General features: G+C 36.3%; 2 protein-coding genes and 3 pseudogenes across 4 annotated transcripts; 4 read left to right on the top strand and 1 right to left on the bottom strand.

Moving 5' to 3' along the window:
* The first annotated feature begins 21,746 nt into the window (after nucleotides 1–21,746).
* On the top strand, nucleotides 21,747–75,856 carry LOC149171853 (putative alpha-glucosidase Os06g0675700; annotated as a pseudogene).
* A 14,446-nt stretch (nucleotides 75,857–90,302) lies between these two features.
* On the bottom strand, nucleotides 90,303–94,912 carry LOC149171854 (cysteine-rich receptor-like protein kinase 15). 2 transcript variants are annotated; one of them, XM_089424146.1, is made up of 6 exons: nucleotides 93,812–94,912; nucleotides 92,356–92,480; nucleotides 92,020–92,230; nucleotides 91,694–91,928; nucleotides 91,391–91,541; nucleotides 90,303–90,982 (listed from the first exon to the last, which is right to left on the bottom strand). In XM_089424146.1, exons 1-6 carry the CDS (start codon nucleotides 94,797–94,799, stop codon nucleotides 90,638–90,640), a joined length of 2,055 nt encoding a protein of 684 aa, XP_089280272.1. In that variant the 5' UTR covers nucleotides 94,800–94,912; the 3' UTR covers nucleotides 90,303–90,637. The 2 variants fall into 2 exon arrangements, with proteins under 2 accessions (XP_089280272.1, XP_089280271.1); XM_089424145.1 differs by having other exon boundaries at nucleotides 90,308–90,982; nucleotides 91,694–91,934; nucleotides 93,812–94,910.
* A 27,109-nt stretch (nucleotides 94,913–122,021) lies between these two features.
* On the top strand, nucleotides 122,022–123,558 carry LOC149171855 (F-box protein At5g51380-like; annotated as a pseudogene).
* Nucleotides 123,559–127,715: 4,157 nt separating this feature from the next.
* Nucleotides 127,716–129,252, top strand: LOC149171856 (F-box protein At5g51380-like; annotated as a pseudogene).
* Nucleotides 129,253–133,317: 4,065 nt separating this feature from the next.
* On the top strand, nucleotides 133,318–138,316 carry LOC149171857 (cysteine-rich receptor-like protein kinase 8). Of its 2 annotated transcripts, none has more exons than XM_089424150.1 (6): nucleotides 133,318–134,362; nucleotides 135,812–135,936; nucleotides 136,043–136,253; nucleotides 136,345–136,579; nucleotides 136,795–136,945; nucleotides 137,684–138,316. In XM_089424150.1, the coding sequence occupies exons 1-6, from the start codon at nucleotides 133,375–133,377 to the stop codon at nucleotides 137,996–137,998; spliced, it is 2,025 nt and encodes a 674-aa protein (XP_089280276.1). In that variant the 5' UTR covers nucleotides 133,318–133,374; the 3' UTR covers nucleotides 137,999–138,316. The 2 variants fall into 2 exon arrangements, with proteins under 2 accessions (XP_089280276.1, XP_089280275.1); XM_089424149.1 differs by having other exon boundaries at nucleotides 133,319–134,362; nucleotides 136,339–136,579.
* The last annotated feature ends 5,863 nt before the right edge of the window (nucleotides 138,317–144,179 follow it).

Raw genomic sequence — 144,179 nt, forward strand, 5'->3', positions numbered from 1 at the left:
TCTTAATAAGAAAATCCTTTTACAATATTTATGTACTGGTGCAGTCTTATACCAGTATGCAGGCTTCTACCTGCAGAGAGCTACAACTCTCTCTCGTTCTCTAGTCACTCCTGGAAGGGAGCTACAACCCCCATAGTTCTTGTACTAGCCGATCCATTTACTAGTACACAGGCTGCTATCTGCTACAATGCTCCAAAGTTTTCAACTGCTACTGGAAGGGAGCTACCACCCCCTTAGCTCTTGTACTAGCTAAGATACTAGTACGTAGGCGCCGGTCTACAATCTTCTCTCCTCCAGGTACCACGTTTCATGCATTTTCAGACTGGATACTCCTGAAGCACAACACATAATCTGAAAGGCCACGTTTCATCCAATTTTCATACTGGTCCCATTAATATCATTGAAGCACATAATCAATCAATCTTCTGAATCACCCAAACACCAGATCAATACATATACAAGGATAATATATGTGTTAGCACCCAGATCTAGTCCATGAGATCACATAAATATGAGTCATTATGATCCTGATCCAATATTAGTTCTCATCCATCAATACTGAAGCTAAACACAATCAACCAAACAGGATATGCAGAATACTGACACCTTTAAACTGTCATCAGAACCCATCAACAACCAGAACCACCTGTGACTTCAAATATCATAGCTCAAATTGTATACGCTACTACAGTGAACTAAACCTGCATATATACGCGCTTACACCAAAGCCAACCCAACGTACAGATCTATAAATATTCAAACATGACTTGCAGCGATTTCAAACTTAAGTTATACTCAGTTCAGATCATTCAATATACAGATCTATCATAAGCATAATCAAATATAGAGATAGTTCATTCCAAACCATTTGATCTCGATCTATCCTTAGATCTTGTTCTCCATCAACCGGTGAGATCCCTCTTTAGCTCAGATCCAGATCTGCACCATAACCCAATCACAGTATTCCAGATCTAGCACTTTATCAGATATTCAGATAATTCAGATGATACTTTGCCAAATGATCTCCTTCCTCTTTTATAGCCTTAGTCCTTTCTCAATACCACGGTCCAAAACCATAGGATCAAAAAACTGTTGGACTAATACCATGAACCAACCATGAAAGTGCGTGAGATCAACACTTTTGGATGCAATACCACGGGCCAAAACCATAGGATCAAAAAATGTCAGACTAATACCATGAACTAACCATGAAAGTGCGTGAGATCAACACTTCTGACGAGGTACCATGGTCCAAAACCATAGGTTCAAATACCAAGGACTAACTACCATGGACCAAAGGTAAGTTCTCCAACATATACGCGCTTTTCCTTGCATGAAAGTGCGTGAACTTTTTCTCTACATGCAATACCACGGACCAAAACCATAATAAACCAATACCACGAACCAAATACTTGGGATCAACACTTTTGACGAGGTACCATGGTCCAAAACCATAGGTTCAAATACCAAGGACTAACTACCATGGACCAAAGGTAAGTTCTCCAACATATACGCGCTTTTCCTTGCATGAAAGTGCGTGAACTTTTTCTCTACATGAAATAAACTTTTCTCTGCATAAAGTGCGTGAACTTTTCTCTTCATGAAATAAACTTTTCTCTGCATAAAAGTGCGTGAACGTTTCTCTACATGAAATAAACTTTTCTCTGCATAAAAGTGTGTGAACTTTTCTCTGCATATAAGTGCGTGAAATTTTCTCTACATTATAATTTATTATCTGAGATGAGTGGGTTGCCATCAAGTACAACATATGTATCATAATGCCAATAGTCTGGTCATCTTTCCTCTGTCAATTTGTGCCTCTGAAGGTCCACTAGTTAGGGTAGCAAATATCCCTGTATCTCTCTTTATTTCTCTCTTCTGCAAGCTTGGAAATCCCTCGGTGTCGGTTCAAACTATGTTAAAGAGGAAGAAACTGTAAAAAGGCAGGTTGGTTGAGGTTGCGAGTTCGTTGCTGGAGTCTTTGTGGTCGGGCGCCGGTCAAGAAACTGGAGCAGATCATTTTTTGCACGAGAGTGCGGTATGCAGCAAACTGTAGCAAAAATGGCGTTTTTTCGGTTTTATTTGACAAAACAAAGTTTTGCGGGATTTTTTTCATTGGGCGGATGATGTGAGAAGTACGGCAGATGATGTCAGCGGGGTGGAGTGACGTCAGCGGAATCATAGTGACATCAGCGGATGACGTGGCGGATGATGTCAGCAAAGGGTGGTAAGCGGTTTTGACCGCACTACTTTTGGGGCTGAGTGGTTTCGGACAGAGAGGGAGCGAGCACCCCAGATGGGCGACGCATGGCAGAGTACGGGCGCAAAACCGCCGGGCCCTCGGAGTTAACGCTCGGTCGCGAGGTGGGTTGTGATATGAATATAGGTCGTTGGATGATAACGGGTTGATCGAACAGTAGACAGGTAGGGGACATGGCGGGGAGTTATTCAGCAGGGCGGCGTGTTTATTATATGTTTTTAATAGTTTCGGGCGCATTTGATTGGTCGGGGGGGTGGTTTTTAATTAACCCAAGTGGTTAATCAAACCCATTATCGCGCGGTAAGATTTAACAAGTTTAAAATAAACCTATTAATCTTTGTTTATTTTATAATGGTTATATACCATCGGGGTGGGAAATTATACCAAATGTCGGGGTTTTACATAATTAAATAATACGGGGAATGGGTTAATGTTTTCGGGATTTATAAAATAATAGTTAGAAGTTAATATGAAATGAAATAATAAAGCGCTAAGTTAAAAACAATTTGACTTTTGTAGTTAAAATTATGCTCAGGATGAAAAAGGGTTATTATGAAGAATATTTGCCCTTTTCCTAAGTAAAATAGGGATTCACTTAAGCAAACTTTATGAAATGGAAGGAGTGGCTTTTTACTGATATTAAGAACAGATTCTTAATATTTTAGAAGGGGAATTAGTAAGTGATTAGGGAAAAGTATGAAGGGGAGTTAGTTATTTAATATTACCTCGCTTGAGCTGTATCAAGTATAATTTCTGCCTTGCACTTGTGATAGAGATAGAGTTTAATACATTTAGAGACATAATCTATCACCAGTATCATTCTGCAACACCATCTACCTACCCTGCCTACTTTGGCCTAGCATTTTTTCTTCTTTATTTGGGTGCACTTAGACTGGCAAACCCTTTATCAATCTTCTTTTTCTTTTCATAGCAAGCCTACCTAACTCTGCATTTATTACATCCAAGGGCTCAGATTAAACTGTTGAGCTCCTTTGCTTCTCTACTTATCTACTTATCTGCCACGATTAAACAGTTTGGTCAGATTTTATTCTCTATCTCTAAAACATGAAATTCAAACATGAACTAGCCAAGATTAAGTTGTTTGGCCATTCATCAATTATGGCATAAATTAACAAGCTGCACACAATGCTTATTACAGAAAATGAAAAAGTAAGGGCATTTTGGACTTGCACACTTTTTCTGGTCTATTTTTGTTTGGGGTTCATTTCTTTCACTTTTTTGACCATTTTATTCTTTTTACCCTTTGATTTTTATTTTAAAGTATACCCTCTTTACATTTTTTAAATTTTTTGAAAATTTTGATAATATGGAAACCTTCGCAACAAGGAAAGGGATGAACATATTACAAATCTCAACAAGTCAATCATGAAATATGACACCTATTGGTATAGGAGTATAACAGTGGCTCCACTTAGGGATGGCTTTCCCTGGTGGAAAGTCAAGAATAGCAAGTCAGATGGCCTTCTGAATAACTTTTATTGTGCTCTAAAACTTCCTTCAGCTGGTTGCTTTATTGTATGTATGACAGCACATTTGTGAAGCTTAGGGCCTTCTTTTCGGGCTTCAACTCTAGCAAGTTACTATCCAATCCAAACTGTGACATTATTAAGGATATAGTATGTACATGTTAGAGTTAGAATACATAAAAAACTCGATCAAAGTAATGTTTCAGCATTCAACCATTCATTGGTCATTCTTCTTTTTCTGTGCCATCCAGGCTCTTTAGAAAGTAAGTATTGTTCCCTTGCAATAACTAGATGATAAATGGCCCTTTCCGCAAGAAGTCAAACTTCCCATGTTTTCCTTTGTCTTCTCTCCTGGAATCCCATCTCAAAACTTTGTCTCCAAGGTAGAATTCTTCTGCTTTGGTCCTTTTATCAATATTTTCTTGAGTTTTTCTTGTAACACCTGGGATCTTTGGTGCACTTCCTCTTTGGTCTGCTGCAAATGGATGGTCTGATTTATTCTCCTTTGAATGTCATTGGGTTCCACCTGAGCTTCTTGCAGCAATTTCATTACATGAACTCCTAAAGATGAAGGAAATACAGCTTCCCTGCCATAAACTAACTCATAAGGGCTAGTTCCAATAGATCTCTTTGTAGTAAATCTGTCTGCCCATAGTGAATTTGTAAGTTTCTTGTGCTAGTTTTTCTTGTTCTCTTCCAACAATTTCTTAATAATATTAATCAGGCTTTTATTGGAAGATTCAGCTAGACCATTACCTTGAGGGTAATAGGCTGTGGAATGGCCTAAAGTGATATGGTATTTGTTACAGAAATTTATCATTTTCTTGGACTTGAAGGCGATAGCATTATAGGTTATGATCTTTTCAGCACAGCCAAATCTAGACAATATGTTGGTTTTTAAGAATCCTATAATCATTGTATCATTGGGTTGTCTAGAAGGAATGGCTTCTATCCATTTGGTGAAATAGTCTGTGGCAGTGAGGATCCATTTATGTTGGCCAGAAGAGGGAGGGTGTATTTCTCCAATGATGTCCAAACCCCATTGTTGAAAGGGATTTTTAGTGGTAATTGGTCTCAAGGGTAACGGTAACAGTTTCATTTTGCCTTCAAAAATTTGGCATTTGTGGCAAGCAGTGACAAACTTCTTTACATTAGCGAACAAGGTTGGCCAGTAAAATCCAGCCCTTAGGATTTTGTCTGCAGTTGATTTCCAGTAAAGGTGTCCACCGCAGTTCCCTGCATGAAATTCTTTGAGAACCTTGTCAGCTTCTTCTTTTATTAAACAATTCAATAGAAAACCTTCATGATTTTTCCAAAAGAGAGCATTATCTAAAACACAGAATTTTCAAGCTTTCATCTTTAAAAACCTTTTATTTTTTCTGGATAACCCTGGAGGAGCCTTCAGGTTTAATAATACATGAGTTATATTAGCATACCAAGGTGATTCTAAGAAGGCCTAGCTGATTTGTGGAGTCGCCATCTCCTGTTCATTATCCAGTTCATTAATATCCAGGGCTTGAAAGTTTGTTTCAGTCATGAGTTTAGCCAATCCCTGTCCTTTTATAAGCTTTGTAGGTTTTATTTCAATATCATACGCCAATATATTATCTATCCATTTACCTCATTTGCCTTCAATTCCATCCTGAGTCAGGATGTCTTTGACAACAACATTTGGTACATAAGCTATTACATGGGAGTACAATATATAGACTTTGAAGTCTTTAATAGCTTTCACAAGTGCAATAGCCTGTTTTTCCATGATTTTGTAATTTAGAGGTGCTTCTCTAAGTGCTTTACTAAAAAAGGCTATCGGTTTTTCACATCCTTGATCATATTTTTGCAGTAAAACAATTGCTATAGTGTGCTCTGATGCAAATGAGAAAATTATGAAGTCTCGATCGAACTTTGGACTTGTAAGGACTGGTGTTCTAGTCAAAGCCATTTTAATTTCTTCAAATGCTTGTTTGGCTTCTACTGTCCATTTGACCTTTGAATCCTTTTTTAACATATTATTAGCAATATAATTAATTCAGCCAAATTAGATATGAAACTTCTTAAAAAGTTAATCTTTCCTAGGAAAGCTTGAAGTTCTTTGACATTTCGGGGGTGGGGTATTTGCAGAATAGCTTCTATTCTAACAGGATCAATTCTGATGCCATCTTTGGAGATGATATGGCTTAACAGTTTGCCTTCTTCTAGACCAAACAAAGACTTTTTAGGATTTAATGAAATACCATACTTTCTGCATTTTAAAAACACTTGTCTCAGATGATCTAAATGTTGTTGATCTGATTTGGAAAATACAGTCAGGTCATCTAAATATATAATCAGAAAATCATGAATTTCTTTTGCAAAAGCTATGTCCATTGCTCGTTGAAAGGTTGCCCCTACATTCTTAACTCTGAATGGAATTTTAACATATTTGAATGTACCCCATGGTGTTGTAAATGTAGTCTTTTCTTGGTCATCAGGATGAACCAGAATCTGATTATAACTTGAAAACCCATCCAAAATTGAAATCCTAGAAGCACCTACTACCCTCTGTAAAATTTGATCCATCTTAGGTAAATGGTAATTGTCTTTCAAAGAAACCTTGTTTACATTTCTTAAGTCAACACATAATCTGATTTCTCTTGTTTTTTTCTGGTAGGCACTAAATTAGATACCCACTCTGAAAATCTGATTGGAGCAATTATACCTGCATCATGCATTCGTTTGATTTCTTTTTCAATTAAAGGAAGCAGTACATGGTTAATTCTTTTGAGCTTTGGTTTGAATGGTTTTTGATTTTCCTTGATGGGTATTGTATGTTGAATTACAGAGGTATCATAAGACTTCAGGTCTTCATAGCTCCGGGCAAAAACATCCTGGAATTCTTTGATTAGTTCAACATCTTAAGGTTTTGATCAGGGGGCGAGGATTTGGATAATTTTACCAATTTTGACTTTTCTTCAGTTCCTATGTTATAGTCTTCAATGTCTGCTTTTAGAGGTTCCATCTTCGGTTTCTTTGGAATATCGTTGAAATTAAAGAGATCTTCTAAAGGAGTTAATCCTTTGGACAAATGATTGTCTTTCAAATTGATAACTTCAAAGTCTGCTTCAATAATCTCATCAACAACTATTTGTTTAAGATCTTGTATTTTCTTTTTGGTAAATTTCAATGGATGAAGCATTTGAGTTGCATTTTCTGTTGAAATGTCTGTTTCTATTTGATTTGTTGGATCAAACTCACTAACTGTATCTACATCTATGTTAGTGCTAGAAAATTCTTCTTCTAGGGTTAAAAAATTGTTGATCTGATTATCACTGTCAAACACTTGCTAGTTCTTTGCATTATCAAGTATGGCTGGCCTGTGTCTAATTTCAAATATGAATTGATGATTTGGTTCAAATGGTAATTTACAAGTGTTGGCAAACATTGCCAGGCTATGAGCTTGGAAGTTATGTTTTCTCGGGATTTTGGCAAGCTGAGTTTCTAGAAATGTATTGAGGATCTCTATAGCTGTTCCTCTGTACTCTCTTAATCTAGGATCATTTGTTAAGAAATTCCCTTTTATCTGTTGAATGATTAAATCAGAATCTCATACGACTGATACTCTAGTTGCTCCCAATTTCTTGACCAGTTTAAGACCTAGCAATAGAGCTTCATATTCAGCCATATTATTAGTGCATCTAAAGTTTAATTTGTAGGCATGGCCTTCAACATGATTGTTTTCAAGATTGTGCACCCAGACTCCTGCTCTTGCTCCTAATTTGTTCACAGAACCATCAAATTCTAAGTACCAAAGGATTTCATGTTCATAATTAGTATCTGGAGTTTCATGGATCTATTTAATAGGGAGATTTGGTTGTTTTGTTTCTTCTGGTTTATCTGATTTTTCATGATTTTTAGAAATTTCTTGGATTCGGACACTAGACTTTTCATTTGTAATTTGCTCTGGTTCATCTGCTAAAACTTTTATTTCATGTGGGGTATCAATTTCAACATTGTAAAGGATAAAAGAATCCATATTTGAATGTACTGAGTAGATAGGGAAATTTTGAGGTTTCTCTTGATTACTTACTACATACTTTATTAAGGTTTCTCTGTATAGTTTCTTGGGTTGACCAAACATTGAAATAGTAGCGTAAGACATGTCTAACTGTAGAGATCCTTGAAGCTTTGCACCCCAAGATCTAGACAATAACATGCCATACTTTGGTGGAATATCAGCTACTACTATGTCCATTAAGATGGTTTTGGCAGGTTATTGGACTAGTGACACACATAAGTCTTTGATTAAACCTAAACATTTGACCTGACTTGAATCAAAAGAGAAAAGGTCTTATATGGCCTGGTGATGTCAAGGTCAAGTCTCTCCATTACAGATTTAGGCATTAAGTTATGAGAAGCACCAGAATCAAACATGGCATTATGAAGCATTTTATCATCTATGTTTAAACTTACATAGAAAAGAGGAACTTCTCCCTCTAATGTTTTTCCATTTACTCTAGGGCCAAAGATCAATTCAGGCTGGTCATCAACAACATTTACTGAATCTTCGTTCACAGAAATTTTGAGTGATCTGCTGATTTGACTTCTGTAGACATCATGTTTAGCTAATTTTGATAATGGAACAACTATCTTTAGTTTGCTTACTTTTGTCTCAAGATTAAAATGTTTTTCGGTCTGAGTTCTTGTATTTCAGACAACTGGATTTCTACGTTTCTCTCCTCTTCGAGAGTGGGATTATGAGCTGAATTTGTTTCAAAATCAAGTTCTAGAGACGCTTCTACGTTTCCTTTAGAAGGAATAGAAGTGGAAGGTTGTCTGTTAGGTGGTTGATTATCTGATACATCTTCAACAATTGGGTTATTAGGGTTAGGATCTGTTCTATAAAGAATATGTACAGGGGGGGCACTGAACTTACCTTTGTTAGGCTGCTTGGTACCTTTCTGTTTATTGGTTTCAGGGACATTTATTCTTCTGCTCCTTAGATTGTATTGTTTGTGGACTTCATAAATGGCTGTATCATATCCCTCCCTAAAGTCAAATATTTCACCTGACTGAGTTTGGAATTGTTTAAGAATTTGAGTTTCTTAATCCTCTTGGGTCAAGAAAACTTGTTGTTCATTGTTGAGTCCCATCAAATTAATTTGAGTGTCTTCTGTTGGTTCATCAGAAGTTGAGGCTTTAGCATAATTTTCTTGAAATGGGGGCCTAATATTTTGGTCAGGCCCTGTCTTTCCAGTGTTAGGATTTTGGTTCTTCCTGAAATTTGGATTTCTCCAAGTATTGCCTGGTTGACCATCCTAAGGAGATTTTTTCTCGATTGTTTCTACTCTATCTCCAAGTCTATCCATTCCTTTAATAATGGCATCTAATTTTTGTTCAAATGCAGAAGGTTCTTCTTTGAAAGGTGTCCTCCTTTCAGCTCTGGCTCTAGATCGTTTAGATATCAGGTTGGCCTCAACACTGATAACTATACTTTACATCTCTTCTAGGTTTCGAGGAGCTTTTTCCCTAAGCTGGTATGCCATATCAGAATCAAATGCATCAGGGAATTTGATCAAGGCCAAATCTGGAGGAGGTATAAGATTTTGAGGAATAGCATTGTAGACATTATTGAATCTGGTACAACAATCTTGGACAGTTTCTTGTCTGCCTCTTCTTAGGTTTTCATATTCTAATAAAATGTGGAGAGGATCTTTCTTCTTTTCCCATCTATTCAAGAAGGTCTGATAAAGAGCTTGTGGGTCATTGATATTGTTTGCAGGGAGGGCTCTAAACCATGTTCTAACATCTCCACTCAAACTTTGAACAAATACTTTCATTCTAACATCATCAGCATCAACCTCATATATTTCAAAATAGTCGGTCATTTTCTTGGTATGTTGTTGAGCTATGTAAGTGCCAGTACCTTCAACAGAAGCGATTTTACTTTGATAGTCTTGGGGCATAGCCGCTAGATTGGCAGGTAAGTGCAGGGGAGTATATCGGTTTGCCATGGTTGCAGAAATAGATGTGACAATCGGAAGAGTAGGATAACAATGAGAATGTGTGTTGTAGATGGAGGAGTGGAAGGGGTGGCTGATGGTGAACTTGGAGAAGCTGTAGTAATCACAGAAAGGTTTGGTGTTCTTTCATAGGTAAGCTTAGATTGAATGGAGTTCTGCAAATGTTTGTCAAGGTGTGAACTAGCAGAATTTTCTTGGCCCTCTTGTCTTCTAAGAATCCTAGGAATCAGATTAGATTTTTCAAACACAGGTGGTGGATGTGGACCAGGATTTGATCTGGTGTAATAAATCCTTTCTGAAGCCATGTTTCTAGGTGCATTTTTGGTTTTTTTTTTTTGAAATAGATTTGACAATACAACTTTAACAGTCTCTTCTAAGAAGTTTTAGATGTGGGAATTTTGAACTTGCTTAAAAACTTATTTGAAAAGAGGAACTGATCAAGTATTTGAAACCAACTATCCAATCTATAAGCTAGACCGCACATAGACTGAAGCAGCATTCATTTACTTCTGCAATTGCAAAGCAAAAGCATTTCAAAGGCTACCTTGCTAACTTCAGGCTCTGTCTGTAGCTTATACAGAAAACAGTAGTAACAAACAAATTATTCAGGTCCCCAGCGGAGTCGCCATTGATGTTATCACTCAGGTTTTTCCAAAAGTTGTAAGAAAGGGAAAGGAGGCCGAGGTAACCACTAACCAATATTTTAGATATAGAATCTAGCCAATCTGTATCCAGATAGGGCTCTCTCTTAATGATTTAGCTTTGTTTTTAAAAGTATTAGACTAGTTATGAAGTTCAAAAGTTTTGTTTGAGTTTGGGTGGTGAGATTCAATAGAACAGAGAGGTAAAACAGAGTAGTTTAGTCCATTGGGCTAATGGAGTCAAAGAAGATGGCTTTCTGGATTTGGTTTTTTAATAGAGGATAGTTTCACAGAGCAAGGTGGTCAAACAGGGAACAAATAAAGATTTGAGACAGATGGAATGGGCTCAAATTGGGTGAAGGGCAGTTAAGGATCCTTCAACCTATTTAAAGAGGGAAATTGGATGATTACTGATAAGGAGCAGTTAAGTATTCTTTAGCAAATAATCTACATGAAAGAATTAGGAAATATGAGCAATTAAGATTTCACTGTTTAACCTAATTTTGAAGAAAACACAGAGAACAATAATGACTGAAAACAGAGTGCACTTAAGCATATTCTGAAATTAAGTCTTTCTTTATCATTCAAATTGTGAAACACAGATGATATACTAAACTAGGAAAACTTTAAAACACAAGATATAGAGGACTTATTGATTCAGTGATTGATTCAAGAAGTCTGTGACAAGTCCTCTGCTTTAATTCCTCATCCAGCAAGCCATACAACAGTGGATTCCAACAGTTCTTTATTCCAAAAATTTAGTATTATAGCAAAGTCTAGGAATCCACACCTACAATACTCCATTTGAGGGGATATTTATGCAGAAAATTATACAACAAATATCTCATAACAGCTGTGAGATAATATCTAGGATAACTAAAAATAGTTTAACAAGAAAATAGAAACAGCTAGCCTTGAAAATAGGGAAAAGATAAATTGATGTTGTGCTGGACCTGTTTTTGTTGAATGTGTTGGAGGCAGGCTCTATAATTCGGCTGGCAGCTGTTTTCTTCAATAACTCTGCGCTGGTTGCCTGTCCTAACTAATACTCTTTGACTGTGATCTGATGCTCTTTGATCTGTTTTGCCCGCTGTTCATCATGCTCTGGTAAAAAGCTCTGTCTGATCATCTTTCCTATGTCAATTTGTGCCTCTAAAGGTCCACTAGTTAGAGTAGCAAATATCCTTGTATCTCTCTTTATTTCTCTCTTCAGCGAGCTTGGAAACCCCTCGGTGTCTGTTCAAACTATGTTAAAGAGGAAGAAAATGTAAAAAGGTAGGTTGGTTGAGGCTGTGAGTTCGTTGCTGGAGTCTTTGTGGTCGGTCGTCGATTGAGAAACTGGAGCAGATCATTTTTTGCACGAGAATGTGGTATGTAGCAAACTGTAGCAAAAATGGTGTTTTTTTGGTTTTATTTGACAAAACGAAGTTTGGCAGGATTTTTTCATAGGGCGGAAGATGTGAGCAGTACGGCAGATGATGTCAGCGAAGGACAGATGACGTCAGCGGGGTGGAGTGACGTCAGCGAATGATGTGGCAGATGACATCAGCAAAGGGTGGCAAGCGGTTTTGCTCGCACCACTTTTGGGGCTGAGTGGTTTCGAACGGAGAGGGAGCGAGCACCCCGGATGGGCGACGCGTGGCAGAGTACAGGCGCAAAACCGCTGGGCCCTTGCGAGTTAATGCTGGGTCGCGAGGTGGGTTTCGATATGAATATAGGACGTTGGATGATAACAGGTTGATCGAATGGTGGACGGGCAGGGGACATGGCGGGGAGTTATGCAGCGGGGCCGACGTGTTTATTAAATGTTTTTAATAGTTTCGGGCGCATTTGATTGGTCGGGGGGATGGTTTTTAATTAACCCAAGTGGTTAATCAAACCCATTATCGCGCGATAAGATTTAACAAATTTAAAATAAACTTATTAAACTTTGTTTATTATATAATGGTTATATACTATCGGGGCGGGAAATTATACCAAATGTCAGGGTTTTACATAATTAAATAATATGGGGAATGGGTTAATTTTTTCGGGATTTATATAATAATAGTTAGAAGTTAATATGAAATGAAATAATAAAGTGCTAAGTTAAAAACAATTTGACTTTTGTAGTTAAACTTAGGCTCAGGATGAAAAAGGGTTTTTATGAGGAATTTTTGCCCTTTTCCTAAGTAAAATAGAGATTCACTTAAGCAAACTTTATGAAATGGAAGGAGTGGCTTTTTAGTGATATTAAGAACAGATTCTTAATATTTTAGGGGGGAAATTAGTAAATGATTAGGGAAAAGTATGAAGGGGAGTTAGTTATTTAATGTTGCCTCGCTTGAGCTGTATCAAGTATAATGTCTGCCTTGCACTTGTGATAGAGATAGAGTTTAACACATTTAGAGACATAATCTATCACAAGTATCATTCTGCAATACCATCTACCTACCCTGCCTACTTTGGCCTAGCATTTTTTCTTCTTTATTTGGGTGCACTTACACTGGAAAACCCTTTATCAATCCTCTTTTTCTTTTCATAGCAAGCCTACCTAAGTCTGCATTTATTACATCCAAGGGCTTAGATTAAACTGTTGAGCTCATTTTCTTCTCTACCTATCTACTTATCTGCCAAGATTAAACAATTTGGTCAGATTTTATTCTCTATCTCTAAAACATGAAATTCAAACATGAACTGGCCAAGATTAAGCTGTTTGGCCATTCATCAATTGTGGCATAAATTGACAAGCTGCACACAATGCTTATTACAGAAAATGAAAAAGTAGTGGCATTTTGGACTTGCACACTTTCCTAGTCTATTTTTGTTGGGGGTTCATTTCTTTCACTTTTTTGACCATTTTATTCTTTTTACCCTTTGATTTTTCTTTTAGGGTATACCCTCTTTACATTTTCTAAATTTTTTGAAATTTTTGATAATATGGAAACCTTTTCAACAAGGAAAGGAATGAACATATTACAGAGCTCAACAAGTCAATCATGAAATATGACACCTATTGGTATAGGAGTATAATAGTGGCTCCACTTGGGGATGGTTTTCCCTGGTGGAAAGTCAAGAACAGCAGGTCAGATGGCCTTCTGAATAAATTTTACTGTGCTCTGAAACTTCCTTCAGCTGGTTGCTTTATTGTATGTATGACAGCACATTTGTGAAGCTTAGGGCCGTCTCTTCAGGCTTCAACTCCAGCAAGTTACTATCCAATCCAAATTGTGACATTATTAAGGATATAGTATGTACATGTTAGAGTCAGAATACATTAAAAAACTGGATCAAAGTAATGTTTCAGCATTCGACCATTCACTGGTCCTTCTTCTGTTCTGTGCCATCCAGGCTCTTCAGAAAGTAAGTATTGTTCCCTTGCAATGCCTGGATGATAAATGGCCCTTTCCACAAGAAGTCAAACTTCCCATGTTTTCCTTTGTCTTCTCTCCTGGAATCCCATCTCAGAACTCTGTCTCCAAGGTATAAGTCTTTTGCTTTGGTCCTTTTATCAAATATTTTCTTGAGTTTTTCTTGTAACACTTGGGATCTTTGGTGCACTTCCTCTCTGGTCTGCTGCAAATGGATGGTCTGATTTATTCTCTTTTGAATGTCATTGGTTCCACCTCAGCTTCTTGCAGCAATTTCATTACAGGAACTCCTAAAGATGAAGGAAATACAACCTCCATGCCATAATCTAACTCATAAGGGCTAGTTCCAATAGATCTCTTTGTAGTAAGTCTGTCTGGCCATAGTGCATTTGTAAGTTTCTTGTGCTAGTTTTTCTTGTTCTCTTCCAACAATTTCTTAATAATATTAATCAGGCTTTTATTGGAAGATTCAGCTAGACCATTACCTTGAGGGTAATAGGTTGTGGAATGGCCTAAAGTGATATGGTATTTGTTATAGAAATTTATCATTTTCTTGGACTTGAAGGCATCAGCATTATCGGTTATGATCTTTTCAGGACAGCCAAATCTAGACAATATGTTGGTTTCTAAGAATCCTATAATCACTGTATCATTGGCTTGTCTAGAAGGAATGGCTTCTATCCATTTGGTGAAATAGTCTGTGGCAGTGAGGATCCATTTATGTTGGCCAGAAGAGGGAGGGTGTATTTCTCCAATGAAGTCCAAACCCCATTGTTGAAAGGGCTTTTCAGTGGCAATTGGTCTCAAGGGTAAGGGTAACAGTTTCCTTTCGCCTTCAAAAATTTGGCATTTGTGGCAAGTAGTGATAAGCTTCTTTACATCAGTGAACAAGGTTGGCTAGTAAAATCCGGCCCTTAGGATTTTGTTCTGCGATTGATTTCTAGTAAAGGTGTCCACCGCAGTCCCCTGCATGAAATTCTTTGAGAACCTTGTTAGATTCTTCTTTTATTAAACAATTCAATAGAATACCTTCATGATTTTTCCAAAAGAGAGCATTATCTAAAACATAGAATTTTGAAGCTTTCATCTTTAAAAACCTTTTATTTGTTCTGGATAACCCTAGAGAAGCCTGCAGGTTTAATAATACATGAGTTATATCAGTATACCAAGGTGATTCTAAGAAGGCCTGGGTGATTTGTGGAGTCGCCATCTCCTGTTCATTATCCAGTTTATTAATATCCAAGGCTTGAAAGTTTGTTTCAGTCATGAGTTTAGCCAATCCCTGTCCTTTTATAAGCTTTGTAGGTTTTATTTCAATATCATACTCCAATATATCAGCTATCCATTTACCTCATTTGCCTTCAATTCCATCCTGAGTCAGGATGTCTTTGACAACAGCATTTGGTATATAAGCTATTACATGGGAGTACGATATATAGACTCTGAAGTCTTTAATAGCTTTCACAAGTGCAAAAGCATGTTTTTCCATGATTTTGTAATTTAGAGGTACATCTCTAAGTGCTTTACTAGAAAAGGCTATGGGTTTTTCACATCCTTGATCATCTTTTTGCAGGAAAACAGCTGCTATAGTGTGCTCTGATGCAAATGAGAAAATTATGAAGTTTCAATCGAAATTTTGGACTTGTAAGGACTGGTGTTCTAGTCAAAGCCATTTTAATTTCTTCAAATACTTGTTTGGCTTCTACTGTCCATTTAACCTTTGAATCCTTTTTTAACATATTGTTCAGAAATCTAATTAATTCAGCCAAATTAGATATGAATTTTCTTAAAAAGTTAATCTTTCCTAGGAAAGCTTGAAGTTCTTTGATATTTTTGGGGTGGGGTATTTGTAGAATAGCTTCTATTCTAGCAGGATCAATTCTGATGCCGTCTTTGGAGATGATATGGCCTAATAGTTTTCCTTCTTCTAGACCAAACAAAGACTTTTTAGGATTTAATGAAATACCATACTTTCTGCATTTAAAAAACAATTGTCTCAGATGATCAAAATGTCGCTGATCTGATTTGGAAAATATAGTCAGGTCATCTAGATATATAACCAGAAAATCATGAATTTCTTTTGCAAAAGCTATGTCCATTGCTCGTTGAAAGGTTGCCCCTGCATTCTTAAGTCTGAATGGCATTTTAACATATTTGAATGTACCCCATGGTGTTGTAAATGCAGTCTTTTCTTGGTCATCAGGATGAACCAGAATCTGATTATAACTTGAAGACCCATCCAAAAGTGAAATCCTAGAAGCACCTACTACCCTCTGTAAAATTTGATCCATCTTAGGTAAAGGGTAATTGTCTTTCAAAGAAACCTTGTTTACATTTCTTAAGTCAACACATAATCTGAATTCTCCTGTTTTCTTCCTGGTAGGCACTAAATTGGACACCCACTCTGAAAATCTGATTGGAACAATTATCCCTGCATCATGCATTCGTTTGATTTCTTTTTCAATTAAAGGAAGCAGTACAGGGTTAATTCTTCTGAGCTTTGGTTTGAATGGTTTTTTATTTTCCTTGAGGGGTATTGTTTGTTGAATTACAGAGGTGTCATAAGACTTCAGATCTTCATAGCTCCAAGCAAAAACATCCTGAAATTCTTTGATTAGTTCAACATACTTAAGTTTTTGATCAGGGGGCAAAGATTTGGATAATTTTACCATTTTTGGCTTTTCTTCAGTTCCTATGTTGTAGTCTTCAATGTCTGCTTTTAGAGGTTCCATCTTCGGTTTCTTTGGAATATCGTTGAAATTAAAGAGATCTTCCAAAGGAGTTAATCCTTTGGGCAAATGATTGTCTTTGAAATTGATAACTTCAGATTCTTCTTCAATAATCTCATCAACAACTATTTCTTTAAGATCCTATATTTTCTTTTTGGTAAATTTCGTTGGATGAAGCATTTGAGTTGCATTTTATGCTGAAATGTCTGTTTCTATCTGATTTGTTGGATCAAACTCACTAACTGTATCTACATCTATTGTTAGTGCTAGAAAATTCTTCTTCTAGGGTTAAAAAATTGTTGATCTGATTATCACTGTCAAACACATGCCAGTTCTTTACATTATCAGGTATGGTTGGCCTGTGTCTAATTTCAGCTGTGAATTGATGATTTGGTTCAAATGGTAATTTACAAGTGCTGGCAAACATTGCTAGGCTATGAGCTTGCAAGTTACGTTTTCTCGGGATTTTGGCAAGCTGAGTTTCTAGAAATGTATTGAGGATCTCTATAGCTGTTCCTTTGTACTCACTTAATCTAGGATCATTTGTTAAGAACTTTTCTTTTATCTGTTGAATGATTAAATCAGAATCTCCTAGGACTGATACTCTAGTTGCTCCCAATTTCTTGACTAGTTTAAGACCTAGCAATAGAGCTTCATATTCAGCCATATTATTAGTGCATCTAAAGTTTAATCTGTAGGCATGGCCTTCAGCATGATTTTTTTCAAGATTGTGCACCCAGACTCCTGCTCCTGCTCCTAATTTGTTCACAGAACCATCAAATTCTAAGTTCCAAAGGATTTCATGTTCATAATTAGTATCCGGAGTTTCAGAGATCTGTTTAATAGGGAGATCTGGTTGTTTAGTTTCTTCTGGTTTATCTGATTTTTCATGATTTTCAGAAATTTCTTGGATTCGGACACTAGACTTTTCATTTGTAATTTGCTCTGGTTCATCTGCTAAAACTTTTATTTCATGTGAGGGATCAATTTCAGCATTTTAAAGAATAAAAGAATCCATATCTGAATGTACTATGTAGATAAGGAAATTTTGAGGTTTCTCTTGACTACTTACTACATACTTCATTAAGGTTTCTCTGTATAGTTTCATGGGTTGACCAAACATTGAAATAGTAGTGTAAGACATGTATAACTGTAGAGATCCTTGAAGCTTTGCACCCCAAGATCTAGACAATAACATGCCATACTTTGGTGGAATATCAGCTACTACTATGTCCATTAAGATGGTTTTGGTAGGATATTGGATTAGTGACACACATAAGTCTTTGATTAAACCTAAACATTTGACCTGACTTGAATCAAAAAAGAAAAGGTCCTTATATGGCCTGGTGATGTCAAGGTCAAGTCTCTCCATTACAGATTTAGGCATTAAGTTATGAGAAGAACCAGAATCAAACATGGCATTATGAAGTATTTTATCATCTATGTTTAAACTGACATAGAAAGGAGGACCTTCTCCCTCTACTGTTTTTCCATTTACTCCAGGGCCAAATATTAATTCAAGCTAGTCATCAAAAACATTTACTGAATCTTCATTTACAGAAATTTTGAGTGATCTGCTGATTTGACTTCTGTAGACATCATGTTTAGCTAATTCTGATAATGGAACAACTATCTTTAGTTTGCCTACTTTTGTCTCAAGATTAAAAGGTTTTTCGGTCTAAGTTCTTGTATTTCGGACAGCTGGATTTTCTACATTTCTCTCCTCTTCGGGAGTGGGATTATGGGCTGAAGTTGTTTCCAAATCAAGTTCTAGAGGCTCTTCTATGTTTCCTTTAGAAGGAATAGAAGTGGAAGGTTTTCTGTTAGGTGGTTGATTATCTGATACATCTTCAACAAGTGGGTTATTAGGGTTAGGATCTGTTCTAGAAAGAATATGTACAGGGGGGGGCACTAAACTTACCTTTGTTAGACTGCTTGGTACCTTTCTGTTTATTGGTTTTAGGGACATCTATTCTTCTACTACTCAGATTGTATTGTTTGTGGACTTCATAAATGGCTGTATCATATCCCTCCCTAAAGTCAAATGCTTCACCTGACTGAGTTTGGAATTGTTTAAGAATTTGAGCTTCTTGATCCTCTTGGGTCAAGAAAACTTGTTGTTCATTATTGAGTCCCATCAAATTAATTTGAGTGTCTTCTGTTGGTTCATCAGAAGTTAAGGTTTTAGCATAATTTTCTTGAAATGGGGGTCTAATATTTTGGTCAAGACCTGTCTTTCCAGTGTTAGGATTTTGGTTCTACCTGAAATTTGGATGTCCCCCAGTATTGCCTGGTTGACCATCCCAAGGAGAATTTCTCTCGATTGTTTCTACTCTATCTCCAAGTCTATCCATTCCTTTAATAATGGCATCTAATTTCTGTTCAAAGGCAGAAGGTTCTTCTTTGAAAAGTGTCCTCCTTTCAGCTTCGGCTCTAGATCATTTAGATATCAGGTTGGCCTCAACACTGACAGCTATACTTTGCATCTCTTCTAGGTTTCTAGGAGCTCTTTCCCTAAGCTGGTATGCCATATCAGAATCAAATGCATCAAGGAATTTGATCAAGGCCAAATTTGGAGGAGGTATAAGATTTCGAGGAATAGCATTGTAGACATTATTGAATCTGGTACAGTAATCTTGGAAATTTTTTTGTGTGCCTCTTCTTAGGTTTTCATATTCTAATAAAATGTGGAGAGGATCTTTCTTCTTTTCCCACCTATTCAAGAAGGTCTGATAAAGAGCTTGTGGGTCATTGATATTGTTTGCAAGGAGGGCTCTAAACCATGTTTTAACATCTCCTGTCAAACTTTGAACAAATACTTTCATTCTAACATCATCAACATCAACCTCATATATTTCAAAAAGTTGGTCACTTTCTTGGTATGTTGTTGAGCTGTGTAAGTGCCAATACCTTCAAAAGAAGTAATTTTACTGTGATAGTCTTGGGGCATAGCCCCTGGATTGGCAGGTAAGTGCAAGGGAGTATATCGGTTTGCCACGGTTGCAGAAATAGATGTGACAACTGGAGGAGTAGGGATAACATTGGGAATGTGTGTTGTAGATGGAGGAGTGGAAGGGGTGGCTGATGGTGAACTTGGAGAAGCAGTAGTAATCACAAGAAGGTTTTTTGTTCTTTCAGAGGTAAGCTCAGATTGAATGGAGTTCTGCAAATGTCTGTCAAGGTGTGAACTAGCAGAATTTTCTTGGCCCTCTTGTCTTCTGAGAATCCTAGGAATCAGATTAGGATTTTCAAACACAAGTGGTGGATGTGGATCAGGATTCGATCTAGTGTAATGAATCCTTTCTGAAGCCAGGTTTCTAGGTGTGTTTTTGGTTTTTTTTTTTTTTGAAATAGATTTGACAATACAACTTTAACAGTCTTTTCTATGAAGTTTTAGATGTGGGAATTTTCAACTTTCTTAAAGACTTATTTGAAAAGAGGAACTGATCAAGTACTTGAAACCAACTGTCCAATCTATAAGCTAGACCGGAGATAGATTGAAGCAGCATTCATTTACTTCTGCAATTGCAAAGAAAAAGCATTTCAAAGGCTACCTGTCGAACTTCAGGCTCCGTCTGTAGCTTATACAAAAAACAGTTGTAACAAACAAATTATTCAGTTCTCCAGTGGAGTCACCATTGATGTTATCACTCAGGTTTTCCCAAAAGTTGTAAGAAATGGAAAGGAGTCCCAGGTAACCACTAACCAATCTTTTAGATACAGAATCTAGCCAATCTGTATCCAGAGAGGGCTCTCAATGATTTAGCGTTTTTTTAAAGGTATTAGGCTAGTTATGAAGTTCAATAGTTTTGTTTGAGTTTGGGTGGTGAGATTCAATAGAACGTAGAGGTAAGACAAAGTAGTTTAGTCCATTGGGCTAATGGAGTCAAAGAAGACGACTTTCTGGATTTGGTTTCTTAACAGAGGATGGTTTCATAGAGCAAGGTGGTCAAACAGGGAACAAATAAAGATTTGAAACAGGGAATGGCTCAAATTGGGTGAAGGGCAGTTAAGGATCCTTCAACCTATTCAAAGAGGGAAATTGGATGATTACTGATAAGGAGCAGTTAAGTATTCTGTAACAAATAATCAACATGAAAGAATTAGGAAACAGGAGCAATTAAGATTTCATTGTTTAACCTAATTCTGAAGAAAACACAAAGAACAATAATGACTGAAAATAGAGTGCACTCAAGCATATTCTGAAATTAAATATTTCTTTATCATTCAGATTGTGAAACACAGATGATATACTAAACTAAGAAAACTTTAAAACACAAGATATAGAAGACTTATTGATCTAGTGATTGATTCAAGAAGTCTGTGACAAGTCCTCTGCTTTAATTCCTCATCCAACGAGCCATACAACAGTTGATTCCAACAGCTCTTTATTCCAAAAATTCAGTATTACAACAAAGTCTAGGAATCCACACCTACAATACTCCATTTGAGGGGATATTTGTGCAGAAAATTATACAACAAATATCTCATAACAGTTGTGAGATAATATCTAGGATAACTAAAAATAGTTTAACAAGAAAATAGAAATAGCTAGCCTTGAAAATAGGGAAAAGATAAACTGATGTTGTGCTGGTCCTGTTTTTTTTTAATGTGCTGGAGGCAGGCTCTATAATTTGGCTGGCAACTATTTTCTTCAGTAACTCTGCAGAGGCTGCCTGTCTTAACTGATACTCTTTGACTGTGATCTGATGCTCTTTGACCTATTTTGCCCCATGTTCATCCTGCTCTAGTAAAAAGCACTGTCTGGTCATCTTTCCTCTCTCAATTTTTGCCTTTGAAGGTCCATTGGTTAGGGTAGAAAATATCCCTGTATCTCTCTTTATTTCTCTCTTCTGTGAGCTTGGAAATCCCTCGGTGTCGGTTCAAACTATGTTAAAGAGGAAGAAACTGTAAAAATGTAGGTTGGTTGAGGCTGTGAGTTCGTTGCTGGAGTCTTTGTGGTCGAGCGCCGGTCGAGAACTGGAGCAGATTGTTTTTTGCATGAGAGCGCGGTATGCAGCAAACTGTAGCAAAAATGGCCTTTTTTCGGTTTTATTTCACAAACGAAGTTTGGCGGGATTTTTGTCATTGGGCGGATGATGTGAGCAGTACGGTAGATGACGTCAGTGGAGGACAGATGATGTTAGCAGGGTGGAGTGATGTCAGCGGATGACGTGGCTGATGACATCAGCAAAGGGTGGTAAGCGGTTTCGCCCGCACCGCTTTTGGGGCTGAGTGGTTTCGGATGGAGAGGGACCGAGCACCTCGGATGGGCGACACATGGCAGTGTACGGGCGCAAAACCGCCGGGCCCCCGCGAGTTAACGCTCGGTCGCGAGGTGGGTTGCGATATGAATATAGGCTGTTGGATGATAACGGGTTGATCGAACGGTGGACGGGCAGGGGACATGGCGGGGAGTTATGCAGCGGGGCCAACGTGTTTATTAAATGTTTTTAGTAGTTTCGGGCATGTTTGATTGGTCGGGGGGATGGTTTTTAATTAACCCAAGTGGTTAATCAAACCCATTATCGCGCGGTAAGATTTAACAAGTTTAAAATAAACCTATTAATCTTTGTTTATTATATAATGGTTATATACCATCGGGGCAGGAAATTATATCAAATGTCGGGGTTTTGCAAAATTAAATAATACGGGGAATGGGTTAATGTTTTCGGGATTTATATAATAATAGTTAGAAGTTAATATGAAATGAAATAATAAAGCGTTAAGTTAAAAACAATTTGACTTTTGTAGTTAAACTTAGGCTGAGGATGAAAAAGGGTTTTTATGAGGAATTTTTGTTCTTTTCCTAAGTAAAATAGGGATTCACTTAAGCAAACTTTATGAAATGGAAGGAGTGGCTTTTTACTGATATTAAGAACATATTCTTAATATTTTAGGGGGGGAATTAGTAAATGATTAGGGAAAAGTATGAAGGGGAGTTAGTTATTTAATCTTGCCTCGCTTGAGCTGTATCAAGTATAATGTTTGTCTTACATTTGTGATAGAGATAGAGTTTAACACATTTAGAGACATAATCTTGAAATTTGGATTTCTCCCAGTATTCCCTGGTTGACCATCCCAAGGAGATTTTCTCTCGATTGTTTCTACTCTATCTCCAAGTCTATCCATTCCTTTAATAATGGCATCTATTTTTTGTTCGAAGGTAGAAGGTTCTTCTTTGAAAGGTGTCCTCCTTTCAGCTCTGGCTCTAGATCGTTTAGATATCAGGTTGGCCTCAACACTGACAGCTATACTTTGCATCTCTTCTAGGTTTCGAGGAGCTCTTTCCCTAAGCTGGTATGCCATATCAGAATCAAATGCATCAGGGAATTTGATCAAGGCCAAATCTGGAGGAGGTCTAAGATTTTGAGAAATAACATTATAGACATTATTGAATCTGGTACAATAATCTTGGATAGTTTGTTGTGTGCCTCTTCTTAGGTTTTCATATTCTGATAAAATGTGGAGAGGATCTTTCAAAAAAGTCATTAGTAAAATCGTGCACTCTTTAGGGTATAATTTGGTATCAAAGCTCTTGGATTAATTCATCCTAAAGTCTTGGATCCAGGAGTGATCGGGTTACAGTCTTTGATAGGATGATGTTCATCTGTAAGGGTAAGGTCAGACTATTGTAGGTGGCAACTGTAACCACGAGTAATCGGGTTACAGTCTTTGATAGGATGATGTTATCTGTAAGGAGAAGGTTAGACTATTGGAGGTGGCAACTGTATTACTTAGGTGTCAGAAGTCAAGGATGGAAGGTTTGAGGAGTCAGAAGTCAAGGATGGAAGGTTTGAGGAGTCAGGAATCAGTGTGTTAGTGTCAGGAATCAGTGTTAGTGTCAGGAATCAGCGTGTCAGTGTCAGGAATCAGTGTCAGTGTCAGGAATCAGTGTGTCAGTGTCAGGAATCAATTTTCTTGGTCAGGAGTTTTGCAAAATATTTCCGGTGTAAATGTGGGGTTGTTGGCGGGTAAAGGATTGGAGTTAAGTGCTAAAGTCTACATCTCTCATCTATAAAAGATAAGGTTCTTGGAGGGCTCTGAGGGATGTTTGGTTGGAAGGTAGGGTGATGGGGCACCATCAAGGCTGGCTGAAGGCTCAAGGCTCAAGGCTCAAGGCTGGCCGAAGGCTCAAGGCTGGCTGAAGGCTCATTTGAGCCTGCCTTGCTTTCAAATGAGATTTGGGTCATCCACAAATCTCCAGCCATACATCCCTCCTCAACACTCCCACGGCGACACGCAGGGACTTCATTAGCGCTCATGTTGGGAGGGCGGGGATAATTAACGGATTCCTTTCCAGAAATCCAGCTAACTCAACCTTCGAAGTGCCTTCAGACTTGAGAGCCTGAAGATCATCCCTTTGCCATACCTAAGATGGAACATCACAGGAGAGACAGCGCACTGCCAATCCTCACCTCCATCTGACCCCTCCAACAACATGCCACTTATGATGGGAGACTCATTGCTTCTCTTGAGAAGAGGGACCGACTTGTGGAAATTTCCAGGACTTAGTTGGTTAGAGGCTATCTTTTTTTCTTATACCTAAAGGGTGCACGATTCCAGAAAATGCAATGCCGGAATCGTGCACCCTTTAGGTATAAAAAAAAAAGATAGCCTGTAACCAACTGAGTCCTGGAAATTTCCACAAGCCGGTCCCTCTTCTCATGAGAAGTAATGAGTCTCCCATCACAAGTAGCATGTTGTTGGAGGGGTCAGATGGAGGTGAGGATTGGCAGTGCGCTGTCTCTCCTGTGATGTTCCATCTGAGGTATGGAAAAGGGATGATCTTCAGGCTGTCAAGTCTAAAGGCACTTTGAAGGTTGAGTTAGCTGGATTTCCAGAAAGGAATCCGTTAATTATCCCTGCCCTCCCAGCATGCTTTCAAATGAGATTTGGGTCATCCGCAAATCTCCATCACCCGGCAAGGCAAGCTCAAATGAGCCTTCAGCCAGCCTTGAGCCTTCGGCTAGCCTTGATGGTGCCCCATCACCCCACCTTCCAACCAAACATCCCTCAGAGCCCTCCAAGAACCTTATCTTTTATAGATGAGAGATGTAGACTTCAGCACTTAATTGATTAGATTAAGAAAGAGTGGGTAGGATGTATGTGTGTGTGAGTGAGTGTCAGAGAGAGAGAGAAAGAGATATTTATTGGCAACATAGTAGTTGCTTTGTATTTTTGTTTTTTTGATAAAAAAAGTGAGGCTGTGCTAGTTATGGTTTCTTCCTTAATTGCTCCAACTATATTCAAGCATCGTTCAGAGGAAAGGAATAAAGAGAGAAGACTATTGTTAGTTTGTTTCCCTATTGTATTCTCTGTTCTTTTTGTCTTCACAACATCTTGTGTAAACCATCTCTTGATGCCCCTCTTATCAAGTTGTGGTTGTATCTTCTTTACAAATCTTGAGATTCCTTCTTGGGTTGTTCTATTTACTTGGAAAACATAGCATGTTCCGCCTCTTAATTAGGTCCAAGTAACAACATTGGAATAGAATTGGGATGTCTACATCACTATGGGGGGACTACCTTTATTTCTATAATTAGATGGGCAACAGAGACAATGACCTCATGATTAGTATTTCATCTTTTGTTTGATTTAAGTAGTTGCATATTTACATTCCTGTTCAAGTACTGATTTTATCAATAACATGTTTTGAGATCTTTTGAAGTGCTAAGTTCTGGAAATTATCATAAGGGACATAAACCTTGTCTTAAATCTAAATCCATATTTTCCCTCTAAAAGTATTCTTAAAACCTAAGAATAGGATTTCCATTTGCATTAGACACCTTAGGAGACCAACAAGGACAAAACCCCAAAAACAAGATAAAATTGAAAACAATAAAAGTAAGAAAGAGGTTGTCTTGCACATACAGTGTGCCACACTTCATTAGTTTATGACTCCTGAATTGATAATTAATGTAGCAATTTAGGACATACTAAATTGACTAAACAAGTAGAAGCAATAGATAAAAGTAATCTAATAGAATCTACCTCGGCAACAGGAGAAAAAAATATCACCAAAATCAATTCCTAGCACCTCGTAATAACCTTTTGCTACCAACCGAGCTTTGTATTTCTCCACCTTTCCTTTTGCATTTGTCTTCTTCTTTAACACCCATTTGCTGCCAATGGGTTTCCTTCCAGCTGGCAACTCCACCAGATCCCAAGCCTCATTTTTGTGCAAATATTCCATTTCATTAACCATGGCCTCTTTCCAGAGTTTTCCATCCTCTGAATCTTCTTCTTCCTTCACAGTTATGGGATCATTTTCAGTAATAGATAAAGAAAAATTTGAACAGAAAGAAGATGGACTATACCTTTCTGGTTGTCTTCTTTCTCGAACTGATCTTCTCACAACCAAACTTTGTGGCTCTTCATCTTCTGATTCCTCTCTTGCTATAGAGTCTGATTCTTCATCCTTTAGCTCAAACTCTATCTTCTCAGGTTCCTTTGAAGGGACTTCATGTTTAATAACATATTTCACCTCTCTAAACACCACATGATGGCTGCACACAACCTTCCTTGTTACTGGGTTCCAAAGCTTATAGCCTTTTAAAACATCAAAAAATGCAATGCCGGAATCGTGCACCCTTTAGGTATAAGAAAAAAAGATAGCTTGTAACCAACAGAGTCCCGGAAATTTCCACAAGCCGGTCCCTCTTCTCATGAGAAGAAATGTTTTTGATCCATTTAATATATGATGCCAATCTTTAGGATGCACTGTCAGATGTGGAAGGTTGGAGGGCAGGCAGGCCGAAGGCTGAGGGATGTTTGGTTGGAAGGTGGGGTGATGGGACACCATCAAGTTGATGGGACACCAACAAGGTGGGGTGATGGCGCTACCTTGCCGGGTGATGGAAATTTGCAGATGACCCAAATCTCATTTGAAAGCAAGGCAGGCTCAAATGAGCCTTCAGCCAACCTTGAGCCTTCGGCCAACCTTTGGCCAACCTTGAGCCTTGAGCCTTGAGCCTTCGGCCAGCCTTGATGGTGCCCCATCACCCCACCTTCCAACCAAACATCCCTCAGAGCCCTCCAAGAACCTTATCTTTTATAGATGAGAGATGTAGACTTCAGCACTTAACTCCAATCCTTTACCCACCAACAGCGCCACATTTACACCGGCAATATTTTGCAAAACTCCTGACCAAGAAAATTGATTCCTGACACTGACACACTGATTCCTAACACTGACACTGATTCCTGACACTGACACACTAATTCCTGACACTGACACTGATTCCTGACACTGACACACTGATTCCTGACTCCTCAAACCTTCCATCCTTGACTTATGGCTCCTCAAACCTTCCATCCTTGACTTTTGACACCTATGTAATACAGTTGCCACCTCCAATAGTCTAACCTTCTCCTTATAGATAACATCATCCTATCAAAGACTGTAACCTGATTATTCCTGGTTACAGTTGCCACCTACAATAGTCTCACCTTACCCTTACAGATGAACATCATCCTATCAAAGACTGTAACCTAATCACTCCTGGATCCAAGACTTTAAGATGAATTGATCCAAGAACTTTGATACCAAATTATACCCTAAAGAGTGCACAATTTTACTAATGACTTTAAAAAAAAAAATGAAATGCCGGAATCGTGCACCCTTTAGGTATAAGAAAAAAAGATAGCTTGTAACCAATTGAGTCCTGGAAATTTCCACAAGCCGGTCCCTCTTCTCATGAGAAGCAATGAGTCTCCCATCACAAGTGGCATGTTGTTGGACATCCTATCAAAGACTGTAACCCGATCACTCCTGGATCCAAGACTTTAGGATGAATTGATCCAAGAGCTTTGATACCAAATTATACCCTAAAGAGTGCACGATTTTACTAATGACTTTGTCCCATCACCTTGATGGTGTCCCATCAAGGCTCAAGGCTGGCCGAAGGCTCAAGGCTCAAGGCTCAAGGCTGGCCGAAGGCTCATTTGAGCCTGCCTTGCTAGGTGATGGAGATTTGCAGATGACCCAAATCTCATTTGAAAGAAAAAAAATGCAATGCCAGAATCGTGCACCCTTTAGGTATAAGAAAGAAAGATAGCCTGTAACCAACTAAGTCCTGGAAAAAAATGCAATGCTGGAATCGTGCACCCTTTAGGTATAAGAAAAAAAGACAGCCTGTAACCAACTGAGTCCTGGAAATTTCCACAAGCCGGTCCCTCTTCTCATGAGAAGCAATGAGTCTCCCATCAGGACTCAGTTGGTTATAGGCTATCTTTTTTTCTTATACCTAAAGGGTGCACGATTCTGGCATTGCATTTTTTGCAGGGAGGGCTCTAAACCATGTTCTAACATCTCCAGTCAAACTTTGAACAAATACTTTCATTCTAACATCATCAGCATCAACCTCATATATTTCAAAATAGTGGGTCATTTTCTTGGTATGTTGTTGAGCTGTGTAAGTGTCAGTACCTTCAAAAGAAGTGATTTTACTTTGATAGTCTTGGGGCATAGCCCCTGGATTGGCAGGTAAGTCCAGGGGAGTATATCGGTTTGCCATGGTTGCAGAAATAGATGTGACAACTGGAGGAGTAGGGATAACAATGGGAATGTGTGTTGTAGATGGAGGAGTGGAAGGGGTGGCTAATGGTGAACTTGGAGAAGCTGTAGTAATCACAGAAAGGTTTGGTGTTCTTTCAGAGGTAAGCTCAGATTGAATGGAGTTCTGCAAATGTCTGTCAAGGTGTGAACTAGCAGAATTTTCTTGGCCCTCTTGTCTTCTGAGAATCCTAGGAATCAGATTAGGATTTTCAAACACAGGTGGTGGATGTGGATTAGGATTTGATCTGGTGTAATGAATCCTTCCTAAAGCCAGGTTTCTAGGTGTGTTTTTGGTTTTTTTTTTTTTTTGAAATAGATTTAACAATACAACTTTAATAGTCTCTTCTAAGAAGTTTTAGATGTGGGAATTTTCAACTTTCTTAAAGACTTATTTGAAAAGAGGAACTGATCAAGTATTTGAAACCAACTGTCTGATCTATAAGCTAGACCGGAGATAGACTGAAGCAACATTCATTTACTTCTGCAATTGCAAAGCAAAGGCATTTCAAAGGCTACCTGGCTAACTTCAGGATTCGTCTGTAGCTTATACAGAAAACAGATGTAACAAACAAATTATTTAGGTTCCCAGCGGAGTCGCCATTGATGTTATCACTCAGGTTTTCCCAAAAGTTGTAAGAAAGGGAAAGGAGGCTGAGGTAACCACTAATCAATTTTTTAGATACAGAATCTAGCCAATTTGTATCCAGAGAGGGCTCTCTCTTAATGATTAAGCTTTTTTTTTAAAGGTATTAGGCTAGTTATGAAGTTCAAGAGTTTTGTTTGAGTTTCGGTGGTGAGATTCAATAGAACAGAGAGGTAAGACAGAGTAGTTCAGTCCATTGGGCTAATGGAGTCAAAGAAGATGGCTTTCTGGATTTGGTTTCTTAACAGAGGATGGTTTCATAGAGCAAGGTGGTCAAACAGGGAACAAATAAAGATTTGAAACAGATGGAATGGGCTTAAATTGGGTGAAGGGCAGTTAAGGATCTTTCAACCTATTTAAAGAGGGAAATTGGATGATTACTGATAAGGAGCAGTTAAGTATTCTTTAACAAATAATCAACATAAAAGAATAAGGAAACAAGAGCAATTAAGATTTCGCTGTTGAACCTAATTCTGAAGACAAGTCCTCTGCTTTAATTCCTCATCCAGCAAGCCATACAACAGTTGATTCCAACAGCCCTTTATTCCAAAAATTCAGTATTACAGCAAAGTCTAGGAATCCACACCTACAATACTCCATTTGAGGTGATATTTATGCAGAAAATTATACAACAAATATCTCATAACAGCTGTGAGATAATATCTAGGATAACTAAAAATAGTTTAACAAGAAAATAGAAATAGCTAACCTTGAAAATAGGGAAAAGATAAACTGATGTTGTGCTGGTCCTGTTTTTGTTGAATGCGTTGGAGGCAGGCTCTATAATTCAGCTAGCAGCTATTTTCTTCAGTAACTCTGTGCTGGCTATCTGTCTTAACTGATAGTCTTTCACTGTGATCTGACGCTCTTTGACCTGTTTTTCCCCTTGTTCATCCTGCTCTGGTAAAAAGCTCTGTCTAGTCATCTTTCCTCTGTCAATTTGTGCCTCTGAAGGTCCACTGGTTAGGGTAGCAAATATCCCTGTATCTCTCTTTATTTCTCTCTTCTGCGAGCTTGGAAATCCCTCAATGTCGTTCAAACTGTGTTAAAGAGGAAGAAACTGTAAAAAGGCAGGTTGGTTGAGGCTGCGAGTTCGTTGGTGGAGTCTTTGTGGTTGGGCGCCGGTCGAGAAACTGGAGCAGATCGTTTTTTGCACGAGAGCGTGGTATGCAACAAACTATAGCAAAAATGGCGATTTTTTGGTTTTATTTGACAAAACGAAGTTTGGCGGGATTTTTTTCATTGGGTGGATGATGTGAGCAGTATGGCAGATGACATCAGCGAAGGACAAATGACGTCAGTGGGGTGGAGTGACATCAGTGGATGACATGGCAGATGATGTCAGCAAAGGGTAGTAAGTGGTTTTGCCTGCACTGCTTTTAGGGCTGAGTGGTTTCGAACGGAGAGGGAGCAAGCACCCCGAATGGGCGACGCGTGGCAGAGTATGGGCGCAAAACCGCCGAGCCCCCGCGAGTTAACGCTCGGTCGCGAGGTGGGTTGTGATATGAATATAGGCCATTGGATGATAATGGGTTGATCGAATGGTGGACAGGCAAGGGGCATGGCAGGGAGTTATGCAGCAGGGCCGACGTGTTTATTAAATGTTTTTAATAGTTTCGGGCGCGTTTGATTGGTCGAGGGGATGGTTTTTAATTAACCCAAGTGGTTAATCAAACCCCTTATTGCGCGGTAAGATTTAACAAGTTTAAAATAAACCTATTAATCTTTGTTTATTAAATAATGGTTATATACCATCGGGGCGGGAAATTATACCAAATGTCGAGGTTTTACATAATTAATTAATACGGGGAATGAATTAATGTTTTCGAGATTTATATAATAATAGTTAGAAGTTAATATGAAATGAAATAATAAAGCGCTAAGTTAAAAACAATTTGACTTTTGTAGTTAAACTTAGGCTCAGGATGAAAAAGGGTTTTTATGAAGAATTTTTGCCCTTTTCCTAAGTAAAATAGGGATTCACTTAAGCAAACTTTATGAAATGGAAGGAGTGGCTTTTTAGTGATATTAAGAACAGATTCTTAATATTTTGAGGGGGAAATTAGTAAATGATTAGGGAAAAGTATGAAGGGGAGTTAGTTATTTAATTTTGCCTCGCTTGAGCTATATCAAGTATAATGTCTGCCTTGCACTTGTGATAGAGATAGAGTTTAACACATTTAGAGACATAATCTATCACAAGTATCATTGTGCAACACCATCTACCTACCCTGTCTACTTTGGCCTAGCATTTTTTTCTTCTTTATTTGGGTGCACTTAGACTGGCAAACCCTTTATCAATCTTCTTTTTCTTTTCATAGCAAGCCTACCTAAGTCTGCACTTGTTACATCCAAGGGCTCAGATTAAACTGCTGAGCTCCTTTGCTTCTCTACCTATCTACTTATCTACCATGATTAAACAGTTTGGTCAGATTTTATTCTCTATCTCTAAAACATGAAATTCAAACATGAACTAGCCAAGATTAAGCTGTTTGGTCATTCATCAATTGTGGCATAAATTAACAAGCTGCACACAATGCTTATTACAGAAAATGAAAAAGTAGTTGCATTTTGGACTTGCACACTTTCCTGGTCTATTTTTGTTTGGGGTTTATTTCTTTCACTTTTTTGACCATTTTATTCTTTTTACCATTTGATTTTTCTTTTAGGGTATACACTCTTTACATTTTTAAAATTTTTTGAAATTTTTGATAATATGGAAACCTTTGCAACAAGGAAAGGAATGAACATATTACAGAGCTCAACAAGTCAATCATGAAATATGACACCTATTGGTATAGAAGTATAACAGGCGCCATGTTGGATCACGAGAGATGTGGTAGAGCCAAGTGGGTCACTCTTGGGTGCCACATGGGAGTTCCTTGTTGACATGGCAAGGTTTAATGGGTTAAACTTTAAAATGACATAAATTTCAATCCGAGAGTCAGATTGAGATAAAATTTATATTGTCAAAAATCTATTAACGAGTTGAACACAATGGCGGTATTTACTTTGGGTTTTTGACAACATTGGGAAAAGAGGATTTTAATAACCCCATCTTCACAATATACCTTGAGGGTCATGTTATTATAAAGTAACACCTTTTATAGCCCAAGGGAATACAAGGGGGTGGGATGGAGTGTTACAATAGATCTCATTGACAAGTCATAAGTGGATAGTGACAAATTATCATTAGTAGATAAGGATAAAAACTCATAATAATGTGATCTCAAACATTGTGGTTGTCAAGGGATTCATAGTGTAACATTTATCTCCTCAATCAATACTCTAAATAATTATACTAATAAGGCAACATGAACAACTACATAAGTTGGTATCATCTTCAAATTTCAATCTATTTTTTTTGAAATAATCTCATGTCTAAAAAACTACCAATATGGATGTTGAATGGTTCATTTGAAATGAATTTTGAAAGAGAGTAAAATTTTTTGAAGTGAATATTTTCCATTTGTGAATTTTCCCTTTGCAAATTTGTGAATAAAAAGGATCACCATTCTACAATTATTGAAAAAATAGAATCATTGAACAACTCTATAAATTTAGACACAATTACATGTTAGACAACATCCTAATGATCATTGAAGAGAAATGAAAGTATTCTATATTCCATGCCATATCTTCCCAAATAAGATAATTTGAGGATATTGATTGAAGTTTATCAAATTGCAAATATATTGTTGAGGAGACGAATTGTTGTGTTGTTAAATCATTCCCAAAAAATTGATTTAATTTTGTTTTCGTAGTATTTAAGAACTTGAAGTCAAACTATCATCATTGATATTCTTGCCTGTTAGGTTCAAAACGAGAATTATGTTGGAGGGATTCAATCTTAAACTTTACATTATTATTAAATATCTCTTTGATAAATGTATTTATTACTATATATTTGGTGGTTTTGGTTGACCAATAGTGATTCTCACAATCCCTACCATATATTGGGTAGGCCTAGTGGGTTCCACTATTGTGAGATGAGGTGGTAGGTGCCACGATGACTTGAGGTGGCCATGTGGGCGCCGTGTTGGACCACTAGAGATGTGGTAGAGCCAGGTGGGTCACATTTAGGTGCCACATGGGAGTACCTTGCTGACATGGCAAGTTTTAATGGGCTAAACTTTAAAATGGCATAAATTTTAATCTGGGAGTCAGATTGAGATAAAATTTAAATTGTTGAAAATCTATTAATGAGTTGAACACAATGGTGGTATTTACTTTGGATTTTTTATAACATTGGGAAAAGAGGATTCTAATAACCCCATATTCATAATAGACCTTGAGGGTCATGTTATTATAAAGTAACACCTTCTATAGCCTGAGGGAGTACAAGGGGGTGGCATGGAGTATTACAATAGATCTCATTGACAAGTCATAAGTGGATAGTGAAAAATAATCATTAGTAGATAAGGATAAAAACTCATAATAATGTGATCTTAGACATTGTGGTTGTCAAGGGACTCATAGTGTAACATTTATCTCCTCAATCACAACTCTAAATAATTATACTAATAAGGCAACATGAACAACTACATAAATTGGTATCATCTTCAAACTTCAATCTATTTTTTTTAAATAATATCGTGTCTAAAAAACTACCAATATGGATGTTGAATGGTTCATTTGAAATGAATTTTGAAATAGAGTATAATTTTTGGAAGTGAATATTTGCCAATTGTGAACTTCCCCTTTACTAATTTGTAAATAAATAGGATCACCATTCTATAATTATTGAAAAAATAGAATCATTGAACAACTCTATAAATTTAGACACAATTACGTGTTAGACAACATCCTAATGATCATTGAAGAGAAATGAAAGTATTCTAGATTCCATGCCAGATCTTCCCAAATAAGACAATTTGAGAATATTGGTTGAAGTTGATTAAATTGCGAATATCTTGTTGAGGAGATGAATTGTTGTGTTGTTCAATCATTCCCAAAAAATTGATTTAATTTTGATTCGTAGTATTTAAGAACTTGAAGTCAGACTATCATCATTGATATTCTTTCCTGTTAGGTTCAAAACGAGAATTATGTTGGAGGGATTCAATCTTAAAATTTACATTATTATTCAATATCTCTTTGATAAATGTATTTAATACCATATATTTGGTGGTTTTGGTTGACAAATAACTATTCTCACAACGTACCCTCCTCCTTGAAGGTGCTATATAGATCCATTTTTTTCTTTATCAATGTGTGCCAATGTATCTTTTTCATTTCATTTGTGTAATTCCATCTCTTAAGCTATAAAGGAATATCAATTGGAACCAATTTTTAAGTATAATCCATAACAATTAATTGAATTTAATCTACATTTGTAGCTTCTTTATAGAAATGCTTTTACCTATGTATAAAATAGATAGTAAGACTTATATAAAATTTTGACTTCTCAATTCCATTTCCAGGAACTTTTGTAAATATAATGAGTTATTTGTTTTTAATACTTCTTCTCCTTTTGAAATTTATCTCAATAAGGGTTTCTATTCACAAAATGAAGATATGCATGGATTTCAAAACACTAATTGTCAAAATAACCAACTTGATGACAATGTTGGCATATAGTAATTCATTGGGCGAAGTGGAATCCCCTTAAAGGAATATTACTCTCTAGAAGTGGATTGGTTTGGAATTAATATGCATTTATGAAGGGAATAAACAAAACACATATTTATAAACAAAGCACAAAGTTACAATGAAACTTGACTTCAATCAATAGATGAAAAATGTTGAAATTGTATACATGCATAATGAAATCAAACTAGCACGAACGATGGTAGCTTATTCATGAGAAAATATGTGATGGCTATGTACCTTCTTGAAATATGTTACAATGAGGCTCAAATGCCTTTTTATCATCAAGAAACAATGAGAAACCCTAAACAACCAAATACCTAAACCTAGGAGATGAAGCACCAAAGGCTTATGGGCCTCAATGGGGTAAGATGAAACATCAACTTCTTGGGGTTGTATCTTTGGCATGTGATATTTGTATGGTGTGCATTTTTTCTCATCATAAAGGTCCATTTTAGGAGCAAAATTTCTGATTATCACCATCTTGCTTCCCCAAAAAAAAAAAATGTTTGGGGCCTCAAAACCACTTAGGAAGTTTAGGAACTAAAAATTGATAAAATAGGAAATTGTGTTGTGAGCCAATGGAATAGGTGGGTGACCATCAATATCCACATCCATCAATCCTCCCCCTTAAGACCCAGTGGTCTCCATTTTGTTGATTTTCTCCATGATATGGGGAAACTTTAGCTAAACTTGGCCCCTAGTAAGCCACTTATCTTGGTGTAGGAGATGCCTTGCTTTGAGAACTTGATATAGCTAGACCCTTTATTGGTGAGTGCTATTAATTTCTGTGTCCATGTGCTACTTATTTTTGGCCTGTTCAATGCAATATGGATTGAAATTTATTGGTGCCAACTGCTTTACAATTTTTGATGTATCTAACAATGGTGGTAAGTATGGTCGAAGGTGATCCACATTGAACATTAGGTGTAGGCCAAGGAAGGGGGGCATACTTAACTCAAAAGTGTTGTCACTCATAGTCTTGGTGATGGTGTAAGTTCCATGGAAAAGAATTTGAAGCTTCCAATGAGCCCTTCTAAAGAATTCCTTCTGTAGATGCAACCTAGCCTTATCTCCCACTTGAAACTTGTGTGGCACCCAGTGTTGATCATGACATTGTTTACACTTAGTATTATAATTCTACAACATATCATGTACCTGCTGGAGGATGTGTTGAATTCATTCAATAAAATTGGTAAATTTTTCAGATTTAGATTGAACATTTGCATATTTTTCCTATGTAGTTGCAAGGGGCATTATGGAATTAATGGGACCTAATGGTTGAAATCCTAGGCCCAACTAAAATGGGATGTGGCCAATTGAGTTATCAAGAACTCTATTGTAGTTCTCCTTAACATGGGTGGGACTCTCATGCCATATGCGTGGATGCTTCGTGTACATGTGCAAAATCTGCATAATCATCTTGTTGATGACCTTTGTCTAGCCATTAGTATAGTGGTGGAAGTGTTGATTTAGTGAGCTTGGTGTCCAATAAGGACCATAGGCTTGACCGAAATGCTCTTAGGTAATTTTTATCCCTATATGTTATGATGGTCTATGGGATATCAAAATATACTGCACACTCCTTCAAATAAGAGTTTGGTAGTGGCTTTTTCTATGATACTCTTTTTGCAGGAAGTCAGGATGGCCATCTTAGAAAATATATCAACAACCATAAACACAGAGTCATTACCATGCTTATTAGAAGGAATGCTAAACACATAGTGCGTTGATATGGATTCCAAAGGTTGATTAGGAGTACAAAGATAGGTATGTAGGTCTTGCTTCTTAATGGTTGGTTTAGAGATGGTGTAGGCAGTGCAAGACCTGATATACTTACAAACGTCCTGTCGAAGTTTTGGCCAATAGAAAAACTTCAACAATACTTCCACTATCTTATCCACACCAAAGTTCCTTTCTACTCAAATATAATGTGCCTCCTAAATAAGCTTGGCATGCTCGCTTGAACGAACACAAAGGTGTCCTAGGTAGCACAACAATGCATGCTAAAGGTGGAAGCTTGGAACTTTCTTTCCTACCATCAAAATCTAGTATGTGGTAGCTAATTTTGAGTCATTGTTGTATAACTTTGGCCATACAAAGGTATCATTCCCACAAGATCCAAGAACGATGGCCAGTGCCACAACCGGGTGTTGACTAAGGTAAATTTTGACGTGATTGGTGCTAAACTTCTTGTATTTAATATTCAAATGGAATTATGTTAGATATGTGGGCCATTTCTAAAGGAGGTCATCCTATAACATCCCTTGTGTATGTATAAATTGAATATGCCTTTGATCCATGTGTATGATCGTATCCTCCTCTAAAATAAAATGTTTCCATTGCTAGTAGGTCTGCACGATGAAATACATGTCCTTATCATAGGTGGGGTATCTCTAGAAAATATTAGAGAGTATCTCACTGTGATAGGCCATTGGATGTCTTTACTAAATGAGGAATGCATCAATAGCATAGTCGGGGGCATTTGTCTCAATCTCAAATGGTTGCTATAGGTCTGGGAGGGTGAGGACTGGTGTAGAGCAAAGAAAGTGTCTCAATTCATCAAATGACTCCCATTGTGACCTAGACCCAAAAAAAATATTCTTTTACTCCACCCTTAGTAACTTAACTTACAGGCCAAGTGATATAAGAGAACCCCAACACAAATATTTCATATAAATTAGCAAGGCCTAATAAGTTGCAAAGATATGTTAGAGTCGTTGGGGCTAGCCAATCCCAAATGACTTGGATCTTGGTTGGATACACATGCACGTGGTGCTCATCAATAATGTAACCTATATATTGGACCTTGTCCATGTTGAAGGAGCATTTTTCCAAGTTAGCACATAGTTTGTGCTACTACAGAGTCCGAATGACCTATTGAATATGTTGTAAGTGCTTTGTCCAACTCTTGCTAAAGATGAGGATGTCATTTAGATATACACCCACAAAAGAGTTGGTGAAAGGCCACTAGATATCATCCATTAGCCTCATGAGAATTTCTTGGGCATTCGTCAAACCAAAAGGCATGACCAGCCATTCGAAAACACCCTCCTTGGACTTGAAAGTGATCTTCCACACATCAGTTGATTCTATTAGGACTTGGTGATAGGCAGACTTCAAATAAATCTTGTTGAAGTATTTGGACCCCTTGAGCTAGTCAAGAAGGTTGTCAATATGGGGAATCAAGTATTGATTTGTGACTATGATTTTGTTCAAAGCCCAATAATCAATGTAGATTCTTCAAGTTCCATCCTTCTTCTGCACAAGTACACTTGGGCTTCCATAGTGCGAGGAAATTTGTCGGATGTGCCTTTTTTGTAGTAGATCTTGGATTTTCGGTTTGATTTCCTCATTCTCAAAAAGGGAGAAAGGGTAGATCATTCCATTAGGTAGACGTGCATCAAGAGTCAGATTGATTGAATGCTTGACCCGACAGTGTAGAGGTACCCCTGTGGGTGAAGAAAAGATGTCTTTGTATTCTTCCATGAACTTATACACTTGCCTTTGTTGTGTGAATGAGCCTTATGTGGAGGCCAAAATATGTGGCCATAATATTCTTCTTACTCTGAGAGAAAATTATGAAGAAGAAAATTTTCCAAGTCTGGGAGATGACCTTACTGAATTGATTAGTAGATATCAAAGAAATGGTAGTAGGTGGCTTTACCTACGGTATCCGGTATAATTGTCTTCCCAAAGTAATAATGACACTACTGGATCTAGACTCATACATAGCATGTCACTTCCACAAGTATGGTTGGCCTAACAAAACATCACAAATATCAAGGGGACAAACATCACACAATACATCATCCTTGAAATTATTGATGCTATAGAACATGCAACATTGTTGACTAACACAAGGATATTTCCCTTGGTGGAGCCACCTGATGGTGTATGGATGCGGGTGTGGTGTTGTTGGAAAAACCAACCACTTAAATGTAGTGGTCTTTTTTGACTCCCACTATTAACAATTAAATGTAGTGGAGCACCCTTCACCCACATTTGTGAGTGAAACACTCACCTTCCTCTGTATCTTTAGACTCACTTTGTTGGACTCTGGTGGTGGAGACAATGGCACTAGGTTCCGCATCAATGATATGTATCCCCATGTCAAGGTCTAGTTCAAAGTTAGAACCTATATATGACTATGAATCTATTAGCTTGGACACCATCGTCTAATTTGCATGACATTCATTGGAGTTATGAGTGGGGTCTTGTGGAATTCACACAACTTTCTTGTGTCTCTCTTCGTCTTCCCATTACCATTATTTGTTTATGACCTTGATGGGTTTTCTTGGGGTGGTCCATCTTGGATTTGCATTTTTTTTATGGTTTTGGAATTCCCTTGCCCTGCCTCTACTATGAGGAATTAATCGATCCAAAGTATTGCTTCTTCTGTTTAATTTTTTTGTCAATTTTGACATCATATTGGTATGTTGTGCCAAACGAGGAGATGTCTAGGAACTGAATTTATGTCTATATGTACTTGTGTATAAAACCACGATACCTGAGAACTAGATGCCACTTAGAGTCCTTGATACCTATCTTGTTGAGCAAGGTACAAAATATATTTGTCAACTCTATTGTTACTTGGTCTCTTTCTTGCCATAGTGTGGTCCATCTCATGTACTGGTCCTCATAGCTTCCAATAGGGTAATATTGATCCTTAAAAGATTACCAAGTGAGTGTGACTGAAAATAGTGCAAATTCCTCCATGGAATCTTTATTCACAGTATGTTTCCCACCAATCCTTGACATGGGGGGTGAAATTAAGGAGTGCAAAGGTAATCATTTCTCCATCAGAAAATTTATGGACTAAAAAATATCCTTCTAATGGAATTAACCATTTGTTTAGAGCATTTGCATCTATCTAGCCTTTAAATATAGGAATATCAAAATTAACTTTTTCCTTAAAGGGGGTAGCACCTCCAAAGTGGCCACTTGATGAAGATGCATCACTTATTGGTATCTACTGAAGGATTTGGGAAAAAAATATCCATCATCTCATTCTTTTGTCATTCAAGGGCTTCTTCAAGCAACAATTTGATAGGACCCCCTACTCCCTCATCCTTCTTTTCTTCTTCCATGAGAGGCCATCGAGGTCGGCAAGGATAATCTTACAAGGGCTCAAGCAGTCCAAGTCCCAACTTCTTACACCATAGCCTCATTGGGGACATGTGAAAAAAAGTAGAGAAAGCATAGACTACGTTGATAGCACTGATTTTTATCTAGGATGGTCTTACAAAGGATCAATCAGTTCAAGTCCCAACTGCTTATACCATAGTCTCGTTGGGAGTATGTTAAAAAAAATAGAGAAAGAACATGCTACTCTGATACCACTAATTTGTATTTATGACAAGAACGAAATGAAACACATATTTATAACCAAAAGATAGAGGTATAATGAAACTTGACTTCAATTAATAAATGGAAAATGTTGAAAATGTATTCATGTAGAATGAAAGTAACTAGCTCAAATGATGGTAGCTTATCTCTAGAAGACATTTTAGTTATGTGCCTTCCTGAACTATGTTACAATGAGGTGTGAAGGCATTTTCATCAATAAGAGAAAAATGAGAAACCCTAAACATCCAAAAACATAACCCTAGGAGATGAAGTGCCAAAGGCTTTTGGGCCCCAATGGGGTGACTTAGAATGACAACTTCCCAGGCTCATAACTTCAACATATGGTCTTCGTTTGATGCGCATGATAACTTGTTAGAAAAGTCTATCTAAGAAGTACAATACCCAATTATCGATGACAGTCATAGTTTAGATTCAGATCATTCTCCCAAAACAACACTGTTTCGGGTCCCAAAATAGATCCGGAAGTTCAGGGCCTAAAAATTGTCAAATAATAGAAAAATGCCAAAATAGGAAAATTGTGTGGTGAGCTAGTGGAATAGGTAGGTGGCCACCAATATCCACTTGGATCAGGGATAATAGGAAATTTGAAATGTAATTTCCTTATTCCCAGTCATGTTCTATTCTTGTTTTTAAAGGTTTAATGATAAGTTGGAAATATCATACTTCATGTTCTTCCACGGATTTATGAAAAACATATTTTCCAGCTTTAAAAGAAAATTCAAGTTACATAATGAAAATTTTGAGCTTACAATCGGGAATCAAATATTTTGGCATATTCTTTTCGGTTACTCTATATCAATTGAGGGAGATTTCAATAATAAATTCTTTGCATCTTTAAATCAATGATTACATTGTCACATTTACTTAATCTCATTATCAATTTATTATAAGAATTATTGATAATCACGTGTTAAGTTACATGGAAGTAGAATGCTTAGCTATTCTCATAAATGTTCTTATCAAATATTTATTGTTTGTAATTCTTATGCCACTTAACATTCTAGTCCACTTAGTTGTTTCATTATATGTGATCCATTTTCTTTTCCGTATCCCTCTTTTGTTGTATCCCTTACATGTGGTTCATTCGGTTTATGATTGTATCAACCATTCATCTACAACAAAATGCCCATGCCAAAAAGTAGCATGAAAAACTAAATTTAAGTCATGTCATTCCTCCATCAAACTACCATGGATGCAATGGCTACACTTATTACTACAACAACAATAGCACCAAGTCTTGTTCCATTCTCTAAATTTCTCCATCTATATTTGAATCTTAGTTCAATAATTGTCTCTCTGAGTTAGTACTCATGTGAATTGCATGTTGACATCCTGTTGTGCATTTTTTTCTTAATAATATAATTTGTTGTGAATTTATTTACTAGAGAAGTTCACCCAAACTCAAGTTTTAAATCTAAATAAGGTTTATAGATTCTTTAACCAGATTTCGTTAAGCATTACTTAAATTAGTTTTCTTTCATTCCGATAAAGGCTTATCATTGAACTTATCATCATTTTTAATCATAACATTGCAAAGTTTTCAAAAATCTAATTAACTCTAATATATAATACTTATAACAGGAAATTCAGGGTTAATTTTATTTCTATCTAATCATTTCATTGTTGGACTAAATAAATCTAGATCTTTAAAGAAAAACAGTTTAGATTTATTCAGTTTCAGAGGTTCAAAATTGGTGGTTTATCATTCTATTTGTTGTTCACTTGTGGTATGATTCCCATGCCTACTTGTGGTTCAATTCCATAGATGTGTATTATTTGATGGATGAGCTTTAAATTGTAGTTGGATTTGGAAACAAATTCATTTTCTAGACTCAATTTTTGTATATTTTGACAGTCGGTGATGTTTTGTTATGGGAAACATCTTAAGAAACCATAGGATTCAGTTCTTCAACTGATTTAATGGTGGAATATAAGTTTGAACAAGTTGTTTTTGCACATGCATTGATGGTCTAACAATTATATTAAACAAAATATGTTCTTATTTTTAAATGTTGGTTATCTAACAATTTTTCAAGTAGTCGTCTTCTTTTTCTTCTTCTTTCCTGAGATGTTTGCTTTTTAAGTTTGTGTTTTTTTTGTTTTTTTTTTTCAATTTTTATTTTAATGAAATTTTCAATTTATTTGAAAAGTTAAAAAAAAATCAATATTTTGAAGTTAAGATTTTATATATATTTATATATTATTAATTAATATTTCAATATCTCCAAATAATTTGTTTCCTTGTTTATTTCAGCATTTAATATTTTTAGTAGTTTTTCAAGTTCTAAATTTCTGGAGCAGTTTTGAGCCCCTAAACGACATTTTTTTGAGGTTCGTTGTAGGACCACAACTATAGGCAAGGGCCTGCGGAAAAACCTGTAGTACTCAGAGAGACCTTTGCAACAGGGTATCATATGCACCCAAAAGGAGATAATATGACCAAGTTACGACCTTGGGAAGTTGGCTACCCGACTAACCCCAATGGGATCCATAAACTCTTAGCGTTTCATCTCCTAGGGTTAGGGTTTTGGTTGTTTAGAGTTTTCTCATGTTTTTCTGTTAGGTCCCTATACTACTAGTGTAACCCCTTATTGTTATTAGTACAACCCCCTTATTAGATTGTTGTGCCCATGTAGTCCCCATATTGTTATTATTGTGCCCCATAGAAGCCCACTATTGTTATTATTGTGCCCTTACATTATTATTGTTATGTTGGCTTTGATTATATTATGACCCCTTAGACTCCTATACATAGAAAGGAGGTCTTTTCATTTGTATAAGTGAAGAATTGTTCATTTGTGTAATTTAAAGGACGTTTCCCCCTTGAAGAGGCTTATTTCTAAGGCGTTGATCTATATTTTCTCTCTTTTTGTGAGTTGGTTTCATAACATTTGGTATCAGAGCTTTGGATTCTAGGGTTTTGCTGCTCCAAACACGTCATCATGGAATTTTCGCTATAATGTTTTTCTGTGACGTTTCAGAAGCTGAAAAAAACCCATTTGAGACGAAATCTTGCTAAACCTGGGGTTAAAATTTTAGATATTTTCTTGTTGTATTTTTAGATATATGATCTAAGGAAGTCAACATTTTTCCAAGCTCTAGAATTCGATTTCAAACAGGTCATCGTGGCATTTTCGCTATAATTTTTTTTATACAAAGTTTCAGACTCTAAAATTAAAACCCATTTGATCCGAAAACTTGGTGAAGCTTGGGTCTAAATTTCAGATCTTGTTTGGTTATATTTTCGGAGATAAAGTCCAAGCGATTTAAGGTTTATGCAGGCCCCCGAATTACATCCCAAAAAAGTGACATTGGGAAAATCATCATAACTCTCTCTTAGAGCATTTGATTCAAATTGAGTGAAAAGTGGCAGAAAGAAGACATAATTTAGTTTGTTGGGTATCAGTTTCAGAACCTAAGGTCAAAACAGTGACACGTGGTACATCGTACAAGTTCGCTCTATTGAACTAGTCTATAATTAGGTCATTGCGGGAGATTGGGCATAACCCTTATGTCGGGAATCCAATTGCGATTAGAATTGTGTGGTTAGAAATAGAACTCAGAGGGATATCATAGGCTAATATTTCAGAACTTAAATATCCAAAATTACAGAGTTACAGTCGTTTCAAGATCGAGCTCCTAAAATCAAGAAAATGCAATATGAGGAAGTTTGATGGCAATGATCCGTTAAATTGGATACTACAGATGGAACAATATTTTGATCTACATAAGGTGAAACTATTACAAAAGGTACATATTGCATCTTTATATTTAGAACCGAATCAATTTTTATGGTATGAAGGGCTTTGTTATCATAAACCACTTGTCACGTGGTCAATTTTCATGGAGGAAATGATAGCACATTATGAGGATACAAAGAGAAACACATTCTTTAGCCAATTGATAAATCTCAAACAAAAGGGTTCAATGGAAAAGAACATTGAGGACTTTCAAAAATTGAATATAAGGGTAAATGATATTCCAGAGAAGTAAAGGATTGATGTCTTCATAGGGACTTTAAAGGATAACATTCAACATGAGGTTTGTCTTTGGGAACCTGATTCATTGGAGAAGGCATTCAGGTTGGCAAGAAAAATTGAAAGCGAAATTATGGAAACAAGGAATCCCACCACTCACGACTATAATTATGGAAGTGTTTTTTCTCCTAGCCTTCCACAACCTACAAGGTTTGCACCACAAAATTTGGAAGGCAAAAAAGAAAAAGGGCTTTTTTACAATTGTGATAGAAAATACACTAAAGGTCATAAGTGTGCTGAGAAGAAATTATTTTACATAGATTATGTAGAGGAGGAAGAAAAGGATGAAGAAACATCAAAAGAAGAGGATATACACCAAGAACCAACCCTAGAGAAAGAAGAAATGAATCTAACCATATCTTGTAAAGCATTGGCAAGAATTACCACTCCTCAAACTCTCAAGATAGAAGGAAATATCAAGAAGAAAAAGGTTCAAGAAGTGAAAGATCACATCGAGAAAGAAGAAATGAATCCGACCATATAATGTAATGCATTGGCTGGAATTACTACTCCTCAAACTCTCAAGATAAAAGGACATATTAAGAAGAAAAATGTTGAAGAAGTGAAAGATCACATCGAGCATCAAGAATGAATCTGACCATATCTTGTAATGCATTGGAAGAAATTACCACTCCTCAAACTCTCAAGATAGAAGTACATATCAAGAAGAAAAAGATTCAAGCCGTGAAAGATCACATCGAGCATCAACAACGAGTTCTCCAACTTTTAAAGGATAACGCCACTTTGGTGCAGAATTGAATGAAACAATAGGCAGATCAACATCATAGTGAAAGAAGTTTTGATGTAGGCAATTGGGCATTTTTACGACAACATCTCAAGCAAGCTATTTATGAGAAGGAAATGTTGGAAATACTACATGCACTTAAGAAATGGCGACCTTACCTAATGGGAAGACACTTCAAGGTAAAAATAGATCATGATAGTCTTAAATACTTTTTAGAACAAAGATTATCTTTAGAAGAATAGAAAAAATGGGTCACAAATATGTTGGGTTATGAATTTGAAATCATCTACAAAAAAGGGAAGAAAAATGTTGTTGCAGATGCACACTCAAGAAAGGATGAGGATGTGGAAGAATTTTTTTGTGCTTATATTTCTATTATCCAACCAGATTGGATAAACGAAGCAAGGGATGAATGGAAGAAGGATGAAGAAGTGTGGCCACTCATTCAAAAGTTGCAGAAGATCCCAGTTCAAACAATATTGCCAGAACTTGACGAGGAAGGAAAAATCATATTGGAACCTGGAGCAGTCACAGAAACAAGAACCCGATAGTGACACAGTCGATCAATTTCAGAGTATCTCATTTAGTGGAAGAACTTACTCGCTGAAGATTCCACATGGCACGACAAGAATTTTATACAGAAGCATCAAGAACTACTCAAGCATTGAGGACAACATTTTTTTGAAAGAGAGGGGCATGTTAGGTCCCTATACTACTAGTGTAACCCCTTATTGTTATTAGTACAACCCCCTTGTTATATTGTTGTGCCCATGTAGTCCCCATATTGTTATTATTGTGCCCCATAGAAGCCCACTATTGTTATTATTTTGCCCTTACATTATTATTGTTATGTTGGATCTGATTATATTATGACCCCTTAGACTCCTATATATAGAAAGGAGTTCTTGTCATTTGTATCATCAAAGAATTGTTCATTTGTGTAATGTAAAGGAGGTTGCCCCCTCAAAGAGGCTTATTTATAAGGCATTGATCTATCTTTTCTATCTTTTTGTGAGCTGATTTCATAACATTTTCAATAATAAATAGGCCCTTGAGCCTCATTGTATCAGAGTTCAGAGGCATATAGACGCCACGTCTCTTCTTAGAGATAAGCTACCATTGCCAAAGCTGATCTTATTTCCATTCTGTTTGTAAGAATATATTAGTATTTGATATTAATGAAATGAAATGTTATTTCTGAAGCATCTTTGTATTCATGGTTATATCTATAATTTGTTGTGTTCTTGTTTAAATTCAGATCAGTGGTATTAGAGTGGTCTGCTCTTTCTTTATTTTTCTTTGCATGTCCCCAATGAGGTCGGGATATAAAGAGTGTTGGGCACCAAATCTGTCTATCTTTTCCTTACATTTTCACCTATCCTTTGATCCCTTTTGCACCAAATGATATGCATTAATTGTGATAAACCTACAAGGTAAACCTCCCTTCTAATGTCTCTTGGAATATTTAATTGATGAAGTAAGGTCACGGGGGTTTTGCCTATGCGAACTACTAAACCTTACTATTTTCGCAGATTTCGATGAACAATTATCGCATTCACAACTCGTAGCAGTAGTCCCGCATTTACAAAAGCTGTTTGGAAATGCTGCAACAACATAACCAACTCGCAGCTGTTCCCAGGCTTATTTTGGATCTTGATCATTCTCTCTCTCTCGGAAATTAGTTGTTGTTCTAACAGTAGTATATTTTTGGGCATTAGTTGCCAGATTCAGGAGAACACGTTGTTCTCATGTATTTGTATAAAAGGGGTTTTATTCCTGTGTGAAAGGGGAGCAGACAAACATTGTAATAGTTTCTTATATATTAATTGAATGCGAGCAATTTCGTTGTTCTCTTCTTAGATGTGAGTTAACGCGGCCCTGATTAGAGAACTGGGCCCGCTCTTTTGATCAAGTGTTGTGTATTTTCTGTAATTGTGTTGTTTCTGTTATTGTGTGCTAATTTCTTATTTCTGTTACAGTTATTTATTTAATTGTTGTGAGTGCCTTTTTAAGTTCTGTAATTTATTTCTAATTACTGTTACAACGATGCTTTGATTCCTTAGCTGTGAATCCTTGGTTTATGTTAGATTGTAACCTTTCCCCTTGCATATACCTTGTGCATTACCTTGAAAATTGTACGCACCCAAATTGATAAATTAATGTGGAAAGGGGTGGAATAGTTTATTCACACTTGGACACCAACATTTTGGCACCATTGTCAGGGAAGGCTAACAAGGTGCAAGACATGATCTGTATTGACCAAAGGATCAATCTCTCGTCTTAGGGAGGGAAGTGCTACCCTGCTCTAAGTCCTGAGCTTAGTATTTTGATTTCCGTTGCTATTTATTGTTTTTGGGCCGAGTCGCTTGCTTTGATTAATTGTTCTGAATTTTTCTGATTTGTTAAAACCCAATCTCTCGTCTTGGGGAGGTGTTATAGACAATTTTGTGCCTTGCAGCATCGGGCATGAATTGTCAATAATCCAAGGGATCCAAAGTCCCTAAACATGATGTTCCTACCCCTAGAGGAACAAGGTCAGCAAACCAACAGCTCTCAGATCAGTTCTCCACCTGAAAACACTCAAAAACAAGCAATCCTGAAATCAAAGCAGGTGCTCCACTAGGCTTCTGCGCTGAAACTCAACTCCTCCATGGTGTACCTGCGTTGCAAAGCAGGTAGAACAAAGGCCACCTGCGCTGAGCGAGATGTGACAAGTGGCACACTGAGTCATTGCTCTGGAATCTTCCAAAAATGACACTTGGATCAGGGATTTCGCCTTGTGATGAGTCAGAGGCTCTGTTTCTCCAAGTGGAAGCAAAGTTCTCCAAGTGGACTCAAGAACTGAAGATCAACTAAAGAGAGAGAGGACACAAGGCAGCTACACATCAGTTGCAAGCTGACTCATCCTTTCTCAATTCATCTATATATTGAGCTCTCTCCTATGAGCTCTGGGGGCTGGAATTTTGTGCAAAGTAATGACATGCTGTTGGTTTCACTATAGAACTATTGGGTGATTGCTTGAAGGAGGTGAAGAGGAGAAAATTCTTTCTGCTGGGAGGTGTTGCTGGATTGGAGCCTTCAATGGTTGTAACCTTCTCAGAACTTTACTTCTTCCATTAATAAAAGCTATTGAGGTTCTTCTATATGCATTTGTTTCAATGATGTATTGTGATGATTGTATATTTGATTTATGCTAATCCTTGAATCAGTTATGAATGCATGCTTCTTGTAGTTTCCTTCTTTGTTATTTTGCAGGATCTCATTGTAGCTGGGCCAGCAAAAGAGCAAAGAGCTAGGAGCAAGCAGCAAAGAGAAGAGATTGGAGCAAATATTAAGCGCAAGGCAACGGTTAGTGCATTTCTTCATTCTCTCTTGCTTTCATAAAGAAGTAAACCTTAAGTAGTTTTGTTTACAGTTGTTGCTGAGGTACTATCACCCTTAGAGTGGGATAGGGTCATCCAAATCGGATACTTTTCCCTACAACAAACTGGCGACTCCGCTGGGGATCGTATCTGTTTGATTGTTTGTAGTATTTTGCTATTCATTTCCTGAACAAAAGAGTACCAAATCGAAAAGCTTTTGACTATATCAAAAGCGAAGTAGAGGGCAGCTACTCTAGCTCATTTCTGAGCATGTTCATGATTTGAAGAGTTGATCTACAAGGATCCTTGTAAGCTCTTAGTGATAGCTTTTCATCCTCCTTGTCATCCCTTAGTGTGTACTTGACTGATAGCTTCTGATTTGAGCAAAAACTGTGAATTTTTGAGAAAATTGTGACCCGGAAACTGAGAAAACGCAACTTTCGTTTTCCAAAGCAGGTAGTACACAGGCTACCTGCTTTGCAACGCAGGTCCCGAAGGGGCTACCTGCGCTGAGAGCCAGACTGGCTGTGCAGCACCTGCGTTGGCCCAATTTTGCCTTGTGCATTTGGGGTTTCCTCCCTTTTTCTTGCCTGTTTTCACTATAGATTTTGCAGCCAGTTACTAGTCTTGTACCTGTTCTGAAACCAACCTTACTTGCCATCATTCCGCCTCTGTTATATAACTAAATTGTACTTGTTCTTTTGTATTTCTTACATCATTTACAATTTCCCATAATGAAAGTGAACTAGTCTTGCTTTGGCCTCTTAGATCTGAACCTGTGTTAGGCATTTTGCTGGTCTAAAGAGTTAGCTTGTTTGCTGTCCATAGCTGATTAGTCTTTTTACTTTCGTCATTATGGTTTGATTTCATGTATTTCCAGTGATTAAACAAGTAAATCTTAAGGTGTCTTTTGATTTTGGACAAGCTTGTTTGTTTTCGCTTTAAATCGAAATCAAAGTTATATAACAACTTTCTTTTTGTAATACATCAACATTAAGAAAGGGAAAAGAAAATACATGCATTGTGCATTTTGCATTTGACTGTTTGCATGCTGATTTAGGAAATTTTGCATTAGTGTGTGCTCTATGATCTGTGTGAAAAGATTTTCCTTTCTTCTCCTCAGTAGTTAAGATTTTCAAAGTTGAAAGATTGAAAAGTTTGCTTCTCATCTTAGACTGCATTCAGGAATTTGTTACATACATCTCGTGGTGATCCTTAAAGGCAAACTGCTAAACAAGATCAACATTAAAATAAATTCAATTTACATAACAACGCTTTGTAACATAACGCAAACACATAGAGGTCTAGGTAGAGACGTGTTCCGGCGTCGTTAAACATAGTGACTGTCGATCTCTACGAAGGTGGGTGATTCCTCCTGAGAGTCGGTGGCACTAATACGGACTTGTGCTCCCACGTACCGTCGCGTATATATTGGGAGACCCCTATAGGAACAAAGCCTTTATCCATAGGAAGCCGTGTCGGCCGCCCTACTGATCGCGATGCAGTGAACACAGCATTCACGAAGATCGACCACCCGTACCGTAAAACGTATTCTGTGGTTTCGCGAAAAGTTTGGCACACCCTCTGCCTAGAACTCCAGAGTAGTTTCTTTTGGCCTTTTTCAAACTCTATAACTGAAAAAGTCCATCCGAGCATTTGTCACTTCGGGCTCGTTAAAACATCGAAGGAGACTAGAGTCATCTTTAGCTTTTTCTCGACTCTTAAAACATGAAAAAGCAAAGTTGTGTCTAAAGCGTCGTTAATAAAATTTATTTTAATCGGAACATAATCACCTGTTATTCCCACGTTGATCTTTCAGTTGAAAAGTATGGAGCCCACCAACCAAGGAAGTCACCTTGGTGGAAGTCCCAATCCCTTCTCCTCTTGGGGAGATGTTGGTGCGCCTCATATGGCCACATTGTCACTTCCAGGATTGACAATTGGCCTACCTGTATGGCTCTTTTCAACTAATGTAGTTCAGATCACCACTAATCCTGAGCAGTCGAATCAACAGTCAGACCAGTCTAGAGCTACCCTCCAGCCTTCCACTTCTTACAATTCTTCCTCTGATCCTTCATCTTCGCAAGGTAGAGCCGGCAAAAGTCAGCCTCCCATGGAGAAGAAGGAGAAGAAGAAGAGAGAAAAGAAGCAGAAGGAGCCTAAGGCGAAGGCGACTGGGGGCAAGCAAAAGACATCTGACAAAAATCCACACACTGCACCGACCGGGCCTAAATCGCCATGTGTCATTTGCAAAGGGACCCACTTCCACCGTGACTGTCCTTGTATTCCCCGGATACTAAGGGACTGGTCCCCCAGGTTGCACAATCCGGTAGCATCAACCTCTGGTAGTCATGTTGATTGCAGTCCGTCAACTAGCGAGAGTGAAAGACGAAGAGGGAGACCAAGATCACCCTGCAGACTGTGTGAAGGCGATCACGCCATCCACCGTTGTCCATTCTTAGATGAGGCGAAGAGAGTTTTGGAAGATCGTCCGGTTTCACCGTTACGACTTCCTCCTGGATACCAAAAACTCGCGCCAAGTCCCTCGATAGTTGAAAATCCAGCGGGCCCGCTCAAGTGGTCAGCTGAAGTGTCGGTCATTGAGAATGAACCTACTGAATCCGGACCAGACGAAAGTCTAAAGGTCGAAACGGCAGTTGACCCGGTTCTTCCTTCAGAGGTTTCATCCTCAAATGACACCGTCGTTGAAGATTCATCTTCAAATGACACCCTCACTGAAGAGAATAAGGATGACACCGTCCAGATTCTTTTCATCAACACAGACTCTGATGAGCATCAGGGCAATGCGCCCATTCCTTTATCGCAGGAAGGAACATCGTCAGGGTCGTATCCGGCCGTGTATTCGGTCCCACCACCAAGCAACCTGGTTGTGTCCTTTGATTGGAACCAACTAGGCAGACCCCGGTTACCAGCCAATATACCATTCAGAATCATTGTCCAAATCTATAGAATGGTAATGGCTGGAACTATCATTGATGAAGGGGCATCTGTGAGTATCCTTTCCTCTATTGCTTGGAAAGCACTGGGTTCCCCGGCGCTTTTACCTGAGATGAGAAATCTATCAGGTTTTGATAAAGGAACCAGTCGCCCTTTAGGGATCCTCCCCAATGTTCCGATTACATTGAGGAAGAAGACAGTTCATATGAACGTCATGGTCGTCCAAGGACCCTTGGATTATAACCTACTCCTTGGACGGGACTATATATATTGCGTGGGAGCTATAGTCTCCTCACTCTTTAGAGTAATGTGTTTTCCACACGAAGGAAAGATGGTCAAGCTCGTAGACCAACTTTCATTTCCGGGATCTCGCATCGCAAATAGTCAAATACCAACCCTAAACGGCTTATTCACTCAAGAAATGCCTCCACCCTCGGTTCTACTTCCCGATGAATGCGAGTGATTCGGAAAGATATAACTGGGACCCAGGGGGCATGCACCCTGGCCTGCCTTGGGCAGAGAAAACCTTGGGTATAAAGTTAATTTCCGCAGAAGAATATGACTAGTCCGTACCCCGTCCGGCATGGAAGAGAGGGTTGTTCTAGGATAAAGTTCTTTTGTCAAAATTATGTGAGTGAGATAATCAGCTTCTCGCTCCCCTTGTCTAGGTAAGTAGGATGCCGAGGGAGGAGATCCATTTGTGGCGGCAAGTAGCCACCATCTTTGAAGGCAAGCCTCACCCATTAAAACATATGTTTTGAAGGATAAGTAGGGGCAGCCTCCAAAGAAAGAGATGAAATTGCTGCAACAAGTGGTCACCATCTTTAGTAACCTAGTAATAGACATCGCCGGAAAAAAGAGTTTAGTTTGCGACAGCGAACAAAACCATTTTTCGGATAATAAGTAAGAGGCAAACCTCCCTCTGTAACGCCAATGTTTTATCTGTTGCGATCTTGCAAAAATCAAAAAGTGAACTGATGGGAAGACAAGTACCGTCGGCACCGAAAAATAACGAGAAGACAAGTATCGTTAAAAATATAGCAAGACGACAAGTAGAAAAACAGAGGTGGAACAGAGGAGGGGTAGCCTTGAAATTATACTTTATACCTGGAGGCATGCAAACCTTTTGGAGTGAAAGCAAAGAGCGGTTATTTATCTGTTTTTTGGATTAGTCGTTTCCGAACTTGCATGAAGAAAGGATGTGGGGCAAAAGTCAAAACTTGCCAAATTGGAGTAACTAGTGAGGTATAGCTCCTTAAATATGACTACCTCACCTGAGGCGTTCCTTGTATTATGACTGGTATAATCGAGCAGTTTTAGCACACAGTTCATGCTCGTTAAAAAATAAACGCAAGATCCGAGCAGTTTTAGCACATAGTTCATGCTCGTTAAAAAATAAACATAAGTTGTGAGCAATCTTCCCCTAGAGTTCAAGCTCACCCAGAAAAAATGAACCGGTAAATAACATTGGTGAATGTAACCTTTGACAGCCATATTAAAGCCCTTGGTCGTGTTCTTGCAGTCTCACCTCCATCCGTTCATTTGGCCAATCGTTCATCTCCATATGTTTGTTTACCCATTTTGAGGAACAGCTGCGAAGAGTGATTTCACTAAGCCATCCTTGTGACACTGCCGTGATTGGAATATTCCAACCTGTACCTGGAATCTGCTGCTGCCCTGTTCATCACTCGTTCCTCGAAAGACGAGTCGTCTTTAAGCTCTTTTCACTGACTCGTAAAATATGAAAAGATTGCCGAGTTTCGGCCTTCCAGCTCGTTAAAGCGACCGGAAAGCTATCCCTCCTCTAGATTTTAATCTTTTTGGACCTGAGGGATTATTGCACAAAAAGATCGAGCGCTTGTTTTGTTCGGCTCGTTAAAGCAATCGAAAATTCATCCCTTCTGTATTGTTTTATACTTTTTCGGACTGAAGGGATTAGATGACGAAAAAGGAATTCTGGAGTTGACTTTATGTACCTTTTCAGACTCTCTAAAAATGAAAAGGACCGAGTTATCCTTGTCGTTAGACTCGTTAAATTCATTAAATAGCGACAAACTTGTCTTTAGACGAGAACGAGTTTCCCTATCGCTAGGCTCGTTAAAACATAGCGATGGGCTTGCCCGAAGGGCAGGTTATAGACCAAGCATATGTTATCCTCCTCAAGCTTGACAAAAATAAAGAGGTACTGGTCAGCAATGACTGGGGAAAAATTGGGAGAACCTCACAGCTTTAATGGTAGCAAGTTGCTCTTGAACATGACACTTTTTCCTCCGTATCACATCGGGTTGGGTTGTTTCATTCACCGGTCTCATCACCATGGTCCTCGCCACACCATCCACTTTTGGGGTAATGCTACCGATCCATCACATCAGTGTCGTTATATGTTCAAGAGATGTTGTTCTGCAAAGAGTCAACCGTGTCCCATCCACTGCCATACATTGTCCTTCATCCATTTCATGACCGCCACCCTGAATCATACATCACAGTTTGTTTTCACCTCATCACAATCACTAGCTCCGTTCCGTGTCAATGATGTGGGATTCATTAAGGCCCTCCTTTGACAGATCACTCCTTGTCGACATCAGCTCATTATCCAAGGAGTTGATCTAGGAACAACCCCTTCAGTACTTTGAAGCTTGCATGCCTCAATGGCAAGTTTCTCACTTCCGGCGACAGGTATACATCAATGACCTTCGACCAGAAGATTTTGCATGGTGGTCGACACCAAGTCCTTTATTCCCACCATGTGAATTGTACTGCAGTACCTTGAGGGTCATCATCCTTATCGGTGATTCCTCTCGCGCTTGTTAACGGTTTACATCATTGACCGGTAATCAAGCGATGTCTTTCCATGTTCGACTTCAAGAAATTCTCACATGGATCGACTTGTACATCGAGTGAAGATCGGAAGAGATTGAAGACCCCGGATCTAGTTTCATCCATCCGGGCTGCGATATATATTCAGGATATAAAGACATTTGATGTGTACATCATTGCAGCGGATGATCATCCTTCTCAAAGGACGATAATTTCAGCAGAGAATTATCAGTCTACCATCAGACGATCGTCTGTTCTATGTACCAAAATGAATTTATAAAGCTGAGCATGGGAATGCCCGCCTCAGCTAGATCATGAAAAAGTATGAAAAATAATGTATTGTATTGTATCTTATTACAGGACACTTCTCAGCAGATTGAATGAACTTCGGATCCTCCTAATAAAGCATTTCACCCGATAAACGACCTCATACTTTAGGGGGCATCTGTTATAGACAATTTTGTGCCTTGCAGCATCGAGCATGAATTGTCAATAATCCAAGGGATCCAAAGTCCCTAAACATGATGTTCCTACCCCTAGAGGAACAAGGTCAGCAAACCAACAGCTCTCAGATCAGTTCTCCACCTGAAAACACTCAAAAACAAGCAATCCTGAAATCAAAGCAGGTGCTCCACTAGGCTTCTGCGCTGAAACTCAACTCCTCCATGGTGTACCTGCGTTGCAAAGCAGGTAGAACAAAGGCCACCTGCGCTGAGCGAGATGGGACAAGTGGCACACTGAGTCATTGCTTTGGAATCTTCCAAAAATGACACTTGGATCAGGGATTTCGCCTTGTGATGAGTCAGAGGCTCTGTTTCTCCAAGTGGAAGCAAAGTTCTCCAAGTGGACTCAAGAACTGAAGATCAACTGAAGAGAGAGAGGACACAAGGCAGCTACACATCAGTTGCAAGCTGACTCATCCTTTCTCAATTCATCTATATATTGAGCTCTCTCCTATGAGCTCTGGGGGCTGGAATTTTGTGCAAAGTAATGACATGCTGTTGGTTTCACTATAGAACTATTGGGTGATTGCTTGAAGGAGGTGAAGAGGAGAAAATTCTTTCTGCTGGGAGGTGTTGCTGGATTGGAGCCTTCAATGGTTGTAACCTTCTCAGAACTTTACTTCTTCCATTAATAAAAGCTATTGAGGTTCTTCTATATGCATTTGTTTCAATGATGTATTGTGATGATTGTATATTTGATTTATGCTAATCCTTGAATCAGTTATGAATGCATGCTTCTTGTAGTTTCCTTCTTTGTTATTTTGCAGGATCTCATTGTAGCTGGGCCAGCAAAAGAGCAAAGAGCTAGGAGCAAGCAGCAAAGAGAAGAGATTGGAGCAAATATTAAGCGCAAGGCAACGGTTAGTGCATTTCTTCATTCTCTCTTGCTTTCATAAAGAAGTAAACCTTAAGTAGTTTTGTTTACAGTTGTTGCTGAGGTACTATCACCCTTAGAGTGGGATAGGGTCATCCGAATCGGATACTTTTCCCTACAACAGGAGGGAATGGTATTTTGACACCCTACTCCAGGTCCTAAGCTTTATATTTCCTTTTATGTGTTTTCTTTTCTTGTCTGGTCTCTCGTCCTAGGGAGGGAATGGTCTTTTGACACCTTGCTCCAAGTCATGAGCCCTAGATTTCCTTTCAGTCATTTTCTTTTCTTGTCTATTAAAACCCAACCTCTCGTCCTGGGGAGGGAATGGTCTTTTGACACCCTGCTCCAGGTCCAGAGCACGGTGATTTAATTTGGATGTTTTCCTCTTACCAATTTGCATGAACAGAGATTTGAAAAAAAGGGGTAGAGGAAAAGCCTCGAAGAAAGGAGGACAGGATTTGGGAAGGAACACTTATATCCAACAAATCATTGCAAAAGCTGAATCAGAGGCATCTTCTCATGCTGCTATGAGGGCAATGACTCGAACGAAATCAGGGGGACAATCTGTTGAACAACCAATGCTATCCACAATACCTCTTGTTGATTCAACGCAACAAACCCTTCCAGCAACAGAAGAAGTATGTAGAAGTGTACCTGAAGAAGGAGTACCACTACTGGTAATAGAGGAAGAAGAAGTTGCAAGCATAATATGTGAGTAACCAACCCATTCCAATAGGGAAGGAGAAGTTGCAGGGAAGGGATCTGAGGAATCAAGCCATTTTGACAGGGAGGAAGGAGATGTAAGGGTATTTATATCACCACGGGATAAGGGGAGTGATGTTAAAGCAACTCAAACTTCTGTGACAAGACCCCCTCCATCATTCCCTGCAGAACCTGTTGAAATTCCCAGTGATTATTGGAGGATATTCATGGCACCCACAACCTCTACGATTGACTTATTAATTGGGGATCTTGGGACTGGCGTACCAACAAAGCCCATTCCTTTGACAACTTTACCTAGCTTTCATGAGCTAACTTTTGAAGACCCCAACACGTTCCTTTTTGACTTTGATATTGTGTGTTGGGGATATGACTACATAACCGATGCCTAGAAATTGAAAATCTTCCCTGCTACATTAATAGGGACAGCCCTGCGATGGTTTACGGGTCTAGGAGGAAAGACTATATCCACATGCGATGAGATGAAGACCTATTTTCTGGAGAAGTATCATTATTATTGCAAATCTCGGGATATTAAGGAAGACATTTTTAAGTTCACGTAGAAAGAAGATGAGAATATGGAGGATTTTGTGGAACGTTTTAAGTACACTCTACAGAGGTCAGGTCATTCTAACATGGATAAGGACATTTTGAAAACTATCCTTCTCCGGGATTTTCAAGAAGACTCTTTGGAACTGCTAAACATAGTAGGAAAAGGAGATATATCAAAAGAGGACTTCGATACCATCTGTGAGCTGTGCATACAGTGCTCGAGGGGAGTTGCAAGGAATAAATAAGGAATTCGGTCAACAAAAGTATCTGGTGGAGGTGTCACGAAAGCAGAAATTGGAAACCTACTGGATAACTTAAGGATTGATATCTTGAGTACCTTGTCTGCACAGATGGACACACTGCAAGTAAAACAGAAACAGATGGAATTGGAAAAGACTATGGCTATATTTTGCCCGAAGTGCAGAAAGAAGAATCCACCTAGAGAATGTCCATTGAACTCCATGGAAGAATGTGCAATCTGCGAGCTGAGTCATGCAACAAGTTCATGCCCCTCCTTGCTAGGATTAAAGGAGGTCTTTCAAGGGGCATGCAAAGAGGTGGATCAACTGTATTTCATGGGATCCAAAAAGCCATGGCAACCTTGGCCACCAACTGTAAATCAAGGTATGTTTCAAGATCCATCTCAGTATTTTAACAATTTTAATATGGGTCCTTAGTCCATGCCTTATCCACCTATGTGGCCTCAATATCAGTTTCCACCCTGGCAGCAGTGGGATCCTCAAACTAGTTCGAATTCTTCATGGGCCCCGAACTAGCGTGGACCCTCTCCTCCTGGACAGTTTCCCCAATCAATGCCACAAAAACAACCTCAGTTTCCCTCTAACATACCTCCTGGTAATCCGCCTGTTCGGCCTCAACTTCCTATACAATACAATCTGAATCCTAACAATAAAGGGGCTCAGCAAGCTGACACCCTCAACCTGCCTTCATACAGTATCTCTACCGCATAACTTTATGAGATGAACTTGAGATTCGGGCAGGTAGTAGATGCTCAACCCCCACCTATTATTATTGACCAATTTGGCAGTAAGGTTAAAGAACCAGAAATAGTTGAAGAGAAATCAAACCAAGCTAGTAAAAATCAAACACCTCCTCAACTGCTAATTACTCAAGAACACCGAGTTGACCCGCCCTATCTTGAAATATTGGCCTTGAGTAAATAGATCCCTCAAGTTGAGTTAGACTTGGTAGAGGAGTTACAAAATCTATTTGTTAAGATTCCCCTATTACAAGTTATGAGGGATGTACCTATATATGCAAAAACTCTTAAGGAATATTGTGCTAAAAAGCCTAATAAGAAATCAAGGGCCCCACTCACTGTTCATGTGATGGGAAAGTTATCAGAATTTATGATGGGAAAGGCTATGCCTGTGAAATATAGGGATCCGAGGCACCCAATTCTAACTGTACAAATTAATGGAGTAGAAATTCCAAATGTACTGATAGAATTGGGTGCTACTATAAATGTCATTACTGCTGAGGCCATACATACATTGGGACTTTGAAACCTGAAACATACACCTATTGTGTTATAACTGGTAGATAGATCTACAGTCAAACCGGTAGGAAAGTTAGAAGACATTACAATCTGAGTTGATTCATGTCATTACCCTATGGATTTCCTAGTTCTGCAAATGCAGTCCCCAGCTGGTGGACATCCCTTGATTTTGGGAATACCATGGTTGGCAATCACAGATGCTTACATTGAGTGTTGTTTTTGGAATATGGTTATCTCAAATGTGCAGGCTACTAAAAACCTTGTGTTATACCCTCCTGCAAAATCTAGCCCGTTAGTGAAACCATCTAGTCGTAAGAAACCTCTACCAAAGGAAGAGTCTGAATCCGAAGATGAAGAATTAAGACCAGTTCTTACTATTGGATAGGCCCTTTAGCTGAAAATAGAAATGAAGGATGATACAATTACTGCCTTCATTAGCGACCCCTATCTATTTCAGATTCAAAAAACGAATTCTAAAATCTGTCTTGAGTTGTGAAACGTAGGAAAGTATTGAAACAAGAGATGGATTTGAAGAACTGCCTACAACCATGTCCCATGACAACATTTCTATAGAGATAGAGCTAGGAAAGACCCTGAATATTAACCCAAATATGTCAGAATCCTAGACAAAACAACTTCTAGATGTTCTCCGAAATCATAAAGAAGCCTTCGCCCGAGAATATAAAAACATGAAGGGGATTCCTACCAATCTATGTACCCATCATATATACATCAAAGAGGATTTTCGTCCTGTGAGGCATCCCCAAAGGAGAATGAACCCTGCTCTGAAAAACATTGTTAAGGAAGAAATTCAAAAGCTGTTGGATGTAGGATTTATTTACCCAATTACGGATAGCCAATGGGTGTCCCCATTGGTGATAGTTTCCAAGAAAAATAGTAAATGGTGGATATGTGTAGACTGCAGAGAATTAAACAAGGTGACATAGAAACACCGTTTCTCTTTATTGTTCATTGACCAAGTCTTGGATACTTTGGCTAGGAAGAAGTTCTTCTCCTTCCTGGACGAATTTAGTGGGTACAACCAGATCCAGATAGTTTTCAAGGATCAAGATAAAACCACTTTCACATGCCCTTGGGGAAATTTTTCATACCAAGTCCTTCCATTTGGTCTCTGTAACGCGCCTGCAACATTCCAAAGGGAAATTTTAGGGATTTTCTCTGATCTGGTAGATGACAATGTTGAAATCTATATGGAAGATTTTACTCCATACGATGAATCATTTGAAGAAGGGGTGGAAAATCTAGAAAAATTTCTTGAAAGATGTAAATGGACACATGTCTCTTTGAGTACAGTGAAGTGCCACATGATGATGGAGGAAGGAATAGTTCTGGGACATTTGCTTTCATCTGCCGGAATTCAGATGGACCCAACTAAGATAAAGGTAATATTGCACTTCCCAATACCCAAAACACCCGCACAAGTACACAAATTTATCATTTGCGCTGGTCATTATAAGCATTTATAGAAAATTTTGCTAAGATAGCAAATCCACTTTTTCAATTTTTGACAAAAGATGCAGATTTTGTGTGGACAGATGACTATGATGTAGTCTTTGTGAAGATCAGGGAACTTGTCTGTAGAGATCTGATCTTTTAAGAGCCGGACTGGACATTACCATTTCATATCCATGCTAATGCCTCTCACACAGTAGTTGGGGTAGTTTTGGGACAACAAGTAAACAAGGTGCCATATGCAGTTTACTATGTTAGTAAGAACTTGGCTCATGCCGAGTTAAACTACATAGTGACTGAAAAAGAATTTCTTGTTGTCATCTATGCCATCGAAAAGTTCTAACATTATATTACTGGGTATCCTACCATTGTACACATTGATCACGCAACAATCAGGTATCTAATGAATAAACCCATTACTCGTGGTCGTATTACAAGATGGTTGGTGTTACTTCAAGAATTTGATATCACCATAGTAGATAAACCAAGAAAGGATAATGTGGTTGTTGATTTTCTGTCTAGACTAGATAATAATGCTGAAAGTACACCCATATAAGATAGTTTTCTGGATGAACATCTTTTTGCAATTTATGCTAACGCTCCATGGTATGAAGATATTGCTAACTATCTTGCTACAGGGAAGGTACCTCGTCATATGTCATACAGGGAACAACGAAAAATTATTCATCATAGTACCTGATATTCATGGATGGCAAGATACCTTTTTAACACAGGGGATGATCAACAGATTCGATGCTACATATCTGAAGATGACATTTATGAGATATTGAAGGCTTCCCATGATGGCCCTTGTGGAGGGAATTTTTCAGATAAAAGAGTAGGCCACAAGGTGTTGCAAATGGAATATTATTGACCTTACATTTTTCGGGGTGCTGGATATTATGTCTGAATATGCGACAATTGTCAATGCATGGGGCAACCTGGAAAATCGAATGAAATTCCATTGTAGCCCCAGGTAGTCCTTGAGCCTTTTGAGAAGTGGGAAATTGACTTCGTTGGACCTTTTAACCCACCTTCTCATAAAAAGGTTCACATTCTGGTCTGCACTGATTATGTGACTAAGTGGGTGGAAGCCAAAGCTGTTGCGAAAGCAACAGAACAAGTGGTTTCAGATTTTCTTTTTGAAGAGATTTTTGCTCGGTATGGTACTCCAAGGGAGATTGTTTCATATGGAGGGGCACAGTTCACATCCCACATGATAGCAAGGCTTATGTAGAAATATGGAGTCAAACACAGGGTGACAACTCCATACCACCCCCAGGCGAATGGACAAGTAGAAAGTACAAACAAGGTATTGGAAAATATCTTGACAAAGACTGTAGCAAGCCATCATCAGGATTGGTCTCAAAACTTCTGGAAGCACTTTGGGCATACAGGACAACATGGCAGAACACAACCGGGTTTTCACCATTTGAGTTGGTCTATGGGAAATCCCCCTTATTTCTGATAGAATTTGAGATGAGCACGCTCAGAATAGATTTGGACGTACACTAGTACAAAATGGCTAATTAATTACTATAAAAATGACTAAAAATTTGCATATAAACGACCATTTTTCAGTCGGTGACCAGTAGTAGCTAATTTACAGTATCTTATAACGCAACCAACTTTTAGTCGTTTTTAGCTCAGTCATTAATTGGTTGTCTCAATTTTATCATCTAGTAGTATATTTAGTCATTGATTTAGTCATTAATGACCAAATATACAAAAAAATATATTTCTATATGATCACCCGAGAAAACCAATTAATGACCAAAGAAATATGACCAAAATGTTAGTCGTGTTATAAGATTCTGTAAATTAGCTACTAATAGTCATATATATGCAAATTTTAGTCATCGTTTGAAACCAATTAATGACCAGGGAAATATGACTAAATTTTGGTCATGTTATAAGACACTATAAATTAGCTACTAATAGTCATATATATGCAAAATTTAGTCATCATTTATAATCACAAATTTATCATTTGCAATAGTCACTTTTTTTTTTGGTAGTTTCATATTCATTATAAACGACTAATTTAGTAGTTTACATTAATTTCATTTACTTTCATTAACAATCATTATAAATGACTAATTTAGTTGTAAATTCATTTTCTTTGTGTTCATCATTAATCAATATAGCCTACTAATTAGTAGTTTTAGATTGATTTTATGTGTTCATAATTAATCAACATAAATTAATTAATATGATTTTGCAACTAAATTTAAAAAATGGCATACAATGTGCATGTTCATCTAATATAAAAACACACAGTTGCATATGTTAATTACAATACTAAACAATATCAAGTGCAACTATAAATAATTTCAACCACATAAATTATATTATATGAAATGTTAAAGTATTACAATATGAGTTTCCAACTTAATATTGGTTGGACTACAATTTACACATGAAATGATGTTTCATTACTTCAAAACGTTATCATTGTGTTGACAACGCATTGTAGGTGAATTCACCAACTCTGAAGACTTGACCATCAGTCTCTATGTGTCTGTCTTCTGTGGGATATTGACTCTAAGGATATCACTCGACCGACTCTCTTGTTTCTCTCTTTTTGCATTTGTCGCTCCACTGTTATTGTTCTCAGACTCTTTCTTCAATTCCTGCTTCTTACCATCAATACTGAGTTCCTTTTCTAAAAACAAAATAATATACAATGCAGAGTGTAAGACATTAAATACAATGAACACTAAAATATAAACTAAAGTATACTATAAAGAATTTATACAACATATACCTCAACATTAGCAATGTCAAAACCATTTTTCCCCATACAAGTAAGGAATTCAAACAATTTTTCTTCAGTTCGGCGATAGTGGCCACTATAATGTGGCTAGATGACTTGTATAAACAAAGAAAAAAAAATATCACCGTATAAAATAACACCTTAGTAACTTAGTATTCAACCTTCAAAGAAATCTTAGGCACAATCATGCCAACTAAGTTACATGCTAAAAAGCTAAAGTTGTAGATAACTTGTGAAAACAAATAATATGATGTGTGATGTTTAATTCTTGTCATTTTATTCACAACAACATTTCATTTTCTAATGCATGAACTTGGTCAAGTATATAAACAACATGTGCTCAAATAACAACATGAAAGTAAACTTTTTTTATCGTCATGAATTTGTTTTAACACAAAATAGCTATAAGGATTCCAATCAATATCATGTAATACTAATTTCATCTTCAAGCTTTGGTTGTTGTTAAATGGACATGATACAAAGTATTTTCTATTTCATAGTTAAAAAACAACAAAATCAAAAGAAACGTTCAAAATACAATCAAACAATAAAGAGAGGATATCATGGAATGGAGATTGCAATTATAAAAAAATTGTTTACCTTTCCACTGATGTCTTGCCTGACATTCCTAAAACATTTGCTTGCCCAAAATAACCATGAGGTGAAAGAATCACAACATTAAAAACTATAGGAATCCCTACTATTTTGTCTAGCAAATCCTTCATAGTTGAATTTGGAGGTAGTTCTTGCACAATCATCTATTTAAGAACAATAAGCAATCCTTTATTCATGAAATTGATATGATGGTAGAAATTTCAAAAAGCATACATAAAATATTGTGTAAAAGATTAGCAAATGAATTTCAAAACAAGAAGATTGCAAAGAAACTACATCATAATATGGTGTTTTTAAGAATACAATACTCACTTTATCATCTTCCAACATAATTAGAAGGAGACTATCATTTGTGCCACATGGTGGGCTCTAGAATTTATCCATATGTGGGCAGAAATCTTTATGGGAAGTGACAATAACACCCATAAATCCATTTGGATGCATTGGATTCTAGGTGAGGAAATCATAACATGGTAGCAGTTTCATATTTACAAAACAAACAACACGTTGAGCATTGAAAAGCATATTAATAACAAGAAAAAGTGTCTTATGACCAATGGCTATATAAACATTGCTAAATCCCATGATTCTAAAGCTTTAAGAAGTCAAGCCATCATCTTATGAAAAAAATATTATTACATCTTTCACAAATGGTTGTCTCAAGATAAATGAGCAAATATTGTTGTAAGTATAGTGTACACCACCCTTTCCGTGACATCAGAGGCAATTCAATAAGCTTTAACTACATGTTCACCTATAATAAGAGGAAAAACTTAAGGAATGCCCCATATTACACAAATGGCCATTGTGGACTCCCACACAACAGAGTAAGTGGGAAGCATGGGGTTATGGTTGAGGCCTGACTATCACCAGTTAAAAAAACACACTAACAACAATAATAATACCTTTCATTGTCATGGCCACATTAAATTTTTCCATGGTTGGCTCTACCTTCAACGTGAGCAGAGATGTTCACTTCATGGCACAAAAAATATGAACAATTTTTTTTAACAAACCAAATTCTAAAACACACCTCGCCGACCATGCCTAAATTCATATGTCTACAAATGTGGTCAGATAGAAACAAAATTATCATCCATCAAGAAAACAATATGTCAAAAAAGTAGCAGCCAAAGTTTAGGGATGTTGATGGAAACAATACAGGCTAATGGAATGAAGAGGAATAATATCCAGATACTAGAGCAGAAGGAAAAGAGTTGGATCAAAGATCTATTTCCAGGAGGGATGGCACATCCAAAATGTATCCTCTAGAAAACCAGATCAGTGGAGATGTGGAAAATTTGAATGGATGAGGATGAATCCCAAAAATGGCAGATCTCAGAAAAAATACCCTTTCTCAACAGACTCAAAGGGTAATCCACTGGCTGGTGTGGGGGTGGGGATGTGCTTGATCCTGGGGGGAAATAGAAATAGTTGTGGGTGGGGTCTAGGGAGGCATCAAATAATTGATCAACTGATATTCATAGGAGATTCTTCTCTTATTATGACATACATGCCAAATTTATCCAGTCCAGTGGTTCTTAATCATGCAAGAATAATCTCAAGAATCAAATGATAGGAAAAAAATGGTTTGATTTCATTGATTTATACCATGTGCTAAGAGGACTAAACCAAAAGGTAGATCGCTAAAAAAATGCAACATCTTTCCTACAAGCCATAAAACTAGTTACAAATGGAAGGAACATCACTCCTCATTGTCCCTATACCATGAGCTCTAATTATGATTTATTCAAAGTTTAATGTGCGAGATAGAAAATCGATATCACAGTTCATATGTCAAGACAAGAAGAGGCATGCAAGCTTGTGGCAAGGATGAGCATCAATATTCTTATATACAAAAGGGTGTGACCATCAAATACTGGAGAATATTGTTTTTAACATGTCAGTTAGCTCCATAACAACAAATGTAGATGGAATTGACCTATTGAATGGGTTTTTGTATTGTCATTTCTAAATATTTTGCAACTTGTCTTGCTGGACAATATATGGAAGGAAGTATGTTAGATCCTTATCCTTCCTTCTCTAGGGATTGGTGTCAAGCATCAAGAAAGTATATTCACAGGGAAATGACCACTCTATATTTTAATGGATGGAAGATAAATCATAAGAAATAAAGAAATTCATCAAGATCCACTCCTCCAGCTTCATAATGACAAGCCAATTGATCTTACAAGAGGAGACTCAATGCTCGGTACACCAAGATGTTAGAAATAGTAAACTTACAAAAAAAAACAAAATTCTCAGCTACAGATAGATTGTGCAAGGACTCAGTGTTCCGTTCAACCATGAAGAAATATCTGCTATGGGATTGTTATGAAAAAATATTACCACTGTCACATAAGTAACCAATTCCTCTTTTTAGTGAAATATAAATCCAACACAAGGGAGGATTCCCTTGTAGCCTCAAGGAATCCTTAGGTAAGACAAAATCAAGTCTAGGGCCTTCTATACTAACTACTTATTACTACAACTTAAACCTAACATTCAAGGTAAGAAATAAAATGGTTTGTGAAGGGATTTTGCATATTTTAGCATATAAACCTTCTAAGACCATTTTGGGATGTTTATCAAGTTAGCATAAGTCAAAGAGTAAACCACAAACACTACAAATGAAGAAAAAGTTATGGTTGTTGTGAAAATTGCAATTAAGATAATATATTTTAGAACACAAGTTATTACAACACCAAATAAATTAGCCCTTGAACTTGAATCCCAATGAAAACTAGCGCTGGAAAGAAAAAATACACTATATTTTAATTGACATACAAATTCTGAAATTAAAAGGGCATATAAAAGCCCTAAAATGCAAACTGTTCAGCCCTACGAAGGCTGTAAAATAAATCAGCAATACAAGATATGATGAATGAGTCTATTTTCAACCATACAAATGCTCAAGTATGATAGCAGTATTAAACAATTCAGAGAATATTATGGGTCAATTTTTGGATATGTTGTAAGTTCTTTTCAACTCAAAGCAAGTTAGCACAAATTACGTGCATGAACAGATAGATCTCTGACTTGGGTTTGGATATTGTGGTCTACCTTGTTCAGGATGAACTGTTATGGGTAGTAGCATGGCTTCATGAAGCAACAGAAGACCAATACTACTTGAACTAGATGATTGATAATGCAGGTCCACTTAGTGGGAAAATGTAGGACATGAATGAATTTAGTTGGGATAATAAATATGTAAGGGTCCAGGTGCTTGCATCTAAAGTCATAGTGCAATATCAATAAATAAACCAATTTTCTAATGGTTTTTTATCTAGTTATAAGTAGTATTTTCCATCAGCTTACATTGCAGGCTTCATACCAATGGCCAGATTGGGCTACTCATAAACTCAATCAATTTGGATCGAAATTGAATGGACAATTGGCATTGTCTCTGATCTTTGTCATCATCTTCATCACCAATGGACTTGTCGAGAAACAATTAGAAGATTTTCAAGGAAGTTTTGGAAGTATTTGTTTAGCAATAATGACTACCTAAATTTGGAGAAATTGTCATCAATTAATGAGGCATCAACATTGAAGTTCATTCCACCTTTGCAGAAATAGCAGAATAGCTAGTAATATTGGTACATCTTCATGGAACTAACAAAGTCATGGAAGTTTTGAGATATTTCAATTACTTAACAATGAAGAGGAAAGGAATATCCATGTTCTAAAATCCCAACCAATGAAAAAATCCTCATTTTGTAGAGTTGTTAGTGGTCAACAATGTGGGGTTAGTTTCAAACCTATGACTTTGTCATGGCCCACTCAAAGTTGGTTGAGATAGGAGCCCCAAGGGTATAGTTGTTCACATCACAAGGTTGAATATATTGTCAAATACTTCACATTCTTTAATGAGAATTGGTACAATTTTTTTTCATTTTTATTATTTATAACCGTGATAAAAATGGTAATACTCCTTTCATTTATTTTATTTCTAAAAAAAAATCAAAATATATGTTTGGAAATGGATTTTTTGAAGCCCTTGTCAAGGGAAACATAAGAGCTTGAGTCATGGCATTAATGTCTACAATCTTGCAAAATGTGCTCGACATGACAAAGGTTGAGATGGACCCTATAACATGGATGTTGGTAAACCTTAGGCATCTGACATGCTAAGGGGCTTTCGTGGGGATGGTCAGACATATTGGGCACACATACAATGTGACAAGTCGAGACTAGGGCTTGGGTTCACACACCATGTAACAAACTAAAACAAGGGTTGTGGATGCACATATCAAGTTGTGTATGAATATTAGTTTTAGGCCCATACATTGTGTGATAGACCTATATAAGGATCATCAACACAAATTGTGTGGTAGGAAAAGGAATGACCATAATCGAGTAACCAACATGTTCTTAAACAAATGGTCAGAACAACTATGGACTAGGTGGATGAGTGCACTTGATACATGATGAAGCAATCGATATATGTAATGAGCAAAGGGAGAATATTAGGTGTATGAAGTTCCAAGGGGGTCATATGGAGGTTGATTAGACAAGTTATGCCTACAGTCTAGTTGTGCAGAGCACATGATGTTGGTGGATGGTAGAATGAATTATATGACAAACTAGGTGGTATTGCAATGAAGCAAGTGACACATATTTTGACATCAATTTGAAATGATATGCATGTGTCGACATGATGTGTGTAGGAGGATGCACAAGAAAACTCACTAAGTTGTGGACCACACAGAAGTTGGGTCAACTTGACTTCACATGTGGATGAGTATTGCAATGTGACATGATTGGCCTATGCCATATGGAACATTGCAACATTCAAACTTATGGAACAATCTCATATATATGCGTGAGATTTTTTGATATGTGAGACAAGTGATGGAAATAGTATAGGAGACATGACTCTAGCAGGAATGGGGCATCATCTTGATGACATAGAATGACAAGTAGATAGAGAAGTAGTGGACCAAAGACTAAAGAGGATGGTTGATATCATCGCGTGATAGATGTCATGGGTGAGTTAACTAAAATATTTTATTGTTAACATTGAAGCTTACCTACAAGACTTGTCAGTCTTAGACATAATCGAGATAGGATATGGCCAAGCTAATAGCCTTGCCATCTTGGAATGACCTTGTCTAGTTGAGAAAGTTGGTGAATCCATTAGATGTTGTCTATGCTAAGGAGAACACTTTGTAGAATAATATCCAAACAAGGTGACTTGATTGAATGAGTTGGTGAATCCTACCAAGGTTGGGTCAAATGTTTTACAAAGTAAGACGCAAGAACCACATTCACCACAAGCTTTGCAGATGGTTGGATCATGCCAAGAATTTTTTATGAGTGAAGCCAAGGATGGATATGCAAAACACATTGAGAAGAACACATAGAATGACCAACAATAGGTTGCGACAATAATGGAGTGATCCAACATGCTTACAAGGAGAGGTAAATTGATCAAGGGCTTCTATTGCTCACAAAATCATTATGTGAAGCACTATCGATAGTCAAGAAAGATGGCATGATTTATGGAATCAATGGAGGAACAAGAAACACCAAGCAAGGAAGCCAAGGTCTTGGATGAGATGGTTTAATATTGGTGATTAGAGGATAGTGTGATTAGGAGAGAGGGTGCTCAACTCTGCTCAAATGGAACTATTGCAAAAATAACACAGCCAAAGAAAACAAACAAATATGTGAGTTAGTTTTTAATTGAGTAATAAGAATCTTTACTCTGCACGAAATGCCGACTCCAAAACACTTTTTCTATTGGAAATCATAAGTGAGACCCAATATACAATATGTTAACTGACCACCACTCAATCACTCGAACTATAAAAACTAAATAACTTAAAATTACAATTTTCTTAAATAATTGAGTTTGAGACAAAACAGACCAAAATCAAGGATGGTTGTGACACAAAGAAAAAGTAAAATAACATAAAGTATAGTCAATACGGGAATGGCTCTAGAAGAGTAAAGACGAAAAAGGCATTAAAATTTAAATTTAAATGGACGACTTTGAACTTAGAGGCGTAAATAAATTTTCAAGTCCGGATATGGCTCACATGATCTGTCGCATTATGTAGTTGATTTTCGCCGTATTTGACAAAGTCATGTCAATAGTTGCTTCAAGTCAATATTATAGTCAAATGTATTTCAAGGCAATATTATAGTAAAATGTATTTCAAGACCAACAAAAATACCAAGCAACTCAGGTGTGTCAACATATGCCTAAGATTACTGCCCATCCTCCCAATTGCAAATTCTTTCAATGGCTGAAGTATAAAGTCAATGTAGATTTTCTAGCTCTATTTTCTTATTTGGGTAATTTATATTTCGACTCATTTTTGTGTTTGATTGGTAGTTTAATAAAATTGGGTGAAATTATTAAATTGTTTGATTGGTAATTTAATAAAATTATTGTTTATTATAGATTTATTAATTTTGTAATTGGAATAAGGTAAGTAGAATTATTAATTATTTGATTAATAATTTAATAAAATTATTAGATAATTTGATTAGTAGTTTAATAAAATTATGATTTATTATAGATTTACTGAACTTGAAATTAAAATAAAATAAAGTAAAATTATTAATCTGTTTGACTAGTAATTTAATAAAAATATTATTTATTACATATTCATTAAATTGAAAGATTAAAGTTATATTAATTTTGTACTTATATTAAATTGTTTGATTAGTAATTTAATTAATTCATTATTTATTATATAATAATTAAATTGAAAGATTAAATTTAATATTAATTTTGTACTTATATATTTTTATTAGAAAAAATTGTAATAGAGTTAAAATTACAATCAAAATGAGTTCAAATAAATTATTAAATTATTTTAATTTTTTAACTAAATAAAATTATCTCATGATACATCTCACATTATTAAAGATTATTACTAGTAATTGCACCACATGTTACAAAGTAAACACCATAAGGCTGGAGTGTAGGAAAGAGTAGCATAAAAGATAGAAGTAAATCTTTTATGCAATTTTATTTATTTACCCGCATTGCTGTGAGATGGAAAATGCAAGATGAAGGTATAAAAATAGTCCAAGGCTCTCCAAGTTATTCGTTTTCTTACTGAATTGGTGGTTATGACAATTGCTTCAATTGTAGCTGATCTTCGAGGCCATGATTGAGTGATGCAATGCTCATTTTTTACCTTATATTTGCAAGAAATGCTATGCATAGTTCTAAGTTCTAAATTATAATAGAAGGGAAATCTTTTTTACTCTATAAAATCAATTTTTGGAAAAAGAAAACTAACCAAACCCTTTCATTTTTTATCAGCGATTTAAAGGATGTTCAGTGACAAAGTTCAGTTTAATACTTTGCTTTGTCTTGGGAGCAGTTACTCTAAATATGCGATCACATTCCCATCCATTTACTCTCCTAAGCACATCTTTTAAGCTCTTTATGTGAATTTCTGAAATGTTTTAATAGACGAGTCAGGATATGAATTTGTATTTGTAGTCTTGTTAATTTATATGATTGAATTGGATTGCACAAACTTTCACCAATGCAAGTATGGATATGAAAACAATTCGGTTGTTGAATTAGTCGTAGACGGATATGCATCAACAAAAATTCCTCTAGAAATGATTTGGACATACATTGATTATATGGATGACTTCAAGGATTTTACTCTAGATCCTGTGAATTTCCCTGAAATGAAAATGCAAAAGTTTGCTGAATGAATCCATGCTAACATGAAAAAATATTTTCTCATTATCGATCCAAGTAGGATTCAATTTGTTATTGTCCTATAATTGGAGAAAAAGAACATAGAGAAAGGAACAAGAGCTGAACATACAAATAATTCGATTAATTGTGCAAGAATAAGCTTAAGTGAAACATATAAGAGTTTTCAAAGAGGGATACAAGATGAAATTTTTGTTAAACGAGAAGGTGTGCCATATTTGGCACAAGTGTGGCTAGGCCCTTTCTAGATTTTCTCAATCCCAATAAATAGTCATTTTGGAAAAAATAAATCTTTGAGTTTCACGAGACAATTGCATTTGATGGTCTTTGGCTTGATATGAATGAAGTTTCCAACTTCTATAGTGGGATCACATGTTCCTTACCAAAGGAAGGGGATTTCCTACAGAAATATGCACAGATGGATTGTTTCTTAGTTTGTAGCAATACAAACACCACTAGATGGGATGTTCCCACTTACAAAATCAATGCTTATGGAACAAACAAACCACTCGGTAACGAAACCATGGCTGCTAGTGCAGTTCACTATAATGATATCTTGGAGTACAATGCTCATAATCGATATGGGTTATCAGAGGCTATTATGACAAGCACAACGCTGAAATCAATACTAAAGAAGAGGTCATTCATGCTAACTTGTTCCACATTCATAATGGCCAGGGTGCATTGAGCATATATGGTAGTTAATGATGGTCCATGGAATGACAATCTTAATGGTTTTTATGGATCAAGGGCACACTTTACATAAAAATCACTGTATTGTTTGTTATAAAGCCATAGTCTTGGTTTCCAATTGACCATATACATGTCATTCACAATGCTCTCCTCTTGCTTCCACACACAACATTGCCTTGAACACAGAAAGGAATACCAAGAAGGTTGATGGGAAGCCTGAACCTTATTTCCATGAATTATTTTACATGACATTTTCATGAATGATAGGCAAAAATTTTAGCCTTTCTTTGACAAATGACATGCAACTTGAAGTATGGTCCCTTTCCCTAAAATATTATGATCCACAAGAACAAAAAGCACATGTAAAATGACAAAATAATGGACTTAGTGATAGTGGCAATCTTTTGATGCAAAAAATATTCTTAGCGGTTTCTGCCAATGCTTATAAATGCAATTGTAGTTCAATGAACACTAACAGCGTATTTTTTTATTTTTATTTTTTATTTTTTATTTTATTTTATTTTATTTTTTTGTTTCTTGTGTCATTAAATATTTTTTATAGTAATGACAATAATTTAAATGGGAATGATATAATTGATAGATGCATTGAGTACCTTGTTCAATCTTTCTATCACAAGTAAATTATAGCTAGAGGGGAATTACTTTGAGTCTATGATTTACTGCAACTTCAACTACTTCAAGGTAGGTAAGCCATTCATTTTGCACTTATGCCTACTTATGTGTAATATAATTATTTGCTTAAAAAAATGTGGTATTTAAATATTTTTATCCTTGCCTTGTCTCAAAAAATTTACTTATGCCCATCTCCTGTAGGAGAATGCCATTGTTGAAATGATAAGTTTGGTGACTGTTACATTCACTAATAGACCAAATATTCCATGCTATTCCATAACAAGTTGTTTGATAGATATGAAATCCTCAAATTCATTCGTCGTTTTGGATCTAAGATGATTAGTGGTTTTAGAAAAATATTTTAAAAAGATGTATATGAGAGGGAGGATGAAAAAAATGGTAGGTGACATTCTTCCATTGAGCGGTAGACAATTGTTAGCATTCTTGTGGCAGCTAAAATAAGATTTTTCAAGACATTAAGCATTGGCACCTTCAGATTTTATACTTTGCTAAGAACATGAAAATCATCTCAGAGACAATATGTTTTGATGGGATTTTCTGACAACGAACAACATCATCAATTTTATCCCCTACTATGGTCTCACAAATTTTGCTTAGAAATGATATTTATGGGAAATGTTTGAAAGGGATCTCAATTATAGATCTAATCAAGATGAAAACCATTATTTTGATGGCAAAATATGTTCAACCTTTCTAAGACATGTAATATGAAATTTGGTATACACTGACATCTCTGATTGTCAATCATAATTACAAATGTACAAATAGGATCAAAGGAATTAATTCATCCCCTAAGGTTCAAAATCCCATAGGTATGAATAGGCAGTTGGGGCCAGTTATAAGTATTGGGTAATTTTGATGTTTGAGTACCTATTAAACCCTATTGCGAAAACTTAGTTGAACAAAATAACTTGTGATTAATGACTCTCACCATTAGAGGACTCAAGCCTGTGAAAATTTTTGATAGGTGGCTTGTAGTGCTTGATATAGTTTAATGTTCTTGCAGGTTAAAGGAAGTATCTTCAATAATATTAATAATAACAGAGGTCCTAGAATATAGGATTGAATTGAAAAACAATTAAAGGATATAATACTTCCTGTCACAAGCTAATTCCAACCTAAGTATGAGTGGATGTTGACAGAGGTGAAAATAAGTTGCCATTTTTTTTATCGGTAATGACCTTGAATATATGTGAATGCTTCGATTACAACACAATTACTTTTTATAACCAATACATTTTCATTTTTTTGTGATAATGTTGAACGAGTTTGCAAGTCAACACATGAAGATCTTAAAAGTTTATCTGTAATTATGAGTGCCAACCAAGCAAACATATCCCAAAGTTAGCAGCATGAGAAATCAATGCAAAAGAGACTCGAAAAGTTATTATCATTATGTATTCATGGGAAACCATAGTTTTCACATAACTCCAAGGAAACATATATATCTCTCATAGTTGCCTCACTTCAGTCTATCAAATTCCACATAAACGTTACTTAGGTTGATTAGTTTAATATGACCATATTAAATGTTTTCTCTTCAATATCCAAGTCATGTCAGAAGCAACTCAAAAAAATTACCTATTGAAAAATCTTTGCACAAAATAAATCCTACCAATGTTAAAATCCTTCATTTAGTAGAAAGTAGAAGCAAGCCATGAAGATAATTAAATCTGAGAAAAAAATACATGAATCAATAAGATTGAGCTTCCAAGATCATTTAGTTGTTTATATTTTGCAACCAAATCACTAATATTTGTCCATTCATTTGATTGTATTTAAACACAGTGTAAGTTATTAACCACATCCCAAAAAATATAGAACCATTCTCCTCCAAGTTTTAAGAAATGTTTAATTTTGTCTGCCACTCAAACGTTGGTGTAAAAGGATTTGAGTAATGAAAAGCCTTATGTGTGTCTGAGTAATGAAAAGCCTTATATTCACACAAATATAAGTTCAAGTAGACACATGATTTATAGAATCTACAATGGACAATTCTCATTGAGAGCCATTACTTTTTTTATAACAAAATGAGTATAGTTTTGACCTTTCTTTTCCATTTTTTTAAATATAGTCAGATTCCATTTTTTCTCTCAAAATTTCCATGCAGAGCATCATGACCTTATTCTTACAACTTTGATATAACCCTTGCATGTTCAACCAATCTTTAAATTGCAATAACTTTTTCGAATACTTGTATATGAACATATTTTTGAATTAATCAATATGGAAGAATTGCTCATTTATAATTCACTTAAGTGGGAAACTTGTAATATGAACACCAAGAAACATCAATGATGCAATTGAGAAAAGAAAACACCAAGTAACAAAAAGGGTATTGCAAAGATTTGAGATTATATAATTCCACTTATAAATAGGAATTAATTTAGATTTGGTGGACTATTTGGTCTCCATGGGATGTTAAAAGAATTTCAATTTAGTAATTGACATATTTAAAAAGAAAAATAATATATGATTAGTATTACTAGACAAATAAGATTCATATCAGAATTATAATATTTTTCAATTCATTTTTATGGATCCAAACTAGTAGAAATAGATGTTACTTGAGGCCAAAACCAAAACCCTCAGTGAAGCTTGCCATTGAGTATTGTCCCTAAGCATATTTACACTCCAAATGCTTCTGGACATAGGAGTTGTCCACAAAGCCTCTCTTTGATGACTGTCAAATAAAAATCAACATTATAGCAAGAAAGAGGAAGGAGAACCTCTTAAGCATATTCACCTACAAGCATAGGCCACATAAATCTACCAGAAATGATCTCAGCCAAAAATGAACCTCAAAGAATAGTTCATAGTCAATATCACAAGTAGAAAAGTCCTTCCTAACGCTAGCTAGATTCTTATTTGGAAACAAGCAATCACACACCAATATAAAACATGTGCAAAATGATTCAAAGCATTAACACATAAACCAAATAAATTGACTACAACATTTTTGGAATGAGATGAAACCTATTAATGGAAAGGACATACTCACAAATAAAAGAAAAAACACCTTCCTCCAAGATATGATGGAGGTAGCAACTTTTTAGTGGGATCACATGTTCCTTACCAAAGGAAGGGGATTTCCGATGAAAATATGCACAAAAAGATTGTTGCTTAGTTTGTAGGAATGCGAACACCACTAGATGGGATGATCCTGCTTACAAAATCAGTGCTTCTGGAATAGACAAACCATTGGGTAACAAAACCATGGTTGATAGTGCAGTTGACTATAGTGATATCTTGGAGTACAATGCTCATAATCTATATGATTATCAGAGGATATTATGACAAGCACAACATTAAAAAAAATACTAAAGAAGAGGCCATTCATACTAACTCGTTCCACCTTTCTTGCATGAAGAGCCCATAACGCTCATTGGGCATGAGACGGTGCTGCAACATGGGATGATCTTCGGTAGCAGGAGACGGTGCTGCAACATGGGATGATCTTCGGTACTCCATACCTACAATTCTGGGCTTTGGATTGTTTGGAGTCCCAATGGTAGGCCCTGATATTTGTAGATTTTCACAAAATGCAACCGAAGAGCTTTGCAATAGGTGGATTTAATCAGGTTCCTTTTATCATTTTGCTAGAGATCACTCAATGAATGGAACAAAGCGCCAAGAGATTTACTTATGGAAACTAGCCATAATATCTATAATGGATTAGGTCTGAGGTACAATGTTCGTCCATATATTTACACATTGGTGTTTGAAGCTCACACTAAAGGATCTCTGATTGCAAGGCCTATGTTCTTTACATTTCCTAAGGATCCTAATACACTAGGAATCAATAACCAATTTCTATTGGCTAAAGGGGTATTTGTCTCCCCTGTTTTAAAGCAAGGAGAAAGGACTGTGGATGCCTATTTTCTAAATGGAACTTGGTACAATTTGTACAATGTATCAGACTCAATAACAATGGAGAGTTGGATAGACATTGATTATATGGATGAATTCAAGGATTTTAGTCTAAATCCTGTGAATTCCCCTGAGATGGAAATGAAAAAGTTTTCATTCTTCCAAATTTCATTTCATTATGGTTGGGTATATTCTTCAAGCTCAAATCGCCTCCTACAAGTCCCAAATTTCAAACTCGACAGAACCAAGCTTTTTTTTGTTAGGTTAATTTAATCACCAGCTCTGCGAAAATGATGTCCTCTTAGCACCTGCCAAGATTTGGAGTATTATTGGGGACATAATTGTTAAAATTCCCATAAAATAGGGCAAATCCAATTATATACATACATTTTTCCAGATAAATCAACATAGTAAGTAAGAAGAATATTTAGTTTATGCTAATGACGATTACAACAAAGAAACCTAATCTACTAATAGAGAGCTTCAAAGGTTCACTAAAACAAGGGCATATCAGTTGGTTTAAACTTTGCATAGAACATTCCATGGAAATAATAAAACAGGGTAAGCAAGTTATTTCCAACAAATTTATGACAAGAGAATACTTTACAGAGTTTAAATATTTGCCTTGTTGTGTCTGCGACCTTTATTCTCTGTTGTGGCTTCTTTCTATATCTATTTTCCTCTTTCTCCTTTTAGGGAACTTAGTGAATCCCAATGGAAAAAGATAAACTAACAAAGAAAAACAAAGAAACTTGCCCATAATTATTTTTCACCAATTGTTTTTGGTGACTTTACTACAACCTAGCTTGAATGCACACGTGGTTCTGATTGCATTGATACCCAGATTGATTGGGTCTCGCCTCTAGTAGTTTGATGGTCCCCATCAACTTACCCTCATGAAAATATTTGGGCCTGTCAGGCACTGTTTTATTGTTCCTCGACTCAATCTTGAAAGTTGGAAGTTCCTTCCTCCTCCGAGTATACCATGCTTGAACCTATTTCATATCCCTCTCACGATATGAAGATATGGAAGGCAAACAATTAAAATGAGTTTCCGAGGAGCTAAAAATAAAAATAAAAATTAATTAAATTAATATTTTAAATATATATATATATATATATATATATATATATAAAAAGATTCTTATCATGGATTTTTAATTGTAAATAGGATTTGTTACAATATGATGGGCCTCTACCATTGCATATTGTGTTGGAAATGTTTGAGCACTACTGAGTGGGATAAATCAATAGTGTGATATATATATATATATATATATATATATATATATATATATATATATATATATATATATATATATATATATATATATATACAATTTTTACCAATTATTAACTTCAATTACCGAATCACACATATGTTAACCAACAGATAATAAACATCATAACATGTGCATCACATAAGCATAGCTGAAAACCATAAGAAACTACAAAACAATAAACATGCACATCACATCAATCACACATGAGACACAAGATTTTTGGTGGAAAACCTTCCCGGAGAAAAGCCACCCATGCGGTTGCTTCCCTACTCTAAATTTCTATTAGTCAAGCATTTTGTCTTTTACATAGCTTGCTGACTCCCATCAGCATGAAGACTCGACCTCATATAGAAAATTCCAACACCGATCCTCTAGGAGACTCGATACTATTGATCATCTCGGAAGACCCTGTTCTCTATGGATCTACAGACTACCATCCATTAAAGGCCACCATGATCAGCAATCCTTGTCCAAATCTGATTAGACTATCCAACTCTAGAAAAACATGACGAATGCATCATTGTTCTTGTGTCAGACCTATTGGAGCGATGGTATTTCTTGATAAAAAAAATACTGAATATATGTGCAAAAAGTGCTAATGCATTGAAGTAAGGAAAACACCATTATTTACGGAGGTTGTAACTTAGTGCACATTATATATTATTTTATTAAGTTACAAATTTGGTTTAAGAATAATTTTCTTTTACTGTGAAGTTGAATCTAGTCATGAGAAGATAAGAGTAGAGTTCTACATAATGGTTGACAATTGTGTAAGATCCTTGTGTAAAGTTGTGGAGAACGAGGAGGAAAGATAAGGCTTATAATGTTTAACATAAAATTGTATGAAGAGTAATGTAATATCATAAATATTTTGGATCTGATTCTTTTGGTCATATTTTATGACAATTCTTGTTGGTTGATTGGTATGTGTGTTTCACCTGTGAATTTAATATATCATTATGTGTTGGGAGAGGTTTCTTAGAAGTATAAATGGTATCGTTCCATGTGAATGATACTCATGGTAAAGATCTAAATTTTTATCAAAGAGACTCATTTGCTCAAATTAGTATTGTGTTCTCTCAATCTCTGTTATTGAAGGAATCCATGAGGCAATGGAATATTCTCGTACGACCAACTTATCCTTGCATGACATGGTCGCAAGTGTGAAGCTGTATATCTATCATGACACATAAGGAATACTGGAGTTAAGTTATTGAGATAAAAGTTTTTAGCATATCGTGAGGGAAAAGTGAAATGAAAATGCCTTCATATTGGGTAGCACATTGTGTATATGCTAAGGGTGCTCTAAAATGTAGATCATATGTTTACGTTACGATGTTTCAGATTTGTGGTTCTAGAAAAACATGTTGAGGTTGTGATTTGGGGGCAAGCCATTAATTAGTGTGGAGAGTTCAAACAGATTTCATGGGCTCATCTTGTCATTTGGCCCTCCTTTTAGCACCAAAAATGTTGACAGTGTTGGACCTACCAACATCTAGGGGATCTCCCCGATATGAACTCCCAATTAGACCTCACACCATTTGGTGTAGGAGTCCCATCTAGAATACGTCCCAATTGTTAATGCAATGGGTTTTAATGATGCGCCTTGGCTGAAATAACACATAGAGTAATGTATAATGACTTTGGCAAGAACAAGTGTGTGACCTTACGGAGAGTCAAGTGCGATGCATGAAGGTTTTACCACATGGAAGGGAAAATAAGTGAACCCCTTAAAAGCATGTAATAGTACGCAACTTGATAGGAACACACAATCTAATAAAAGACATCACAAGATAATATGAAAAATAATTCATAAGTTAATAATGAAAAATTAAACAACAACACACATTAGATAATATTTGTACCAATGCAAACGAAATAGTTCATTAGCATAAGCGTAAGTTAAATAATATACATTGCAAACATAACAAGAATAGTCCTACTCTATTCACAACATATGCATGAAAATGTGCCCACTCTGAGCTTTTATTAAGTGAAATTTCCAATCATACATACACCATTGACAGACCACTAGCCCCAATAGTGGAATGTGAAGTCAACATCACCTGCTCCTCCAAAGAAATATACATCCTCTATGCTGTGTATAAGCCAAGGCTTTCACAAACTCCCAAGCCTCTAATTCTAAGCTTAAGCCTAGCCAAAATCTTGGCTCCCCCAAAAGCCCTTTACATGAGTTATGAGGTTATATATATAACAAGAGGGGGTAACTCTTCAACTCCCTTTTATGCATTTTTGACTTCCCTCATGACTCTTTATCTTCCTTACAAAATAACCCATTACATTACATTATGACTCTTCACATTCCAATATTGACACTTGGAATTCCACTTACAAATTACAAAATAATATTACAATTTACACTCGTACCCATATAAGAAAAAATTGGGTAGAGTCAACTAGACAGCCTAACAAGACAAAACACTATGATGCTTGAGTTTGGGGAAACTCTAGCTCAACAGCTTCAACTTGATGTCTTTCAGTCACATATTGATGCCAAGCTTTGGTATTGTGCGATGACATCCCCAAACTATGCGATGGTGTCTAGATGGAAGTAGACTCTAGCCTCCATGACATCCAAGTATAGTGATTTGGAACTAGTTTCAACTTCCTTCTAGAGTACTAGCAAAATTGTTCTCACTTGGATAGGGCACCAATGTAGTTCTGCAAATTTTGTCTCTTCACCCCATAATATTTCTTAGTGGAAATCTGTATAAGTTTCTCCAAGTATTATTCTATCTCTTGCTTGACCTAGTTCTTGGGTTTGGCTTTAGTGAGTAAGCCAATTGATGGGATCCTGTGGGACTTCACCAAGAAATCCAGACCATTATATAAGTGTGCATACGAGGCCTGAATGTTACCAATGAATTACGTGAGTTGTTTATTGTTTTGGATCAACATTCGAAATATTGCTTTCTCCAGCTCTACTTGTTGCTTCATTTTCTTGCTCAATTCAAGTGGTGACCCTTTGTATCATATTGACCATTCATGCCTGACAACAATTGCAGCTTTCACATTACTAAGTGTTTTGACAAAATATTTACACTGCTACTACAAGTGATGCAAGTGGACAGCTACCTTATGCATGGTAACAAGCTCCTCATAGAGATTTTGCATGGTCTCTCCAAGTGTCGATACTTCACCAAGTATTGCTGCCTTCGTTTCCTCTAGATGGACTTGTGCAGAAACTGTGTTCTGAGCTACTATGCGGACTTATTCAACCTTTTTCCTGGCAGCCTGCAAGTTCTTTCCAATTCCTTATTCTCTACCATCAAAAACTCAGTATTCAAATTTGTTGCACCTGTGAAGGCCAAGTTGGTTGTGACAATGACATTGGGATTCTTCTCGGTGTCAGCTACAATCACCCTTTCTATCATAAAAGCAGGAGATGTGAGGTCATCCAGAAAATGATTCATACGTGCTTGTACAATCTTGGTCTGAAGTTCATCGTACACTAGATTATATGTGCCCATAACTAGATCATCATCAAGAGGAACAACTTCCCCTTCCTTGCTTGGAGCTGAATCTGTTGCTAGAGGTGATGGAGACTGAATAGTGACCTGTTGTGTGCTTGGAATTAGGTTTACATATTGATTCCATGCCTCTAGTTCCTCCTCCATGTCTATGATCTCTATCAACTCTTCAACCTACTGAGCAAGCTCCTAGTCCCGCATCTGTCCGCTCTTCTCCTCTGCTGGTTGTCGGTTCTGTTCTATCTCTTCAAATTGTTTTTGTGTTGTTTCTTCTGCTATTTCTCTTCACCTCTCTTCTTGTCTTGCTTCTGCTTTTCTTCCTCCAATCTCCTCTGCTCTTCCCTCTTCCTTCGTTTTTCTCTCTGCATCCTCTGTTTCCTTTTTTCCTCTACTGCTAAAGATGATTTCATAATAGTTGGATCCAATTTCATCTTGTGGCTTTTTTCTCCCCTTGGAATATAAGAAACCTTTCTATTTCCCTTATCCTACACGGGGTTACTACCTTCTGCTAGCACTACTTCTAGAGTAGCTTCCTTCTGCGGAGTCACCTGTGAAGTTCTTGTAAAACTGACCGACTTGTAGGACTTGGAGGCATTATTTATTAGGGGACTTTTGAGGTCTAAAATGGACCTCCTAAGGAAATTATAAAATAATAGTGGAAATAATAAAATAAGATTAGATTACATCATCAAATTCTAGAGGGAAAAAAGAAAAACTAATTTTTCAACTCGTATTTTCAACTTATCTCCCTATGGGTTTACTCAAATTTTGAGCAGAAACACTTGTTGGATGCATAATTTGATTCCTCATCCAAGGAGTACCCATATTGCATACTTTCAATGGACCCCACTACTCGAAAAAAGAGAAATACATGAAAAACGTGATGACAATCATGTTCTTTTATGTATTTCTCATTTTTCATGTAGTAGGGTCTATCAAAACTATGCAACATGGGTACTCCTTGGATGAGGAATTAAATTTTGCATCCAATGAGTACTCCTGATCGAAATTTGAGTAAAACCTTAGGGATATAAGTTGAAAATGCGAGTTGAAAAGTAGTTTTATTATTTTATTATTTTTTAATCTGTTTACCTTTTTACTCCAAAAATGTTGAATCATCCCCCATGGTTGACATCATCATCTTGAATCCTATTGGTTCTCATAAAGTTTATTTTGGTTGTACATTTTTCTTAGGAAGCCCATTTTAGAGCTCAAAATTCCCCTAATGACAATTCTTCCAGGGATCCTCCTCCTGCTAGTGAAATGTCCTACTGAGCCACTGGAAGTGAATTCTTGCATAGTGTGCGAAAATTCCTAGATCTAACAATCTTTGGAATCCTACTGCAACCAGCTGAATCTACTTCACCTAGATTGTAAATTACATTACAAAATCATTTCATATTTCTTCTTGAAATATTGAAGTGAATTACTGAAGAATCCTACACCAAATTATATATTATTTTGAAACATAGAAACTCAGCAAGGAAATACAAACACATAGGACACTGTTATTTTTGGACAAATGTCCCCGGAAAAACCCAATGTGGGAAAACCAGTGCAACAACTCTGAGGATTTATTATTATTAAGTAGCAGCAAATTCTAAATACATCTTTGAATACCTCACAGGGCTATTCAGTTATAGATAGAAATACTAGAAAAAATAATTGTGAGTTTACCTCACACTATCACTGGATATCCTGGTTGATCCAGCCCTAGACTGAGTGCCCCCGCTTTTCTGGCTGCCTCTGCTACCTCTGTGCAGTGTCTGCATTAGCCCAATGTCAAGCTCTCTAGGAATTGCATCAATCTTCTGGATGGTCGATTTACTACCCAGGAGATTCGATTTCTGCCTCCCAGTCTCACACCCTGACTCTTGACTTCTGAACTTGAATTCCTCTGAAAATTTCAGCCTCCTCACTAGCTTTTTCACTACCTCTGCGTGGCTCTACATCAACCCCTTTGTCTCAATGTTGTCACTGCTGGATTACTCTCTTCCTCTCTCTGCTGATGATTTGCTGGTTGAGAAAATCACTCTCTCTTCGGAAGCTATCCCTGCCCCTCTGTTGCAAGAAATCTCCTCAATCGAATTTTCCTCCTGAGAACTTCTCACTTAAGAAAATTGATTTTTTTTATTTGTCTTGGTATATTTTTCAAATGACCCTCAAGCCCATTCTTATATCTTCCTGTTGGACAACCAATGGCTTAGATTAACTCCTAATCAAAGGCTCAGATCGTTTTGACCTGATCTTCATCTTTTTCTATAAGTTTCACCCACAATTAGATTAATACCCATTAATATTTTAATTTTCATAAGTTTAGACTTAGGAACCTCATTAAAAATATTAATTATTTTAACATAATTGTCTCTGGGTGGAATTTCCCAAAATGGTTTCTAGGTTTTTTGGAATGCATATGCTCAAGCCTTCCTACAAAATTTGAGGCCTAGAGCACAATTCCAATGCTATCCCAAATCAACATAGTGTTCTTTGCAAATACCATAAGGATCATATGGATTAAAGTCCCGAGTATCGAATCCAAAATTCTCTATCACTTTTCCTTTGGTATCCACAACTTTCAGGTTATTGATCTTGTACAATCCCATTTTCATAGGAAGAGTTTCCCAAGGTGCTTTCTTCTTCCTGTGCAAAGCTGCTAACAACCCTGTGGAGAGATGATACGAAACTTCTTGCATGACAAGCTTGTCGATTGCATACCTTGGAAAAATATGCAATGAATTATGACTGCCAAACACTCTAATGAAGGTGCCATCTGGTGAGGCAAACCAATATGCTATCTTAGATACTACTTCCATTTCCCCACATGACATGCAAGGTGGTTCTTCCTCAAAGATCATCTTGTATAGCGGAAGGAGAAAGTGGTCAGTTAGCTTCTCCATTACTCCTTGATGGCTGCAATCCGAGAGCAGTTTGCAATGAATGTGAATGACATGGTCTTGAGGTGTCCAAGTCTAGTTCATGCTAGGGAATGCATTATGTGCACCTATTGCATCTAGTAGATATGTAGACATGTAAAATCTCACTTTTCCACCCTTGGGAGGATTTTAGGAATTCGCTACATGGATACTTAACTATCGAGCCAACAAGTTTGACCAGTTGAACAACTTCCCCTCGTTCACAACCCAGTTCAACAAGATTTCCCACCCTTCAGGAAAGGTCTATGTGCTCTGCTGACCATATATTCAACAAGCTAGGATAATCAACAATTAATAGGCCCTCCTGAGAGATTTTGTCTTATATGTGTTGGTGGGTGTTTGTTGAAACTTTGATGGCTCTTTCACCCAACTTTTAATAACTTCTTTCATGCCCACATAGATTTTGGTGGCATAGAAGTATGAAGCCATGAGTGTTTTTGGCTCAGGAAAATGGTAGATAAGATGGTAATTTGCTGCAAGAAATGTAGCAAGCTTATGCCTGTTGGCATTGTTCAAAGTCATAGTCTTCACATCAATATGTGAAACAATCCAACTGATCACATTTGCACATGGGAAGGCTGGATATATGCATGCAATCCTATGTATCCATGATTTTTGGACATTAATGTATACATGTCGGTCCTCTAGATCTACTTGGAAGCTCTTTGCTAAAAATGCTTCATTCACTTTCTTCCATGTAAGATTTGATTCCCTTTCCACAAATAATTGAGTGTTTGAATATACTGGAAAGTGTAGTAGCGTGCTCTCAATTTCTTCCCCAACATTGCTTTCCATGGTATCTTTTGAAACAACTCTCTTGGGTGCCATGATAACAATGACTTCTAGAGAGAAGTGTTCGACAACTGTGACACTCGCAGGGGGAAAAGACACTCATGGAAAAATTACATTAGCTTTTGCAAATCAACTTTCAAATTAAGATCTTACAACAAACCAATGAACTAATGAGAGAGATTGCACAATTTTCATGGTCAAGGGAGGGAGACCCGCTGAGGGAACTGCGCATTATGTAGTCTCAATATCCAATGGTGTAGCCTAAGGATTGAGACTGCACAATGCACAGTTCAACCTGGGCAGTGACAGGAAGAGGATGCACATTGCATAGTCTCAATGGCCAAGGTGGTAGGACTGAACCCTGGGACTGTGCAATGCGCAATTGGGCTAGCCTGTCTCAGAGGCCAAGCTCTCATCTTGAGGGTGAGGGTGAAGTGCATGGCCAAATGAAGTGAAGATCTGCCTGATGAGGGTGAAGGAAACAAGCAGATCTAAGTGATAATGCAAGTTAAGGTGCATATATGACTAGTTATGGATAGATAATTGCGAATCAATTGAAAAAACTGAACAAATGGAAGGAAAGACAAATATGCCAAGAGAGTCACCGAAATGACGACCACTGGTGTGCAAAAATAAGAAAAATGAGGCAACACTTATGAAAGGCGAATGAAAAACTAAATCAACACTTCTACAAGCTAATATAAGTTAAAACACCAACTACCATGAAGAGAAACAAGCAAAACAACACACACATAAGTGAAACGACAAAAGCGACATAAAAAGCAGCAAAAGACAAGAAAAGCAAAACTCACCCAAAAAAGTGACACAAACTCCACCGATGACTCCTTGATCTCCATGGGAATTCTAGATCTCTAAGATAAAATGTACTAATGAGCTCTAGAGGCATCAATTAAATAGAATTGAGTAGATTAGGGTTTATGAGGTGTATGCCTAAAATCAAGGAAAAAGTGACACTTGGCGGAAATTTCTAAAAATAGCGATTGTGCCGACTCTAGGAAACTAATGATGAATCCCTATTTTCTAGGGATTGCTTTTCAATTATTTTTTTTCTTTTTTGTTTTTTCGGGAAACTTGCCATGCACATAGCCAAAGAAGATTGCACAGTTCTAGAGAACTGGGAAACTTCCCAACTCACTACATTTCGCAGTTTCTGAGCTCAAGGAATGGACTGCACAGTGTCTGATCTTAGTACTAGGCTGCCATCCATGACTACACAATTCTCAAGCTCAAGGATGAGCTGCCACTCTGGATTGCGCAGTTTCCATCATCAAGGTTGGCTTGCCTTCCAAGACTGTGCAGTTTCTGGAGGCAAGCCTATGACTGTTGCAAGGTCAAGTCAATGGTTAGCTTGTGAAAAAAGATCAGATCAATTTCAAAACAAGAAAACACAAGCACAACATAAAAGGATAAGTCTTAATCAAATCAGGAATAGTTGAAGACAGTAGAAGATAAGCTCTTGTGGACAAAAGGAAGGCTCCAAAATCAAAGCATAAGCAAAATTTTGGAGGGTGGTTGTAGCCGCTACAACAACTCTATAATACAAAGGTTTATCCAACCCCCATGACCAAATTTTCTCTTCATTGTTGCATAATAACAATGTCCTAAGGTTTAATGAATAAGTTCTCAATGTTCCTCCACTTAGGTAGGTAAGTCTCCTAATCGAGAAATAAACTTCCTCACTATGTGCACCCAATGGGTTATTCATAATGTTAATTAGGGTGCAACCTCCAAAGAGAGAACACCATACAAGTACTATAACCCATTCAAGTATTGACCCATACTTAAGCATCAATATATCGTTAGTCATCATTACGGGAGTAGGAGAACTAATGCTCTCCTAATAAGGTGAACAAGCTTTTGGAATAACCACAAAAGTTAATATTCCTTGGTATAAATGACTATGCCATCCATGACATTCCCATTTGAAGGATGAACGCTACAAATTTCTCGAAGGGATTTTTAGAATTCCCTAAGAACCCCAAGAAACACACCATTCCCATAGGTTAAGAGAGATACTTAATTTCTTCCTATTAGAGTTAATGATAATTCCTCACCTCTAATGTGTTATATGTCATAGAGACGATTTCTGTCATTAAAAAAATTCCTATTTCGAAATAATAATACCTTCTAAATGATGAATATTAAGGAAATATTCCTTGTATATGGCTACAAGATTTAGACATTTACTCTATAATGTAATGACATTAAAGGAAACAAGTTCTTAAAGTCATATATCCAATTAATAAAGTCATTTTCTTTTCTTTATTTGTTTATGTTTGGATTACATTTTTTGTAACATTCACTAATTTATGTTTTCAATTGCATTATTTTAACAACATTTCTTTCACTTCACCATCAAACAAGAATATTGCATTCTCATTTTTGATATAATAATGGATAAAATGTTTAGCTAAACATTTTTTTAAAAATTACTCAACTAAAAACTCTCTTAGAATTCTTGTTTTTCACAATTATATATTCCTCCGAAATTTCATCTTTTCTTTGTAAAATTAAAGATATTCTTGATCTACAAAATTATGTATTTTTATGAAAATTTTATCTTTTCTTTGTGAAATTAAAGATATTATCCATAACCATAATGAAATCATTAATGAATGTAAGTTGAAACACTACAAAGATTTTATATATTCTAATTGGTCTAATCAAAACTATTTTATAAACAAACAAAATTAATACATAACATTAAAACCAATACACAGTTCCAAACTGAATTTGATAGTTAAACTAATTCAATGACTCTTTACGAAGTACAAATTTATAAAATTTTCGCTACAAATAAAATTTAAAATAAACATTATTTTCTTTAAATACATTTTACCTTTAACAATATTGAATATAATTTGAAAAAATTTAATCTTAATTATGTAATATTTTGATCACTATTTATAGATTCTGTCAATTATAAATTTTGAGAATATTTTGAAATTTAACGAATAAAAGTGAGATCAATATGTCAGAATCTAAGATTTTTGTTTTTCTTATTTTACCTTTCATTCTAAAATACTTCCAAAATTTGTCATCGACATAAAATTGACCCCACCTATAAAAATAACAAAAAAAAATTATGATAACAATTTTTTTTAATAAAAAAACATAAAACTTCAAATCCTAATTCTTATATATTAAAAAACAATCAGCACTATATTTTTATAAACAGTATTATGCACCAAGCATCTTGGCACCTTACATTCAGATATGTTTAGCTCTTTGTTTCATTGCTCTAACATATATTAAAAACATTAACTGAAAACTTTCCCTTCTTTATACAGCAGATTTAACATTACTTAGGTACCAAATCTTTCTCATATCTTTTTTTTTCTTTTTTATTTCTCCTTTTTCAAGTGAAAATATCTTCTTTGGAGCCACTTTTATTATATATATATATATATATATATATATATATATATATATATATATATATATATATAAGCCTATTCCATATTAAACCACTACCAAACCTCCCACTTAACCATTGGAACACATCCACCCAACTTATCTTTCATATTATTACCTAGGTACCAAGTCACTAATGGAAACAGTGTTGATAGATGCAGGGGTGGGAGACGATGACACAGGAGAGGTTGGTGTTGGCTCCCCGTTAATGGTGGTGTAGAAGGTAAACACTCCCCATGTGCTTCGTGGCATGTGCTTAAATCTAGCAATGTGTCTGTTTACTAACACCTGCGGGTTTTGGTGTAACGGAAATCGTGACTTTAACAAGTGGTATCAGAGCTAGAGGTCTCGAGTTCGAAACACACTGGGCTCGCGTTGGGGGGGAGATTGTTGGCTCCCCGTTAATGGCAGTGTAGAAGGTTGGCGGTGTAGAAGATCAACGCTCCCGGTGTTTCGTGGCATGTGCATTAATGGCAGTGTAGAAAGTCAACGCTCCTTGTGTGTTTCGTGGAATGTGCTTAAATCTAGAGATGTGTTGTTTACTAACACCTGCGGGTTTTGGTGTAACGACAATCGTGAATCCAACAGTTGGTGTTGCGGACACCCATGACAAAATCGTGACTCCAACAATTATTGTTGCAGACGCCCGTGACAACTCAGAACTAGTGGAATTGGTGGTTTGGGAAACATAAGAACTCACAAAAGCAGGCTTTGTCAGATTGGGTAAGTAAGTCATGGAAGTAGAAGGTCGGCGGTGTAGAAGGTCAACGCTCCTGGTGTTTCGTGGCATGTGTGTTAATGGCGGTGTAGAAGGTCGGCGGTGTCGAAAGTCAATGCTCCCTGTGTGTTTCGTGGCATGTGCTTAAATCTAGCGATGTGTCTGTTTACTAACACCTGCAGGTTTTGGTGTAACGGCAATCGTAACTCCAACAATTGGTGTTGCAGACAATCGTGACAACTCAAACAAGGATGAGATTCCACTCTGGATTGTGCAGTTTCCATCATCAAGGTTGGCTTGCCTTCCAAGATTGTGCAGTTTCTGGAGGCAAGCCGAGGACTGTTGCAAGGTCATGTCAGAAGGTTAGCTTGTGAAAAAAGATCAGACCAATGTCAAAACAAGCAAACACAAGCACAACATAAAAGGATAAGTCTTAATCAAATCATGAATACTTGAAGACAGTAGAAGATAAGCTCGTGTGGACAAAAGGAAGGTGCCAAAATCAAAGCATAGGAAAAATTTTGAAGGGTGGTTGTAGCTGCTACAACAACTCTATAATACAAAGGTTTATCCAACCCCTAGGATCAAATTCGCTCTTTAATGTTGCACAATATCAATGTCCTAAGGTTTCATGGCTAAGTTCTTAATGTTCCTCCTCTTAGGTAGGTACATCTCCGAATCGAGGAATAAACTTTCTCACTATCTGCACCCAATGGGTTATTCATAATGTTAATTAGGGTGCAACCTCCAAAGGGAGGGCACCATACAAGTAATATAACCCATTCAAGTACCCACCCATACTTAAGCATCAATATATCGCTAGTCATTGTTAAGGGAGTAGGAGAACTAATGCTCTCCTAATAAGGTGAACAAAATTTGGAATAACCACAAAAGCTAATATTCCTTGGTATAAATGACTATGCCATCCATGACATTCCCATTTGAAGGATGAACCCTACAAATTTCTCGAAGGGATTTTTAGACTTCCCTAAGAACCCCAAGAAGCACACCATTCCCATAGGTTAAGTGAGATACTTAATTTCTTCCTATTAGAGTTAATGATCATTCCTCACCTCTAATGTGTTATATGTCGTAGAGACGATTTTTGTCATTAAAAAATTTCCTATTTCAAAATAATAATAACTTGTAAATGATGAATATTAAGGAAATATTCCTTGTATATGGCAACTAGATTTAGACATTTACTCTATAATGTAATGACATTAAAGGAAACAAGTTCTTAAAAGTCATATATCCAATAAATAAAGCAATTTCTTTTTCTTTATTTGTTCATGTTTGGATTTAATTTTTTGTATCATTCACTAATTTATGTTTTCAATTACATTACTTTAACAACATTACTTTTGCTTGCACCATCCAACCAGAATATTGCATTCTCAATTTTGATATAATAATGGAGAAAATGTTTAGCTAAACATTTTTCTAAAAATTACTCAACTAAAACTCTCTTATAATTCTTGTTTTTCACAATTATGTGTTCCTCGAAATTTCATCTTTTCTTTGTAAAATTAAAGATATTCTTAATCTACAAAATTATGTATTTTTATGAAATTTTTTTTTTTCTTTGTGGAATTAAAAACATCATACATAACCATAATGAAATCATTAATGAATGTAAGTTGAAACACTACAAATTTGTATATATCCTAATTGGTCTAATCAAAACTATTTTTTTAAACAAAACAAAATTAATACATAACATTGAAACCAATACACAGTTCCAAACTGAATTTGATAGTTAAACTAATTCAATGACTCTTTACGAAGTACAAATTTATAAAATTTTAGCTACAAATGAAATTTAAAATAAACATTATTTTCTTTAAATACACTTTACCTTTAATAATATTGAATATAATTTGACAAACTTTAATCTTAATTATGTAATATTTTAATCACTATTTATAGATTCCGTCAATTATAAATTTTGAGAATATTTTGAAATTTAACCAATAAAAGTGAGATCAATATTTCAGAATCTAAGATTTTTTTTTCCTTATTTTACCTCTCATTCTAAAATACTTCCAAAATTTGTCATCAACATAAAAATGACCCCACCTATAACAAAAACAAAAAAATTTATGATAACAATTTTTTTTAATAAAAAAACATAAAACTTCAAATCCTAATTCTTATATATTAAAAAAACTGTCACCACTATATTTTTACAAACAGAATTATGCACCAAGCATCTTGGCACCTTACATTCAGATATGTTCAGCTCTTTGTTTCATTGCTCTAATAGATATTAAAAATATTAACTGAAAACTTTCCCTTCTTTATACAGCAGATTTAACATTACTTAGGTACCAAATCTTTCTCCTATCTTTTTTTTTTTTTTTCATTTTTCAAGTGAAAAAATGTTCTTTGGGGCGGCTTTTATTATATATATAAGCCTGTTCCATATTAAACCACTACCAAACCTTCCACTTAACCATTGGAACACATCCACCCTACTTATCTTTCATATTATTACCTAGGTACCAAGTCACTAATGGAAACAGTGTTGATAGATGCGGGAGTGGGAGGAGAGGTTGGTGTTGCAGACGCCCGTGACAACCCAGAACTGGCGGAATTGGTGGTTTGGGAAACATAAGAACTCACGAAAGCAGGCTTTGTCGGATCGGGTAAGTAAGTCACGGAATCAGGTGAAAGCATCAAACTCACTGTATCCATCAGTGGACGAAGGTGGGGTTCGGCCTGTGTACACAAAAGACCAATCTGAATGCATCTCAGCACGTGTGTCTCGTCGCACGTTTCAACTATTGCTGGATCAATTATCTGCGCCATATTTCCTCCGTCGTATAAGCTCCATACCTGCATAATCACAACAGGGTCATCATTCTGATAATACATATATGGGGTACAGAAACGCAATTTCTGATCGAGTTTCAGTTGCTTAATTGTGAATAGATGGATTATATTGCAATTTTGTAATATTTCAAAAATCTGAGTAACATAAGTAGATTTAATTGTTTGACTTTGTTATTAATAAATTTATGAAATACTAAATTGATTTCATTCACATTTACCAGATTTCTATAAAATCAATCAAATTAAGTAAAGTAAATAAATAAAACTAGAAGTCAATTGGATTATGTGAAATGGTTAGAAAAATGATTGGTATCCTTCACCCAAATTCAATTCTCCCCAATGGCATAAAGGACTTTAGTGTAATGGACAGAATATTGCTCAACTAAAAATACAAAGAAAACTATATCTCACCCATCCTAAAAGAATCTGCATCTCAGGTAATAAATTGTAGTCTGTATTCTTTCTTCCAGCAATAAGTTCCAGGAGAAGAACTCCAAAGCTATAGACATCTGTTTTCACAGATAATTGCCCCTGCATAGCATACTCTGGAGGCATATATCCACTGCAGATGCAAAGTACAATATCAAGAATTATATAAGAAGGCTGAATGTTAAGAATTATATAAAGTACAATTGCAATACTATCAATCTTCTTGAAATCAAATCAAGATAGAGCAAACAGTGTGTAAGAGTGATGATTATAGTGAAATCTTACTAAGTTCCAGCAACTTTTGTGCTGACGTGACTTTCGCCCTCCGGAAAAAGTCTTGCTAACCCGAAATCTGCTATCTTAGGATTCAGTTTCTCGTCCAACAACACATTGCTTGCCTTGATATCCCGATGAATTATCCGCAGTTGAGAATCCTGGTGAAGATAAAGAAGTCCACGAGCTACTCCCACTATGATGTTATAACGCTTCTGCCAGTCAAGCCGGCTACGTTTGTTTACATCTGTCTCTGTGAATGAGAATAACTATAAGATTTCTTGACACATTAATGTTTTCTATTTTCTTTCATAGATAATAAATTGGAAGCCACTCACCGAATAGGATTTTATCAAGGCTCCTATTGGGGAGATACTCATAAATAAGCAACCTTTCTGATCCCTCTGCGCAACAACCTAGTAGATTCACAAGATTTCTGTGTTGAACTTTGGCTACAAGCTCAACTTCATTCAGAAATTCTTTCCTTCCTTGCATAGATTTGACAGACAGTTTTTTGACGGCTATTTCTTTTCCATCTGGAGTTGTTCCCTGAATTATTCAAACAAGAAAGAATTATTCAAACAAGAAAATCAATGTGATTTTTTTTTTCATAAGTATTTACGGTTAATTGCCCTCCTAAACTAGTAGAAAGTTTCCTAACCCTTTATTGTTACCTTGTATACAGGGCCAAAGCCTCCCTCTCCGAGCTTGTTGTCATCATGAAAGTTATTAGTAGCAGTTACTAATGTTTCCATTGTAAATACCATTTGACTGATTGTTGTATTTTCCTCGTTCTGACCTGTATTATGAAAATAGAAAGTTACACTTTGAAAATACAAAATAAAAAATTGAATTCAACATTTTTTCCAAGAGCAGCAGATATGTAACCATTTTACCATGTCAAAATTTTAATATACTATAATTAAACTGACCGATTAGTATGTATTCCTGGTCACATATAAAGTTACACTTTGAAAACATAAAATAAAACATTGAATTTAACGAAAAGCAGATATGTAATAGGTTTTAACAGGTCAAAAGTTTAATATATTATAATGAAATTGAACGATAGGGGAGAAATTGGTCCTTATTTTCTCTCCCTCATCTTTTATTCATGTTTAAATATATATTTTTTATTTGGAAAAATATTTATTTTTAATTTAAAATTCAAATAAATTTATATTTATATTTTTAAAATATATCATGGTTATTAATAATTTTCTTACTGTGACAACATGCATTCCATTCTATTATATATATATAGATATATTTTTACAGAGCATTTACTCTCTGTTTGTAATCCTATGTGTCTAACAGTGTATAAGGCCTTGGTGACTAACTCTCAGTCGGTGTGTATAAGGCCTGGTGACTAACTCTCAGTCGGTGTATAAGGGTTTGGCCTGGGTGACTAACTCTCAGTCGGTGTATAAGGGTTTGGTGACTTATAAATCTCTGGGTTTGTGATTTATAAATCTCAGTTTTTTGTTTGTTGACTTGAATTTTACAGTTTACTAAATATAAAAGTGTATTTATCATATTGTTATATGATGAGTTTACATAGAGAAAATATACAGATATAGGATAATAAATTTACATATAAAAATGTATATATAATTAGATTTAATATATATATATATATATATATATATATATATATATATATATATATATTATTATTATTTTAAATATAAAAATATTAGAAAAATTATATTTTAAATGATTAAATTTATGTAATTCAAATATTTTAAAGATTTTCTAAAACCCTAAAATTTTTTTCTACATTAACTAATTAATAATTTTTTTATTAACAATATACCTTAAAGATTCTCTATAACCCTGAAATTATTTCTACATTTAAAAAAATTAACAGTATCATCGACAATAATACCACAAAATTCCACACCCAAAATCCCCTCATGAGCATACACCCACTTGAATATAAGAAATCTAAATTCTAATTTCCTCCGAAAAAAATTTCTGAAATCTATTGAACATGGTCACTTTGCACATACCATCTAAGTCTGGTTGTAATCATATGCAAAGCGCAGAGGTGATAAAACCCAGGGTTCAGATGGGTATGTGGAAGCTTTCAATAACAAGCAATTTGAGATAATGATGAAGTAGCAATACCTTGATAGCCTCTTCCCAGTTGTAAGGCGGACTTCAGTCTCTTCCTAGTTACGAACGCGCATACAATTAACACGAGAACCAAGCCACCCACAACACCTAAAATTATGGGAATTATGTGTCTGTTTTTGTGTGAAGACTTGATCTGTGCATTATTAGCTGCTCCCTGCGTAGTGGTCGGTGGAAACGCGGTGGAATTGAAAAAAGGATATATTTCATAACGGAGTATGCAGCTTTGACTCCAATACTGAACTCCTGCAGCCGTGTCAGATGTGAACATTTTACTGATTGAGTATGACAGGCACCTTCTGCAATCCTGAGTAGAGAGATCTCTGGTGCACTGGACTAGACCGTAAATCGTTTGGGACGCCGAATCTAGAACTGTAGACAGAGCAGACCGTTTAGTTTCACTTGCTGCTTCAATTGACAATTTCTCTAACAGATTCTGTGCAGTAGCTTGAAAGTCAGGCGGGATAAACACAACCGTGTATCCGAAGGCCTCAACGTAATTAGACCCTAAATCTGTATCCAGTTGTCCGATGAAATTATAGTTTCCATAGCGTAAGAAGCACTGAAAAGGCCAGATACTACCGCTAACGGCAGTCCCACAGTCTTGTGGAATGTTAGTGGTTGCAAATTGCCAACAACTGAAGCACTGGTCGGCTGCCATGTCTTCTCTGCATTGGAAGAGGCCATAAATTCTGTTAGGACTTTGGCCATACACAGATATATTAAACCCAGTTTTGTTGCCCCCTTCAGCAAGACGATGAAAGAGTATGTTCAGATTTTTCTCAAATGTACTGCCTTCTGTATAGTTACCGCCGCCGCATTTAGTTGTGGTTCCGTTGCAAATCTGTCCATGAAGTGTAATATTGATGAACGTTGGAAGGAGAATAATTAAGTAGAATAGCGTAATACTTTGGCCCATCCAGCGAGACCGTGCAGAATCCCTTCCATGGAAATACATCTTCGTTACAACTCTGATCGTCATCGAACAGCGGAAAATCTGCGCACAGCTTACCGATAATACTAAAAATATTTTTCCCGTCTTCACATGTGATTGATAAATAAGAACACGGATCCGATTATTGAATTAGATTTCTGTGATCCATATTAAATTAGATTTTTGTGATTTATATCAATTGTTTGAGGAATTTTCGGCGAAAATCACATAGAAAAACTTTTGTCTACGTCTTTAGAAAAACTTTTGTCGAGGGGTTTCGAACCAGCCAGTGTGACTAAAAATCACTTTGAAAAGTGACTAATAATAACTTAAACCTACCAATCTCACAAGTTAAAATGGCTTGCAAAATAAAAGTGTTCAATTTTCAACTAAAAGTCACTTTGAAAAGTGATTGATAATGAATTAAACCTACCAGTCTCACAATAAAAAGTTAAAATGGTTTCACAATAAAAAGTTAAGATGGCTTGCAAAAGGTTTGAACCTGTGAACTGCAGAGACTAAAAATATTTAGTAATTTTATTTAAACATAAATGTGAATTTAATTTACTAAATTTATTTAATTTAAGATAATTACGAAAAAAGTATAAACTTTTTAATTTTAATTTTTCCATTTTAATTTTAATGACTTTATTTTAATTAAATAAAATTTAATTTTATTAAATTAACAATGAATTTATTTAATAATTTTAAATAATAAATTCAATAAATATGTAACGAATCATTATTTTATTAAATTATTAATCAAATAATCTAATAATTTGATCTTAGTATAATTTTATTTAACTTTATTACTATAGCATATAATTTTATCTAATCCTATTATCATAAGAGATTCCCGATTAAAAAGATAGAGATACAAAATCAACATTAACTTTATAATTCAACTCTCCATTTAGAAAATTGCTATGGGAAGGAGGATGGAAAGTGATTTTGAATTTACAATAAACAATAATTTTATTAAATAGCCAAAAACAATTTAATAATTTTACTTGAGCATATTATCATTATAGATTTTCCAAAGAGAACAAAAAAATCAACATTAATTCTATACTTCAGTGTTTTTATTTAAAAAATTGCAATAAAAAAGAATATAGTAATTTTGAATTTGCAATAAACAATAATTTTATTAAACTACCAGGTCAAACTATTTAATAATTTTTTCAAACTTATTATTATTACATATTTCTCACATAAAAAATAAAAATAAAAAAATCAACATTGCTTTATACTTTTCAACTCTCATTCAAAAATTAAATATGTAACCAACAATAATTTTATTAAACTACTAATCAAACAATCTAATAATTTTAGGTAATTAAACTCTCCCATTAAAAAAAAATGCAATAGATAATCCGCAGTAGAAAGAAGGATGGGAAATAGTTTTGTGTATATGTTAACTTTTCAATGCAATATTTAAAAGCATATACGGACATGCATGGGTTGCTTGGTGTTTATAGGGTGCCCTCCCAGCTGTCATTTGAGCTATTTGAAATTTCTTTATCAAATTTCAAAATATATTAAATATTTAAAATTTAATATTGATTTGGTTTGATTATATTTTAGAATTTAAAATTTATCTATTAAATTGCTTAGATTATTAAGTTAAAAATAGTAATTTAAAGTGGCTATATTTTTGTTTAGACAAAAATGGAAAATGCAGTCATTTGAGCTATTTGAAAATTCTTTACCAAATTTCAAAATATATTAAATACTTGAAATCCATCATTGATTTGGTTTGATTATATTTTTGAATTTAAAATTATTAATTTGATTAGATTATTAATTTAAAAATAGTAGTTTAAAGAGGCTATATTTTTGTTTAGACAAGGATGGAAAATCTAGTAAGATTTTGATGAAATTGACAAAAGTGTTTAGAAATCTAGTTTACAACAAGCTTTAGAATTTTGGGTACCCAAAAATTCAATCTATTTCCACTATTAAAAAAACAATTCAAACACTCTTATAGCTAAATTTCTTAAAAAATAATCACCCACCAGAAATCCTTACCTTGTTATACCACACCTTATCTTAAAGTCAACTATTGACTTGATTTTATAAATTAGGCAAACCTAATCATCAAAAAGTCAAAGTCGACTATATAATGCAAGTCATCTAGAGGGCAGAGGAAAATATTGTGGCCGCAGTCTAAAAATTATGCTTTTTTGCCCTGAAAGTTATGGAAATTCCGGCCATATTTTGAAAAAATCTGGCAGGGATTTTTGTAAATCCAAGTAAAAACTATCAAAATTCATAATTTTACGTGCCCTATACGTTTTTGATGGTGCTGAATCTATTTCCACCATCAAAAACATGATTCAAACATTACATCTACAAATTTTTTAAAAATATTTTTACCCAGATTCCAACCACATTTAGTCATCCAGCCAATTCCTCCACCTCCTTAAACGACTCCTTTGTACTGCCAAAATTACATCATTAAATACAACATGTGCTGTTCTGTGTTTATTGGTTGCCTGGCAGCGGCCGTCATGTGGGCCATATCCTGACTTGAAAAGTCTTTACCAAATATTTATGTTACGCGTGTAACTTCAAAGTGTCCGTTCAAAGCTTTTTCATCAAGTCAGAGACTGCGATGATGGTACATGCATCACGTGGATGTATGTTGACGCTATTTTTACTGTTTTTTTTCAACTTTGTGATTCACAACCTTACTCGACTCTGACTTTTATATTCTCTACTTGTTTGAAGAGGCGTAGATACTTTGGTAGGTTTTATTTTAAATTAAATTTAAAACTAGTTATTACTCTTAGAGGTGTAAGGTACACTTGTAAAGGTATACCAAAAGAATAGAAGATATGGGAAGATTACCTTGCCACTCACTCCAATATAAGAATTGTTAATAGTTTCTATGAGTGCAACAAAATTACTTCTCAAGAGGAATATGTAGATGACAGATTTCTAAAGTCACTCAAAGACCTTAGAAAAAGGCATATAAATCTATGAAGAGAACTCCATTTTTGGTAGAGATGTCATTGTCAGCACCTTCCATACTCTGGGAGCAAGAGGAGGTGAAACTAGAGTAGAGTGACACTCCCAGATGTGGAAAGGGAGACACTCTTTTAGGAAAAACAATCTAATTTAGTTAATCATTTTCTGGTTAAGTTCATTTCTGTGCTAGTTTTGAACTTCTAGGTTCTAAGTTTTGAAAATATGGGAATCATGATAACATAAAAGTCTTTTTAGAAGAAAAAAAAGAAATTTAAGCTAAATGGGTAGCACATCTCACCTATGGTGACTGCAATTACAAATTTATTTTTTTTGGAATAAGAGTTATTTTCTAAAGTAGACAATCTTGAATTCACTAATCACATCTCACGTGTGGTGACTGCAATTACAATTTATTTTTTGGAATAAGAGTTATTTTCTAAAGTAGACAATCTTGAATTCACTAACCAATCTCTAAGTCGTGCTCTATGAAATTCCAAGCACACCCTCTGTGCTTTCGATCTTGGGCTTGCAAATAAAACTATCCATCCTTGTATGCTTCAAATCACCATCCAAGTCCCCATAATTTTCCATTTTGGGGTAAAAGCAACACCAATGGCATTGATTTTGGCCAAAGCTTTGATAGATTACAGGGACATCCAATCCATGAGATTGATTAAAATAAGGCGGCACAAAAGCGACATTACTCCATGATTAATCTACAAGAATTAAATATTTCCTTACACTCTAGCAGAAGCTCCATTACACTCTAGTAGAAGCTCCATCACATCGTTACTTTGTTCTTCATTGTTGCTAAAATTTTTTGTTCCTTTTTTAAGATATCATAATAAAGTATAGTCAAAAAAAAAAAAAACTTATATATTAATAATATATATTGAAATCTTGTCAAATAAATATTAATTTTTTTATTATAAATTGACTTTAAAACATTTAAATATATATAAAAAAATAATTATTATTATTATTCTAATAGTTTTATAGATTTATTTTTTAAAACCCAATAAAACTTAATTTGATAATAAATCAGCTTAGAAACCAATGAAAAATCAAAATATCTTAAGATATATATATATATAGTATGAGATTTAGAAAAATTTAAATGACATCGTACTTCCTAGCAAATTTCATGACGGTTGCAGTGCCACATGTCAAAAATACTTATATATTAATGATGAATATTTGTATAATAAATATTATTTTTTATTATAAATTGATTTTAAAACATTTAAATATAAAAAATACAAATTATTATTCTAATATTTTTATAGGTTTATTTTTCAAAACCCAATAAAACTTAATTTTATGATAAATTAATTTAAGAACCAATGAAAAATCAAAATATCTCAAATTTTAGAGATTAGATTTTTTTTTTTTTAGGATGGGATATAGAAAACTTTAAAGGACAACACACTTCCTAGCTAATTCTATGACGGCCATGTGTCAATTTGTATTTGGAACCAAACCCATCATTGAACACCTTCAGTGTTTCAAAATGCAATTTAAACATTGATTTTAAGTAACTTTCTCCACGAATAACATTGAAACACCTTTTGCTACAATAATCAATGTTGAAATCGCTACAACAACCATGGACTACCTTTTTGCTACAAGGCCCAATATTGAGAGTGCGACAACAACCACTATTGAGATATTTATTGTAAGTCATCATTTCAATTGCCATAAAAAATAGCCTTCATTGTTTACTTTGTCTTATGCCTTAGATCTTAGATGCATAACATTTTACTTATATATTTTTTCTCACATAGGATAAAATAGGGAATAAGCTAGGTAGTGTGTTGTCTTTTTCTTTACTTTTCTCTTGTTTGTTGTTGAGGTTGCACAACTTCTATGTAAGTTTGTTTGATGCACTATAATAACAAAACATCCAACATAGATTGGATACTATGTTTGAGAATTTGGCTCATCACCTTGCTTGATTTGGTGGTTGCTTCGTTAAGCTTTTGGTAAATTAGTTTTCCTTGAATTTTTTATTATTTCTACTTGTAACAATAGATTTTAGGTGTCTAGGCCAAGAAACCTTGGTTTTTTGCTTTGGCTGTAGGAACTTTTAGTTTCTTTAATTTATGAGATCATAGAATATTTATCTTTAAGAATATTGCACGCAATTAGTTAACCTAGTGCTTCAAATGCACATGTTTAGTTAGGCCTAGTTTCTATGCTAGGTTTAATCCATATTCTAAATATGTATTCATCCTTGACAATATCAATATATAATATATGTATTTGACCTCCTTTATATATAGATGTAACATCCCCCTATTCAACACCTGCTCATTTTAATGATGATTGTGATTGTAACGCCAATGTGGAAGGAGCACGACTGGTTGGTATGAATCCTTGGCCTGAGAGAAACTTTTTTTCTCACCTACTTTATTTGAAGCCACTTTAATGTCCAAATCCTACTTGACCGCTTGTATTTCTTGAAAAGTCACGACCCATACCAACTGAATTAAATGCCAAGGTGGCTTGTATACCTAGTCAGTGAGTTATCTTACATGTGTTACGTGATGTGACTGGGTCTGAAATGAATATAGAAGAACTCAATGACGAGCATTACAAGGTGAAGAAGTGGCGACACCCTCACCTAAAGAGTGAGGAGGTGGCGTAACAGACTGAACCACATCCCGACGGATGAAGGGGCGTGATTAGACTGAGCAGTACAAAGGGCAAGGTGGTGGTCATTCCTTGGGCTTCTCCCTCGTAGATCGAAGAGAGGATGAGCTGAAGATCCAAGTTGGGCTATGGTAGTTGCAAGAAAAGAGAAGAAGGGGCATTGGATGCTTTGAAATGGATAATGGTCAGCCATAACTAGCTGACATTCCCATGTTTTCTAAGGATTTTTCCATTGAACTAATGGCCTACTCTCTATTACCTAGGTGATCATCCACATGGCTATGTTTTATAACCATTGAGTTCTTTTCTATGTCTATGTGGCCTATGTTAACTTAAGTGAGGGAATGGACCATTGAACATTAGTTGCTAAGTTGGTGAAGCATTAGAATAGTGGAGTCCATCTCTTGAAATCATGTTGAACCCGTTGGGGTGAACCATTTCCCTGTGCAAGCATTTCCTCAGACCTTGGATCCGGATCGGGGGTGGTCAGTTGCAAGGAAGGTTGTAGTGTAGCCAAGGAAAATGTTAAGGATGTAAATTTGTCTTAAAGTTTAAAAACCTTGGAAAATTTCACTAGTCCCTAATATGTAATGTATAAAATGTTTGTTCATATCTTTGTAAACATATAATTTTTTTTAGTAATTTTAAGTATAATTATAAAATTTCAGCGATTTGAAAGGTAAAATAATTTTATACTATAAAATTTAGGCAAATAATTTTTAGAAAAAAAATAGAAATTGGTGAACATTTTTTTGGACAAATCGTAGAAAATTATCCCACTTGCGAATATTAGCCACTAAAATTTTCCTTGAGTGTAGCTGGCCTATGGTTGGGTGGAGAGTGGAAGTCCCTCATTCAGTTGCTATACATTTCAAGCTATTCAGATAAGTATACTTGGCTATGCATAGTTTATTATACACAATGATATGCCTTATTATACTGTCTAATGATTAATCATGTATCATTCGCAAAAGAATGCCTAACTCATTTTATAACCATTGTTTACTAGCTAACTTGCATATCTACAGTAGTTATGAGTTATTTGAGTTATGTGTTTGTGACCTTCTCTTTCATTTGTAGGATTCTTGATATGTCCCTTATTGGTGATTTGAAATCACTCAGGATTAACTATGATTTCATAAAATTTTAGTAATCTTTATATAGTTATGAGTTTGGGCAGCTCACTGCCATAATCAAGATGGTGGGTTATCTTATTAAGCGTTCAATTTATGTGTTGTGTACATGGAATGACTCTATCTCAGGAAGGTTGTTGAGATATTTGTATGTTCATGGTGAATGTTTTTCTTTAGATGCCTTCATGGTCATGGTTTAGCTTATGGATCAAGGTGTTTGTTGATATCCTCACGTTTTACAAAGTTATTTACATAAATATTCATGGATATTGGATGTACTTAGCTAGACTATTACAAGGTGTGAATTCCACTATCTAATATGCAGTGAATATCATGGACCTCTGATTGTTTAAGGTTGTTGATTACCTTTCCCGGTATAAGAAATTGTTTGGTTCAATGTACGACATGTCAATAGATTTGAAAGTGTTTTCTTGGGATCCATTTTTTGGTATAATGTGATGCTGTTATATTTGAGTTTATAAAATAGCATTAGCTACGATTTAGCTTGTTTCAGTGCCTAATAGTAGGCATGTTGATAGGTCCACTGATTGTATTATGGCTATGTATAATATTTCGAATGTTTAGTATTTGAATAAGGCTCTCATTCCTGTATATTTTGGTGTTCTAAACAATGTCAGGTTTCTAGGAGAACTCTAGCAAGTCCCTTGAAGTCCTTAGACTTTATAAGTTTAAGTGTTGTAGAAGTCATATTTTGTATTCAGAGATGAATGAATTATTGGTAGGATTTTGTATTTGGGGCGAGATACATTATTGGAAGGATTTTGTATTTGTGACTGGATGGGTTATTGGCAGGATATTGTTTTTGGGTTGAATATGTTTTTAGGCTTTTGTCATCTAGTTGATCCAGGTGATTTGGGTGTTTGTGCATAATGCAAATGTTTACAACACCAAATTTATAATTGGTCATAATTTCATGAAAGGAATACATTAATATCAGAGACTTAGAGTGGGGCTCGTTTCAAGATTATTAGTACGAGGCCAAATTACCTCGCAAAAATAGGTTTCTGTTAGGGTCATTCAAGAGTCCAATGAGGATGCCACATTGGAAATTTTATGCACACCATATTTTCCCCAAGAATGGATATCACATTATTTTGTTAATATGCACAACAAAAACATCTATTGTGGGACACGCTTTGGGTGAATATTGAGCAAGATATATATTTCCCCATGGAGTGTAAAGATATTTGAGGGTAGGCCCCACTTGGTAGGATGTGTTAAGTAATATAAGGGGACTGAGGGTTGTGATGTTATGATTTTCAGTGAGCGCCTGGATTTTCCCTTAGCTTGGATATAATGAAGAACTATGAAATTACATAGTGGGGTAGGCCTAGTGGGTCCCACTAGTGTGAGATGAGGTGGTAGGTGCCACAATGACCTGAGGTGGTCATGTGGGCACCATGTTGGACCACGGGAGATGTGGTAGAGCTAGGTGGGTCACACTTGGGTGCCACATGGGAGTGCCTTGTTGACATGGCAAGGTTTAATGGGCTAAACTTTAAAATGACATAAATTTCAATCCGAGAGTGAGATTGAGATAACATTTATATTGTCAAAAATCTCTTAAAAGTTAACTACTTGAACACAATGGTGGTATTTACTTTGGGTTTTTGACAACATTGGGAAAAGAGGATTCTAATAACCCCATCTTCATAATAGACCTTGAGGGTCATGTTATTATAAAGTAACACCTTTTATAGTCCAAGGGAGTACAAGGGGGTGGGATGGAGTGTTACAATAGATCTCATTGACAAGTCATAAGTGGATAGTGACAAATTATCATTAGAAGATAAGGATAAACACTCATAATAATGTCATCTCGAACATTGTGGTTGTCAAGGGACTCATAGTGTAACATTTCTCTCCTCAATCACTACTCTAAATAATTATACTAATAAGGCAACATGAACAACTACATAAATTGGTATCATCTTCAAACATCAATCTATTTTTTTTGAAATAATCTCGTGTCTAAAAAACTACCAATATGGATGTTGAATGGTTCATTTGAAATGAATTTTGAAAGAGAGTAGAATTTTTGGAAGTGAATATTTTCCATTTGTGAACTTTCCCTTTTCTAATTTGTGAATAAATAGGATCACCATTCTACAATTATTGAACAAATAGAATCATTGAACAACTCTATAAATTTAGATACAATTACGTGTTAGACAACATCCTAATGATCATTGAAGAGAAATGAAAGTATTCTAGATTCCATGCCATATCTCCCCAAATAAGGTAATTTGAGGATATTGATTGAAGTTGATTAAATTGAAAATATCTTGTTTAGGAGACGAATTTTTGTGTTGTTCAATCATTCCCAAAAAAATGATTTAATTTTGATTTGTAGTATTTAAGAACTTGAATTCAAATTATCATCATTAATATTCTTGCCTGTTAGGTTCAAAACGAGAATTATGTTGGAGGGATTCAATCTTAAACTTTGCATTCTTATTCAATATCTCTTTGATAAATGTATTTATTACCATATATTTGGTGGTTTTGGTTGACCAATAGTGATTCTCACAATCCCCACCATATATTGGGTAGGCCTAGTGGGTCCCATTGGTGTGAGATGAGGTGGTAGGTGCCACGATGACCTGAGGTGGCCATGTGGGTGCCGTGTTGGACCACGAGAGATGTGGTAGATCCAGGTGGGTCACACTTAGGTGACACATGGGAGTGACTTTCTAACATGGCAAGGTTTAATGGGCTAAACTTTAAAATGGCATAAATTTCAATCTGGGAGTCATATTGAGATTAAATTTATATTGTTGAAAATCTCTCAATGAGCTGAACACAATGGTCGTATTTACTTTGGGTTTTTGATAACATTGGGAAAAGTGGATTCTAATAACCCCATCTTCATAATAGACCTTGAGGTTCATGTTATTATAAAGTAACACCTTCTATAGCCGGAGGGAGTACAAGGGGGTGGGATGGAGTGTAACTTACAATAGATCTCATTGACAAGTCATAAGTGGATAGTGACAAATTATCATTGGTAGATAAGGATAAAAACTCATAATAATGTGATCTTATACATTGTGGTTGTCAAGGGACTCATAGCGTTATGTTTCTCTCCTCAATCACAACTCTAATTAATTATACTAATAAGGCAATCTATTTTTAAATAATCTATTTTCAAACTTCAATCTATTTTTTTTAAATAATCTCGTGTTTAAAAAACTACCAATATGGATGTTGAATGGTTCATTTGAAATGAATTTTGAAAGAGAGTAGAATTTTTGGAAGTGAATATTTACCATTTGTGAACTTTCCCTTTGCTAATTTGTAAATAAATAGGATCACCATTCTACAATTATTGAACAAATAGAATCATTGAACAACTCTATAAATTTAGACACAATTACGTGTTAGACAACATCCTAATGATCATTGAAGAAAAATGAAAGTATTCTAGATTCTATGCCAGATCTTCCCAAATAAGATAATTTGAGAATATTGGTTGAAGTTGATTAAATTGTGAATATCTTGTTGAGGAGATGAATTGTTGTGTTGTTCAATCATTCCCAAAAATTGATTTAATTTTGATTTGTAGTATTTAAGAACTTGAATTCAAACTATCATCATTGATATTCTTGCCTGTTAGGTTCAAAACGAGAATTATGTTGGAGGGATTCAATCTTAAACTTTACATTCTTATTCAATATCCCTTTGATAAATGTATTTAATACCATATATTTGGTGGTTTTGGTTGACCAATAGCTATTCTCACAACAAACCCTCCTCCTTGAAGGTGCTAGATAGGTCCATTTTTTTCTTTATCAATGTGCACCAATGTATCTTTTTCATTTCATTTGTGTAATTCCCTCTCTTAAGCTATAAAGGAATATCACTTGGAACCAAATTTTAAGTATAATCTATAAAAATTAATTGAATTTAATCTACATTTGTAGCTTCTTTATAGAAATGCATTTACGTATGTCTAAACTAGATAGTAAGACTTAAACAAAATTTTGACTCGTCAATTCCATTCCAAGAACTTTTGTAAATATAATGAGTTATTTGTTTTTTATACTTATTCTCCTTTTGAAATTTATCTCAATAAGGGTTTCTATTCACAAAATGAAGATATGCATGGATTTCAAAACACTAATTATCCAAATAACCAACTTGATGACAATGTTGGCATATAGTAATTCATTGGGCGAAGTGGAATCCCCTTAAAGGAATCTTTATAGAAGTGGATTGGTTTGGAATTAATATGTATTTATGAAGGGAATGAACAAAACACAGAGTTACAATGAAACTTGACTTCAATTAATAGATGAAAAATGTTGAAATTGTATACATGCGTAATGAAAGCAAACTAGCACGAAGGATGTAACTTATTCATGAGAAAAGATGTGATGGTTACGTACCTTCTTGAAATATGTTACAATGAGGCTCAAATTCATTTTTATCATCAAGGAATAATGAGAAACCCTAAACAGCCAAATACCTAAACCTAGGAGATGAAGCGCCAAAGGCTTATGGGCCCTGATGGGGTAAGATGAAACATCAAATTCCTGGGGTTGTATCTTTGGCATATGATATTTGTTTGGTGTGTATTTTTTCTCATCAGAAAGGTCCATTTTATGAGTAAAACTTCTGACTATCATCATCTCGCTTCCCCAAAAAAATCGTTTAGGGCCTCAAAACCACTCAGGAAGTTTAGGAACTAAAAATTTCTAAAATAGGAAATTGTGCTATGAGCCAATGGAATAGGTGGGTGACCACCAATATCCACATCGATCAATCCTCCCCCTTAAGACCCAGTGGTCTCCATTTTGTTGAATTTCTCCATGATATGGAGAAACTTCAGCTAAACTTGGCCCCTAGCAAGCCACTTACCTTGGTGTAGGAGATGCCTTTCTCTGAGAACTTGATATAGCTAGACCCTTTATTGGTGACTGCTCTTAATTTATGTGTCCATGTGCTACTTATTTTTGGTCTGTTCAATGCAATATGGATTGAAATTTATTGGTGCAAACTACTTTACAATTTCTAATGTATCCAACAATGGTGGTAAGTATGGTCGAAGGTGATCCACATTGAACATTAGGTGTAGGCCAAGGAAGGGGGGCATACTTAACTCAAAAGTGTTGTCACCCATAGTCTTGGTGATGGTGTAAGTTCCATGGAAAATAATTTGAAGCTTCCAATGGGCCCTTGTAAAGAATTCATTCTGTAGATGCAACCAAGCCTTATCTCCCACTTGAAACTTGTGTGGCACCCAATGTTGATCATGACATTGTTTACACTTAGTATTATAATTATACAACATATCATGTACCTATTGGAGGATGTGTTGAATTCATTCAATAAAATTGGTAGCTTTTTCAGATTTAGATTGAACATTTGCATTTTTTTTCTATGTAGTTGCAAGGGGCATTATGGCATTAGTGGGACCTTATGGTTGAAATCGTAGGCCCAACTAAAAGGGGATGTGGCCAATTGAGTTATTGAGAGCTCTATTGTATTTCTCCTGAACATAGGGGAGAATATCATGCCATATGCATGGATGCTTCGTGTACATGTGCAAAATGTGCACAATCATCTTGTTGACAACCTCTGTCTATCCATTAGTCTAGGGCTGGAAGTGTTCATTTAGTGAGATTGGTGTCCAATAAGGACCATAGGCTTGACCAAAATTATCTTAGGTAGTTTTTATCCCTATATGATATGATGGTCTATGGGATATCAAAATATACTGCACACTCCTTCAAAGAAGAGTTTTGTAGTGGCTTTTTCTGTGATACTCTTTTTGCAGGAAGTCAAGATGGCCATCTTACAAAATATATCAACAACCATAAACGCAGAGTCATTACGATGCTTGTTAGAAGGAATGCTAAACACATAGTGTGTTGATATGGATTCCCAAGGTTGATTAAGAGTACAAAGATGGGTGTGTATGCCTTGCTTCTTAATGGTTGGTTTGGAAATGGTGTAGGCAGTGCAAGACATGATATACTTACAAACATCTTCTCGAAGTTTTGGCCAATAGAAAAACTTCAACAATACTTCGACTATCTTATCCACACCAAAGTGCCTTTCTACTCAAATTTAATGTGCCTCCTAAATAAGGTTGGCATGCTTGCTTGAAGGAACACAAAGGTGTCCTAGGTAGCACAACAATGCATGCTAAAGGTGGAAGCTTGGAACTTTCTTTCCTACCATCAAAATCTATTATGTGGTACCAAATTTTGAGTCATTGTTGTATAATTTTGGCCATACAAAGGTATCATTCCCACAATATCCTAGAACAATGGCCAGTTCCACAACCGGGTGTTGATTACGGTAAATTATGACGTGATTGGTGCTACCCTTCTTGTATTTAATATTCAAATGCAATTATGTTAGATATGTGGGTCATTTCTGAAGGAGGTCATTCTATAACATCCCTTGTGTATGTATAAATTGAATATGTCTTTGATCCATGTGTATGATTGTATCCTGCTCTAAAATAAAATGTGTCCATTGCTAGTAGGTCTACACGATGAAATACATCTCCTTATCATAGGTGGGGTGTCTCTAGGCAGTATTAGAGAGTATCTCACTGTGATAGGTGTTTGGTCAATTTAGTGTTGTCTAAATTGCTATCATTAATTGTCAACCCAGGGCTCGTAAGCTGATGAAGTGAGATGTACAGTATGTACTTAAGTAACCTTTCCTAGTTCTTTTTGTCGTTTTTGGATGATGTTTGTGGTTGATTTAACTTCTTAAGATGGAGTGATGGATTTATAAACAAATGAGTGCGTGTGTGTGCATATGGTGGTTTCTAAATGCTTCTAGAACTTTTTAAAGAGAAAGCTTGAAAAGTGACTTGCAATGGAATTGAAACTTCAAATGAAAGCAAAGCATTAAACAAAGTGACTAATGGCACTAGTCCACTATCTATGCTGCTGATAAGAACAAAAATAGCATCTATGTTAACTCAATGGAAAGTGAAAAAAACACTACTTTAATTGCAAAACTTAAATGACAAATCATAACACTTCATTCTTTCTTAACACTCTGCCTCTAGCTGCAATTGTTCATGTGAAAAACAGTTAAGAAGGAATCAGTAATATGAGTCAAAAAGCTAATCAAACCAAGCTGCCACTCAATGATATTTTGGTCCAATAAAGGTTAGACAATTATGATGAGAAGACCATCAAAAGGTTAGTAAGCAACTTCTCAAAAACTTGATAAAGTAAACTAGCAATGAAACTAAGTAAGCAAGGTAAAAATCAGCAGCTAAGACAAGACAACTTCAAATACCATCAGTGATAAAAAGAAATAAAAACACACTATCCCGGGCTCCTAACACACCTGCATAAACAAACTGATCAGTTCTGAAAAGTGCTGGAAATGTAAAGGCATGAAATCAAACTGTACATTATTATACATGTTCAAAGAAATGAAAAACTGCAGAAATCAAACTATACATTATTGTATATGTGGAAATGAAAACAAAGAAAGGCAGGAAAATAAAGTTAAATGCTACTGTACATAGGTTGTGGTAGATGGGGGCCCTCCATCCACTCAACCAGCTAAAGATCAGCTACGCAGAGATGAGCAGAAACAGTCTTCTTATATTAAATCAACATGTCAAAATACAGTCAAAAAGTGTTGTAGAAACAGTCTTTAAAACAGAGTTTGATAACATAAACAATTACAGCAATTACAATATCAAAAAGCTAATCTCTAAGCGTTGGCAAACGATTTATTTATAGGCACAGAGACAAACTGTCCTCTGCGTAAACTAAGCAACTACAGTCTTAACTAATTAACTACGCAGCAACACGCAGGCAACTCCGTGCACATTTGGAGGAAACGGTCATCATGGGGAGTAAATCTATGGTTAGATCCTGTCCCTTGCTGTCTTCGTGGCGTGGAGGAAGTGCCAGCTGTGGTTCCGTGTCTCAGTTGCTCACGCAGAGTCGTGCCACCGTCTGGAACTTAACTGTTTGACCGTGGGTACTCCTGCGTTGACCGGGGGCATACGTGACTGATTTGGCCCAACCAATAGCATACGAACCATGTATACATCCATACCAACGTGCCCATGTGGCCCGTTCCTTGAGAAGACACGTATATTGTGTTACAATGAGGCTCGAAGGCATATTTATTATTGAAAAACATTGTAAAACCCTAAACATCCAAAAACCTAACCCTAGGAGATGAAGCGCCAAAACTATGGGCCCTGTTTGGGTAATTTGGCACATCAACTTCCCGGGGTCGTAACTTTGGCATACGATCTTCGTTTAACACGCACCATACCACGTTATAAACATATATCCAAGGACTAAAAATTTCGACTGCAAGCATCATTTAGGGCCTCAAAATGGCTCTGGAAGTTCAAGACCCGAAAAATGGCCAAAAATAGAAAATTATGCTACAATTAAGAAAACTGAAAAATTGAAAGAAATAGTGGTGGGGGTCCAAATGGAATAGGAGGGTGGCCACCAATATCCACTTGGATCAGTCCTCTACCCCTAGGAAGCAATGTTCCCCATTGCGTTGAGTTCCTCCATGAGATGGGGAAACTCTACTGAACTTGGTCCCTGGTGAGCCGCTTGCCTTGGTGTAGGAGTTGTACATATTTGACAACTTGATACAATTGTATAAGTTATTGGTGAGTATTATTAATATGTGTGTCTATGATCTGATCAGTTTTGGATTGTTCCATGCAGTCTGGGTTTAACTATGTTGGTGTGAGTTGTTCTGCAATGTCCGATGTGTCCGGTAATAGTGGAAAGTCTAGTCGAAGGCGGTCCACATTGAACACTAGGTGTAGCCAAGGAATGGTGGAATGTTGAGCTGAAAAGAATTGTCCCTTATAGCGTTAGCAATGGTTTAAAGCCCATATCATAGTGGGAGAAGCTTGCAGTGGGGCCTAGTGATGCACTCCTTCGTAAATGTAACCAAACTTTGTCACCCACTTGGAACTTATGTGGCACCCAATCTTGATCATGACACTGCTTGTACTTAGCATTAGCTCTATCCAATATGTTGTGTACCTACTAGAGGATGTGCTGAATGCGCTTAATGATGTTGTTAGCCCTGCTAGCTTCATACTAGACATGAGCCAAATCTGACGGAGTAGGTGCAAATGGTATGGCCACATCAATGGGACATAGTGGTTGGAATCCCAATCCCACCCAGTTGAGCTATTGAGAGCTATGTGGTAGCTGTGTTAGACATATGGGAGGCCATCCCATGTGCATGGATTCTTCGAGTTGTACATGTGAAAAATGTGTATGATCATCCTGTTGACGACTTATGTTTGGCCATCAATTTACTGGTGGAAAGACATGGATTGAGTGAGCTTGGTATCCAACATCGACCAGAGACTTGACCAAAATGTACTTAGGAACCTACAGTCCCAATCTGAGATAATGAACTGTGGGATCCCAAAGTGTACCCACGCCCATTCAAAGAATATCTTAGTAGTGGCTTCTACTGTGATACTCTTCTTGCAGGCTAACAGAATGGCCATCTTAGAGAATTTGTCAATGACCATGAAAACGCAGTCATTGCCATTCTTAGTAGAAGGAAGGCCTGACATGTAATCCATGGAGATGGATTGCAAGGTCGAATAAGAGTAGGCGGAGGATTATATAGGCCTTTGTTCTTGATGGTCAATTTGGAAAATGCGTAGGCAATGCAAGACCCGATGTACTTCTCCACATCATGTCATAGGTTTGGCTAATAAAATACTTTTGCAGCACTGCCACTATTTTTTGTACCCCAAAATGTCCAATGACCTGACTATAGTACACCTCCCAAATCATCTTGGCACACTCACTTGAAGGAACGCAAAGGTGTCCTAGGTTGCATAACAATGTATCCTGGAGGTGAAAATTTGGAACTTTCTTGCCTTCCAGGATTGCCTGGTATGTGTTTCCAAATTCTAGATCGCTCTTGTAAAGATGCGGTTGTGCTGCAGTCTTGTACCCACAAGAGTCAAGAACAGTGGTTAGCCCATGATCGGCGGTTAGCTGAGGCAGTCTGCAACATTGTTGGTGCTTCAATTCTTATACTTAATGTTTAAATGGAAATATTGTGTGTATGTGGACCATTTTTGATAGCGACCATTCAGCAACTTCCCTTGTGTCTTACGAACTGTAGGGATCAGTGGTTTGTGTGGATGACCATTTCCTTCCCCAAAATGTAATGCTTCCATTTTTGGTAGGCCTGCACAATGGAATACATATCTTTAATCAGAGGTGGGATACTTTTGGACTGTGTCTGAAATTTTCTCACTGTGATATGCCATTGGATGCCCCTACAGAGTAAGAACTGCACCAATGCCATAGTCAGAGGCATCTGTCTCGATCTCAAATGGTTGTTGCAAGTCTGGTAATGTAAGAACTAGTGTAAATCATAGGCAATACTTCAACTCGACAAACGCCTTCTATTGGGATTCAGACCAAAAGAAATTTTCTTTTGCTCCTCCCTTGGTGACTTGACTCAAGGGCAAGTGATATGAGAGAACCTCAACACGAACTTGCAGTAGAAGTTGGAAAGGAATAGAAATTTCCGGAGCTCTATTAGAGTGGTTGGGGGTGAGAAATCTTGAATTCTTTGTATCTTGGTTGGGTCCACATGCACACCCTGCTCATTAATAATGTACCCCAGATATTGAACCTAGGTCATACCAAAAGTGAATTTCTCCAAATTGGCACACAACTTGTGTTGCCACATGGTTTGGAGGACCTATTAAATATGGTGGAGGTGCTCCTCCCAACTCTGGATAAAGATCAAAATGTCATCCAAATACACCACTACAGATAAGTTGGTGAGGGGTCACAAGATGTTGTCCATCAGCCTCATGAAGTTTGCGGGGGAATTTGTCAACATGAAAGGCATGACCAACCATTCAAAAAGGCCCTCCTTGGATTTGAAGACAGTCTTCCACACATTGAAGGGTTTGATTGATACTTGGTGATAGCTAGACTTCAAGCCAATCTTGCTAAAATTTTTGTCCCCCTTAAGCTAGTCTAGAAGGTCACCAATTTGTTGGATTGGATACCTGTTTCAGATAATGATCTTGTTTAGCGCTTGATAGTCAATACAAAGTCTCTAGGTCCTATCCTTCTTTTGTACCAACATGACCGGGCTCCCACACGGTGATGAACTTGGCCTAATATTACCATTTTGCAATAGCTCTTGAATCTTCCTCTTGATTTCATCGTTCTCCATAACAGAGCGTCGATAGATCGGCCCATTGGGTAGTGACACGTTCGGGGTCAGATTGATGGAGTTCTTGACCTAACAGTGTAGAGGTACCCCTGTTGGTGAGGTAAAGATGTCCTTGTCCTCCTCCACAACCTTGTCCATCTGTTCCTATCATGCGGAGGAGACATGGCCACAATCTTCCTCTATCCCTAAGGGCAAATCATAAGGAAAATAAATTTCCCGGTCTAGGAAATGATCTTATTGCGTTCCTTCATAGTGATCAAAGAAATGGAGGTAGGCAGTGCTACCTTTGGTATCCTTTACAAATTATCACCCAAATTAATAATGATAGTGAGAGTTCTAGACTCATACAAAACATGTCGCTTCCACAAGTATGGTTGGCCTAATAATACATCACAACTTCATTAGGAGAAACATCACACAATACCTCATCCATGAAGGGCTTGATGTTGTAGGGAAGGAAACACTATTGGCTGACGTAAAGATCTCTCCCTTGGTGAAGCCACCCGATGGTGTACGACTACAGGTGTGGTGTGGTCAGTAGGTCCAACCGCTTCAAGACCTCTATTGGAATGAGGTTATTTTGGCTTCCTCTATCGACAATGAACTATAGCAAGGAACCCTTCACCCACATCTGTGAGTGGAAGAGTTGCTCCCCCTCCTTTGGATCTTCGGGCTCATCATTCTCGATCTTGGTGGTGGCAATGGTGGCACTAGGATTTGCATCAATAATCTGTTTCATTTGTCATTCCCCTTCTTGGTTTCTAACTTAGCATTAGAACTTGCATCTTATTCGGAATCCTTCAGCTTGGCCACTAGTGACTACTTAGCTCGAAACTCACTTGTGTTGTGAGTGTGGCTCTTATAGAACTCACATCATTTCCTTGTGTCATTCTTTATCTTCGTGGTGTTGTTTTTCATTTTTGGCTTTGGTGGGTAGTCCTGGGTTTCCCTTCCTTGGCTTTGTCCTTTGTTCTACGACTTGGGGGTTCCTTTCCCTTGCTTCGGATTCGCAGATCTAAAGTCTTTCTTCTTTTGTTAAAATTTCTGCTCGATCCTGAAAATGCATCGATAATTGGTGCCAAGCGAGGATCTGTCGAGGAACTCAATCTCGTCCTGGATGTAATTGTGTAGACAGTCGTGGCACTTAAGTACCAAATGATGCTCAGAATCCTTGATACCCAGCTTTGTGCGAAGGGTATGGAAAACATTTGTGAACTCCAACACATCTTCGTCCCTTCCCTATCATAGTGTGGTCCACTTTATGTGTTTATCTTTATAGATCCCGATAGGATAATATTGTTCCTTGATGGTGTCTCAGAAATAATTCTAGGTGGATGCAGCTGAAAATAGTGAGGATTCCCTATCATCCTTTTGTTCACAATCGGTTTCCCATGAGTCCTTTACATGTGGGGTGGCTTTGAGATGCAACAATGTGATATTTTCCTGATTGGAAAAGTTATGATTTGAAAAATATCCTACCAATAGATTTAACCATCTATCTACTACGTCTACATCTATCTGGCCTTCAAATATGGGAATATCAAAGTTAACTTGTACCTTAAAAGGAGTGGTGCCTCCAGAGTGGCCGCTAGATGAAGACATGTCGCCTGTGGGTAGCCATCAAAGGATCTGGGAAAATTTATCCATCATCGTGTTCCTTTGTCGCTCGAGGGCTTCCTCGAGCAACATTTTGAAAATATCTCCTATCCCTTTGTCTTTATTTTCTTTCCCCATGGGAGGTCGTTGAGGTTTGCGAGGTTGGTCTTGCAAAGGTTCAACCAGTTCGATGCCTAACTCCTTATACCCTAACCTCGTTGGGGACATTCAAATAAAAACAAACAAAGAGAAAACCGCTCTGATACCACTGATCCAGACTTATGCAGGAACGCAAAAAAATACAGAAATAAACATATACACATAGATGCGGTAGAAATATAACTTCATTTCATTAATATTAAAGAATTGAAATATGCTCACATACAGAAATTGAAATAAACTAGCTCGGGTGACGGTAGTTAATCTCTAAGAAGCGATGTGACTGCTACATGCCTCTAAACTGTGTTACAATGAGGCTCAAAGGCCTATTTATTATTGAGAAACAATGGAAAACCCTAAACATCAAAAAACGTAACCCTAGGAGATGAAGCGCCAAAACTATGGGCCCTATTTGGGTAAATTGGTACATCAACTTCTCGGTGTCGTAACTTTGACATACTATCTTCTTTTGATGTGCACCATAACTCGTTAGAAATATCTATCCGAGGAATACAACTTTTGGTTGGAAATGTCATTTAGGGCCTCAAAACAACTTCAAAAGTTCAGGACCCAAAAAAATGCCAAAAATAGTAAATTGTGCTACAATTAAGGAAACTGAAAAACTAAAAGAAACAGTGGTGGGGGTCCAAGTGGAATATGCGAGTGGCCACCAATATCCAACTGGATCACTAGATTTCATTGAACATGCCAAAAATAAGCAGGTCATGAACACACATATTAAGAGCACTCACCAATAAAGGGTCTAGCTATATCAAGTTCTCAAAGTAAGCCATCTCCTGCACGAAGGTAATTTGCTTACTAGGGGCCAAGTTTAGTAGAATTTTCCCTATATTATGGAGAAAATCAACAAAATTGAGAGCATTGGGTCTCAAGGGGGAGGACTGATCCAAGTAGATATTTGTGGCCACCCACCTATTCCAGTGGCTCACAACACAATTTCCTGAGTGGTTTTGATGCCCTAAACGATTTTTTTTTGGGAAACAAGATGATGATAATCAGAAATTTTACTCCTCATATAGACCTTTCCGATGAGAAAACGTGCCCACCAAAAAAACATCATATGCGAAAGATTCAACCCTAGGAATTTGATGTTCCAACTTACCCCATCGGGGCCCATATGCCTTTGGCACTTCATCTCCTAGGTTTAGGTTTTCGGTTGTTTAGGGTTTCTCATTGTTTCTTGATGATAAAAAGGAATTCAAGCCTCATTGTAACATATTTCAAGAAGGTACATAGCCATCACATATTTTCTTAGAGATAAGCTACCATCGTTCGTGCTAACTTGCTTTCATTATGCATGTATATAATTTAGCCATTTTTCATTTATTAATTGAAGTCAAGTTTCCTTGTGTCTCTATGTTTCATTTATAAATATGTGTTTCTTTTCATTCCCTTCATAAATACAAATCAATTCCAAACCAATCCACTTCTATAAAGTAGGATTCCTCTAAGGGGATTCCATTTTTCCCAATGAATTACTATATGCCAACATTATCATCAAGTTGGTTATTTGGAGAATTAGTATTTTGAAATCCGTGCATATCTTCATTTTGTGAATAGAAACCATTATTGATATAAATTTCAAAAGGAGAAGAAGGATAGAAATAAATAACTCATTATAATTACATAAGTTCTTGGAAATGGAATTGACAAGTCAAAATTTTATATGTCTTACTATCTAGTTTAGACATAGGTGAAGGATTTTCTATAAAGAAACTACAAACATAGATGAAATTCACTTAATTTTTATGGATTATACTTGAAAATTGGCTCCAAGTGATACTCCTTTATATCTTAAGAGAGGGAAGTGCACAAATGAAATGAGAAAGGTACTTTGGAGTAAACTGTTAAAGAAAAAAATGGACCTATCTAGAACCTTCAAGGAGGAGGGTATGTTGTGAGAATAGCTATTGGTCAACCAAAACAACAAAATATATGGTATTAAATACATTTATCAAAGAGATATTGAATACTAATGTAAAGTTTAAGATTGAATCCCTCCAACATAATTCTCGTTTTGAGCCTAACATGCAAGAATATCAATGATGATAGTCTGACTTCAAGTTCTAAAATACTATGAATCAAAACTAAATCAATTTTTTTGGGAATGATAGAACAACAAAAAAATTTGTCTCCTCGAAGATATTCACAATTTAATCAACTTCAATCAATCTCCTCAAATTATCGTATTTGGGAAGATATGGCATGAAATCTAGAATACTTTCATTTCTCCTCAATCACCATTAGGATGTTGTCTAACACCTAATTGTGTCTAAATTTATAGAGTTGTTCAATGATTCTATTTTTTCAATAATTGTAGAATGGTCATTGGTGATCCCATTTATTCACAAATTAGCAAAGGGAAAGTTCACACATGGAAAATATTCACTTCCAAAAATTCTAGTTCTTTCAAAATTAATTTCAAATGAACCATTAAACATCCACATTGGAAGTTTTTTAGACATAAGATTATTTCAAAATAATTAGATTGAATTTTGAAGATGATACCAATTTATGTAGTTGTTCGTGTTGCTTTATTAGTATAATTATTTAGAGTTGTGATTGAGGATAGAAATGTTACACTATGAGTCCCTTGACAACCACAATGTCTAAGATCACATTATTATGAGTTGTTATCCTTATCTACTAATGACACTTTGTCACTATCCACATATGATTGTCAATGAGATCTATTGTAACACTCCATCCCACCCCCTTGTACTCCCTCAAGCTATGGAAGGTATTAATTTATAATAACACGGCCTTCAAGGTCTATTATGAAGATGTGGTTATTAGAATCCTCTTTTCCCAATGTTGTCAGAAACACAAAGTAAATACCACCATTGTGTTCAACATGTTAAGAGATTTTTAACAATATAAATTTTATCTCAATCTGACTCTTAGATTGAAATTTATGCCATTTTAAAGTTTACCTAATTAAACCTTACCATGTCATAAAGGCACTTCCATATGGCACCCAAGTGTGGCCCACTTGGCTCTACCAGATCTCCCATGGTCCAACGTGGCACCCACATGGTCACATCATGTCATTGTGGCACCTACCACCACATCTCACACCAGCAGGACCTAATAGGCCTACCCCACTATGTAATTTCATAGTTCTTCATTATATCCGAGCTAATTTAAATATAGGGTGCACATAGAAAATCATAATAGAACAACTCGCAGTCCCATTGGATTACCAAATACGTCCTCCCAAGTGGGGTCTACCCTCGAATAAGTTTACACTCCATGGGGAAATATATCCCTTGCGCAATATTCACCCCAAGCGGGTCCCACACTAGATGCTTTTGTCATGCATATTAACAAGATCATGTGATATCCAATCTTGTGGAAAATATGGTGCGCAAAAATGTTCCAATGTGGCATCCTCCTTGGACTCTCGAATGACCCTAATACAAACCTATTTTTGTGAGGTAATCTGACCTCACAACAGTAATCTCCAAACAAGCCCCACTATAGGTCTCTGATATTAATTTATTCCTTCCATGAAATTATGGCCCATTCTAAATCTGGTGTTGCAGATATTTGCATTATGCACAAATGTCCAAATCACTTGGATCAACTAGCCGAAAAAATCCTAAAAACATATTAAACCCAAAAACAATATACGGCCAAAATAACCCATCCGACCGCAGATATAAAATTCTTGCAATAACTTATCCAGTCTCGGATACAAAATCGTACCAATAACTCATGTAGCTCCAAATACAAAATATGACTTCTACAACTCTTAAACTTATAAAGTCTAAGGACTTCAAGGGACTTATCTAGAGTTCTCCTTGAAACGTGGCATTACTTATAACACCAAAATCTACAGGAATGAGACCCTTATTCAAATACTAAACATTCGAAATATTATACATATCCATAAGACAATCAATGGACCTATCAACATGCCTATTATCAGGCATTGAAACAAGCTAAACCATAGCTAATACTATTTTATAAACTCAAATATTGCAGCATCACATTATATCACAAAATGGATCCCAAGAAAACACTTTAAGATCTATTGGCATGCCATACATTGAACCAAACAATTTCTTGTACTAAGAAAGGTAATCAACAAGCTTAAACAATCAGAGATCCATGATATTCACCACATATTAGTTAGTGGATTTTACACCTTGTAATAGTCTAGGTAAGCACATCCAACATCCATGCATATTTATGTAAATAACTTTGTAAATCATGAGGATATCAACAAACACCTTGATCGATATGCTAAATGATGACCATGAATGCATATAAAGCAAACCATTCACCATGAACATACAAATATCTCAACAACCTTCCTAAGATAGTGTCATTCCATGTACACAACACATAAATTGAACTCTTAATAAGATAACCGTGATTATGGCAGCGAGCCGCCCAAACTTATACCTATATAAAGATCACTGAAAATTTATGAAATCATAGTTAATCATGAGTGGTTTCAGATCACCAATCAGGGACATATCAGGAAACCTACATATAATTCAGAAGGTTACAAACACATAACTCAAATAGCTCATAATTATCGTAGATATGCAAGTTATCTAGTCAATAATGGTTTTAAATGAGTCGGGCATTCTTTTGGGAATGATACATGATTAATCATTGGACATAAGTACAATAAGGCATATCATAGTGTATAATACAACATGTATAAACAAGTATACTTATCTGAATAACTTGAAATGTATAGAAACTAAAGGAGGGACTTCCACTCTCCACCCAACCATACGCCAGCTACACTCAAGGAAAATTTTAGGGGCTAATATTTGTAGGTGGGATAAGTTTTTACGATTTGTCCAAAAAAAGATTCACCAATTTCCATTTTTTTTCTATTTTTTTTTTCCTAAATTTTATAGTATAAAATTATTTTACCTTTCAAATTGCCAAAATTTTATATAAACTATACATAAAATAGCTAAAATTTTGCATATGTTTACAAGGATATTAAAAAACATTTTGCATATTGCATATTAGGGACTGTTGAGATCTGCCAACGTTTTTAAACTTTAAGACAAATTTCCATCCTTAAAATTTCCTCAGCTACACTACAACTTTCCTTGCAACTGACCACCCCTAAGCCGGATCCAAGGTCTAAGGAAATGCTTGCACAGGGAAAGGTTTCACCCATTGGGTTCAACATAATTTCAAGAGATGGAATCCATTGTTCTAATGATTCACCAACTCAATAGATAACAGCCAGTGGTTCATTCCCTCACTTAAGTTAACATAGGCCACATAGACATAGTAAAGAACTCAATGGTTATAAAACATGGTCATGTGAATGATCACCTAGGTAACAAAGAGTAGGCCATCAATTCAATGGAAAAATCCTTAGAAACTATGGGAATGTGAGCTAGCTAAGGCTGACCATTATCCATTTCAAAGCATTTAACACCCCTTCTTCTCTTTTCTTGAAACTACCATAGCCCAACTTGGCTCTTCAGCTCGTCTTCTCTTCGATCTATGAGGGAGAATCCCAAGGAATGGCCATCACCTTCCCCTTTGTACTGCCCAATCTAATCACACCTCTTCATCTGTTGGGAGGTGGTTCAGTCTGTTACGCCACCTCCTCACTCTTTAGGTGAGGGCATCACCACTTCTTCACCTTGTAATGTCTGTCAATGCGTTTTTCTAGCTTTAGGTCAGGCCCAATCACATCACATAACATCTGTGAGACAACTAACTCATTGAGTATACAAGCCACCTTGGCATTTAATTCGACTAGTATGGGTAGTGGCTTTTCAAGTAATACAAGCGAGAAAGTAGGCTTTGGACATTAAAATGGCTTCAAATAAAGTAGGAGAGAAAGCAATTTTCTCTCAGGCCAAGGATTCGTACCAGAAAATCATGCTCCTTCCATGTTGGCGTTACAATGACAATCATCATTACAATGAGCAGCGGTTGAACACGAGGATGTTACATCTATATATAAAGGAGGTCAAATGCATATATTATATATTGATATTGTCAAGGATGAATACATATGTAGAATTGCTAGGCCTAACTACACATGGGCATTTGAAGCACTAGGTTAACTAATTGCGTGCAATATTCTTAAAGATAAATATTCTATGATATCATAAATTAAAGATATTAAAAATTCCTACACCCTGTTATCACTGAAAATTCTAATGCCAAAATTTCAAAACCGCTCACATTAGTTGATGCGCCTGAATCCTTTTTAGCAGTTTCGTAGCGCAACATGTTCTAGGTGATTTCGTAGCGCATAATTCATATTTTGCACTGGCTGCGCTACGAAATTGGGGAATTGTTAGCATCCATAGCCAATATTTCACAACACTCTCCTATGGATTCTGTGGGAATATCTGACTCAACGTGTCACAGTGCTGGATCAGCTTGCAAGCGTCTTTATCAGTTGACAAAAAATGAGGATCTGTGGCGAATGGTTTGCCAAATGCATGGGGCAGTAAAACAACACGTGTGTTAGAAACAGTTCCAGGTGCTAAAAGGCGAGAATGGGGTCTTCCCCTGGCCTCACAGCTATCTTGTTGCGCATGTGTGAATTTCTCAACACAAACAGGGGAAAGCTCCCTGGATGAACCTCTATTTTTAGAGATTCACTGATGGAGTTCTCTCTGTCTGTGTGCTTCATATTACAACTCTCAAATTTAAGGCTTACAACTCTGTAGCTGCGTGTTCGGACTTCTCAACAAACAGGTCTAGGCTTCCGTTGGAATTCGGAGTGTCTTTTTGGAGAGATTCGCAGGGGAATTCGGTGGGCCTTGGTGTTGTTTCATGACAAGGCTCTTGTTCAATCAATCAAGGAAAAGGTAGACAGCGCAAGGCATAAGGCGGAGGATGGAATTGGGATGCGGTGCGAGGAATGGCACAAGTTATTCCAAACCACCGTACACATTCATTATAATTATTGTCACAATTTTATCCTCTCACGTATTCCATTGCTTTGGAAGTGTCGGGGCTTCCAAGGCCAACAGAACCTCGTAGCCAAATTGTAGCAGGGTGTGCGTCGTACAGGACTGTAATTCTCTCGGAATTCGATATGGTAAATACTGTGGTGTTGGATGGATGTCTTTTTTGGCTCTCAGAATCCATGTTTTTGGCCGGTTTAAAGATCTGGTTACTTGCGCAAATGGTCTAGTGTCAATTATGGCCATTTTAATTATCCACACTCCAGTCGCATATCAAGTTCTAGGGCACTTGAAAACTTGCTTGGTTCCGACATTTGGTTACAGCGTTGACACTATTTGAGCCAACTCAAGGAACATCATTTTTCCATGAAAACCTTCTACAATGGCGGGAACTGAATAGTGCGGCAGAATTTATTTCTCTATATGAAGAATTGATGTCAGTGGTGCAAACTTTACCACGAGTTTTGCTACACAAGGAAATAATTGTATCAAAATTTCTTTGTCGGTTGCACATGTAGGCTAAGCTTTCCCTTGAGCCTATCCTCATTTTGATTGCAGTTCTGTCAAGGGATTTGCGTGAGGAGTTCATGCCTTTTCTCCATAAACTAATGGAAGCCATGGGAAACCTTCTAGAATCTGGTGGAGATCGAAATCCTGAAATTCTTGAACAGGTTTTCACAGCTTTCTCTTATATCTTGAAGTACATGCAGAAGTTTCTTGTAAAGGACATTGCATATGTAATGAAGATAACAAAGCAGCTGCGGTACTACCATCGAGAATATGTGCAAGAGTTTTTGGCTGAGACTGTGTCATTTATGCTCCGAAATGCATCTGTTAAGCAGCTCATAAAAGGTATACGAAAAATAATGGGAGAAATTGTCATGGAGCCTTCAGAGGAGAAAACAACAGGCTTTAGGGCTTTATTGTGGCACATTCTGAAGGGTCCAGCATCAAAATTTTATTTGAGAGCAGAGCACTACCTTCGCCTAGCCACAAATTATGATCCTTCAGTAAAATCTTATTTGCAAGAGTGGGAAGACAACCCTAGGCATTAACAGGGAAGTAGGATCTTATGAGCATCGTAGATTACATGCACATTCCATTCAAATAAGTCCATTCAAACAAATCAAGGTTTTTCATTTGGTTTATCTCGTTGTAAGTTGTCATGTTTGCAGATGTAAGAAGCGTGATTTTCTGTTCCAAGCCATCATTATGTATGTGTATTTGTGGGTTGATTCGAACTTATTCTCCTCAATGTTTGGAGCAAGACAGAGTTTGCCTATAGATGATAGACATCTCGATCTAAAGATCTTTGCAGTAGATACCCGGTCTTTTCCTTGTATTTGTTCCCTTGTCAACATTAACAAACTGGAAAAGAAGCTTCCAAAATAGGGTTGAAACAATCTACAGAAGAGAAAAAGGTTGGATTCCCCAATACAGAGATTGGTTTTGCATGTATTGCTAAGAACTGCCAAATGCTACAAGAGCTGGAACTGCATCACGGTACTGATGAGTCCCTTAGTGTCATTTCCGCCTGTCAGAATTTGCAGATCCTTCGCTTAGTTGGGTCCATTGAAGAATTTTACCATTTTAGTTTCAGTGATATTGGCCTTACCAAGTTGGCTCTTAGCTGTAAACTTCTACTGAAGCTCGAGCTAAGTAGCTATGATGGTAGCTATGATGAAATTGTTGTAATCGGGCAGTACTGTTTTATGCCTGAAGAATTGACATTAGTGAATCAGGATTTTGATGAGGGATGAATTGCGGCTCTGTCATATTGCAGCAATTTGAAGACCCTTAGGCTGGAAAATCGCAAGAAAATAGATTCGAACTCTGGTCCAGTCGAACATTTGGGTTTTTGTCCTGCACTTGAACGGCTTCAGATTATTCTTTGCAATTTACAAGACAAGGAGGGTCTCCCTACTGTCTACTGTGGTTTTATAGACTGTTCTTCTTGGTTTAAAGGATCTTAAGAGGTTATGAGTTGTCTCCTGCAATAACATTAAAGAAACTGAGATTACTCCTTCATTAGCTTCCTTGTTTACTGTTCTTAAGGAGTTCAAATGGCAACTAGACACTAAATCTCTTCTTGCTACTAGTCTTGCAGGCATTGAAATTGGTCAGAAAGAAAGACTGTGTTCTTGAAATTACACAGCAGTTTCGTAGCGCGCTACGAAACTGCTGTAGGTGATGGTTTTAACGCAGACAAACAGTTTGGTAATATGGGCGGGAATTTTCAAAAGAAAACACCTAAAGGATATGTAAGAAACCAAATGAAGCTATCAAAGCCGTTCAGATCAAGACAGGTGTACCTTTAAAATGGTGGAATATTTTAACTCAAGTTTAAAGTTTCTGTTATAAAGCCACTTTATCATTGTTCATGGGGTATCAAATGAATTGCATACAAGGAATTTTGGCTTGCACACTTGGCCATCGATGAAGCCTCCAACACATCAGGAACATGGTGATGTCCTATATTTTTGGGTTATTAAAAGGGCTAAAAACATGCTGCTGTATATTCGAAGTTATGGAGGACTGGAACCAAAAAGCAAGGGATATCACCTAACATCACTGAGCAGTTAAAGTATTCAGCATCCGAGGCCAACATGGAGCTTTAAATACTCATCTCAGTCATCTCAGCCAAACTGCAAGGAGTCCAAGTGTCAAAGAACAAGAAGGAATCATTCTACGAAGAAGATAGAGTTAGAGTCATAGTCAAATTAGAACTCTTTAGAACTCCAGTTAGCACTAATTGTATTTAATAGTTTGTTGTAAAGCAGATAGGTGTCATCATAGGCAGAATTCGAGTTCCCCTCATGTTGGAGGAGGAAGCTCGAAGTAGTTAGAATAAGGATTTTCTATATATAGCTGGAACATCTATGTAATGAGGGTTGGATATTTTATAAAGCAGAGGACTGTTTTGGCTTATGTAAAAAACAAAGTTCAGTAATATAAATGACTGTTTTACTTCTCAGGATTCATAAGGGATTTTCTTGTTCAGAATGTGTGATGGTATATTTTCTTTAGTGTTCTTTTACAGTTGTACAAATGCATAATCAATCAGAATTCATTGATCATGCTCTGATTTCCTGTATGTCTTTGTAAACTGTGGTTTTATATAAGTGGTATTCTGAACATCCAAATGCTAAATGCCCTGACTTCTATGTAAGGCATCATCATTGTTTGCTGTAGTATGTTTGACTCCATAGGCCCAATGGAAACTTATGTAATGTTTGTCCAACCTTCATTATTTGTCAATGTTATTCACAAGAGTTAGCCATCTTATTAATAGTCAAAATCAATAATCCTTTGAGAGAGCCCTCTCAGGCTAAGGAGGCTAAGCCTTAGTCTAAAGATTGGTGTGAAATAGTTACTTGAAGTCTTCCTGGATTGCAGCCTTCCAAGGCTTGATTTTGAGATAACATTTTGGTGCGTCTGTCGGGAGCCTGAAGTCTATTCATTCCCGAAATCAAGAGACTGAACTTCTGAAGGTAGCAGGAGCTCAGGCATCATTTTGAGGCTGCAAAACTACCTTGGCGACTCCACACATCGAATGAGAAATTGGAAGGTGACTCCACTGCTAGAAGATCAGTAGCTTGATGAAGTTACAAGATGAGTTCCACTGCAAGAATGAATGCCAGGTATGCTCCTATGAATCGGTCTCATATCCCTGGTTTTCCGAATCCTATGCCAAAGGTTGATTGGTTAGATGATCTTCCAATATTCAAAGATGAAAAGAAGGACAATGATGCTCTTCATTTGGTTAGGTTCCATATGCATGTACGCAGTCTTAAGGTTCATTTCCCTGAAGATTGTCTCATGAAGATGTTTATGACCACTTTAGAAGGAAAAGAATGGTCTTGGTATAAAAGTCTGGAAAATGGTCCAATATATTCTCTTGCTAGTTTTCATGATGAATTCTGTGAAATGTATAAAGAAGGTTATCCTTCCTTATTGCTGCTTAAAGATTGCTGTAGACATTCTTTAAGTCTTATTCAGTACTTGGAGAATTGTTATGATGATGATGAATTTACGGATGAAGAAATTTTAGAGGCTCTTCATAACAATGCATTCCAGCACCAAGGAGAAGGTATAATATTCCATGAAACGCAGCATGAAGAGCAGCAGGGGTTTACTTGTGAAAACCATATTTTATCCTTAGATATGAATGTAGAGATGCAGCTGACTTCTCAGTCTTCGAATCATAAAGAAGATGAAAATGATTACACCTAGCAAAAAGAAATACTGGAGGAAATTTTCTACGACCCTCAGGCAGAGGAAAAGGTTGGTTTTTTATGTCAAACTTCTCAGCAGCTTACAGCAATAGATGATCATAAGAAAGAGGAAAATTACATTGTTTGTAGGCAGCATTCAGAAAAGCAGTTCGATAGCACATCAGTGGTCTAAAGATGTAGAATGTTATGATGATCATCAACATAACCATGTATTTTTTGACCCTATAAGTGAATATATAGACAAGCTTTGCACTCTGGTCTTTTATTTTCATTTGTATTATGAAAATCAAGTATATTATGAGTTGATGTGGTCATTTCACTACCATGGTTATTTTGAGGTTGAATGCAGTCAAGAGCCTCCAATATCAGAGAAGACAATTGATTGGTTACATTGGAAATATCATGTTGCCTGAACTACAAGTGGAGCTTGCAGCTGATAGGGTAGGTAGGTAGGAAAGTGAAAATAAGCTGTGGGTTGACTGAGCATTTTTTTTTTTAGTAGTGGTAAATATAGACTTCTTTCTCCTACAGTGATCATCAATCTTAAGCCCGAGGTGAAGACCCAAGGAGCTGGAAAGGGATGCTTGTCAAGCAAATTTCTGTTTGTCATAAATGGATAAGGCACTGGACCTGCGAGTTCTTAGTGTACCACAAGGGCACACTATCCCAAGTGGAGCCACTGTTATCACTGAAAATTCTAATGCCAAAATTTCAAAACCGCTCACATTAGTTGATGCGCCTAAATCCTTTTTAGCAGTTTCGCAGCGCAACATGTTCTAGGTGATTTCGTAGCGCATAATTCATATTTTGCACTGGCTGCGCTACGAAATTGGGGAATTGTTCGAATCCATAGCCAATATTTCACAGCTGTCTCCTATGGATTCTGTGGGAATATCTGACTCAACGTGTCATAGTGCTGGATCAGCATGAAAGCGTCTTTATCAGTTGACAAAAAATGAGGATCTGTGGCGAATGGTTTGCCAAATGCATGGGGCAGTAAAACAACACGTGTGTTAGAAACAGTTCCAGGTGCTAAAAGGCGAGGATGGGGTCTTTCCCTGGCCTCACAACTATCTTGTTGCGCATGTGTGAATTTCTCAACACATACAGGGGAAAGCTCCCTGGATGAACCTCTATTTTTAGAGATTCACTAATGGAGTTCTCTCTGTCTGTGTGCTTCATATTACAACTCTCAAATTTAAGGCTTACAACTCTGTAGCTGCGTGTTCGGACTTCTCAACAAACAGGTCTAGGATTCCGTTGGAATTCGGAGTGTCTTTTTGGAGAGATTCGCAGGGGAATTCGGTGGGCCTTGGTGCTGTTTCATGACAAGGCTCTTGTTCAATCAATCAAGGAAAAGGTAGACAACGCAAGGCATAAGGCGGAGGATGGAATTGGGATGCGGTGCGAGGAATGGCACAAGTTATTCCAAACCACCGTACACATTCATTATAATTATTGTCACAATTTTATCCTCTCACGTATTCCATTGCTTTGGAATTGTCGGGGCTTCCAAGGCCAACAGAACCTCGCAGCCAAATTGTAGCAGGGTGTGCGTCGTACAGGACTGTAATTCTCTCGGAATTTGATATGGTAAATACTGTGGCGTTGGATGGATGTTTTTTTTGGCTCTCAGAATCCATGTTTTTGGCCGGTTTAAAGATCTGGTTACTTGCGCAAATGGTCTAGTGTCAATTATGGCCATTTTAATTATCCACACTCCAGTCGCATATCAAGTTCTAGGGCACTTGAAAACTTGCTTGGTTCTGGCATTTGGTTACAGCGTTGACACTATTTGAGCCAACTCAAGGAACATCATTTTTCCATGAAAACCTTCTACAATGGCGGGAACTGAATAGTGCGGCAGAATTTATTTCTCTATATGAAGAATTGATGCCAGTGGTGCAAACTTTACCACGAGTTTTGCTACACAAGGAAATAATTGTATCAAAATTTCTTTGCCGGTTGCACATGTAGGCTAAGCTTTCCCTTGAGCCTATCCTCAGTTTGATTGCAGTTCTGTCAAGGGATTTGCGTGAGGAGTTCATGCCTTTTCTCCATAAACTAATGGAAGCCATGGGAAACCTTCTAGAATCTGGTGGAGATCGAAATCCTGAAATTCTTGAACAGGTTTTCACAGCTTTCTCTTATATCTTGAAGTACATGCAGAAGCTTCTTGTAAAGGACATTGCATATGTAATGAAGATAAAAAAGTAGCTGCGGTACTACCATCGAGAATATGTGCAAGAGTTTTTGGCTGAGACTGTGTCATTTGTGCTCCGAAATGCATCTGTTAAGCAGCTCATAAAAGGTATACGAAAAATAATGGGAGAAATTGTCATGGAGCCTTCAGAGGAGAAAACAACAGGCTGTAGGGCTTTACTGTGGCACATTCTGAAGGGTCCAGCATCAAAATTTCATTCGAGAGCAGAGCACTACCTTCGCCTAGCCACAAATTATGATCCTTCAGTAAAATCTTATTTGCAAGAGTGGGAAGACAACCCTGGGCATTAACAGGGAAGTAGGATCTTATGAGCATCGTAGATTACATGCACATTCCATTCAAATAAGTCCAGTCAAACAAATCAAGGTTTTTCATTTGGTTTATCTCGTTGTAAGTTGTCATGTTTGCAGATGTAAGAAGCGTGATTTTCTGTTCCAAGCCATCATTATGTATGTGTATTTGTGGGTTGATTCGAACTTATTCTCCTCAATGTTTGGAGCAAGACAGAGTTTGCCTATAGATGATAGACATCTCGATCTAAAGATCTTTGCAGTAGATACACGGTCTTTTCCTTGTAGTTGTTCCCTTGTCAACATTAACAAACTGGAAAAGAAGCTTCCAAAATAGGGTTGAAACAATCTACAGAAGAGAAAAAGGTTGGATTCCCCAATACAGAGATTGGTTTTGCATGTATTGCTAAGAACTGCCAAATGCTACAAGAGCTGGAACTGCATCACGGTACTGATGAGTCCCTTAGTGTCATTTCCGCCTGTCAGAATTTGCAGATCCTTCGCTTAGTTGGGTCCATTGAAGAATTTTACCATTTTAGTTTCAGTGATATTGGCCTTACCAAGTTGGCTCTTAGCTGTAAACTTCTACTGAAGCTCGAGCTAAGTAGCTATGATGGTAGCTATGATGAAATTGCTGCAATCGGGCAGTACTGTTTTATGCCTGAAGAATTGACATTAGTGAATCAGGATTTTGATGAGGGATGAATTGCGGCTCTGTCATATTGCAGCAATTTGAAGACCCTTAGGCTGGAAAATCGGAAGAAAATAGATTCGAACTCTGGTCCAGTCGAACATTTGGGTTTCTGTCCTGCACTTGAACGGCTTCAGATTATTCTTTGCAATTTACAAGACAAGGAGGGTCTCCCTGCTGTCTACTATGGTTTTATAGACTGTTCTTCTTGGTTTAAAGGATCTTAAGAGGTTATGAGTTGTCTCCTGCAATAACATTAAAGAAACGGAGATTACTCCTTCATTAGCTTCCTTGTTCACTGTTCTTAAGGAGTTCAAATGGCAACTAGACACTAAATCTCTTCTTGCTACTAGTCTTGCAGGCATTGAAATTGGTCAGAAAGAAAGACTATGTTCTTGAAATTACACAGTAGTTTCGTAGCGCGCTACGAAACTGCTGTAGGTGATGGTTTTAACGCAGACAAACAGTTTGGTAATATGGGCGGGAATTTTCAAAAGAAAACACCTAAAGGATATGTAAGAAACCAAATGAAGCTATCAAAGCCGTTCAGATCAAGACAGGTGTACCTTTAAAATGGTGGAATATTTTAACTCAAGCTTAAAGTTTCTGTTATAAAGCCACTTTATCACTGTTCATGGGGTATCAAATGAATTGCATACAAGGAATTTTGGCTTGCACACTTGGCCATCGATGAAGCCTCCAACACATCAGGAACATGGTGATGTCCTATATTTTTGGGTTATTAAAAGGGCTAAAAACATGCTGCTGTATATTCGAAGTTATGGAGGACTGGAACCGAAAAGCAAGGGATATCACCTAACATCACTGAGCAGTTAAAGTATTCAGCATCCGAGGCCAACATGGAGCTTTAAATACTCATCTCAGTCATCTCAGCCAAACTGCAAGGAGTCTAAGTGTCAAAGAACAAGAAGGAATCATTCTACGAAGAAGATAGAGTTAGAGTCATAGTCAAATTAGAACTCTTTAGAACTCCAGTTAGCACTAATTGTATTTAATAGTTTGTTGTAAAGCAGATAGGTGTCATCATAGGCAGAATTCGAGTTCCCCTCATGTTGGAGGAGGAAGCTCGAAGTAGTTAGAATAAGGATTTTCTATATATAGCTGGAACATCTATGTAATGAGGGTTGGATATTTTATAAAACAGAGGACTGTTTTGGCTTATGTAAAAAACAGAGTTCAGTAATATAAATGACTGTTTTACTTCTCAGGATTCATAAGGGATTTTCTTGTTCAGAATGTGTGATGGTATATTTTCTTTAGTGTTCTTTTACAGTTGTACAAATGCATAATCACTCAGAATTCATTGATCATGCTCTGATTTCCTGTATGTCTTTGGAAACTGTGGTTTTATATAAGTGGTATTCTGAACATCCAAATGTTAAATGCCCTGACTTCTATGTAAGGCATCATCATTGTTTGCTGTAGTATGTTTGACTCCATAGGCCCAATGGAAACTTATGTAATGTTTGTCCAACCTTCATTATTTGTCAATGTTATTCACAAGAGTTAGTCATCTTATTAATAGTCAAAATCAATAATCCTTTGAGAGAGCCCTCTCAGGCTAAGGAGGCCGAAGCCTTAGTTTAAATATTGGTGTGAAATAGTTACTTGAAGTCTTCCTGGGTTGCAGCCTTCCAGGGCTTGATTTTGATATAACACACCCAAAGAAAAAAACCAAGGTTTCTTAGCCTAGACACCCAAAATCTATTGTTACAAGTAGAAATAATAAAAAAGGCAAGGAAAACTAATTTATCAAAAGCTTAATGAAGCAACCACCTAGTCAAGCAAGGTAATGAGTAAAATTCTCAAACATAGTATTCAATGTATGTTGGATGTTTTGTTATTATAATGTATCAAACAACCTTATATGGAAATCTAAACAAAAAACAAAATAAAAGTAAAGAAAAAGAAAACACACTACCTACCTAGCTTATTCCATATTTTATACTAAAAAATATATAAATAAAATGTTATACATCTCAAATCTAAGGCAGAAGACAAAGTAAATAATGAAGACAACTTTTTATGCCGATTGAAATGATGATTTACAAACAATATCTCAATAGTGGTTGTTGTAGTCTCAATATTGCTTTTTCTAGCGAAATGTATTCCATAGTTGTTGTAGCAATTTCAACATGGATTATTATAGCAAAAGATATTTCAAAATCGTTCTTAGAAAAAGTTTTCTAAAATCGATGTTTAAATTGTATTTTTAAAAATTAAAAAATATTTAATATAAAAATATTTTTTACAAACTTAACGACTTAAAATTATAATTTTCCTAATTTTAAACTCAGTTTAAAATAAAACCTACCAAGCTATCTGCCCCCTCAAGTACGTAGAGAATATCAAAATCAGAGTCGAGTAAGCTTGTGAATCACAAAGTTTAAAAAAAAAGTAAAAATAACGTCAACATACATCCACGTGATGGATGTACCATCACAGTCAATATGGGAATCACCGCAGTCTGTGATTTGCAGAAAACGTTTAAGATGAAAAAGTGTTGAATGGACGACTTTGAAGTTCCAGGCGTACATAAATGTTGAAGCTTGGTAAAGACGGGTGATTCCTATTTCCACCATAATATTTTAATTAATGCCCCCTGACATGTGGGGACGATAAAGAAATATAACGCGCCCGGTCATGACTGGAAGACAAAAAAAACCGGCCAGCGTTATATTTCTTTATCGTCCCCACATGTCAGGGGCATTAATTAAAATATTGTGGTGGAAATAGAAATTTCCCGTAAAGACGTTTCAAGTCAGGATATGAGTCAGGATATGGCCCACGTGACGGCGTCTGCCACCCAACCAATAAATACAGAGCAGTCCATGTTGCATTTAATGATGTAAATTTGGGACCATAATATTTTCCTCCCGCCTTCTAGATGACTTGCATTATATACTTGACTTCGATTTTTTTTTAAAATGGGGTGGCTAGGCCTTGAAGGATCATTATAGGTCAATTGCACAAATTTATACTTGACTTTGATTCTTTGATTATTGGGTTTTTTTAATTTACAAAATTAAATCAAAATCAAATCAATAGTTGATTTCAAGTTTAGGTGTTGTTTGAAGAGGTGAGGATTTCTGGTAGTTGATTATTTTTAAAGAAATTTAATTATGGGAGTGTTTGAATTGTTTGTTTTTCAATAGTGGAAATGGATTGAATTTTTGGGACACTCAAAATTCTGAAGTTTAAATTGTTTTTTTTGATAGTGGAAATGGATTGAATTTGTGAGACAACCAAAATTCAGAACCTTAATAACTGTAACCCAAATTTCTAAACATTTTTACAGAATTTCATCAAAATTTTCCATTTTTATCTTCACAAAAATATAATTATTATTTTCAAGTAAATAGTCTAATCAAGTTAATAGGTAAATTTTTAATTCAATAATATAATCCAATCCATCATAAATTTTAAATTCAATAATATAATCAAACCAAATCAATAATTGATTTCAAGTATTTAATATATTTTGAAATTGGTAAAAAGAATTCAAGCTGCCAGGCCACTCTATAAACACTGAGCAGCCCCAGATATGTCAACTTATGTTTTTAAATTATCTGCTTTCAAATATTGCATTCAAAAGTTAACATATGCACAAAACTATTTCCCATCCTTTTTTCTATTCTGGATTATGCTGCCATCCTCCTTCCTGGTGCAGATTTTTTGAATGAGAGAGTTTAATGTTGACTTTTTCCCTTCTGGGAAATGTGTAATGGTAATAAGTTCAGCTAAAATTGTTAGATGGTTTGATTGGTAGTTTAATAAAATTATTGTTTATTACAATTTAAAATTATTATTTATTTTTTATGTAGATTTTTTGAAGGGGAGAATTTAAATATATAAAATAATGTTGAGGTTGCAGCGCTTCAAGGTGGTGAGGTTGCACTTGAAAATTAATTATAGTGGCAGCCCGGGGTGTTTGAGGTGGTGTGGAAATTGTAGTGTTTGAAAGTGGTGAGATTATTCCTGGAAATTATAATGGTAGCAGTTGGAGATTGAAGGATTACGAGAATTTAGCTACAAATGCCTCTGATCTTAAGTTGATCTTAAGTCAATTGCTGATTCCCCAAATACCCCAACTATTTAGGAATCGGATGGATATGAGCGCCGTCAAAAAATTGACGACGCCAAAATCCCTTTAGTCAGGGAATCAGCATTCTACATAAAAAAATGCCCACGGATGCCTTGAGTATGAGAGCCTAGGCGTTACCCATTCTGCCTGGGATAAAAAAAAACAAAAATAGTAAATCATTAAAAAATGAGTAAGCCATTTCAACTTTTACTGTTGTGAGACTGTTAGGTTTAATTCATTATCGATCACTTTTCAAAGTGACTTTTAGTTGAAAATTGAGTGGATCTGTGTTGGCCAAGCCCATATGAGGATAGGGGCTCCATAGCTATGTCGTGCTTATTTACCAACCACATAAGAAGAACAGAATAATTTTTTTAGTATTATCGGTACGCTGTGCGCAGATTTTCCACTGTCCGATGACGATCAGAGTTGTAACGAAGATGAACTTCCATGGAAGGGATTCTGCACAGTCTCACTGGATGGGCCAAAGTATTACGATATTCTACTTAATTATTTTTCTTGCAACGTTGATCAATGTTACACTTTATGGACAGATTTGCAACGGAACGACAACTAAATGCGGCGGCGGTAACTATACGAAAGGCAGTACGTTTGAGAAAAATCTGAACATAGTCTTTGATCGTCTTGCTGAAGGGGGCAACAAAACTGGGTTTAATATATCTGTGTATGGCCAAAGTCCTAACAGAATATACGGCCTCCTCCAATGCAGAGAAGACATGACAGCCGACCAGTGCTTCAGTTGTTGGCAATTTGCGACCGCTAACATTCCACAAGATTGTGGGACTGCCGTTAGCGGTAGTATCTGGCCTTTTCAGTGCTTCTTGCGCTATGGAAACTATAATTTCATCGGACAACTGGATACAGATTTGGGGTCTAATTACGCTGAGGCCTTCGGAAACACGGTTGGGTTTATCCCGCCTGACTTTGAAGCTACTGCACAGAATCTGTTGAAGAAATTGTCAATTGAAGCAGCAAGTGAATCTAAACGGTCTGCTCTGTCTACAGCTGTAGATTCGGCGTCCCAAACGGTTTACGGTCTGGTCCAGTGCACCAGAGATCTCTCTACACAGGATTGCAGAAGGTGCCTCTCATACTCGATCAATAAAATGTTCACATCTGACACGATTGCAGGAGTTCAGTATTGGAGTCAAAGCTGCATACTCCGTTATGGAATATATCCTTTTTTCAATTCCACCGCGTTTCCACCGATCACTACGCAGGGAGCAGCTAATAATGCACAGATCAAGTCTTCACACAAAAACAGACACATAATTCCCATAATTTTAGGTGTTGTGGGTGCCTTGGTTCTCGTGTTAATTGTATCGGCGTTCGCAACCGGGAAGAGACTGAAGTCCGCCTTACAACTGGGAAGAGGCTATCAAGGTATTGCTACTTCATCATTATCTCAAATTGCTTGTTATTGAAAGCTTCCACATACCCATCTGAACCCTGGGTTTTATTACCTCTGCGCTTTGCATAGGATTACAACCAGATTTAGATGGTATGTGGAAAGTGATCATGTTCAATACATTTTAGAATTTTTTTCAGAGGAAACTAGAATTTAGAATTCTTATATTCAAGTGGGTGTATGCTCATGAGGGGATTTTGGGGGTGGAATTCTGTGGTGTTATTGTTGATGATACTGTTAGTGTTTTTAAATATAAAAATAGTTTGAGGGTTATAGAAAATCTTTAAGATATATTGTTAATATTTTATTTTTATTTTTTTAATATAGAAGAAGATTTAGGGTTTTAGAAAAATTTTAAAATATTTAAATCACATCAATTTAACAATTTAAAATATAATTTTTCTAATATTTTTATATTTTAAATAAAATTTAAATAATAAAAAGATTTATATAATTTTTCTTATTTTTATTTATTTAAAAAAATCTAATTATAAAATAACAATACACTTATATACACTTTTATATTTTCTTTATATAAACACATCATATAAAAATATAATATATATTTATATTATCTTTATATATACTCTTCATATAACAATATAATTAAATAAATTTTTATACAAGTTAACAAACAAAGAATTGAGATTTATAGGTCACCAAGCCCTTATACACCAATTGAGAGATATAGGTCACCACCAAGGCCTTATGCATTGTTAGGCACACATGATTACAAACACAGTAGATGGGTCACCAATCCATTACTGCTCTGTAAAAATATATCTCCAAATATATAATAGAAGATTTATAGGTAACCAAGCCTTTATACACCAACTGAGAGTTAGAGGTCACCAAGGCCTTATACAGTGTTAGACACACAAGCAAACACAGAGTAGATAGGTCACCAAACCATTATGACTGTAAAAATATATTTCAATATATATATAATAGAATAGAATGCATGTTACCACCGTAAGAAAATTATTAATAACCATTATAATAATGTATTTAAAAAATTAAAAAATATATATTTAAATATAAATACAAATATATTTGAATTTTGAATTAAAAATAAATGTTTTTCCGAAAGGTTAAAAAATATAAGAGGGAGAGAAAATATTGAAAGTGAAAATAAGGAAAATTTTCTCGCATGTCGGTTAATTTCATTATAATATTTTAAACTTTTCACCTGTTAAAACCTATTACATATCTGCTTCTGGTTAGTATCAATGTTGGTTAGTATCAATGTTTTATTTTATGTTTTCAAAGTGTAACTATATATATGACAAGGAATACATACTCATCAGTCAGTTTAATTATAGTATATTAAAATTTTGACATGGTAACTGCTCTTGGAAAAAATGGTTGAATTCAATTTTTTATTTTGTATTCTCAAAGTGTAACTTTCTATTTTCATAATACAGGTCAGAACGAGGGAAACACAACAATCAGTAAAATGGTATTTACAATGGAAACATTACTAACTGCTACGAATAACTTTCATGATGACAACAAGCTCGGAGAGGGAGGCTTTGGCCCTGTATACAAGGTAATAATAAAGGGTTAGGAAAGTTTCCACCAGTTTAGGAGGAGGGCAATTAAGCGTAAATACTTGAAAAAAAATTCACATTGATTTTTTTGTTTGAATAATTCAGGGAACAACTCCAGATGGAAAAGAAATAGCCGTGAAAAAACTGTCTGTCAAATCTATGCAAGGAAGGAAAGAATTTCTGAATGAAGTTGAACTTGTAGCCAAAGTTCAGCACAGAAATCTTGTGAATCTACTAGGTTGTTGCGCAGAGGGATCAGAAAGGTTGCTTATTTATGAGTATCTCCCCAATAGGAGCCTTGATAAAATCCTATTCGGTGAGTGGCTTCCAATTTATTATGTATGAAAGAAAATAGAAAACATTAATGTGTCAAGAAATCTTATAGTTATTCTCATTCACAGAGACAGATATAAACAAACGTAGCCGGCTTGACTGGCAGAAGCGTTATAACATCATAGTGGGAGTAGCTCGTGGACTTCTTTATCTTCACCAGGATTCTCAACTGCGGATAATTCATCGGGATATCAAAGCAAGCAATGTGTTGTTGGACGAGAAACTGAATCCTAAGATAGCAGATTTCGGGTTAGCAAGACTTTTTCCTGAGGACGAAAGTCACGTCAGCACAAAAGTTGCTGGAACTTAGTAAGATTTCACTATAATCATCACTCTTATACACTGTTTGCTCTATCTTGATTTGATTTCAAGAAGATTGATAGTATTGCAATTGTATTTTATATCAAGAGGATTTACATTGTCTGTTAAGCTTTTCCACTCTAGGATCTACGATTACCTCATTATCGAATTCATAACATTTGGCCTTATTATATAATTTTTGATGTTGTACTTTGCATCTGCAGTGGATATATGCCACCAGAGTATGCTATGCAGGGGCAATTATCTGTAAAAACTGATGTCTATAGCTTTGGCGTTCTTCTCCTGGAACTTATTGCTGGAAGAAAGAACACTGATTACAATTTGTCACCTGAAATGCAGATTCTTTTGGGATGGGTGAGATATAGTTTTCTTTGTATTCTCTCCATTACACTAAAGTCCATTATGTCATTCAGGAGAATGGGGAGAATTGAATTTGGGTGGAGGATGCCCATCATTCCTCTAACCATTTGACATCATCCAATTGACTTCTAATTTTATTTATTTATTTTATTTAATCTGATTGATTCCATAATATTATAGAAATCTTCATATTTAATCTGATTGATTCCATAATATTATAGAAAAACAACTCAATATTTGAGAAATTTGTTAATAACAAAGTTAAACAATTGAATTCATTTGTTTGTCAGATTTTTAAAATATTCCAAAATTGCAATATAATTCATTTATTCACACTTAATTAACTAAAACTTTATCAAATTTCTATTTCTATAATATTTTAAAATTTTCACTATAAAATTGCATTTCTTTACCTCATAGTCTAACAATTATGCTCTTTTGTCCTGAAAGTTAGGGAAATTCTGGTTATATTTTGAAAAAATTTGGTAGAGATTTTTGTAAATCCAAGTAAAAGCTATCTAAATTCATAATCTTAGGTGTCTTAGACATTTTTGATGGTGTTAATCTATTTCCACCATCAAAAACATAATTCAAACACTGCCTCTACAAAAAAATTTGAATTTCTTTTACCTAAATTCAACAACTTTTTGAGCAGTCCCCCCAATTCCTGCCCCTCCTTAAACTAATCGCCATATATCTTATCAGAATGATGACCCTGTTGTGATTATGCAGGTATGGAGCTCATACGATGGAGGAAATAGTGCGCGGATAATTGATCCAGCAATACTTGAAACGTGCGACGAGACACACGTGCTGAGATGCATTAAGATTGGTCTTTTGTGTACACAGGCCGAACCCCACCTTCGTCCACTGATGGATACAGTCAGTATGATGCTTTCACCTGATTCCGTGACTTACTTATCGGATCCGACAAAGCCTGCTTTCGTGAGTTCTAATGTTTCCCAAAACACTAATTCCGTAACAGCACCCTCTAACACTCCCGCATCTATCAACACTGTTTCCATTAGTGACTTGGTACCTAGGTAATGCTAAATATGTCAATAAGAGAAAGATAAGTTCGGTGGATGTGCTCCAATGGTTACGTGGTAGGTTTGGTAGTCGTCTAATCTGGAACAGGCTTATATATAATGAGAGCTGCTCCAAAGAAGATTTTTTCACTTGAAAAATGAGAAAAAAAAAAAGATAAGAGAAAGATTGGGTACCTGGGTAATGCTAAATCTGCAGTGTAAAGGGGAAAGTTTTAGGTTAATGTTTTTAATATCTATTAGAGCAATGAAATAAAGAGCTGAGCATATCTGAATCTAAGGTGCCAAGATGTCTGGTGCATAATTTTATTTGTAAAAATATATATTTTTTAATATATAAGGATTAGGATTTGCAGTTTTATCTATTTTTATTAAAAAAAAATTGTTATTATAACTTTTTTTCTTGTGAGGGTAATTTTGTGAGGGTAATTTTTATTTTGATGACAAATTTTGGAAGTATTTGAGATGAGAAGTAGAATAAGTTAAAAAAAAATTAGATTCTGAAATATTGATATATTTTTATTAGTTAAATTTCAAAATATTCTCAAAATTTATAATTTACAGAATCTATAAATAGTGATCAAAATATTACATAATTAAGATTAAACTTTATCAAGTTATATTCAATATTATTAAAGCTAAAGTGTATTTAAAGAAAATAATGTTTATTTTAAATCTCATTTGTGGGGAAAATTTTAAAAAATTGTTCATCCTAAAGAGTTGGTGAATTAGTTTAACTATCAATTTCAATTTGAAACTGTGTATTGGTTTTAATGTTGAGTGTATTAATTTTGTTTTGTTTAAAAAAATATTTTTGGTTAGACAAATTAGGATATATAAAATCTTTGTAATATTTCAACTTACATTCCTTAATGATTTCATTATGGTTATGGATGATATATTTAATTTCACAAAGAAAAGATAAAACTGTCATAAAAATATATAATTTTGTAGATCAAGAATATCTTTAATTTTAGAAAGAAAATATGGAATTTTGGAGGAATATATAATTGTGAAAAACAAGATGAGTTTTTAGTTGAGTAATTTTTAGAAAAATGTTTAACTACACTTTTTATCCATTATTATATCAAAATTGAGAATGCAATATTCTTAGTGGATAGTGCAAGTAAAAGAAATGTTGTTAAACTAATGAAATTGAAAACATAAATTAGTGAATGATACAAAAAAGAAATACAAAGATGAACAAATAAGGAAAAAGAAATGATTTTATTTATTGGGTCCATGACTTTAAGAACTTGTTTCTTTTAATTTCATGACATTATAAAGTAAATGTCTAAATCTTGTAGTCATATACAAGGAATATTTCCTTAATATTCATCATCTAGAAGCTATTATTATTTCGAAATAGGAAATTTTTTAATGAAAAAACGTCTCTACTACATATAACACATTAGACGTGAGGAATGATCATTAACTCTAATAGGAAGAAATTAAGTATCTCACTTAACATATGGGAATGGTGTGTTTCTTGTGGTTTTTAGGGAAGTCTAAAAATCCCTTCGAGAAATTTGTAGGTTTATCCTTCAAATGGGAATGTCATGGATGGCATAGTCATTTATTGGTGGCCTGGGTGTAGGCGATATGGACAAGCAGCCGAAACCTGATATAATTTCTTCTAACTTTGGCTGAATTTCTCCTTCTGTTTCAACAGGTGTATCAGTCATCTATTGTTAGACTGACTACTTCATGAGTTTTTCCTATGATCACCCCAACTCTTGTTATTGGGCACAAGTCATATCATAGACCTGTTTTCCTCCTTCCATACTATAATTCCATAGGAATTATAATAATATACTAGCGTTGCTTTAAAATAAGGAAACTGCGTTTTAACCGCAAAATACACAGTCGGCAGGCTTCTGTTCCAAAGGAACATAATAACACTATCGACGCTTTTAAAACCACTATAGTGTTAATTCACCCTGCTCTATAGCGTTTCGAGTCCGAGCTATCGGAGTTTCGGACTTCGACGGTTCCAAAGGTCCTTCCCACTCTACTGTGGTTCTGCGATGCAACAGTGGTTTGGACCCGATATGGGTATGAGCCAGATTTAATACGATTTCAGGCCCAGAACTTTATTTTGGCTGTCTTTCACGATTTTCCTGAGAAAAACAGAGTTTCCGCCGTGGAAATTAACAATGCATGTAATAGGAACAAGCATGCTAATATGAAAGGAAAACACCCCAACAGGCCTAAACTTAAGTGTTAACTGGAAAGCGAAGGTTGAATCACCATTGATAAAACTCATAATTAAAGAATCGAAACTGTTACATGCATAAATATCAGTAAACAGAGAACCGTAAGTCCAAATGCACAGAGAGAGTTCTTCGAAGATCACAATGCCTCCGGGATCGACTCCCCCCTAAGAAGTCCTATTATTTCCTTTTATAAATAATAGATAAAGCCCTCTCGGTCCTTATCCCATACAAAATCATGCCAATTACATAGAGCGATTAAAGCAATTATCCATAAAGCTTACTATAGCTTATCCATAAAGCGATTATTACAACATGATTTTATTCTTAAATTCTATCCCTATCCTAAACTAGAAAACAATGGAAATTGATGGCTAAAGGACCCCACTCCTTTGCCTGTAGATTTTTTATTTATTTTTGGAATAAGTTTGAAGATTTTTCCCTCCAAGTCGCATGCTCCTGCATCAGACTCCTAAGGAAAAAATTCTTCATGGGCTCCTGTCCATGAGCTCATCTACAGAACTGCCCAGTTTCTGTAGCATGTTTTCTGTAACCCAGGTAGCTTCAGCGGTTGGCTGATCCTTCCATTTTACCAAATACTGGAAGTACTCTCGTCCTCTTGTTTTCTTAAACACCTTCTTGTCTAGAATTCTTTCTAGCTGCAATTCCTTTGTTGTGGGTAACTGTTTTACCTAGTCAATCTCTTGGGTCTCTTGATCCTTTTCTGTATCATTTGCAGTTTCACCTTCATACTTGTACAGGTCAGCAACATTGAAAATTGGTGATATTCCAACATCAGGGGGTAACTCAATCTCATAGGCATTTGCAGAAAATTTCCTCAATACTCTGCATGGTCCAATTTTCTTGAACTTCAATTTGTTATACTCCCTCTTTGGAAACCTCTCCTTTCTGAGGTGTGCTAAAACTAAATCTCCAACTTCAAAGTTCACCTCTCTTCTTCTCATGTCTGCTCTGGTCTTGTACTTGATGTTACTATCCTGTAGCTGTTGTTTCACTTGTTCATGTATTGCTTGCATTTCTGAAGCAAAATCTTCACCCTCTGCACTTCTCATCTCTTCTTTTCCCAAGTTTCTTAACTCAGATACTCCTCTTGGATGCATTCCATAAACAATATGGAATGGACTCTGTCCTGTACTCCTGTTAGGTGAGTCATTATATGCATATTCAGCCTGTGTCAACACTCGATCCCTTTGCTTTGGATGTTCTACAGTGAGACTCCTTAGAAGATTGCCCAAACTTCTGTTCACAACTTCAGTCTGTCCATCAGTTTGTGGATGATAGGAAGAGCTAAAACTTAGTTTAGTTCCCAACTTCTTCCATAGTGTCCTCCAGAAATGTCCAACAAATTTGGAATCCTTGTCTGAGATAATACTTTTAGGCAACCCATGCAATCTTACAACCTCCTTAAAAAACAAATTAGCAATGTGAGAAGCATCACTAGTTTTATAACATGGAATAAAGCGTGTCATTTTCGAAAATCTATCCACTAAAACAAAAATTTGAGTCATTGCCTCTTTGAGTCTTTGGTAAGTCCAAAACAAAATCCATACTTACCATATCCCAAGGCCTATCTGGAATTGGTAATGGGATATACAAACCTGTGTTTTGGCTCCTTCCCTTTGCATATTGACAGACTTTGAAAGTTTTCACATACTTCTCCACTTCAGACTTCATTTTCGGCCAGAAATAAAATCTGTTTAATTGCTCATAAGTCTTCTCTACACCAAAGTGTCCTGCAAGTCCTCCACTATGTTTCTCTTTGATTAAGTTCTCCCTCATAGAACAGTTTGGTATGCACAACTGATTTTTCTTAAACAACATTCCATCTTGTAAGAAGTAATCCAACCATTTACTCCTATCTACCAAAACAAGATTTTTACAAGTTTCAAATGACTCTATAAAATCTGCATCTGTTTCATACAATTCTCTAAGAAAATCAAAACCCAACGCTTGGATTTGACTCTCCTGAAATAATACACTTTTCCTACTTAAGGCATCTGCAACTTTGTTTGATTGGCCATTTATATGCTTCAAGACAAAATGGAAACCTTGAAGATACTCTACCCATTTAGAATGTTTCTGGATAAGCTTTGGCTGCTGCATAATATACTGTAGTGCATGGTTGTTTGAATAAAGTATGAACTCCTTTGACATTAGATAATTCCTCCATTTCTTCAATGACTGCACAACTACATAAAACTCCTTATCATAAGAAGAATACTTCTTCTTTGAATCATTTATCTTTTCACTAAAATAAGCTATAGGTCTGTCTTCCTGACTTAATACACCTCCAATAGCTTCTCCGCTGGCATCACACTTCACTTGGAAAGGTTTACTAAAATCAAGTAGAACCAAAATAGGCTTTTCAATGATCTTCTTCTTCAATAGCTAGAAATTCTTTTCTGCTTCAGCAATCCATCTAAATGGTTGTTTATCCTTCTTTATGGTCTCAATAATAGGTGCATTGATCTTACTAAAATTCTTTATGAATTTTCTATAAAAACTAGCAAGACCATGAAAACTTCTTACCTCAAAGACACTTTTAGGTGAAGGCCACTCCATGATTGCCTTGATCTTCTCTGGATCCATCTTCAGCCCTTCAGCAGAAATAACAAAACCCAAGTACACTAGCTCTTCTTTCATGAACGAAAAATTCTTCAAATTCAACAATAACTTCTCTTGTTGTAGCCTTTGTAAGACATAATTTAGATGTCTCATGTGCTCCTCCTTAGACCTGTTGTAAACTAATATATCGTCCAGATATACTATTACAAATTTACCAATAAACTCTTTAAGAACTTCATTCATGAGTCTCATAAACGTACTTGGTGCATTTGACAACCCAAAAGGCATTACTCTCCACTCATACAATCCCTCATTTTTCTTAAAAGCAGTTTTCCACTCATCCCCTTCTCTTATCCTTATCTGATGATACCCACTTTTAAGATCTAGTTTTGAAAAATACTTTTCTCCACTCAAGCAATCCATTAAATCTTCAATTCTAGGTAAAGGAAATATGTACCTGATTGTGATTTTATTGATGGCTCTTGAATTTGTACACATTCTCCAGCCTCCATCTTTCTTTGGACTCAACACTATTGGTATTGCACAAGGACTCAAGCTTTCTCTGATCAACCCTTTGTCAAGCAATTCTTGCACTTGCTTCCTAACCTCTTCATTTTATGTAGGAGTCATTATGTAAGCTACTTTGTTAGGTAGACTTGCTCCAGGAATCAAATCTATATGATGGCTAATTCTTCTAATGGGTGGTAACTCATTGGGAAAATCATCAACAATAATATCACAATAGTTCTCCAACATTTCTTGAATTTCAATGGGTAAATCAGAAACTATAGTAAAAGTCATTATTACCTTGGGCTTGCAAATTACAACAAAATTTACCTCATTCTCTTCAATCTGCTTCAAGTATTCCTTTCCTCCTAGTAATAGAGTTTTTGAATTAGTTTTCTTTCCTGATCCATCTTCTTCTTGCAGAGGCAACAATGTATGATTGACACCATCTTTTCCAAACTTGTAGGTGTTTCTTTTCCCATCATGCATAGCTCCTCTGTCATATTGCCAAGGTCTTCCAAGCAATATGTGACACACATCCATTGGCATCACATCACATACAATTTTATCTTTATACTTGCCCAACTGAAACTCCACTTCACACTGTTCATTCACTAACAGTTGATGTCCCTTTTGTAACCATGACACCTTGTAAGGTGTTGGATGTTTCATTGTCTTCAGCTTCAATTTCTCCACCACTTCTGTAGAGACCAAATTATCAGTGTTGCCACTATCAATGATCATCTGACAACATTTCCCTTGAACCTTACACATTGTTCTGAACAAAGTCTTCCTTTGTGATGGTTCAACTATCTCCTTTGCTGGCTTGAGAAAAACTTTATTAACTACCAAAGATTCTCCTCTCTCTGGTATATT

The sequence above is a fragment of the Pinus tabuliformis genome, chromosome 4_2 (genome assembly GCF_031772625.1).
Source record: "Pinus tabuliformis cultivar Carrire ecotype Pingquan chromosome 4_2, CPIR1, whole genome shotgun sequence".
NCBI classification, from domain to species: domain Eukaryota; kingdom Viridiplantae; phylum Streptophyta; class Pinopsida; order Pinales; family Pinaceae; genus Pinus; species Pinus tabuliformis.

Coding starts and splice junctions, on each gene's coding strand:
- LOC149171854 (XM_089424145.1), bottom strand. CDS start 94,799: ATGACGATCAGAGTTGTAACGAAGATGTATTTCCATGGAAGGGATTCT. Junction 92,481..93,811: donor ACTGGGAAGAGGCTATCAAG/GTATTGCTACTT, acceptor TTCATAATACAG/GTCAGAACGAGGAAAATACA. Junction 90,983..91,390: donor TGCAGATTCTTTTAGGATGG/GTGAGATATAGT, acceptor GTGATTATGCAG/GTATGGAGCTTATACGACGG.
- LOC149171857 (XM_089424149.1), top strand. CDS start 133,375: ATGACGATCAGAGTTGTAACGAAGATGAACTTCCATGGAAGGGATTCT. Junction 134,363..135,811: donor ACTGGGAAGAGGCTATCAAG/GTATTGCTACTT, acceptor TTCATAATACAG/GTCAGAACGAGGGAAACACA. Junction 136,254..136,338: donor CCTTGATAAAATCCTATTCG/GTGAGTGGCTTC, acceptor TCTCATTCACAG/AGACAGATATAAACAAACGT.